Consider the following 101,844-nt stretch of genomic DNA (forward strand, 5'->3'; position numbering starts at 1 on the left):
CTGTCTAGTGCCCCAACTAGACATTATATCTAAAATACTGGGACAGGACATTGCTGTTCCTGTGATGGCAACAGCACCTATAACTTGTAGGCTTCTTGGAGAAAACAGGTACTTTTAAGTGGGTTATTAGCAACAAGAGATTTTCATTTTTACCCTCAATAGGAAAAAACTAGTCCTTTGGATGTGCCAGTTGGGCTATGTTCTCCCTGCCACAGCTGTGTTGCTTGGGGAAATCGGGTATTAATGCTTGGTCTGGTTAGCTAGCTAGCTGTTTCAGCCCAGAGCTGCATGTTATCCAGTTGAATTGTTTTGTCCTAAGTGCTCCTGCTTTGGCAGGGACTGCAGAGAGCAGCTTGAGTGTGAAGTGAGTTTCAGCAGGCCTGATCCTTCAGACTCAGAAAAATAAAATGACACGTTTCAATCTGTGACCAAAGGGGCATGTTTTAATTCACTTCCTGTCATCCTTGTCTAGTCAAATAGTGCTGATAATGCTATATGGGTGACACTTCCCAGGGCTCTGAGGTCTAATGGAGTCCTATTGGGTCAGTTTGTCAACCCATCACCTCTAACAGGTCAGGATTGGACCCTGCAGCATGTTTTCCAGTGCCTATTATTCCTTGTAGCTCACTAACTCTGGAAAGAGAGGGCTAGGGAAGACACACATCCATCAGACAGCTCATATAAGAACCAGGGCATGGATTGGACCTGTGAAATTTTGAAAGGAGCGTTATATACCTAGATGGAGCTTTTTCAAGAACTTTTTGGGTGGCAAAATGTAAATGATTGACCAGCAATCATCAATAAAAAGCGTTAGCTTATAAGATTATTACTGGGCCAGACTGAACCCCCACAAAAGGGAGATGTCTAAACAAAATGCACTTTGATTCACACAGAGAACTGATGCCAAGATACCCACAAAAAACAGCGTGTGCGTGTGTCCCACATAGTACAGGGGTGCATTAGAAATGCTTAAGAAATAATGTGCATCTTGCTGTTTCCCCCTCCCAGGGAAAAAGGAATGGAGAACAAATCACCATTGCATAGCTTGTGGCCAGGGAGAGTGAGGAAAGAAAGGGGATAGCTTTCTCCGTTTTGTGAATGGATGTGGTTCAGTTTAGCTCACCTCGCCTCTGCCCTACCCTCATGCCAGTCAGTTCACCTAGCGATTCCAAAAAGCCAGCCACGTTCCTCTATCCCCTGCCGCAGCATCCTGTGCATCAGGATAAGATACATGCATCCTTTGTCCTATTCAACCTGAACTTTTCATGCCCAGAGCAAATAAATTATATGCTTTACTTCTATAGGAATATTGCTTTTCCTAGTGTTCCTACTTCCCTTCCCTTATCTTTCCACTTTCCTTTCCTCCTTAATTATTCTAGGGGTTTCCCCCCCATTTATGTTACCCGCCATCATGAGATTATAGCAAAATGCTACCACTGCTGGAGTCTTCACAGCTTGGTGACTCAACCATCTCTTTTAGGGGTCTGCCCAGTTACTATTTCCACCTGGCAGCTCTTAGCAAGGGACAGCTCTAACATTGCACAGGGCACTGCATCCACACGCAGTGCAGTGTCTGTACTGCATCGGTACAAGGTAGGACTCAAGAAATGATTGGACATTTAAGGGGTATCCTCCAGGGCTACATTCACTAGAATAAAGGACTATGCAGTATTTCAGCTCTCAGTCTTCTTCCTGATCCTAAGCAGTTATTCTGGTTGTGCAAAGGGTTTTACTATAAAATCATATGAGACAGGTAATCCTTGATGCCCTAAAGCATAAGTATAAGGCTGGAAGGGACTTTGAGCATCTGATGACTTGACTTGAAGTGATCTTCAGCTCATGGAAGCTGGTGTTATACATGCATCAAGTCAGTGCCGAGACTGCACTGACCACTGGGGCACCTATGATGTAACAATAACTTTCCTCAGTTCTTCCCAGTCTTTTGCAATTCTTGTAAAATCAGGACAAGCAGGACCGCCAGCATCAAAGACTGACTAAACCTTCCTCTACTCCATCTGCCCAGAGTACCCTGCAGGCTGATGGTGGTAAGGTTGTCAGGCCTTCTTGCTACGTGTTCAAACCATTGCATCTTTCTTTTTCTTACAATTTCAAATAAGGCTTCACATTTACCAACTTCTTGTCCGATTTGATCTTCCACAGACTCATTTGTTCTGTGTGCAGTGTAGGGTATACATTGCAATGCAGTGCTTCTGAAGACTTCTAAGGTCTCAATTCGCTTTCCCAGTGCCCTAGTGAGTGTCCAGGTCTCGCAGCCATACAGAGTTGTTTTGTTACACACACAACACACTTACAATACATACATATAATACACACACGCCCACACACACTGTCTCACACACACACACTTAGAAGGCAGGGTAGATTTGCACCTTATAGACTAACCAAAGGGCCTCTAAGAACAGTCCATTTTGCTCTTGTGCATGGGGTTGGAGTAGGTGACCTTTAAACTGTGCCAAAAATGCCTGTCTAGGCTTTTCTTGAAACCCTCCAAGGAAAGAGTGGGACAAGCTGCCTAGGGACACCCTGAAGTCTGTCTTGCTGCTCTGATGGTTAGGATTTCCCCCCGCCCACACCCCTGAGGTTTGTTTTAACTCTGCTTTGCTGCTATTTAAATCATTGTCTCATGTCTTGTGCCCTGCAGAACGGGGGAATTAAACTTTTCCACTGTGTGTATGTAGCAAAACCCCCAGTTTTTCTTTCTTTTTTATTTAAAAATACACGCCCTCCCCTTCTCCTAACCATTTCTGACTTTCTCTCTGCCCTCTCTATCCCTTATCTTAGCTTACCTAGTATTACTTGTAATCACTTATACTCCCACATTGTAATAAGCCCCTTTTTATAAGAACTTATATTATAAATAGTGTTCTCTTCTGTTTGTATTGATTTTTACTGTTTTATATTGTATTATATTGTATTCCTATCATTTGTGCATTGATTTTTATTGGTTCATATTAACATTGTATGATTTAGGCCTGCAATGTGGGTTGGAATGAGTGATGTCAAGTATCCATTTTGTGTGTCAGGTTCCCATCTTGTTCCCATGCCCTGTTGTATAAGTATGTTGTAACCTATGACACATACCTACCCCTCCTTTGTAAATTGGTTGGGTCCTCAAGTTGTTGATTCGGTCATTCAGAGGGAGCTATTTTTTAGACCTACTGCCATTGTCTTCCAAATCTTGAGCCAGGGAGTGTCAATGCATGGTGATGGTTCCTGAATGAATGGGGATGAATGAGGGTGCTTGAGAGACAAAGACTGCTGCAGAAACCAGCCAACTCACTGTTACAGACACCTGAAATTGTATGTCCTCGCCTGGAGTGCACATGCTCAGTAGACCAGGGGCTGACCCTTGCCTGGGCATGCCCCCTGCCACTAGTGTCATAGGAGGTCTGCCCCTATAAAAGGGGGCAGTGAAGATAGACCCAGTGGGACACCCTCTCCTTCTGGACCAGCACCATGCCACACCACCTATGCACCCAGAGGCCCTGCCGGCGACCCCCCACTGGACAACACCTTGCTGGAGAAGACCCCAACTGGCCATCGAGGATCAACTCACGGCCTGGATAGGTAGCTGTCACCCCCACCCTCTCTTCAACCAAGGACTTAAATAAACCTGTTAGACTCAGTGGAAGGGTTGGAGTCTAGGTAGGGAAGAGAAACAGAGTCCCTTTCTCCTGCTGGCAGTGTGTGTGTGTGTGTGTGTGTGTGTGTGTGTGTGTGTGTGTGACCTTAACCTTCCCCCCAAGTACCCCAAGCACACATACACAAACCACCCACCTACACACAGGTGAATTTCTAACTTGGATGGTACTGTGTGTGTGCATGTGTGTGAACTGGTGAATATACATATATTTGTGTGTGTGTGTGTGTATTCACCAGTTCATACACATGCACACACCATACCATCCAAGTTAGAAACTCACCCGTTTCTATCTATCTATATCTTATATATGTCATCGTGTGTGTGATATACAAATTAGTGATCCATGTGTGTGTCTTGGGTGTGCAGGTATTGAAAATTGATTTTTGTATAATTTTTGGTGTGTATAGTGTATAGGTGCTTGAATTGGTGATAGGTGTACATGTGCTTAGATTGGTAATCTTGGATGTGTATGTGCCTGAGTTGGTAGTGTGTGTGTGCGTGTGCCTGGTGGGGGTGTATGCACCTAGAGTGTGTGTGTGCACCTAATTGATTTTTGTGTGTATGTATGTGCAATTATACTCTACACCCTCCTGTCTAACAGCGCGATATTGAGATCCTGAGCATTTGGCCTGACCCCACAGGGCAACATTTGTTTTATTATGGCAGCCTTTCAGGTGTTTGAAACCTACTGTCACGTCCCTCAGTGTCTTTTGTCCACCTTAGACCAACTTATTTCTTTCAGTCTTTCCTCATGTGGCTTGCAATCAAACCCCTACAGCCTCTCAATCACTCGCCTCTCCAGTTTCTCTTAAAAAGCAGGTCCCCGAACTGCACACAATGCTCCAGCTGAGGCCTGACCAGTGCTATGTAGGGCTGTGTTGTAACCTCCTGTCTTCTATATATGAGGATTCTGTTACTGCAGCCCAAAACAATATCAGTTGTCAATGTGATGCAGTCACCAAAAAAAAGCAAATGCTGAGTTATGATCCAAGGAAATTCCCCAATCCTTCACAGCGCTGTTGCTGCCTCAACACTCCCCCACCTCCCCCGCTTTGAAAGTGTGCATTCAGTCTTTCTCCTCTATGGGTAGTGCCTTACATTTGTCATCATTGGATTTCATTCCATTGTCTGTCTATAGCTAGTTCTCCTGTTTATCCAGATCTCTTTCAGCTATGATCCTATCTTCCAGCATGTCTGCAAACCCTCCCAGGTTGCGGGTATCTACAGCCTGTATCAGCAAACCATCTCAAACACTGTATTAATCATTTGGATGCAGGCAAACAGACCCAGAATAATGGCGGGTAAGGATGTGTCTCTCGGCTGGGCCCATCCTTATCAAATTGTCACAGAGCAGAGACTTTGGGGAGAGACAAAGGTGGCTTTCTGCCACAAAGCCAAGGTCCTTTTAAGGGGGTTCCCCTCTAGTTTGAATTGGAGATGCTCTCCTGAATTTCACTGTTGTGGGGAAGCTGCTGATAGAAATGGCTCCTGGCTGGTACCCAATAAGAACATATAGTCTGACCAGTATGTGGCAGTTCTTAAGTCCACCTTGCCCAGTCTCGTGTCACACAATGGCAGAGAGTGTATTCTGGAAGGGAAAGTAAACTAGGTCTGACCAGGGTTGTCCCCCTCCCCAATTTTTCATCTCTCACTTGCAGCATCCAGCATTGAAGATCTAGGAAGTTGTGATTCAGAGGCTGTATCCCTAATTCCCATGCCTGGGTTTCCTTTACATGCAGCTCTCTCTATGCATAGCATCTCCACAGGCTTTGCAGTGACACTGACTGCATAGTCAGTGCAGTAGTAACAAGCTACTGCACAGTAAGCATCTTGTGTAGACATGGCCTGTGGTGTCCTTTCCCTTGATATAGCATCGTGGAAGACTCAATTAGGTCACAGAGATGGAAAAGTGCACACTTGGAATGGCTTCAAATAATATAGCTTAGAGTTGTGTGGCAGCTGGTAGAAGCAGCAGCAGCTCCTCCTCCCTTTTTGAAGCCTCTTCAAGTCAGCTTCTATCTACATCCTAGCTGCTGGCTCCCAGAGCAAGTCACCATTAGCCTTGTCTTGTATAAGCTCACTACTGAATTGTTTGATTCAAATCATTGCACTTAGCCTTTCAGAAAGGGCTCTGCTGTAAAGAAAACCCTCTTCAAGTTTTCAGAGGTGACTCATTGCTATATACACCAATAGTAAAACTTCTTGATGCCTATGAGTTAGGCCTGGCAGTGGAAAAGCAACTGAACCTGAACTCTCAGGACATCATTGCATTGTCCAAAAGGGCTAGTACAACATTTGGGTACATAAAGGCGGCATGAGTCCTTTTCAGTGGTCGTGTCTACACATGTGCCCCTAAGGCAACGTAAGGCATTTTAGGTCACATTGTTTCCCCTATTTAAGGTGCATTAAGGACGTGTCTACACATGCTGACTTAGGGTGATCTGGCACTACATTTGATACCTGCATAAAGCAGATATCACATTTAGGACTGATTAGTTAAGCACGGTAACCCATGTGTAGATGTGTATGGCGCCTTAACCCTATGTCCACTGCATGGGCCACGGGCAAGCCCAGGGCTGCGCACTGCCACCAGGAAGAAAACTGCCTTGGGGTGGGTTTGAAGTAGTAAAATGCCTCACTGCCGCCTAGGATTCAGGGGCCCTGAGAAGCCGGTGCTGGGGCTCCTGCCCGAGAAAGCAGGTAGCTGGGACTGCATTTGACCCCAGTGCCCAGCACGGCTCTCCCTGCTCTAGCCGGCTCACGCCAGGCAAGATATGACCTGCATGCTAACATGCTGATAAATGTTTTCTTTTCCATGGTAACCACTTACTGACTTCCTAATTCACAACTCTTGGTTTCAGGATTGATTCACTGTAATGCTGCCACAAGCTTCTCTGTATGAACAGGGATCCTTTCATGATAGATGGATTTCACCTTGGGGCAAGCTGGCAATATCTCCATTTCTGGCACACCTAAGGGATTCTAATCAGGGGGACATTTTAATTTCTAGGGCACTAGTTCCCAATATTTTTAGATCCAAGGCACTCCTCAATAGATTCAAGGGACCACTTGGAAAATGCCAGCTCTTAGTTTTAACTTGTTTTCTGACTACAGAAAATTATAGAGTGATTCTTTTGTTGCAAAGAACTTACAAAGCCCAAAACAGGGCAGACTATTTTTATGAATACCCATTTGAAATCTCTGGGTTGACTTTGTGCATTATGTTCGCACACCTAACATTGCTAACACTGCGTGGCACCCCACAGCACCCTTGAAAAGATACCAAGGCACCTTAGAGTGCTGTGGGACCCCAGTTGAGCATCACAGCTCTAGGGGCTTCATAGGCTTTTCCGCAAAGGCTGCAGTGGGGATGTGCTACATTGGTATGTCCTTTGTCTGCCTTGCCATGCCCTTTCCTTGGTTCAGAGCTGCCTTGGCCATTGCGGGATCTCTGACAGCAGCTCTAGGCAGACTTTCTGCTGCCAGGGCCCTTTCCTATAAAGTCCATGTCAGTAGCAAATTGGTCCAAGATCTGCATAGATTGAAATGATACCTCAGGAGCTGTGTATCTTTGGGCACCTTATCTGAAGATAAAGGAATGAGTTTGAAGCTCTATGATATGGATGCATCAGGTAGGCTGCACTGACAGATCAATCTTCTTCATCTGATTAGCAAAGATAGACAAGCCTCTCATACCAAAAATAATTGCAGTCGCCATCTTGTGTCGTCAAATACTTTCGGTTTCGCTTAACGCTTGTTTCGCTTCACGCTTGGTTTTTCAGGAACCAATTAAGAACGCTAAGTGGGGGTTGCCTGTACTTCCAGCTCTGACAATTCATCATGTAGAAGTATAATGAGCTCTATATGGATCTTTACCTTGTGATTGTTACCTCAATGTGAAAACACTCTTTTTTGGTATGGGCATAATGGTGAATTGGGGGCACCTATACACGTGCCCAACATGTGTAATTAGAACGCGTTGAAGCAGGCTCGATTAATCAAGTGCTAAAATAGTGCACTCCAGCAGTCTTGGTGTCACGTGTATTCAGTGTCCCTGTGCTTCAAAATGGCAACAGGGGCACTTTAACTAAATCTCATCAAATGAGCTTTAGTCAAAGTGCTCCCGCTGCCATTTCGAAGTCTAGGTCACTGAAGACACAAGACGCTGTGAGTGCTTTAATTAGAGTGGCTCTTGGGATCCTCCTCACCCACCCCAGAGCACATGGAAAGACACCAGGATGACTAAACTGATTTCAGTTTCTGCCTGACTGAGATCAGTAGGACAGAGATAAGCCAGTGCCAAGTTTCAGCCTGCTTGAAGTCTGACCTTTTCTTGCCTTTTCTGATCTCCTCCTCTTATAGTATATAGCCTCATCTTGTTTGCCTGAATTTACAGAATATCATGCACATATTCCTAAGAGGGAAGGGAAACTGTTGAATATGATTTTAAAAGGAAGTGCCCAAAATCTGATCTTTTCTCAGTCAAGATGTGATTCTCCTTGTGGAAAAGAGGAAGGATGGTCTAATATTAGGGTGCTAGCCTGAAGTTTCAAAACCTGGGTTCAGCTCCCTGTTCCATCATAGACTCCCTGGGACAGTCACTTAGGCCCAGACCTTCAAAAGTGTCGAGGTGCCTAACTTAGTTGAAGTCTTAAAAATCAGTGGGAACTAGGTGCGTTGATAGAAAGTGATACCTTTAAGGATGGAGGTCTTAGCCTCTGCATACAGATGGAGAACTGAAGTATATCAGGATTAATAGCAGTGCCCTAGAGAACAAGATGCTGAGGTGCTAAACTACTCTAGTGGGGGGGGGACATATGCAGAATTAAAAGAGAGAGAGAGAGAAAGAAAGTCGACTCTAATCCAGAGTGTTTGGAAAGGCTGGAAGAGTTAGCAGTAAATTGATGTTGGTGCCCATCTCCCTGGACTTCCCCGATGTGGCCTGAATTAGGTTATAGCCACACAGCTGGAATTTATGTTATAGCCCAGGGGCTCGTGCTTTGTTTATTGTTTAAGACTGATGGTTTGGGTGAGGCTATTAGGGGAAGGAGGAGGCCTCATAGGGGACCCACGGCAGCGTGGGGACCCCAGCACCAGAAGGGTGCAGCATTTGCGGGTGCACCGACCCTGGCGCCAGAGAGGGCGTGGCATTTGGGGGTGCACTGACCCCAGTGCCAGAGAGGGTGCAACACCTTGCACGGCTGTGGAAAGCCCAGGCGCCAGAGAGGATGAGGCACTTTGCAGGGCCGTGGAGGGCCCGAGCGCCCGTGAAGGCGCAAGGCGAGACAGGGCCACGGAGGGCCGGAGGAAGACCAGGGGGCCAAATTGTAACAAGGCCCAGACCGAACAATGTCAGTTCTATCTGCGAGGCTTGGGGCGTGGTAAAGGGGTGGTTGGAGCCACACATAGCCTGTAAGGCTAGGGTGCCCTGAAACACCCATTGCAGAATGGGACCCACAAGGGGTCCAGGAGCCCACAGGGTCAGAGAGTACAGAAAAACCGTGTCCAAGATAACATAAAGGCAACCTCCCATATATATATATATTTTTTCCATCAAAGACGTGGTAGGCGAGAATCAAGGGTGACCATTGAGCCAACCTGGCACGGTAAGGGGGCCTTGGGAAGATCATGGCCATCCTACAGAACCCCGTCCCAAGACAAAGTGGTGCATTGGCCAGGAACTAAGGCCGTGCACAGGGAAGGGACCCGTGTCCCTGAGAAGGGAAACGAACCTTTGGGGCTAGAACAGGAATTGAGGGATGTTTATAGAAAGGCACTGGTACCACAGCCCCAAAGGGTGAGCGGAATGGGAAATCACTGCTGCCAGAGACTGTATGGGGAGAAGCCTTTGGGCCCCAACCAATAAGGGAGTAAGACCAGGTAGCTATGGCAGAGGCAGAGGACATAGAGGCCCTGAAGCAAGAGAATTTCACCTGGCTATTATGGGTAGATGAGCTGCAGGAAAAAATGGCATGGTTGGAGTGGGAGCTAGAGGTAGCCCAATCCCAGAGAGAACAAGCTGAGGCAAGGGTCGCCGCTTTAGAGCAGCGGGTACAAGCAGGGAAAAAGGAAGGAGGCTTCAAAGAAATCAAGTGCCTGATTGCAGCAGAGGTGGAGAAGACTCGAGCACTGGAACGGCTCATGGCAGATGAGGCCAAGAAGAGCAGACAGCGGGAGGAGAAGCTGCAAGAGATGCAGAAGGAGATGGCTGAATGGAGGAGTAAGTCTCCTGAACCCAGTATGGACCAGACAGTAGAACAAAAGGAGGTACTACAGAAGCTGGAAATATCAAAGAGCCTCATAGGAGTCCTCCAGAAAGAAATCCACAGCCAGGTGGACCAGATAGAAGGCCTGCATGAGGCCCTGGAGATCTGGCAAAAGCGATGCTTACGGGCCGAACACCAGGTCAAAGAGCTGTGAGAAAAGCTAACAGAGAGCCATACCCAGTCAGAAGCAACGGGGAAAGCTATAGCAAAAGAAGTGGAGAAAGTGAGAAGATACATGGCGAGTCATGAGGCATTACAAGATCAGAAGCAGTCCCTTAAAACAGAGGTAAGAGCCAGACCTGAGGAGTGTACGGAGTTGCGGGCTCAGTGACAAAAGGTGAAGGGAGAAAAGGACCAACTATAGGCCGAGAATACTGGGCTAGGAAGCTCCAGGAATGAGAGGGGAGTAGAGCAACGGGAAAAGAATACAATGACGGAGGGACCTCCCGAAACAGATTTTATGAAAATGGGGGAAGAAAGTATCCCCACAGTTATCAAGTCCCTGGAGCAAAAATGGAGTCGCTGGGTAAGCCAGTATGTAGAAGGAATGAACCACTTGGGAGAAAAATGAGAAAAACTTGCCAGCAGGTATGATTCTGGGATACTGACAGTGCCAAAACAGGCACAGCACATGGAGGTAGATAAGGGAAATTTGGCAGCTTTGCAAGAAAGTGGATGGTTCAGGGTGAGCAGCAAGAGCAGAGATCCAAGCTACCACGGCCACACCCAAGAGGGGCAGCATCCCAGACAAAAGGGCCAGAGACCAAACATGGCCCAAGCCCTGACATATAGCAGACTAGCTATAGGTTTTGAAGGGGAGAGAGCAGCAGAAGCCTTAGGTAAAAGAGGGGCCCAAGGGCCTGAGATGAGGGGAAGGGGCTAATACTCCAGGGAAGCTAGGGGGGAAATAGAAGTACACCTCCGCCTCCTGTTCCAGAGCTGCCGGGTGACTAAAGAAAGGCCGAGAGAAGTCCAAAACGCATAGCCTATAAAGCTAGGGTGCCCCAAAACACCCACTGCAGAACGGGACCCACAAGGGGTCTAGAAGCCCATGGGGTCGGAGAGTACAGCAAAACCGTGTCCAAGACGACGTAAAGGCAACCTCCCATATATATATATATTTTCCATCAAAGACGTGGTAGGTGAGAATCGAGGGTCCCCATTGGGCCAACTTGGCACGGTAAGGGGGCTTGGGGAAGATCACAGCCATCCTACAGCACCCCATCCCGTGACACATGACTATTACCTTCTGCACCATTGGGAGGATTAAAGCTGGGGGGTGGTTTTTTTCTGACCTTCCCACGTCTTCATTGTCTTGCATTCTTTGCCTTGCTTTGTCAACAGCAGAAATACCAATATTTAGCTCATGATATAATCACAGATTGAAGCCACCCTCATCTTCAATGTGGAAGGAATGACTTCAGCTTGCTAAGCTCCAGCTGGCCCCTAGGCTGAGGATGGAGCCTTGTGTGAAGGCTTCCCTCCATATTGCAGATGAGTGATCACAGACCAAAGCTGCGGGACCCACGTGTATTTAGGCCTTTTGGCCAGTCTCTGTCTCTGTGCAAGGTCTCTGGGTAGCTATGTAACAGCTCTTTTCATTGGAAAATTCTGCTGACTATGCCATTTTTAATCAGAGAAAACCACGAACCTTGGTAATGAGGTATCCTCAGCACAACTGTAATACAAACAAACATTTAAATTCTCTGATTAATAGTCATGACTATAAATGTAATAACTATAATAGATTCTAGTGCAGCTGAGCCCCTGCCACTCCGGCCGGGCTCGTCCCGTCCCGTCCCGTCCCAAGCAGTAGACACTTCTATTCACAGCAGGAGACAGCACAGCTCTATTAAAAATCACTGATTCTTTTATCTCAACTGACTGCTGTATGGTAGGTATAATTAAACTGGGCCCAGTACTGGCAACTTTACTGAAGTTGAGCATTTTTGCTCTTCCCCAAGCAGTCCCATTAAACCCAGTTGGACTGCTGGCAAAACATGTTCTAGTCATTGCAGTTAAGAGTGGCAGAACTGGGCCCTCCGTGTGAAGTAGGGGAGTGGTAATTAGCAGCAGGAGGACAGACCATCTATAGAAGTGTGTAGGCTTCACTCTTTCCATGCAGAAAAGCAGTCATCTGCTTCTAGTATTTAACTCTTTCAGAGAGGCATAAGCTTTCATAGATGATGGCCTACTTTGTTAGTCTCTAAGGTGCTGTTCGAGGCGGGAGCGTGGCGGAGGCAAGTGGGGAGCTGCTGTGGGCTGGAGGCAGAAAGCAGCTCTGTGGTAGCAAAGTGGCCTTAAGGAGTAGAGAACTGGCTTCCACCACTCTGGCGAGAGTTTGTGAGAGGCTTCGGAGCTTGTGTCACACATGTTCAAGTAATCATTGATCCTCGTTTATGATCGCCTGGGATTCGTAATGGTCATTGGGCATCAGACCTGCGTCCCAGCCCTGCTAAATGTGTCATGAGCAGGGATCCGGGTTTTCCATTGCCCATGGAAAAATGGAGAAAACCACGGATTCCCTGTTTTTATTGGAGAAAACGTGGCTTTCCCTTTTTAGCAGAGAAATCCAAGAGCAATTTTTAATCAGAGAATTTGCCATTTTTAATCAGAGAATTTGCCATTTTTAATCAGAGAAAACCAGGAACCTTGGTAATGAGGTATCCTCAGCGCAACTGTAATACAAACAGGAACATTGTGACTAGGAGGGGGAAGTTACTCGTTTTTTCTGCATGTCCTTTCATAGCATTTGATGAACTGAGCTTCAGCTCACAGAAGCTTGTGCTATATTATATTATACACACGGACACACATTTTGATTCGTTGATAAGGTGCAAATTTGGCCAGCCAGGCCCTGAAGGCAAGCTGGATGACAAGCTCTGGACAAGACCCTTAGAGGCCAAGTTAAGGGAGGAGAATTTATTGAAAACCCCAATTAATGACAGCTTAATTTTAACAAATGTAGCAGGAAATATTGACATAGTTTCCAGGGCCACTAATGAGGACACAGTGAGCATGAGCAGTAACATTGCTGTTGGACTATGTGCTGTCTCCTAGCTTTGAATAAGTTATTCAAATAAGAAATTTCTTTTCCCTCACAGCGTGCATAGCCCGGTTTGCGTGCTGAACCAGGTCAGGATTTGACGGTGTCTGTCGTACATAAGCATTTAAGTCGAGCCGGTCTCCTAATGCAAGCACAAAAAGGAACAGCACTATTGCTGTGTATACAACCCTAACCCTGGCAGCTCCCACATTTTCCTTTGCAATATTACTGTTCATTTTACAGGAGCTTCTGTAAGGAAACTAGACATAATGCAAACACCAGGCACATTGAGAATGCATGTCACAGCCTGACTTGGGGACTTGCCAGTGCCCAGCATCCCTATTAGCTACAGTGGAAGGAGTTACTCATCATCCTTGATGGTAAATTAAACCAGTGTTTCCTTCAAACAAGGATTGTCTTCTTGCCTCCATCTGGCAGCAATGGGTAAGCTGTTTCCTTAGAAAAGGGCTTGGATGGGAAGTGGTCTAAACACAAAGAGGATCCATTTCTCACCCTGGTCCCTCGCTTCCCCTAGAAAGAGGGCTGAGTTTCCTGCTGCTCTGCAATCAACTCCAACATGTGCAGATGCTGTTTGCACCATAACAGGTGACAACCGAATGCTCCTACAGCTTATGGAAAAGTCATCTTGCCATAAGCTTTAAAAATACTGCAGCCACTTGAAATGTGGTATATGTATGATCCCCCTCTCAGCTTTGATCTCTTCTGTCCTCCTTCCTTCCTATCCTCCTTTCCTATGTGAAGGACCCTTACAGCACCTGTGGCAACTAGCAGCAGTAGGTAAAAGAGCAGATGTATATGCCATCCAGGCAGGTTGTCAGAGCACGGTATCTATATGTGCCTGGAGTCTTTAGCTACTCTGAGGTGCATTACAAAGTCATCCCATGTCATCCCCTTTGCGTCTTTGACAAGTTCCCCATGTGTATTTTTTACTTGTCAATCAATAAGAAAGTACTGGACAATCCTTGCAGCTGTCCTGTCCTTGTACTCCATCCATCCAGCCCTAAGGGGCTTCCCTTCTTGACATTTCTCGCACTGTCGAGTCAAATGTATTCAGAACAAAAACCAATTTATCATGGGACTAGGTGCCTCAGGGGATTGCAGATGAAAGAGCATATCTTCCACCGCCAGAACTCAGGTTTGAAACCAGCCCACATCAATTGTAGCTGGAGGTGCTTACTTTCTAATGGCTTCAAGACTACATGCTCAATTTGGTTGCTGGTGGAAGCTTGTCTGCATCACAAAAACCTCAGCACCAAGTCAGCAAAAAGGATAAGGAACAGATGGAGAGAGAGGCATCTCCCTTCTTGCTCCGGGAGGTTTACTGTGTTGTGTTGACATGGGGTAGTGAGGCATGCTGGCGTCCGCACCGCTCCTCCGTGGGCTGAGCCAGGCCTACAAGTCCCTCAGTCCAGCACCTTTCATGATTACTAAAACATTGGCTCAAGGAGGATGGACATGGTTGTTAAAGTCCCAAGAAACCACAGCAGCTTAGTCCATCTCCATTAACCACTCCTTCACCTCATCACTAGTTTGAGAAGAAACTGCTCAAAAGCCTCCCTCGGAAGTTTTTCCAGCACGGCTCCTCAGCAAGAAATCCTTGCAGAAACTGTGGGGAATCTGATTCATTTCATTTCATGCAAGTTTTTGGTTTGCCTCGTAAGTGAGTACATTTTAAAGGAAGAGAGCTGCTGGTTCCTGGCTGCTAAACACTTCCATCGGTAAATCTCTCTGAAGGTCACAAAGCAGCGGGAGAAACTTAGACATGCCCACCGGCATTTCAGAAGACAATACATATAATTTCTCCAGGGGGAAGTTGAGAGCAATGCCAAAAGGAGCCGTCTCCAAGAGCTGCCTGTCCGTCGCGAGGAAGCATTGATTTCAGCAATGAGGCCAGCAGGGAATGGGATGCAGCTGAATCTGGAGACGCAGAAGGAGATCATTTGAGAAGCAAAGCATAGATGTGCCTCCGCACAACAGGGGACCAGTTTGTGGGAAATAAAGAAACAAGAGTTTTCAAATGCCACCCTTCGTTTTGGTCATGTAAGATTTGCCCCGAGCTTTTGCACTGTGAGACGTAGGACGTAAAGCAGAACCATTTGTGAAAACCAAATGGACGTGTCTTCAAAGCTGATAAGATTGCACTGCATGGGCAATTTCTGCTGTGCTCGTGGTTTTTCTATTGGGAAAACATTGGAGGGCTCTCCCTCCTGCATTACATCTTTCTTGGCACGAGGAACAATGCTTTGCCCCATTATGGACATTTACAACTATTTGTTTCCACATCTACGCTCGTTGGCCCTCTGTCCTGTCATATTAGTTCATAAACTGAATGAGTTCAGTTTTAAAACAATTCAGGTTCTTTGCCTCTATCACTTAGCTCACAAGACGATACCAACATTTCGTTTCTCTGGTACTTAGCGTTCTTCTAATTTACAATTTGATTGTTTTCATCACCAGTCCGTAGCCATTTTATCCTGTGCCCTTCTTCAATTTTTTTTTGGCTAGAAAACTTCCCTCTCTAATTTTCACGATATAGTAGTAAAAAATACTCACATCCCCTCCTGATGATCTTTGGTATTCCCCTACACAAGTCAAGCTGCTTGAATCTTCTTTCATACAAGAAGGTCTTTGCTCTCTTAGCCATCTGAATGACCTTTTTTCTGTACTTGTTCCAGTTTAACTTTTTTTCTGAACTTTGGTGACCCCAGTTGCAGGCAGTATTGCAAATGGAGGGGGAGAGGGGTCTTACCTGGCCCTTCTGCAGCAATACTAGTACGTCCTTGTCTTTGTTCTGTAAAGACAGTGGGATCCGGGGGGCTTTGCTCATCCCCACAGCAGTTTGTCACAGCACGATACATTAAATGGACTCGATTTTGCCCCTGGGATAACTCCTTGCCCAAGCGGGCGTCGTTCTCTTCAGCCCCTGACCTGACATCTCACAGCTCCAGTGGGGGAAACTTGGCCAGTTTATGACATCTTTACCCTTGGTTTGCAAAATATAGCAGACCTGTCATTACCATAGGAAAAACAAATACCCATAGTTGTTGATAACTCTGAAAAATCACTCTTTCCACAGACATGTCACAAGGTATGTAAAGCAAAACCCACCCATATCTTTCTTATGTAAGAAAGATCATTGAAGAAAAAGTCATTTGGAGGCCAGATATAGAAATAAAGTAGAAAAATCACGCACTTTGACCAGAAAACAGTCCCTCAGGGAGTTTTCTCAGCATTTCCAGGGACCTGCTTCCCTGCTTGCTCTAACAGCAAGGACTTGGCACCAAGGCATAAGGTTTTTAAATGCACTTCTCATCAAATATTTACCACATAATACAAATACTAACACCAGCATGCTACTTCACTAACCCTGGGTGGACAGGGACGGCTCCTTCCTCACCAAAGCACACCCTTACGAGTTAGCTCTCGCTGGTCTTGCCCCCCAGCAACGGAAGGAAAAGTTTTTCTTTTTCCAGTGTTTAATATTTTGTGTTTTGTATAATCTTTCATGACTCTTACCCTTGTTTTTTGTGGTAGGAAAAAAGGAAATTGAAACAGTAGAAAATAGCAGTGGCAAGTCAAATGCAGAACTTGACATGACATTAACTCAGTGTTTTATTTGGCAGCTAGTTTAATTTGGGTTTTGGAAGAAATGATTTTTTTTTGTTTTGTTTTTATTTGTTTGGGTCTGCTCATTAACACAAAGGTTTTACAGGGTCAGGGTTAGTCGGAAAAAAATGGACTGCCTGGCGACTGCGTATAAAGAAAAAATGGAACGATATTTTTTCCTTCCTAAACGTTCAAGTACGGTAGTAATAATATTGACTTGTATCAGTACAGGTGGAAGCTTACCTGGCTAAATATACAGAAGCGGGTTTTCAATAGGACGTTGAGCGCTGGTTTTTAAAATGGTAGTGTAAGAGCCAAAGATGAAATGGAGCAGAAGTAAAATTGAGGGATTGTGTTCACTGCTTTTCTGGTATGCTGTACTTCTCAAATACAGCTGTAGTCTTCGAAATGATGAATATTAAAAACTGGTTTAGTTCCTGTCCAGAAGTCTTTTTAATAAGTAAGTGTTGACTCAGCTTGGATCATATGCAGTTGAGGCAATGTCCTTTCTTTGTCCCTCATAAAAAGTTACTAACCAAGTCTATGCCCGGTGTTATGCCTACAGCATTATTCTCTCTCTTACACAGAGCAGTCATACATTTTAAAGAGGCACAATTGCTTTTTCTTGGTTTAAACCTGCTGTGTTGTGTTGGTATTGCCTTCTAGGAAAAGAAAGTAAAGAAGGGAGGAGAAAACTAAGAACAGTTTTAATAACATATGCATGGGATTTGTAATGCCCCTTGATAACAGAAAACAAAGTTCCTTAAGCTGATAAGAATGAAGGGATGTCACCAAAAAGCAAATTTCAAGTAGGAAAGACTTGAAAATAACTTTTAAAGAAATGAGAAGAATGTAAATGCATGTGCTGACATATGAGGTCTCTTAAACTTTCTGAAGAAACCGTTAGTGGTTACTTTTAACGCTTCAAAATGGTGCTGATATTCATACGTGTTCGGTGATGCATTTTATTGTACACTTTCAGGCTTATAGCAGCATTTCTAATAACCATTAAAGTAACCATTTCATGCATAGCAGGAATGTGGGGAAAAACAAACTAAAAACCGTTAATGGAGGAAAGTGCGTTTTGTTTGCAGGGAGCTTTATATACGACTTCTCTACTGGCTGTGAATTAAACCCTCGCATTGGAAATGTTGACCTCAAATACTTCTGCGAGTTACGTCCAAGCTTAATTGGCCGGGTGAGTTGGTGTCTTTCCACTTGCTCAACTTTAATAAAGTTTTAATTGTGGTAGAAGGGATATGTAATAGTAAGGGCTTTGTTAAATGCTCATAGCAAGAGTTTTGTATGCTGACTGTATAGTAAGCTGGCGAAACAGCACGTAGCTTCTTGCTCTCTGCTCTGCTCTATCACCTGCCTCTGCGAGTATCCTTAAATAAAGCTTTGCAAGAGTGAAAACAACCGTGAGTACGTCCTTTGTTCAAGCGCAGGGAATCGTCTGAACCCAGTAGTTCATCCTACAGGATATAACAGTTGGAGGATGGAAAAAGTATGCAAAACAAAGGTCTGCTGAATGCCATGCAACTCTTTTTATCCTCGTGGTTTTATAAATCTCGATCAATTAAAATTTAGTGCTAAATTTTAAAATTCTAAAAGTTAAGGATAGACCATGCTTGCTTGCTAATTTATTCATTTAAAACTAGGATAGCTACTAAGTAGCTTCTTAATAAAAAATGGATTTTTAACATCACTTGAATTACAGTGTAGTAGAAATAAGTGTTTTTAATCTTAAAAGTCAAGCAATTTAGATCCAGAATTTAAGTGTATGTGAAAAACTCAGAGTAAAGAAAATAACACTGCTTTTTCAGGTGGTTGTGGACTTGGCAATGCTGTCGGCTGAGATGAAGAGACATAATCAGAATGTGCCATCTTTGTCAATGATACTGGTTAAAAGTTTTCAACTTCTGTATGTAATGGATGCTCTTTGGCATGAGGGAACTGCCAGACCTTTTCCAATCTGTAGCGCTTTCGGTTAAATAGCTGACAGACAAGTATACTGATGCTCAGTGAACTGTACTTTTCTTCCCCAATCTGTCCAGGAAGCTATCTTGACGACTATGGACATTACCCATGATGGGTTTGGATTCATGCTAGCATTTGGAGATCTGGTATGGGTTCTGTTGATAGAAAGCCTGTCGGCTGAAGATAAAGTCGGTCATCCAAACGAGATTTCTTGGCTTGCTGCTTCTGCAATTATTATTCTAAATAGTAAGTCATGATTATTTTAGTACTAATTTTTTATTTCCTTTTTTCTGAGCAACAAAAGTGGATGAAAGATTTCCCTGGCACTCAAGTAAACCTGCGTTCAATAACTTGGTGAGTTGTTCAGTCTCAGTTCCCCGTTTGCTATAACAAGGCTGGTTATATTACTTTCATTTGCATTTGCATACCCTACAAGTTGATGCCACTTACAGCAGTTAAAACAGGGGTAAGGTGTAATAGCTATCCATTTCTAGCATTTAGATTTGGATATATAAAAACAGGGAAGTCATGAATTACCTAGGATGTTGTTTGGCTAAGGAAGTAATGCAAATAATAAACTCTCTCGCATTATAAAATGGTGCTAAGCAACTTAGCCATTAGGTTAGTTAACTCTTTTAGCGTTGCCTTTTTTAAAATAATTGCAGCTATACAATTCAAAAAATATATCCGCTGCCCTGCCCAAACCCTCCCCAACCAATCCTGTACATTCAAATCACTCTGGAAAAGAACATTTGTTCCTGTTTTAATTTAATCTAAGCAAAAATGAGTTGCTTGCTGAGTAATACATTTCTAAATACCCTTTTCTAAAACATGATATGCAGGGCCTGAGATTTACATTAAAGGGGGAGGGGGAAAAAAAACCCAAACAGGGGCCTGACATTGTGGCATGCAGATCATCCCTCTTCCCACTAATTATCAACTGCTTTGTTTGTTTGCTCTACATGGCCCTCAATTAGTGGCATGCTGCTAATATGTTAGCATGTCATTTTGTTGCATCTTGTTTTCCCAAACAAAAACTTATTTGTAGGGCTGTTGAAGAAAGGGAGAAATTAAATTTGAAGAAAATAAATTTAATGTGAATAAACTTGATATGTCTACTTCTCAAAACCTGCAGCCTGCATTCATTTTCCTTTTTCAGTATATAGGTTTCTCTCATTTTGGGGAGAGGCTGCAACTTACTTCTATGTTCCTTCCTTCACCTACCCCTCTTGGGGTGAGGGACAGACATCCCGTGAGAAATCGTCCTTATACTTGCATGTATGCTTTGATTCTAGACATGAAAAGTGCTAATTGGTGTGCTATCCCATCATGTGAAAGAAGCCATGTATGAGGGACTAAATCCAAGACATTAGGACACCAGTAAAGGAAGTATCTGAAGGATCTGATTATGACAACGGATTAGTCTATGATAAACGTGTAAGAGTGTAAAGATTTTTCATGTATGGTTACATAGAATAAGATGCTGCAATGCTGCAATGTACCTTTCCTTGGTTTGGTACCAAGGACGGGACTGCAAGGCTATGAACATCATTTGGATATTGGTGACTCTGGGGCCTGCAGGTAGAGGACGCGTGCAAAAGACAGTGTGCTGTGCACAAAAAGCCATTATTACCTGTGTACCGTGTGGAAATTACCTGTGTGTGTTGTGGGAAAATCTTGAGTGTGGTGTGCAGAGAAAAGGAAATCTTCACCTTAGAGCTCATGTGTGTCAGAGAGCCTGAAAGGGCTGGGCTGCATCTGTGGGCGCACCTGGGAGGTGGCTGAGATGGCCTGAGAGGTCGGAGGGCCTGAAAGAGAGAGGTTGCAAAGTGGGAAAGCAACCGTGTCTACCTGAAGGATGGCTTGTGAGCAAAGTCTCCAACATTAATAAGAGCGTGGATTAACATCACTAGACTTGAAGACTACATCATCAACGCAGAGATAGAAGAAGACTTGAGGGTCGTCCTGGCTTGTTTTCTTCTAACCCCAGTCATACGACCTCTTAGTCTTCCTAGGGAAATAAATATCACCCATCCTTTCCTGTGTTATAGTCTGTATATGTCTGTATGGCCCCCTGCATATAGCAGTGCCAATAGTAGGAATGTATGTATATACACTTAGTACAGTAAATTGTTTCCAGGGTAAGTAATAGGTTTTGGTATTTTTTAGTGGTTGCTCATTGTGTTTAATAAACCATTTTAATTCCTTAAAGTTTCAATCCATGTGTGGATACCATTACCAGGGGGGTGGGGGTGTCGTGGGCTGCTTGGGGCTCCCTGCCCTGCTGCCCTTCTCCGGGGTGTCTGCAGCCCAGCAGGCAGCACCCGGTGCCAGAGAGAGCGCTGCGCCACAACCCCATCCACTGACGCTGCGTCCCCTTTGGGGTCGTGACCCGCAGTTTGGGAACCGCTGGATTAGATCCCCATTGGCTCCATGGGGCATCCCAGGTCAAGCTGTGCTCACTGCATTTCCCAGCCCCAGTATAGTGGGCATGGGGGCTGTTAGTTGGCAGCCTGGCACGGCCAAACCGTGCTTTGGGCCGGGCAGGACTGCAGTCCTGGTTCTTTGGGACAGTCCCCCAGTGGCATTGACAGGAAATTTGGGGTGGCCCAAGAAGTATTTTGCCCCATAATCCCATCCTAATCTGACCGTCATTTAGGGCTCTGTACTTGATGAGGGATATTATTTTACATATTAAATAGTACATATGCATAGCTAATGAAAGTCTCTCTGTTTAGGATGTGCAATTCATTAACAACAAGTTTTTCATGGGTCTAGATTAGCTTTGAAAAAGGAATCGGGAATAAGAAATAAGGAACCAGTTTCAGTCTCACCTCCTTGCAAGTAGTATAAACACGGAGAACAAATGTATTACAGAAACAAAGGCAAAGGAAACACCAAATACAGGTTAAAACACTACCAACTACAAGGCATAGTTCACAGCTTGCACCCTCTTGGGGTGGCTTCACCCGTGCCCAGGTAGTCTGGGGCTTGGGGCTCACCCCAAAGGCAGTTACAGGGGACTGCACCCCGATACCTGCCCTTCAGCAATAAACTGCACACGGGGCTTCACTGGGGAGTCTTTTCAGCGGCTCCGTGGGTTCGCTGGGCCGTGGGAAGCTGCTGAAGTGCATGGATTTCCAGCCATAATCCCAGCCCAAAAGCCAATTCCTTATTCAAACCCATGTATTTAGTACAGTGTCTGGCGGGTGGGGGCTGTCAGATTAACTCAGCCCCAATCCCAGCTCTGCAGGACAGACATTGCAAAAAGAAACTTCGCAGGAGAGGCCAGGCCTGTCTCACTGGGCCTGAACTGGGCAGCAAATGCCTCCACACTGAGGCATATACCTATAGCTGGGGCTCAGCCACGCGGCTAAACTGAAGCACCGCAGCTGCAGAAAGAGGAGAAAAACGGGCCAGGCCGGAGGCTGTGGCCTGGACATCCGGTCTCAGCTATCCCCCACGTGGAGACCGTGCAATTACAGAAAGGAGGGGCCAGGCCCCTGCAGCCAGCAACTGCCGGGACCCATTCCTGGGCAGCTTGCTTCAGGGGTTAACACCCCCCTACTGACAAGGAAAAGAGGATAAAGGGTGAGGAAACAGGAGTCTCGACCTCCCAAACACACTTTCGTTCCCTCTGCCTAAGGTTTTCCCTTTAAAGCGTGTCTGCTCGCCTCTCCAGCCAAGAGGCAGGGAGACCCCCCAGTCTGGAGATTTCTCTGGCTCCCGCTGCATCCCTACAGCTCTGGGCAGGAAAACAAAGAATCACCCCAAAATCTTAGTGACTTGTTCGTCTACACCTGGTGTGACATCACCCACGCCTCGTCCAACCCGGGAGGGCCACGCTTGAGTCTTTCTCCCAACCAATCTGCACGAAGAAGCCTCTATTTTGCCACCGCTAAAATGGGAGTAAATCTTCGCCTGTCTTTATAGGCTGCGATTTTTATACGCCGCCCCTCCGGGTGTTTTCACACCCCTGTGGTGTAACATACACGCGGCGTGAGCTTTGCTTTCAAGAATTTGGGGGGGTAACGTTATAGATAGTTCATCGATTCCCCATTTTATCCCATGGATGGATCTTCAGAGCCACTTTAGGCGGACCGGGTACGTAGCGGGTTGGGGGGAGGCCCCACCCGGCACCAACCCCAATTCATCCCCTGTGCATATCTCCACACTGCGGTGAGGATTTACTCCCATTTTACAGGTGGCAAAACAGAGGCAGCGCATGCGCTCATAGCACTAAACCGCCACCGCGCATGCGCGGGCAGCAGCAGCCGCCACCGCACACATGGCGCGCCTCACAGCAACCCGGCGGCGCGCAACCTACCCCTGCGCTTGTGACGTGTCGCGCTCCAATAGGCTGCGGGCAACTCGGCCCCGCCTGCCCGCGCCGGGAACGCGCCTGCGCGCTGACGTCACGTCCTTTCCTCCTCCCGGCAGCCGTTCGAGATGGCGGACACGCAGGTAGGTGCCGGGCCTCGGGGCCGAGCAGGCCGCGCGCGCCCCGCGTGAGCCGTGCCGCCTCACCCCCCTCTCGCCTCTTTGTCTCCCCGGCAGACGGAGCGGGCCTACCAGAAGCAGCCCACCATCTTCCAGAACAAGAAGCGCGTGCTGCTGGGCGAGGGCGGCAAGGAGAAGCTACCCCGCTACTACCGCAACATCGGCCTCGGCTTCAAGACCCCCAAGGAGGTGCGGGGCGGGGCGGGGCCTGTTTTGCAAGGGGGGGGGTCGTGAGGGTGGGGTGGGGTCAGGAGGGGGAGGGGAGGCCTCCCCCCTCCCCCACTCAGGATGCTCGCTGACGTCACGCACCCACGTGTCCGCTCGCAGGCCATCGAGGGCACCTACATCGACAAGAAATGCCCCTTCACCGGGAACGTCTCCATCCGCGGGCGCATCCTGTCCGGTACGTGACCCCCACGGGATGCGCGCTCGTGCCGGTTGCACGATTGCACGTCTGTCGCACGTCGGGAGGGCTCAAAAGCATTTCTTTTATTGTTGTTGTTAGGGTTCAACCCATGTTGACTCGTGTCTCTTTTCGTGTCGTCGTGCTCGTTCTCCCAGGTGTGGTCACCAAGATGAAGATGCAGCGCACCATCGTCATCCGCAGGGATTACTTGCATTACATCCGCAAGTACAACCGGTTTGAGAAGCGGCACAAGAACATGTCCGTGCACCTGTCCCCCTGCTTCAGGTGAGCGCCGGAGCAGTTCGGGGGCTGCGCGCGGTTCACGTGGGTCGTTGCTAGCGTTACCTCGGATGCACAATAACGAGGGGTTGGTCCTGGAGATGCCAAATCTGCATGCAAATGTCGCTGTGTGCCATCAGGATTTGATAGCGGCTGTGTGAAAAATGGGAGTAAGGCTTCACCTGTCTTTATAGGCTGGGGTTGTCTGGAAGTCATTTTGGTACCTTACAGCATCAGGGTCAGTAGAAAGTTGATAAGATGAGAGGGATGTTTTAACGCAGGGAGCTCAGCCTTCTGCACCCAGCACGTGGGGTTGGTCCACGGGTGCGATCTGGCGCGCGTTGTCTGCTCTGCTCGCCACGGGCCTGAAAACTTGGCAGCGGTTCATCTACAGGTAACGCGGTGACCCCTCGCCCGCTGCCAAATTTTCAGAGCTGTGGGGTGACCCAACCCAGGGACTGGCTGACGTGGCTTTGAGCACCCTTGACTTCACGCTTAAAGTAAATGTGATCGGGCTGCAATCTCCAACCCGGAAGCCGCATCTGGCCTGCAAAGCCATGCCAGCCAGAGGATGAACGAGCGGCCTGTCAGAGTAGAAAGACGTGGGCTAAGCTGCTGGTGGTGCAGACCTTGAACTTGTTTACTGGTGATGATGTCTAAACTCACGATGGTCTGCAGAGCCCCTGCTGTGCGCTTGGGGGCTGCTGAAAATGCCAATGGAGCTCTTGCTGAACCATAAAGCATGTTCAGGTCTGCCTTCCCTTTGAATTTCTGGACAGCTCGCACACCAGGAAGCATTAAACAGTCTGCTCCTGCCAGGAAACTGATTAGTAAAATGATCTCCCTTCATGAGACCCTGTCCAGCAGCATCCTGGGCAAAGGGCAAGTAGTGAGGACCCCTCTGAAGCCTCCAAATGAACCAGTCTTCACCAGTCTGTATAAAATGGTGTTAAGATTTAAAGTCCACAAAAGTGATTTTGGTAGCTAGAGGATAAGGGTCAGTTGAAAGTTAAGGTTAAGACAAGGACGACCTTTTAATGCAGGGGGGCTAAATCGTCTAGCGCCACAGGCTGCACCCAGCACGTGGGGTTCGTCCACAGGTGTGATCTGGTGCGCATGGCCTGCTGCATTCACCACGGGCCTAAACATTTGGCAGTGGGGGATCTACAGTTGATGCTGAGATCACTCACCTGCTGCCAAAATGTAGCACGTTGCTGCTCTAACCCGCATCCATATTCTCCTCCTGTTCTCCCATCTCCGTCCACCTCCATATCGCTGCTCTCAGGGTCATTCTGGGTCCCTGACTCCATGGGGACACTGGATGCTGGTCAACCTACGGCTCCACGCACAGGTTGGGCAGCTGCTTCCATTGTCCCCTGGGTTATGACCTGACCATTAGAGCAGGAACCATTGTTCAAGTCTGAAATCAACCCGCAGAGACCCATCCCCGGGAGAATGGGCAGAGAGCACAAAGGTTGGCGTTGCTCAGGACGGGCCCCAGGGTGGAGATATCCAACCTTGGACACTGTTTACAGCATGCTTGGAAGCAGCATTTCAGAGCAGAGAGGTCCCTGGGCCTCTTCCATCCCATCCTGTGAACCCGGCTGTTCCAGACTTGCCTTACCCCATGCAGCTCTCTTGATGCCTGTCCGCCCTGGTGCAACAGGCTGGGCGGTTCGTAGTACTCTGGCCCTCTACATGTTACATATATCTCCCAATTACTGACTTAATAGCGCAATTAATGTAGACTGGCTAAACATTCAAATGAATTACCTTACAGCTGCGGATGCTGGGTCCCAGGACAGTGCTAGGAGCTTGAGGCCCCTGTGTGGTGCTGTGTGGGTGGGACATTGCAGCAGCTGCTGGAGTTTGCTTCTTCCTGACACGGGAGCAGCCTGGGATTGGGCTCCCCCTGCACCGGCAATAAGATGTAATGGGATTTAATGCGTGAGCTCACAAACTTCTCCTGCTGTACACATGTGGCACATGTGGCATGGCAGGAGGCACAATTATGTGGATTGCCCATTAGATCCCATCACACTTTAGATGCATGTGTAGAGGGGCTCACAGGGAAAGACTGGCACAGTTCCCAATTTTAAGGATTTAGTGATGGCTAGTTCCTTCCTTACTAATGAAAGGTGCCAAAAATATCCACATGCATGAGACCTGCCTTTCTGTGTTTGAGTCGTATTTGTTCTGTTCAGTCCTATTCTGCTTCCCCTCCTGCAGGACTCGGGTCACTAGTTCTAAATCTTTTTAAAATGTTGTCTTATTTGTACCCTCTCCACCCCCTTTGCCTTCCAGAGATGTCCAAATTGGAGACATTGTGACTGTGGGGGAGTGCCGTCCGCTCAGTAAGACTGTCCGATTCAACGTTCTCAAAGTCACAAAGGCGGCTGGCACCAAGAAGCAGTTTCAGAAATTTTAAAGGCAGCTAATTGGGAAACCCAGGATCAATAAATCTTTTCTTAAAACTTAGGCCTGTGGAATTTTTTGAATGAAGAGGGTGGGGGTGCCATCTTTGACCATGAAGCAAGTGTATTTTTAGCTGTTAAACCAAGAAGCTGTGTGGTCTGTTCAGCAAGGGCCCTCTCCCCACCTCCTCTACGGTCTTTAGTTGCCTGAGGAAGGAAGCTATCTATTGCCCTTTTCACTCGCGCTGTAGTAAGCGAAGAATAGAGCAGGGTCCTGGTTTTAGAGTGTTGCACTGCCCTTGCCCAAAAAAGACCTTGGGGGAAGGGGAGAGGGAGGGCACATCCCCAGGAGCCTGCATGTGTGATTTGCAGTGCTGCAGACACGTCTGTGGTGTGAGACACCCATAAGCAGCACTGCACACCACATCGGTTGCACATGCAGGCATTTGCCATATTGCTGATTTGCAGCACAGTGGGTATTTCTTGACATGGGGGAGATCCCAGTATCAGAAAACTCACAGCTGGAGCCCTGCAGGATCCCAGGTAAGGCTGCTGGGGCCAGCCCAGGTGCTGGCCCCAAGGTTTCCTACCTACCAGCTGCCAGCGAATCTCCCGCTGACATTTTTCACAACCCTACTGGATAGTTTGGGAGCAACCTTGCAAACAGCTGCCAGGGATGATACCCAAAACAAATTGACTTCTTCCCCCTGGTAAAGCAGGAGGCATAGGATGGACTGGGAGTGAGCAGGTGTGGGAGCATGGGGCCCACCAGTGTCCTGGGACCAGTGCTGGTGGGGCCAGAGCAGGAGTGCAGGGTCCCAGACAACAGGAGCTCTGGAGCCGGGACCAGAGCCAGGGAGTCAGCAGCTGTTTGCAGGCTGCAAGGTTCTCAACCTTTTCAGTCTCTCCAAGAGAAGGCTGAGAGGGGACCTTGTGGCGGCGTACAAATTCATAAGTGGAGAGCAACACGAAGTAGGGGACGATCTGTTCACCTGGGCACCCCCTGGAACAACAAGGAGCAATGGCCATAAGTTACCGGTGAGAAGGTTTAGGTTGGACATTAGGAGAAAATTCTTCACCGTCAGGGTTGCCAGGATCTGCAATGGGCTCCCAAGGGAGGTGCTGCTCACCCCATACTTGGGGGTCTTCAAGAAGAGACTAGACAGGCACCTGGCTGGGATCACATGACCCCAAGGTTGGTGACTTTTTTTTGCCTGCCAGGGGTAGGGGGTTGGACTAGATGGCCCACTGAGGTCCCTTCTGACTTTATGAATCTATGAAGTGCACAGTTTATATTTTAAATACAGCTTAGATGATGTCAGCAAACTTCCAAATCCCCTTGTTGCACGGTTGAAAGCTGAAGATACGCCTACGGCATGCAGGCAGGCAGCCACGGGCATGAGGCTGCTGAAGTGTGACTATCAGCTGAAACTGTATGGCACTGCTGGGGTTGGGGAGGATGAGTGTGTGTCTGTGTGCATGTGTGTGTGCACACATCTGTGTACATCATTCCCCCCACTACACACTACTGTTAATTATACTTTCCAGGAGTAGAGTTTTTTGCTCACCCGTGTGGTACATCATCATCTACTAAAATAGAAAGTACTGTATGTATGTTAAAAACTTCTTATAAATAGGACCATTACTTCTTAAACATTTCCCATTTAAAATCAGTTATAACTAGAAACTTTAATGTGTGGAAGTTTGTCAAGGAACACCTAAAGTAACTTCCTTTGTCTCTACTACAGTACTAGGGGATTAGGCATACCATGGTTCACGTAGGTCAGTCAAGCTCCATGCACCCACAAGGTTTTCTGCTGTTTCTTTACTGTAACTCGAATACTAAATATGCCTTTTTCTTCCATGGTTTCCCTACAACCCTCACCTGAGCAACAAGCTTATGTCAGTTTTTGTCACTCCCTAAAGCACATTTTCCTTCTGTATAGGTAAAAAGTTACTCAGAGGGTTAGTAGTCTGAGGGGTAATGCTAAATTGGGCAAAGATCCGGCAGAGCACGATTATAGCAGAAACCAGAACCTAGTGTGGTCACTCCTGGCCTGCTGTGCTGAGCAGTTACAGCGGGGATATCTAAACGAGACGCTTTATTCAATATTAGAGCACGTTACTGTGCAATAAGGATCACTATCTACACGTGCAGATGCTCTTAACCCTCTTAACATCTTCCACCACTGGGCCCAGACACGAGTTCTACGCCTGCCATGACTGCAGCAAGAGCTTCACTAAGTACTCCACCCTCATCACCAGGGATGATGGTTTTCTCTGATAACAAAAAATCCCAAATCTCCCTGATTTAAATAAGTAACCCAATATCCACATTTATTTTATTTGTGGTGTTCCATCTTAATCCGAAAAAAGTCGTGACACCCCATCTCAGTGGGTTGTGTGCCTCAAAAACTAACGACTGACTGGAGGGAAGGATTTTTAAATCAGCCTGTAAGCTAAAGCAGTATAGTACTCACCATTTTATTATGCATAATGAAGAGAAAGAGGCAGTTGTAGTGCAGTTTAACAGAACGTTAAAATCAAAGATGTGGAGGTATTTTCCAGCCCACTACCTGGATGCATTACCAGAGTACGGCTGGGGCTGAGAGTCCTTTCAGCTCTGGGACTAGCAGTCTCAGCTCTCAGTGGACACGCAAGTCTGTGCTTTGGCCCTATGTGCTGCTTGGTACAGCGCCAGTTTTCTTTCTCTCACAACTTGAGAATCACTATCTGGAGCTGCAACAACAAAAACAGATGAGATACACATGCACGAAGGCGTTCCCAACGCTCCCTGGGAGCACAGTGCAAATCACCTCACCGTGCGGCACGGTGCAGCGTGGCACAGTGGTTGGGGTTAGAGAGAGGCAAGCCCAGGGCGTGCTGCGGCTGCTGTAATTTCAGGGAGAGGCTTTAGCTCTCTACCACCATTCACCCCCCCACCCCCGGTTGCAGGGGCAAGGAAGCAGGCCTTATCACTGCGTCCTAAATATGCCCTGGCTGCATGAGAAACCTGGGATCTGGGCAGGACGTGGAGTGATTTCGGCTCTGAGGAGCTTTGCAAGCTCAGTGCAAGACTCCTTGCAGGGCAGCTGCCAGAGCCAGCCGGGCATCCAGCCCTAAGACCCCTCCGTGGGACCCTGGCCACCCCGGGCTACTACCGCACAAACTGCAGGACCCATGAGGCTGAAGCTGGCTCCTTATTCCCAGGTTTTTATTCCCAGCTCCTTATTCCTCACTCCTTATTCCCAGCTCCCTTTTCCTAGCTCCAAAATCCTGATTTCCAGTTCCCTTTTCAAAGCGAATCTATCCCCAATCAAAGCTGCTTATTCATGCATTATACATAACAAAGGGAGACAATTTCAGCAGCTCTGTACATTTACTCATTAATGTGAAAAATCGTATCCGGCATCAAGCACAGAGCCCTAAATCGAGATCGGATTAGGATGGGGTTATGGGGGAAAACATGTCTTGGTACATCACAAACTTCACTGTTGCTGCCACTGGAGGACTGTCCCGAAGCACCCTGAGCGCAGCCATGCCCAGAAATTCAATATATACCAGCAAAGTGCCCTGCAAGAGTGATGAGGACCGAGCGCCACCATCCACCACCCTGCGCTGCTATCTCTCCGCGCACGACTCCCCACCCCCACTCTGTGTGTGTGCCCCCCAACACCTCACACACACACACACACACACACACCCAGCCACACAAAACATGCCACATGCACACACGCACACCTATCCACCCAGCCATACACACCCACCCACCCAGCTGCATGCCACACACACCCACCCTTGCAGCCACACACACACACTCACCCACCTAGACACACCCATGCCACACCCACCCACATGCCACCCATGCACACACACCCAGCCACAAGCAACACACACCCAGCCCCAGACCCACACACCCATATGCCACACACATGTGCCTCACCGCTTGGCCCAGCCCACCCCGTGGCGGGACTCACGTGGTACCAGCAGGAAGGAGGGAGCGTGGGGAGGGGCGTGGTGTGTGTCCCCACGGTGCCGCGCTCTCCATAAACTCTTTATAAACTCTGGGAACTCATCAAGGCAGTGAAAGGTGTTGTGGGCTGGAAAATACCTCCACATTTCCATTTTAACGTGCTGTTAAAAATTCTTCCCGCCGGTCAGGCATTAGTTTTCGAGTCACACGGCCCACCGAGAAAATGCTTTTAAAGGCATCGGATATTTCACCCGCTGACTTGGCTTATTATCCAAGCATGCCTGAGCCTTGGGACTAATCTATCACTGTTAAGATGTACTTAAAACCACTGTTGTGTTTGGAGAACTGTTGCATATCCACCAAATCTGCCCACCATTGCACATCCACATCCGAAACAAGTGTCTTGTTTCTTTTCAAATGTCTTCTGGCCAACTTGCGTTGGGTGTCACACCTGATCTGAAAGCCTGGCAGTCACCTGGCTCCTGTTCAGACTCTAATTCCAACTTTTAGCCACTTAAACAAGCACCGAACCTGGCACTTTTTGAAGGCTAGGATGGGTGGTTCTGGACAGAGCTCTTAAAGAATTGGGTCCTCTACTATGGGTTGCAATTGTTTGAGGATTTCCCATGTAAGTTCCAGGGAAGGATGGTATATCATAACTAATGGTGTGCATTTCATGGGGATTTTCTTTTTGCGTTGTAGCAAATCTTCACGTGGCACCCGGGTGGCTCTTTCAAAAGTGGGATCTCTCTCTCTGGAGGAGTGTCCTTGTTGGGTGAAAGCCCTTCTGAGATTTGCAAGGTGCCAATTCCGGGTATTTTCCCCAGTGCAAATTCAGTGGTATTGGGGAGCTTGGCTGTAAAAACAACTCTTTCTTGTGTTTAGGGTGATTGCTGGTTCTGTGAAGATAGGTAAGTTGGTCTATGGCTCCTTGTATATGGTGGTTTATATTATATCCTTCCTCATATTGATCATGGTGTCTTAAAAAGGCATGTGGGTGTTGGAGTAGTCAAGAGAGAGTCTGATGGAGAGTTGCTTATTGTTGAATTTGTGTTGGAAATCAATCAGAGACTGCAGGGTTTCAATCCAAGTTAAGAAGATGACATCTATCTATCTAAGGTAGAGCATGGGTTTGACGATGCGGTTCTTGAGGAATTCGTCACATCTACCCAAAGACCCTCAATAGCCTATAGACAAACAACAAATATATAACATCAGGAACTGGATGCAGAGCACAGCACACAACCATTGATGAGCACTACCCCTATGCAAAAGGGGCCTTTGGATAGCTACAGCAGTAAGCTGTGCATATAGTGGTTTTTGGTGCAGTAGTTTTGGAGCTGCAAGAGACACAGCTCCCATCCCCTGCCCTGACATTAGTAAGGCCATTTGGCAAGAAATCGTTCGAGCAAATGTAACCCGGGTACACCCGAGGGTGTGCCCTGGTCTCAGTTGGATGGGATGGGTGTGCTGTGAGAGGCATGCCAAAATTTCGAGTGGATCCCTCTTTCCTGTATAGAGTTGGCCCAAGCCCAACATTCTCAACTATATACAAGTCATTGAGTTATAATATACATAGACATAAAACTAAATATCATATACATATAATTACACAGTGAACACTAACCAATCACCAAGGTCAAACCCTAAATAACACTGCTGGCTCCTGGGCGCTGGGCCTCACGTTGCAGCACTACTATTTCCCCGTGCCCTGGCTTCGGCACCGAGGGCTCGCTTAGCGTGGGCCAGGCCCTTCAGGCTTGCTGGCTATCCTCAAGCCGGATGGCTAACCCAAGCAGCCTCCGCTGCTCCCTGGCTCCCAAGGCTCGGGCCCGTGCACCGCCCGGTGCACCGTGGGACCTGGCTGCTTGCTGGGAGATGGGGCCTGAGCTGCCTTACTGCGGCCCCAAGGCCTTTGCCCCGTGTGCTGCCCCACGCACCATGTGGCCCGCTGGCCCTGCCAGGGTTGCAGGCTCGAGCCGCTGCTTGCAGCTCCCGATGTCTGGGCTCCATGCACCGAATCACACACCGTGATGGGCCCAAGCGGTCTCACACCGCTCCCAGGGCCGGGTCTCCACGCACCGTCCTTGTGTGCCGTCAACAGCCCGAGCGGTCTTGCAGCACTCCCAAGGCTGCTCCTCCAGTGGCGGCTTCAGGAGCCTCGGGCCTGTTGCCCACTGGGGGAGCGCTCCCCAGCTGCTCCTGGCTCCTCTCTGCTTGAGTCCCTCCCGGCGTCTGCCCAGCATGCCGAGCACGCTGGGCTTTTATTTACACCGGAGGCTCCGCCCCTGACGTCCGCCAGACCTGCAAAGCGCAGTCTCCAACCAGGTCCAGCGGCTTCTCACATCCCCCACCCCCCAGCAGGCACCCAGGTCATTTAGTTGATTGTGGAAATTTTAATCTAGAACTGGTTCAAAGCGAGTCGGCCGCTTTGTTAATTTTTGCTTTAAATCAAGCGAAGCTTCTTTTTTTTTCACCATGAGACTGATTTTGAGAAGTTTCTAACTTTCAGATTTTTCCACGCAAACGTGTGATAACATTTTACAAGAAAGGACTGAAAAAAGGCATCGCCAACCTTATCAAACCAGTTGCTTCACTGAAAGCTGGCCCTTTGGGAACTACATTTCAGTTAAAGCATGTTCTCTCTTTTGGAAATGAGACCTTTTCACAATTTTAACTGGAACACAAAGACCGTGGGCATTTTTCACAAAAGTCAGGTTTTGGTTTTGGCCAGTTCTAGTGGAGACCAAACTGCATTACACTTGCACCCTAATTGTTTCTGTTTTAAATTAGGGATCCGTGTTATATTTCTAATTCAGACTAAACAACTTAACAACTGTGAGGAGTGTCCTATATTATCATGCACATGTGTTAGTGATTCTTGGATTGGGGCATTTGTATTTATGTGGAATAATTTTGGTAATGTGATTAACTATTGCTTTATAATACTGGAAAGCAGGAGCTGGTGATATAAGTGAAAACTTTTAACCAGTGAATAACATTATTTTATGCACTATATCCCTTCCCTAGCTCTTCTATCGTTTCCTTCCCTTGCACCTGTCCCATGGCATAGTTTTCTCTCCATCTGTTTGCATTGCATTGCTTACCGTGTACAGTAGCACAGACGAGGTGTGAGATCCTGAGGAGGCTAGGCACTGATGCGCTTGGAAAAGCTCACGTGTTATTCCCTCTTAAAGAGGCAGACAAGGGTCTTTGAGTGAATCTGATATCTTTTATTAGACCAACTTAAATAGCTGGAAAACAATTATTAAGCAAGCTTTCGGGTTCAAAAACCCTTCGTCAGGCTAAGGAAGTTTCAGCAGTCGGTGTGTGCTCTTCCTGGAGGGAATGAAAAGTAAAGAAGCCAGAGGCTGGGCTGGAATATATATTAGTAACATTTCATTTTAAACACGGAAAAATGTGAATTTGGGGTTTTTTTAAAAATCAGAAAATCTGGGATTTTTTTTTTAATCAGAGAAAATTAGCATCCCTGGTGAAACTCTTGCCATAGTTGGGACAGGTGTAGGAGCACTCACCTGTGTGGGTGCACTGGTGGTAATGAGGGTGGAGCTGTCCACAACCCAAATGGGGTTAAGCTGGTAAGCATCTGCATGTGCAGGCAGTTGACGAACTTTTGACCAGTTCTAGATTATTGCACGATAATATGCTCTAATCTCAAATCAAGTATCTCATGTAGACTTCCCCGCTATATCTAATCAGTACAGCAGGCCAGGAGTGACAGCACTAGTTTCTGCTACACCCATGCCCTGCTGCATCTTCACCCAATTTACTACTACTAACCCTCGGAGTGACTTTTTACCCCCCATCCAGCCAGGCAGCCAGCCAGCAAGTCCAATTCATAGGATTTCCACTAACTAAAATGCCGGATAACAAAGATTTTACTGTATTTAGTTTTAGCATTACAAAAAAGAAACGTAAGAAAACCTTGTGGATACATGAAGATTGACCGATGTGATGTATATGTCGAATCCCCTAGTAAAGAAAATTACTGCAATGCGTGGAAACTTGTCAAGGAGCACCTAAGGTTTCTGATTATAACTTTAAATAATTTAAATAATAATTCAAGTATATAAATTTTATATATATATATATAATTCAAATAGAAATTCTCTTACATGTTAAAAACTTCTTGTAAATAGGACCATACTTTTTTAAACATTTCCCATTTGAAATTATGTCTTAGATGATGTACCCATGTAGTATATGTAGATCATGTATTAATGAACCCATGTAGTATAGTACTTGTAGAGCATGTATTAATGACACTGTTCTCCTTTAGATCTATTTTTTCCTATATGAAATCATCATAAATTGTTGCATAGTGGGTACACATCTTCCTATTGAACTTAAAGGGAATGGTTCAAGGGTTGGTTGTAGATCTGTGTCCTACTCTTTTGTGAATGGGAGAATAGGGAGTACTGCACCGTGCTATAGGCGTCGGAGAGTGGAGATGTCACACCTTCCTCACTTCCATAGCAATCCCATATGCTCCTTCCTCTACATTTTTGAAATTGTGTCAACCAGTCATTTCCCTTCATCCCAGTTGTGGCTGCTAAATGCCTCGTTGACTCTGAGAAGACATTAGTGTATTTCACTTTGGAGTCAGCTGGCAGCCTGGCCCATGCAAAGTGCGCTTTGGGCCGGGCAAGACTCTGGTCAGAAACATCTGGGAGAGCTCCCCATACACAGGCATGGTGCATAGTGGCCCAAAAGAGATTTCCATCTGTAATCCCAGCCCAAAAGCCAGGAAGAAGGGCGCTGTGTGCACGAGAGCTGGTCAAACTTCTCTCCTGCTGGTAGTTAGTCCAGTAAAATGTATCAAAAAAATCCCTTTACTTTCAGATCTGATTTTTCTACTCCAATTAAATGCTTGAGCTCATACACAATGGCAAGAGGCTACCCGTGCTGTTTGAAAACTGCACGCTGTGAATGTCCTTTTCTCGTTTGGCGTTTCCAAGTTTTTGCAATTCCAAATTTTTGCTCCCATCCTCGATATCTTGTCCCTGCAACGAGGGCAGGAAAAGCTTTGCCATCTGCCTTTTACCATCCATTAGTCTGGAGCGCTACTACCTCATCACCCCCCACCCCCCCTTTTTCCCCAAATGAGGCCTATACCCCACGAGGACAAGCCAAGCCCATACAGGCCCTGCCTGGCCGCCTGAGCTGGGAAGGGTCTGTCCAGCCCGCAGGTGTTATAGGGGCTGTAGCCTGCCCTGTGGCAGGCACAACAGAGGGGCACTTTGTTAACGGGAGAGTGGGGGCCTGTCATTTTCATTCTTGGGATACTGGGAGGCCAGGGAGACATGCAAGGAACCAGGGGAAAACCAGTTTAAAGGGATGGGTGCAAAGAGAAGTTAGCATCCCCAAACCTGGTGGGTTTTGGTCTTTTTGTTAATGAAATCCCTAGGTTTAAGAAAAGTTTTATTCATTCTGAACATTTTCCATTTGCTGCCTTTAAAACTTCTGGAACAGCTTCTTAGTGCCAGCCGCCTTTATGACTTTGAGGATGTTGAATCAGTAACCTGGCTGATGAGTTTGACATTCTCCAACGGTCACAATATCCCCAATTTGGACAGCTCTGGAAGGCAAAGGGGAATTGGGGGAGGCGGGGTGGAAGAGGAGAGACAACATTTTAGAAAGAGATTTAGAAGACATGATCCAAGTCCTGCAAAGCATACACCAGAATACACTTAACATAAAATTATACTACTGAAAGTAAACAGAGTGTTTGAAATATTTTTGGCAACTTCTGCTATTAAGCTAAGAAATAGCTATCAATAAGGGAAGTCCTTAAAGGAAATACTGGCAGGTGATCTTCCATAGGTTTAGCTGTATGCAGAGACCAAGATGATGCACACAAGGAAGCATTAGATACAGGGGAGGCAGACCAGAACATGCTTTACGGTTCAGCAAGAGCTCAATTGGCATTTTCAGCAGCCCCCAAGAGCACAACAGGGGCTCTGCAGACCATCGTGAGTTTAGACATCATCACCAGGAAACACGTTCAAGGTCTGCACCGCCAGAAGCTGAGCCCACGTCTTTCTGACAGGCCACTTCATGCTTAAAACAAATGTGACTGGGTTGCAGTGTGTCTCAAAAGATGAAGTTGAGGGTGCTCCATCTCCAACCCACAGACCACATCCAGCCTGCAAAGCCATGTCAGCCAGCCCCTGGGTCACCCCACAGCGCTGCCATATCTTCAGAGCTAAGTGCAGGTGCCCAGCTGCCAAATTTCCAGGCCTGTGGCAAGTACAGCAGACAACATGCACCAGGTCACACCTGTGGACCAACCCCATATGCTGGGTGCAGCATGCGGGGCCAGAAGGTTGAGCCCCCTGCATTAAAATATCCCCCTTATCTGACCAACTTTCAACTGACCCGTATGCTGTAGGTACTAAAAATCACTTCTAGACTTTCAGTCTTAACCCCAGCCTATAAAAGACAGGTGAAGACTTAATTCCAATTTACACATGGCAAAATGGAGGCAGAAGCCCCTGCACGTGGTCACACAGCTCACATCAAACCCTGATGCCAAGTCTGCATCCGAATGTCACTGTGTGCAGGGACCTGCCATCTCCAGGACTAATCCCTGGTTATTGTGCATCTGAGGTAACACTAGCAATGACCCATGTGAATTGTGAACCATGCCCATGTGAATCGTGAACCGTGCCCAGCTCAGCGGCACTGCTGGACCGTGTGTGCAGCCCCCAAACTCCTCCAGCGCTCACCTGAAGCAGGGGGACAGGTGCACAGACATGTTCTTGTGGCGCTTCTCAAAACGGTTGTACTTGCGGATGTAATGCAAGTAATCCCTGTGGATGACAATGGTACGCTGCATATTCATCTCAGTAACTGCACCTGGGAGAATGAGGATGAGAAAGATGATGACAATACAAAAAGAGAAACAAGTTGCCGATGGATCAATATTTTTTAAACCCTAAAAAAAGCTTTTGAACCCTCCGAGCTCCCAAACAGCTTCCAAGATGAGATAACAGGTAGTAAGGAACTAAAGCAATATTTACACGCACTAGACACAAAGGTCCTTGCTCCCCAGGTCAAGCTTTCTCGGTGTTAGTGTCTAGAGGAGAGAGACCATTTTCCTGAGGTCTAACATGAGGTCCAGTTTGCAACACCTACTCTGACAAGGCTGGAGGAACAATGCTTATTCCTCTATACGTTCAAGGCTGTACAGCAAAAATAACCAGCTTGGCAGTGTCCACTGCAGGTTTCCCAGTTTAGATTTGCCAGGGGGTGTACTGGAAAGGCCTTTTCATGTGGACAAAGCTCCAGACTCCAACAAAAGTCTCAATGACATGACCCGGGCTCACAAGTGCCACCCAGTTGAATGCAAGAGCTTCTCAAAATTATACAGTAAGCTTTAACCATTAAGTTATGGTTTAGTTTATAAGCTCTGTGTCTGTCTTTATTATAGATGATAAAGATGGGCTGAGTGACTTCACTCCTGCTTCCTGAGCTCATACACCCATTTAAAGTGGACCATTTGTCTATCGGTCTTCTCAGCTGAACTGCAAGCAGTCCATCTGCTCCTGTTCTGCAGTAAGCAAAGCTGGAATCACGGCAATACGAATGAAACAGGGTTAAATTGCCACAGTTTTGGTTCACTTGGTGCAAAACAGGAGCAGACAGACAAAGCTGAGAACTCAAATGAAACCAAGTGATGTTACAGTTTCAGTGTCCACACCCTGGAAGGGGTGCAACCAACATGCTGTTTTTACATGTACCTGTCCCCTCTTGAATAGAGAACCACAGACATCCAAAAATAAAAATCTTTCTTTATGCAATAAGGAGCCACAATGCATGAATCCAACTCCAGCACAATAGGAAGAAGGGGCTGCACCTTTAGTTACATCTTTTACTTGACGCTCTGGGAGTGATCTTTGTAGTGGGCATATTGAGTTATGCTAAAGCTCTTACCCAGAGTCTAGGCCTTCCCAAAACTAACCAATAAAATTAGACAGAGTGCCTTATAAAGCAACAGGGAAAAAAAAGGGAGTGTTGATTGGTCCGCTAGGCAAACCAGGTACAACAATTTCCATAGAAGGAAACAAAACCAAAAGCGTACTCCAATTTGGAGTATGAAACTTGAAAATTGGATAACTTGGGATAAGAAACAAGTTACGAAGGCAGTAATGCCGACTCTCAGAAACGAGAGTTGCAATTTCTAAGTAAAATCCAGTCTGGCTCATGACCTTGCATAAGGACCCTCAAATCTCGGGAATTACAAAGCACCAGGCTTTTCCCAATACTACTGGAAATCTCCTCCTCCTCCATTTTTTCTTGGGAAACGGTGGCATAGTCGAGCTCATTAATGACTTCTATTGTTCCAGGCACGTTAGATTCCTTGTTTATTTCCATTTTTTCTCCTATCATGTGTAGAGCAGCGCCCAGCAGGTAAGTCTGTGGAGGGGAAGGGGTGGGAGAGCAAGCGGGGTAAGGGCTGGTCATGAGACAGAGCCATTGGGGGGGGGTCCCCACTGCTGCGTGCACCTTAGGAGAGGCATGGGGGGGCATGCGCCCCCCTGATCTGTGCGTGGGGGCATAGGTGGGATGCCCACTGCAGGCTGGGACTCTGTGCCTTGCTACCTTTGCCCCAGGAGCCGTACAACACCATGTTGTGCTTCCTGCCACCAGGTGGACAGGGGACACGCAGCCTGGCCAGCACAAGTGTGCTTGTCTAGGAGGCCGAGCTAGGTGACCTCCCGAGTCCACAGAAGGAGGCCTTGCCAGACTTTCTATGATTCTGCAATTAGATCTTTACAATCTACCTTCAAAGATATACCAGCCATCACTAGACAATATTAAGGAATCTGAAAAAAAAACAAAAAACACAAAAACAACCCCTAAAAACTCATGCCCCTTGCAAGTAACGTTCACTGCATTTATCTGGCCCAGAGTTTTATTTTACAGTGAACAATTCCAGCCAAGCTATGAAGTACCAATCCAAAGAAAGCTCTCCACCCACACCCTGGGTCCTTTTGCTAGGCATCAGCAAAGCCTTGTGGCAGTCTCGTCAGAGCCCCTTCACCAGGGGACTTGGAAGACCATCGTGAGAACAACATCATTTGCAGCTCAAGGACCACACAAGCAGTAAAGACAGGAGAGAGCAGTGAATTGACAGGGGGCAGCCCCTAAGCTTTGCTCCAATTGATGCAGAGATTGAGGCTGCATGCAAAAGCCTGGAAGAGCATTTTTTTTTTTGCCTGTGTCTATGTAACTGAAGCTCTGAAATGTTTCTTCTCTACTTGTGAAACTCAAGGTCATCCCTCATGGCTTACCTGACAGGATGCGACCACAAATAGACCCATTACCAGTGAAAGGGTATTTTTGTCAGTAGCCTAAAAACACAGAAAATATGAGATCAGTACTCAGGAACTAGAGGCATTGAAAAAATACAGAACCACCACTGATGAGCACTACCCCTGTGCAAAAGGGGACTTTGGATAGCTACAGCACTAAAGCTGTACAGCGCTTTTTGGTGCAGCGGTTCTGGCGCTGCAAGACACAGCTCCCATTCCTGACATCAGTAAGGCCGTTTGGCAGCTGTCGTCAAAGCCCCTTCACCACTGGGACTCGGAAGACCATCGTGAGAACAAACATCATGCATCAGGAAGGGGGAAATCATGAGTTTTAAAGAACTGGTTTCTATAGCACGCCATGCAGCAGTTTTAACAAAAGCACGCAGGACTCGGACTAACTGCTGATTCTGCCCCAAATTCAAAAGAATCCTAGACAATGAGGGCTGGGAGGGACCTTAGGAGGTCGCATCTAGTCCAGTGGTTCTCCACCCTTTTTGTACCAGGACCCATTTGTGAACATCAATGGCCTGTCCTGACCCAGTGCCCCTCACCCCTGACCTGCTGCCCCAGCCCCCAATCCCACTCCCATGTGTGTGGGGCAGGGGGGCAGTGTAGGGAGGAGAGTGAGGGTAGGTGGGGGTGCCTGGAGCAAGGGGGTGGGCATGTGCAGACACGGTGTGCAGCAGAGGGCCACTGATGGTCATATTTTTGTGCTTTAAAAGGAGAATCCATTTTTTAAATCTGTTCATGACCCTCTTATATAGTCTTGCAACCTACTTCTGTGTCCCAACCCATAGGCTGAAAAAAAACCCCTCAGATCTAGTACAACCCCTTGCTCAAAAGCAGGACCAGCCCCAACTACGTCATCCCAGCCAAGGCTTCATCTATCTGGGTCTTGGATGGAGACTCCACCACCTCGCTGGGCAGCCTGTTCCAGTGCTTCACCACCCTCTTTGTTTTCTGCACTTCCTCTCAAAGTTGCTCTCTATTTCCAGCCTTTAAGTGCCACTGTTTCTGTAGACTGCAGAGTTTTGCAAAGCCCCTGAACAAAGCCACATGCCCTCTCCTTGCTGTCCAGGGAAGGGACATAGTAATCCTATTTCCATGTCAAAAACACCAAGTCAGAGCTAAAGCCAGCTCTGACTGAGCTCAATGCTCTCATCTTGCACCACCTCGTACCTCTTTGGTGGGTTTTGAAGCCCAGGTCGATGCTGTGGTAGTAGCAGGGGAGAGTCTCCTTGCCCATTTGAGAAGCATGTGCTTCTTGTTCTGGAAGGTGGTGGGCTGCTTCTGGCATGCCCTCTCAGCCCGAGGGGGCAAGAAAAAGGATGTGAAAGGGGAGAGGAAGCAAGCAGAAATGCAGGCTGCACCCACAACGTGGCTACCCACGTCCCTGCACCAGCGATCTTCAACCAGGGTATGGCGAAACCCTTTCAAAAGGGTGCTGCACAGGGCCACCACTATGCAATTTCCAAGATCGAAACCCAGGGATTACAGACAGAAACCCACCGTCGAGGTCTCTAGGCTCTCTGCAGCAAAAACACAGCTCTTTTCCTTTCCTGTAGTACAGAAAAAGTGAAAACTAAGGGCAACTGCTTTTCAAGGAACCCCAGTCCAGCCTGCCCCCAAGGTGGAGGGCAAATTGCCCCTCCTTCCAGCCTGCCCCCAAGCCCACTCCCATTGTCCCTTTGGCAGGGACAATTTGCCCTCCCCTTTCCAGCCTGCCCAACACTTACCTAATAGGATGTGACCACGAGTAGACACATTTCCAGTGAAAGTGCATTTTTTGTCAATGTAGGTGCCCTCAATAGCCTAGAAACAAACACAAAAAATATAGTATCAGTGCTCAGGAACTGGATGCAGTGAGTAACACACAAACACCGCTGATGAGCACTACCCCTATGCAACAGGGGCCTCTGGATAGCTACAGCAGTGAGAGGTATGGTGGGTTTTGGTGCAGCAGATCTGGAGTTGCAAGAGCCATATGCAAGGGGGACTTTGCATAGCTACAGCAGTGAGCTGTACAGCGGTTTTTGGAGCTGCAAGAGACGCAGCTCCAGTCCCATTCCTGACATCAGTAAGGCCATTTGGCAGCTGTCGTCAAAGCCCCTTCACCACTGGGACTTGGAAGACCATCGTGAGAACAAACATCATGTGTCAAGAGAGGAACAAATGAGCTTTAAAGAATCGTTTTCCGTAGCAAGCCACTCTGATTAACAAGAGCATGCGGTACTGATTCTGCCTGAAATTCAGAAGAATCCTAGAAAATGACGGTCCGAAGGGACTTCAGGTCACGTCTCGTGTAGCGGTTCTCACCCCTCTTGCAGCGGGACCTATTTGTGAACTCAATGGCCAGTCCCCACCCAGCGCCCCTCACTCCCAACCTGCTGCCCCAGCCCACCCTGCTAGCGTGCAGGGCAGGAGGATGGGGGTTGGTGCAGGGGTGCATGGGGAGGACAGTGAGGGTGGGTGGGGGTGCAGGGGTACTGTTTGTCACATTTCTGTCCTTTAAAGCAGAATCATTTTTTTTAAAAACCGTTCGTTCCCCTCCCACAGATTCTTGCAACCTACTTTTAGGTCCCAACCCATAGGTTTTAAAAAAGCTCACATCTAGTCCAAACCCCAACTCAAAGCAAGAACATCCCCAACTACATCATCCTGGGGTGGCTGGATGCAGACTCCCCCACCTCTCTGGGTTGCCCCTGCTGCAGAGGGGTAGCGCTCCTCAGTGGTGTTTGCGCTGCTCCCCGCACCCGGGCACCGACCTTATTTTTCTGGGTTACCTGTTCCAGGGCTTCACCACCCTCCTGGCGAGGAAGATTTCCCCGCTTCCTCCCGAAGTGATGCCATGATTTCCAGTTGCTATTTCTGCAGGCTGCCGAGTTTTGCAGGGCTGAACAAAGCCCCGTGCTGTGCAGGGAAGGGACACGTTCATCCTACCAGCACGGCCAGCCCACGCTGTCCTCCTGCCCCGTGCCTTCATCCCTCTTGGGGGGTCCTGGAGCCCAGGCCGATGTGCCGGCAGCCGTCTCCCTCGGCCCGGGGCGCAAGGCCAGGCTGGGAGCCGGCGAGAGACGCGGCGCACGTGGCCGCGGAGCCGCAAGGCTTCTGTTGCAGCCACCGGAAACACAGACTTCCGGCCCAGCACGACCGGAAACGCAGATCGGAAATGACTCCGGGGCGCGCTCGGAGCCCGGCGGGAGGGGCTGCTGCGCCTGCGTCCTCATTCCCACACTGTTTGGTTATTATTATTAGAATATAATAATAATTATTATTATTATTAAAGTTATTATTTTGGGGTGTTCCCGGCTCCCGGTTTTCAGCGCGAATCGGTGCCCAATAGGACAGAGCTTTTTACCCACGCGTTTCCCGTGCCGAGGAGCCCCGGCTCTGCGCATGTCCGCATTCATCAAGGGCACAGCCCCACATTGGGGGGCAGGATGCAGCAAAATGCTCCCCGGGGTGCAGGAAGCTGCGCTAAGGCTGGCCTCCAGAGCCCAGGGGCAGGTTGCCCGTGCCCAGTCCGTGCTAGGCACATGGGTTCGACTAGGGGCTGCATTGGGAGTGGGGTTATGGGGGCCTCCAGTTTTGTGTTTGCCCAGCGCCCCAGGGCACATTAATGCACCTCTGGGCGTGGGGCTGGATGCGGAGCAGGGGGCGCGTGCGGCTGGATGCAGAGTGGTGCAGGGGGTGCATGGGGCTGGATGCAGAGCAGGGGGCGCATGGGGCTGGATGCAGAGCAGGGGGTGCAGGGGGCGCGTGGGGCTGGATGCAGAGTGGTGCAGGGGGTGCATGGGGCTGGATGCAGAGCAGGGGGCGCATGGGGCTGGATGCAGAGCAGGGGGTGCAGGGGGCGCGTGGGGCTGGATGCGGAGCAGGGGGTGCATGGGGCTGGATGTGGAGCAGGGGGCGCGTGGGGCTGGATGCAGAGTGGTGCAGGGGGTGCATGGGGCTGGATGCGGAGCAGGGGGTGCATGGGGCTGGATGCAGAGTGGTGCAGGGGGTGCATGGGGCTGGATGCGGAGCAGGGGGTGCATGGGGCTGGATGCAGAGTGGTGCAGGGGGTGCATGGGGCTGGATGCGGAGCAGGGGGTGCATGGGGCTGGATGCAGAGTGGTGCAGGGGGTGCATGGGGCTGGATGCAGAGTGGTGCAGGGGGTGCATGGGGCTGGATGCAGAGCAGTGGGCGCATGGGGCTGGATGCAGAGTGATGCAGGGGGGCACATGGGGCTGGATGCGAAGGGGGTGCAGGGGGCGCATGGTGCTGGATGCAGAGGCGGGGGGCAGGGGGCACATGGGGCTGGACGTGGAGCAGTGGGGGTGCATGGGGCGTGTTGCAGGGGGCTGGGTGTGGAGCGGTGGGGGCAGATTGCGTTCTGCTGGGTGCAGAGCACCGGTAGTGTAAGAGTGGGTGGTGGCAGTAGCCACCACGTGCAAGCTCCCCCTGCCTCCTTCCCTGTTCCTGGGCGTCTCCCCTGTTATTCTGGACCCGCATGTGGCTAGTATGTACGTAACACCCCCGCGCACACACTGGGCTGTGTGGGGTTTTTTCTGCGTGTGTTTTGACATGGGCAAGATGGCCCCCGTGGTTCTGGCCATGTGCTCAGCACCTGGCATGCTGGAGCCTGGATCTGGGGGAAATATGTAAAACCCTCTGCCCTCATTGGCCAGGAGCAGCAGAGGCTTCTTCATGCAGATTGGTTGGGAGAAAGACTCAAACGTGGCCCTCCCGGATTGGACAAGGCGTGGATGATGTCACACCAGGTATATAAGAACAAGTCACTAAGATTTTGGGGCTGCTCTCGGTTTCCTGCCCAGAGCTGTAGGGATGCAGCGGGAGCCAGGCAAATCTGCTCCGGACTGGGGGGTCTCCCTGCCTCTTGGCTGGAGAGGCGAGCAATCACGGTTTAAAGGGAAAACCTTAGGCAGAGGGAACGAAAGTGTGTTTGGGAGGTCGAGACTCCTGTTTCCTCACCCTTTTTTTTCTTTTCAGTAGGTTAATGCCACGGGGGTGTTAACCCCTGAAGCAAGCTGCCCAGGAATGGGTCCCGGCAGTTGCTGGCTGCAGGGGCCTGGCCCCTCCGTTCTGTAATTGCACGGTCTCCACGTGGGAGATAGCTAAGACCGGATGTCCAGGCCACAGCCTCCGGCCTGGCCCGTTTTTCTCCTCTTTCTGCAGCTGCGGTGCTTCATCCTAGTCGCGTGGCTGAGCCCCAGCTATAGGTGTACGCCCCAGCGCAGTATAGGCCTGGCCGGCATTTGCTGCCCAGTTCAGGCCCAGTGAGACACGCCTGGCCTCTCCTGCGAAGTTTCTTTTTGCAATGTCTGTCCTGCAGAGCTGGGATTGGGGTTGAGTTAATCTGACAGCCCCCACCCGCCAGACACTGTACTAAATACATGGGTTTGAATAAGGAATTGGCTTTTGGGCTGGGATTATGGCTGGAAATCCATGCACTTCAGCAGCTTCCCACGGCCCAGCGAACCCACGGAGCCGCTGAAAAGACTCCCCAGTGAAGCCCCGTGTGCAGTTTATTGCTGAAGGGCAGGTATCGGGGTGCAGTCCCCTGTAACTGCCTTTGGGGTGAGCCCCAAGCCCCAGACTACCTGGGCACGGGTGAAGCCACCCCAAGAGGGTGCAAGCTGTGAACTATGCCTTGTAGTTGGTAGTGTTTTAACCTGTATTTGGTGTTTCCTTTGTTTCCTTTGCCTTTGTTTCTGTAATACATTTGTTCTCCGTGTTTATACTACTTGCAAGGAGGTGAGACTGAAATTGGTTCCTTATTTCTTATTCCTGATTCCTTTTTCAAAGCTAATCTAGACCCATGAAAAACTTGTTGTTAATGAATTGCACATCCTAAACAGAGAGACTTTCATTAGCTATGCATATGTACTATTTAATATGTAAAATAATATCCCTCATCAAGTACAGAGCCCTAAATGAAGGTCAGATTAGGATGGGATTATGGGGCAAAATACTTCTTGGGCCACCCCAAATTTCCTGTCAATGCCGCTGGGGGACTGTCCCAAAGAACCAGGACTGCAGTCCTGCCCGGCCCAAAGCACGGTTTGGCCTTGCCAGGCTGCCAACTAACAGCCCCCATGCCCACTATACTGGGGCTGGGAAATGCAGTGAGCACAGCTTGACCTGGGATGCCCCATGGAGCCAATGGGGATCTAATCCAGCGGTTCCCAAACTGCGGGTCACGACCCCAAAGGGGACGCAGCGTCAGTGGATGGGGTTGTGGCGCAGCGCTCTCTCCGGCACCGGGTGCTGCCTGCTGAGCTGCAGACACCCCGGAGAAGGGCAGCAGGGCAGGGAGCCCCAAGCAGCCCACAACACCCCCCTCGCCCCCCAGGCCCCCCTCTGGCTGTCACATACCAGACACATAGGAGCCTGCTTAAAACCTTGAAAAATACAGTATGATAAGCTGCAAGTCATGCCTCATTATTTCTTTTCAGAAGGTCCAGCTGCAAACTCGCATCCTTTTGCACTATGCAGTTGTCATCCATATTTTGTATTTTAACTTTTGTAAGTAGGCCCAGCTCAGCTTGAGCTTCACAGTCATCATCGGGGGGTGTCCGTCACTTCACCAAGGGTCTCTGCCACTCCTCCTGGGGTCTCCATGCTCCTCCATGATGCCAGGGGGTGTCCATTGCTCCACTGAGGGTTTCTGTTGCTCCATGGAGGGGTCTCTGTCACTCCCTCATGCCCCTGTGGGTATCCATCGCTCCTCTGTCCTGCCAGGGGTTTCTGCTGGTCCTCTTCAGATTGCCAGGGAGCCCCAGATCTGCTAGGTCCTGCCTGGCACCAGAGGGAGGCTCGGGGATTTTTTCCAGCTGTTATTCCTACAGTACAATAGTACAGTCTCATGTAAAGTCACTACAAAGCCCTGTACTCGGAAGCACTTTTACTCTGAAAAGTTCATTGAAAATATCCAGGGAGTGACTCCTGTCTGGGATCTTTTCCTTTTCCCCACACCTGTGTTTTTCACCAAAACTACGGCCAACTGGACCTGGGTTAAATACCCGACCTGTCCTACTATGGAGTGGACTTTGGGGCCACAATGTTTTGGCAGCATTTCCTCCGCCAGGGATAAGACTAATACTCCTTTCTAAGATGCTCTTCTGCACAAGGCCATTGGCAGCCTAGGCTTGACAGGGTTGTTGGCCCCAAAAAACCTATTTGTCTAAATATTCAAGGGGTTGGCCCTGAACAGACCTTAAACAAACCAAAATCGATGGCTGGCCAACTAATAGTTCGATGGGCGGGGGAACTGAGGAGTGGATCCAAGCTCTGGCATCTATCAAGTAGATGCTCAGACCACCAAGTAACGGTATCCACACATGGACTGAAACCTTAAGGAATTAAAATGGTTTATTAAACACAATGAACAACCACTAAAAAATACCAAAACCTATTACTTATCCTGGAAACAGTTTACTGTACTAAGTGTATAGACATAAATTCCCACTATTGGCACTACTATATGCGAGGGTCCATACAGACGTATACAAACGTAACACAGGAAAGGATGGGTGATATTTATTTCCCTAGGAGGACTACGAGGTCGTACAACGGGTTAGAGGAAAAGAAGCCAGGATGACCCTCAAGTCTTCTCCTATCTCTATATTGATGATGTAGTCTTCCATGGCCCCAGAGGCAGAATGGGGCAGGGAGCAGAGTTAGAGCTAGTAACAGCAAGAGGTAGGGTAACACTCTGCATACTTCACTAGAGCACAGACCCGTGTCTGTACGAGGCCCCGCTCCTCATCTCGTACTCCTAGGCTGGCCTCCTAGTGCAGTTACGAGCAACAGACTTTGGTAACGATAACATCTGCCGAGTGATTGGGACTGAGTGTGTGTGTGAATGAATGAGCGCTCTTTTGAATATTTTAATCAATAAACGGGGCATCTTGCCTTATCCCCCCTTATAAGTCTCGCTTGTCATATGAAGCAATTGGTAAATTGTGCAACACTGTCAGGTAAGAGGCCTATTGCTGTTGAACACATCTTACCTTGAACGGTGTCTTTCATAACTTGTGCAGGGTCAGAAGCTGTGTGATGGAGTTTGTCATTCAAAACCTGCTTTTTGACAATTCTGAATCAGTTATCAATAATTGCATGGCTGTCTCTAGTTTGTGCCCATTTTACTGCTTGTAACATAATGCCACTGCACAATGGTAATGTTGGCATATACTTGACCAGGAGTTTTTGTAATTCAATAGAATAATAGCTGTTCAGAGGACAAGTCTTATTCTCCTGATCATTTTTTCCCAAACTGCATGATGGAATCAATTGAACAAAAGGAGAATTTTGACAAATTGATTCCTGTTTCTTATCAATCACAGGTTTCTGGTCAACTAATAGAACGATTTGAGAGATATGCTAGGCTTGTATTAATTTCTTTACCTCTTTTATTGTTTCCCGGCATTGTGTGCCAAGCTGTACTGAAGATTATGCTGAGTTTCTTAATTACTCTTAAAGAATTTCCCTGCACTCGTATTGTTTGTGCATTTTGCAGTAAGACAAGAAATACCCCAAAAAAACCCTTGACATCTTTAGAAACAGCAACTTTAAATACATGCCTACAAAGTATTTGATCATATGTGCTGCACGTGTGTGCAAACTTGTAAAATTGGCTTTCTTTTTCCCAGTACATACTTCAAAACAGGAATTCAGTCAATGTATGGCAGTCATACAGTTGAAAACCTGATTAGCTGCATGTATTAAAGCCCAGCGGAAATCACTTTCTACTTTTTCTGGTCTAAACCGATGACCAGTTACTCTAAGAGCATCTCGAGAAAGCAAAGTCAGCCAGTGTGATACGGTTAGAGTACTTTGGCATCTCTGCTACCGGGAGGATGTTTGTTGAGTCGGATGGGCACTTTGCACATAATGCATAATACAAATGTCACAGGTCGGCTACTCGGGGCCGGATCTCCCTTGGCCCTACTCACCTGTTCTGGGGCAGCCCACCCAAAACTCACCTGCCACGACTTTTTGTAAGAATAAGCTGTTATTAAATGTGGGAGACTACCCATTTTAATGCCCGATGCTCATGGCGATAACAACTCTGACCTCCCCTTATCGTGTCCCATGCCTCACAGATGGCATCCAAATTACTATAGTACCTCACATCACGACTGGTGCTCCAGAGGATCACTGGGACTCTCACTCCCCTCTGAAGCAGAAATCATTATGCTCTCAGTGGCAAGTTTATCACTATCATAAAGGTGGTCTCCGGCCCAACAACAACCTCAGGTGTCCGGAGACTTACCTGGGGTTTATTCATCACAACCCCAGGCATGTGTAGACTCACCTGGGCTTGAGCTCAGACCAGTTTCTAACGGGGCTTGGCCCGTGTGCTGCCCTGCACGTCACTCTCGCATTTTCAGTCTTCCAACTCGTGTTTCTCACCTCCTGGTTCGCCCCGCCGACTCTTTGGCAGGTCTGCCTTGTATCTCCAGGTTTGTTTGCTCGGTGGTAATCAGCTGTAAGCTGCTGCCCGAGCGTCTTATTTGCATTCTCCATCTCAATTACTCCCAGGTGGTCATCATCGGGGTAATCTACCCCTTTAGTAACAGGGACACTGTGATCCCTGTTTCATGTACGTGACATTTTCTGTAATGTAGTTGTGGTTACAGTGCCCTCCGAATCACTGCTTTTTCTTTCCAAGCCAATGCTGACTGTTTATCAGTCTCTCGTAGTAGAAACTCCTGCAGGTGAACATGGCCCAGTAGTCATAGATTCAGTCCCAAAATCTGCTTGTGTACATTGTAGAAAAGCATCTTCTTCATCGTTTAGGGAACTAATATCATCTTTCTTGCCATCATTATTCATCTCATTACCATACTGAGCAGCAGAGGTATTGGTGGATTTAAGGGAACTTTCATTGTCTTTTCTGAGTATCCTGTCAGATTTGGGGAAATGGGGAAGTTCAGGAACTACTTCTGAATCAAAGGAAAGCCCTTTGGTCTTGTTTGGTGCTTCATGAAAGCGTCTGCTGGCCAGTGCAGCCTCACGTCCGCTTCTTTGCAGTCACAAATATAATAACCCTATGCCTATCCCTCCCATGAGTTGCTCCTATCTCCCATTTTCCCCACTATCCCTCCCACTCCTTGTGCCTGCCCACCATCCTTCACATGGACTGCACCTACCCCAACACCCCCTGCGAATACCACCCCCACATCCCTCCAGCTCACCAAGCCTGCCTCTGCATCTCCCATGAGTCGTGTTTGCCCCTATTCCTTCTCCCATGAGTCGTGTTGCCCCTATTCCTTCCCCGTCCCTCCTGTGGATCATGCCTGACCTAACGCCTCCCCGCCATGGATCACAGCTTCCCTCCACCCCACCCTACCCCACCCCTCATATTGCACCAGCCTCCCTACGCCCAGCAGACATCACCAGCCCCTCAATCCCTCCCACTTATCACATCTGCCCCCCAGCTCCCTATGAATTGCACCTGTGCCCCCATCCTGTCCACATATGACACCCGCCCATGGATGCCTCCTGCTCCCCATTCCCCCTACAGATCGTGCCCGTCCCCCCCATCCCCTGTAAACATGAATTGCATTCCCCCCTGCTCCCCATTCCCACCTGACCCCCATCCCTCCCATGCCTGCACCCCAAGCCCCCCACAGATTCCCAATCCCCCCCAACTTGTGGATGTCCTTCATGTCAGTTCCTCGTCAGAAAGCTCTTTGGGGCTGCTTCTCCAGCTGCCCCTCCCAGGCTAAATAGACTCCTCTTTTTCTTTTGTACACTGGGCCCTGGGCAAATAATTAACCACCACCTAAGTTAAAATCAACACTGCCCTGGCTGTTCATGCCATAAAATATGTTTGCTCTGTCTGGGAAAGTACATATTCTACTCTGTAGAAAGAGAAAAGAAAAGTGTTGCTTGATGTGCTGTGAATAGGAGCACTACAAGCAAGCGCAGCAAATTGGTGAGCAGTCAGAGGTGTATTCTGGCTGGGCACGTGCCACTTTGAAGTCTAAATAATCTTCTTTAACATGGTTTTACTAGTTATAACATCTCCCTTCCCACCAGCAAAAGCACGAGGAGATGTTGTTGTACCATCCAAAGTCATGCTTCAGGAAGTTTGATAACACCAAATCTACCTGTGCACTAAATGAAACAGTTTTCTGGCTCTGAGATCATTGACTACAGACAGTTGTATGATGTATTCACACAGGAGTGTAAATTTAGGTTGAAAGGCAATCATTTGATTTGCTTCCTTAATGCATCATTTCCACGTGGGGTTTTGTACAGCTTGCATGAGTTGGGTGGTTTATTCAACAAATAGGTCAAGACAAACCCTTTTACATTCAGCTGAGACAAAACCTTCACCTCACCATGCACCAAGAGCAGGGGTTGAACCTTGCCTTTTGGCATCAGTAGATTGCTGCTCCATGAGCTCACAGATACCTGTCTGCTAGCAATGGGAGACAGCTGTTTTCCAAAAAGGTGCATGTATGAGGAAGCATTTGGTTAAGACAAAAGAAAGTCAGCCCTGCCTTTGTATCTTCCATTAATAAATCACCTTCACTTGAAGCAGCCTCATGGCAGGTTCCTTCATTTTTCTTTTAATTCTGATGTTCTTGGAAAACCACCACGTCCTGCTCTTAACATTGGTTGCCAGCTGTAATTCATGCTATGCCTTAGTTTTGCTGATCTTGTTCCAGTATGCTGGTGTTGGGGATTTCATAGTTTCATACACCGTAAGGCCGGAAGGGACCTCGGAAGATCATCAGGTCCAGCCCCCTGCACCAAGCAGGACAGATAACTGGGGGTCGCTGACCACAGCAAGGTGACTGTCCAGTCTCCTCTTGAAGATTTCCAGGGTAGGCGATTGCACCACCTCTGGAAGGAGCTTATTCCTCAGTCTGGACACCCTGACTGTGAAGACGTTTGTCCTAATGTTGAGCCTGAATTGATCTTCCAGGAGTTTGTGACCATTACTCCTGGTTTCTCCGTGGGTGCCCTGGTGAACGGTTGCTCACCAAGCCCTTGATGTATCCCCTAGTGTAGCGGTAAGCTGCTGCGGTCCCCTCTCAGCCTTCTTTTCCTCGGGCTGAAGAGTCCCAGGTCCCTCAGCCTGTCCTCATATGGCTTGTCGTGTAAGACCGATCATACGGGTGGCTTTTTTGTGGACTCTCCCAAGCTTGTCCGTGTCCTTGTTGAAGTGCGGTGCCCAGAACTGGATGCAATCCTCCAGCTGTGGTCTCACCAGTGCTGCGTACAGCAGAAGAATCGCCTCCTTGGCTTTGCTGGAGATGCATCCATTGATGCATAGCAGGGCAGTATTTGCCTTGCTGGCTACAGCATCGCACTGCCGGCTCATGTTCATCCTGTGGTCTATTATTACCCCCAGGTCCCTTTCATTCATGATGCTGGTCAGTTCGGTGCCGCCAAGCTTGTATGTGTTGGGCGTTGCTCTTGCCCAGGTGCAGCACTTTACATTTCTCAATGTTGAACTTCATATTCTGATCCGCCCAACTTCTCAGCCTGTGTAGGTCTGCCTTATCTGTAGCCTATCGTCAAGCGTGAGCGTGCTTCTCCATAGCTTGGTGTCGTTCGCGAATTGTCCAATGAGCTCTTTACCCCCACATCCAAATCATTAATGAAGATGTTGAAAAGTACTGGACCAGGCACTGACCCCTGTGGGACACCGCTGCCCACTTCTCCCCGTTCACTACGACTCTCTGGGTCCTATCCTGCCTCCAGTTTCTCACCCACCTGACTGTCTCGGAGTTAAGCCCACAATCCTCCAATTTTCTTGCGAGGACATCATGGGATACTAGATCAAAGGCCTTTTGGAAGTCAAAGCATACAATGTCAACCTGCTCTCTCGTTTCCAGATGGCGAGTTACCTGGTCGTGGAAGGAGATGAGGTTGATAAGGCAAGACCTGCTCGTGACAAAGCCATGCTGGCTGTCATTCAGGATCTTATTTTCTCCAAGGTTATCACACATAGACTCCTTGATGAACTTTTGTAGGGTTTTCCCCAGGATGGAAGTTGGGCTGATTGGCCTATAGTTACCCAGGTCCTCCCTCCTGCCCTTCTTGCAGATGGGCACAACATTGGCCCTCTTCCAGTCCTCAGGGACTTCTCCAGAGCACCACAAGGTGTGGAAGAGTTTCACCAGGGACTCTGCAATGACTTCGGCCAGCTCCTTCAGCACTCTTGGATGAAGATCACCCAGTCCCGTCGACTTGTATATGTCTAACTTTTTTACTTGGTCATACACCAATTCTACGGCAATAGTAGGAAGGCAATTATTCCTACCATGCTCATCCTATACTCTACATGGCACTGTTTTCCCCTTGGTCCAGTGAAAGACTGAGGCGAAGTAGTCATTCAGGAGTTCAGCTTTCTGAACTGGGCCATTGATAGTCCCCCCTCCAATGCCTTGTATGCATCTCTCAATTTTTAGGTGGGTAAAAAACTCCTGGGGCAGCCACATTGGTCCCTTGCTTGCTGACCTATCTTTCCGGTGCATTGGAAAGGACTGCAGGTGTATCTCTGGCTCTGCGTGTGTCCCCCAGGAATGGCCAGGCCTCCTGCCATCTATCCATGTGTGTGTCCATCTGTCCATGTGACCTTGCTTCTCATCACTAGTTAAAATCTGCATCTCTGATGTTCATTGCCCTCCCTTTGCTCTTCACCTGCTTTCTTTTCTTGGGATCCTAAACTTGAAGCCAGCAATGGCATTCAAAATAATAAGGGGTGCCAGTGCCCCACTGATAGCAATGTCATTAAGAGGAATAATGCATTAGTTTTTTTCAAGTGCACCAGTGCCTAATCTCAAAATCCCACACCTCACCTGTGCTACTGTACACTTTAAACAGTGTAATGCAAACAGATGGAGAGAAAACTATGGCAAGGGACAGGTACAAGGAAAGGAAAGGACAGAAAAGACAGGGAAGAAATGTAGTGTATAAAAGAATATTATTCACCGGTTAAAAGTTTTGACTCCCGTCTTCCAGTATAATAAAGCAAGAGAACATAAAATCAGTCACATTACAAAATTTATTCCATAAAAATACCAGTGCCTCAATCCAACACTCAGTAACACATGTCCTTGATAATATAGGGCACTCCTCATGGTTATTTAGTCTGAATCAGAGCTATAACATGCATCCCCAATTAAAAACCCCCCACCAATATTTTGGAGTGCAAGCGTAATGCAGTTTGGTCTCCACCAGAACTGGCCAAAACCAAAATCTGACTTTTGTGAAAAGGTCTTTGCATTCCAGATGAAGCTATTTCTCTCTTTTGGTGACTTTTGCAAAATTGTAACTGAAATGTTGTATTTAGCAAAGGGCCAGCTTTCAGTGAACCAGCAGGTTTATTAAGGTTGGTGATAACATTTTACAAGAAAGGGCTGAAAAAGGCACCATACTTTTGTGTGGAAAAATCAGAAAGTCAGCAACTTCTCGTAAAGAGTTTCATGGTAAAAAACACACAAAAAAACGTTGCTTGAGTTAAAGAAATACATAAACAAAGCAGTTGACTCACTTTGACCAGTTCTCGATTCAAATTTCCAAAATCAACTAAATGACTTGGGTCCCTAAATCCCATTTCAAACTGAACTCTGTTGGCAGTGGACAGAATTGATGCTCAATCATGTTCAGGTCCCTTTATACCTTTGACTCGTGCAGCCTTGAAAAGCAGATGGAGAGGTTTCCCTGAGAAACCCCCCAATTCAGGGAGCCTCTGCTGCTGGTGGAAGGGTCCCATACCCAGCACAGGGGTCAGCATGGGCATTAAGGCTGGTCTCTCCTCCCCACGGGCCGTGGAGCGGCCGGTGCTAGTTACAGGAGCCCAAGACCAACCCTGATCAGATCAGCAGAAACCCTGAGGAATACTCTAGCCTCCCTGTATCTAGATGAGTCTGACACAGCCCAACACCAGGGCCACATCTATACAAGATGCTGACTGAGCAGTAAGTCATTACTATTGCACAGCAGCACTGCGTGGCACGAAGCGTCATGCAATGCCGCTGCACAGTAAAAAGGAGGTACTGCACAGTAGTAAAGAGCTGTTGTGCAGTCATCATCACCAAAAAGCCATTTGGGGAAGCTGCTGTGCAGTAACTCCGGTTACTGTACAGTCATTTAGTACTTGTGTATGCAAGTGTTGAATGAATGTGCAGTAACAACTGCACAGTCAGCGTCTCATGTAGACACGGTCAGTGCAACTTGCTCTGCTCCAGGGCAAAGTCTCTAATTTTGCATCTCCAAAGGGCTGCAGAGCTAGAGTACTCATGGCCTCGCCTGCACTGTTTGACCAGCAGCTCTTTGCTAAACACTGCCATCCTCCACATTAAAAGCCATGGAAGTCATTCCAATTGCAGCATGGGAGAGAACGGAAGTCCAGGTAGCAAATACGTCCCTCAGTCCTAAGTGCCACACTCAGGGGAACATAATGTTAAGCCCTTGAAGCAGAATATGGCCCAGGTAGCAGGACCGGTGAGAGGTCCCAGGCTTCCCATTCTGAGTTATTGCTCCCTGGAGATGGGCTTTTCAGACATTGCTCCCATTCAAAGCAAAGTAGCAAAGGTCCGGCTGATTTTTGGGACAGGTGACATGGACCCATAGTTGTGGTGTCGTAGTTCCTACAATAAGGTGTTAAATGAAGATCTGCTTACAACCTGCCAGCATTGGCCTGTCCCAAAGAGTAGTCAGTGTCCAGCATTGCAGAGGCCACTGCAAAAACTATGGAGACTTGAGTTCATTTCCCATCCCTGCCATATCCTCATGCAGGAGACCTGTCTACCTGCCTCAGTTTCCTGTCTGTAAAATGGAGGTACTATCATAGAATCATAAAAAATGAGCATTGGGAGGGACCCCAGGAGGTCACATCTAGTCCACCCCCTGCTCCAAGCAGGACCAGCCCCATCTACATCATCCCAGCTAGGGTTTGTCGAGCCGGGTCTTCAAAACCTCCAAGAAGGGAGATGTCACCACCTCTCTGGGTAACCTGTTCCAGTGCTTTACTACCCTCCGCACGAGAAAGTTTTTCCTAATGTCCAACTTAAACTTCCCTTGCTGCAACTTGAGCCCATTGCTCCTTGTCCTGTCATCTGCTCCCATTTATTCCCCTAAGTTACAACAAAGCAGGCACCAAGGTGGGGAAGACATCTTTAATGTGAGGTTATATGCCCATCCCAATCTTCACCTGGTGGATCCCATCTCTGGACTACAATTTTGCTTTCCCAGAACATCAGCCTGTTGTCAGACTATCTAAACCCTTGGTAGTAGCAATGCCTCTGGTCTCAGGTCCATCCCTTGTTATTGAATGCAGTGTCCCTGTGGGGTTTTCTTCTCCATTCCCCATGGGACTTAATTTAAAGCCCTACTCACTGGGTTAGTGTCAGTGGAAGGAAGGAAAAGTCTCTAATGAAGCATACCAAGGAATAGCAAGGATGTGTAGGGGTCAAATCAGGAAAACAAAAGCAAAAATGAGGCGGCAGGCAAGGGATGTTGAAAACAAGAAGAAAAGAAAAACCAAAGACACCAAGGAGCTGCTGCTCAGTAATGGGGGTGATCTTTGAATGGAGAACACAAAGAAGGCAGGTTACTCATTGGGGACTTTGACTCAGTCTTCACATGTAAACAGATGCATGTAAACACACATGCACACACATGCACACACACGAAACTTGGGCAAAAATCTTAGAAAGCAACTGAAAAAAGGAAAGGGCTGTCAATTCAGATAAACAAAGATCATATCAAAGACTTTTGGCAAATTGAATAAGTCATCAAGGCCCAACAAAATTCATCCTAGGAAGTGGCCAAAGGAGTCTCTGAGCCACTGGCAATAGTGTTTGAAAAGCCACGGATAAGAGGCAGAGTCCCAGAGGTCTGCTGAAGGGCTACCAGTGTGCCCATTTTCATAGGATGGTAGAAAATGAGGGTTGGAAGAGACCTCAGGAGGTCACATCTAGTCCAAACCCCTGCTCCAAGCAGCTCCAGTCCGAAGTAGATCATCCCAGGCTTATCTACTGGGCCCTGTCCTTGATTTCCAGTGCATGGCCTCACCCCAGGTTCTGCATTGAGAGCCATGGGGCTGCTTCTGTATCCAGGTGAGCATAGGAGTCCATGGTTTCTCCATGCGAGTCCCATTTGGGTGCTCTTGAGGGTACTTAGCACTGCCGCGGCCTGTGGCTGGATCTGAGCATTTCCTAGCTAGCTCAGCCCAGCCAGGATCCATGTGGCAGGCACTGCTTTATGGGTACTGGAAGGAGACCTTGAGGAGGGGGTGCCCCGGGAATTACCTGGGTGGCTTTTGGAGAAGAGAGCCCTGCTGCAGCCAAGACCCAGACGTACCACGGCCTGGAAGAAGCACCCAGAGCGCCCGTTCCCGGATCTCCCTCGTCCTTACCCCATACACGATGGGGTTTAACATGGGGGGAAATAGGAGGTAGAGGTTGGCCAAGATGATGTGGATATGAGGGGGCACGTTGTGGCCAAAGCGGTGCGTGAAGAAGGAGAAGAGCGCGGGGATGTAGGAGATGAGGATAACACAGACATGGGAGCTGCAGGTCCCCAGGGCCTTGTGCCGGGCTTCGCGGGAGGTCAGGCACAGCACGGCGTGGATGATGAGGGAATAGGACAGGCCGATGAGCAGCAGGTCCCCGCCGATGACGATCAAGGCCACGCTCAGCCCGTAGACACGGTTAATGGTGGTGTCCCCGCAGGCCAGCTTCACCACCGCCATGTGCTCGCAGTAGGTGTGTGGGATGGCATTACCTCTGCAGAAAGACAGCCTCTTGATCAAAAAGGGGCAGGGGGTCATGAGCAGGGTCCCCCTGACCATGGCTGCTAGGCCCATCTTGGCAACGAGGGGACCGGTGAAGATGGAGTTGTACCTCAGCGGGAAGCAGATGGCCACGTAGCGATCCAGGGCCATGGCCAGGAGCACGGCTGACTCCATCATGGAGAGGGCGTGAATGAAGAACATCTGGGCCAAGCAGGCGCTGACATGGATCTCCCCAGCCTGCAACCAGAAGATGCCGAGCATTTTTGGCAGGGCGGAGGAGGAGGCAGCCAGGTCAATGGCTGCCAGCATGCAGAGGAAATAGCACATGGGCCTATGCAGGGCTGGCTCGGTGGCAATCACCAGGAGGATAGTGCAGTTCCCTAGGATGATTACCACATACATCAAGCACACCGGCACCGAAATCCAGCTGTGAGCTTCTTCCAAGCCAGGGATGCCCAGCAGCAGGAAGGTGGTGGGGTTTGAGAGGCTCAGGTTGGCTGCAGCCATGACCTAGCCCTGCTCCGCTCACCCTGCAAATATGGACACAGTGAATTAGGGGAGGGGAGACCTGGCCCGGGGAAAGACCCCTCTTCTGTGAAGCATGGGTTGCTCCCTGCTGCTGGCTGCATCTGTACGCTTGGGGAGGACAGCGAAGAGGCAAGGGAGTCTGGGGGTCGGGAGTCTGGAGACGGCTCTCTGCTTCCTCTTGGTTCTCCATCACCCACCTCCCCAGCTAACTTTGCAACTGGGTCTGACAAGGTTTCTGTCCCCTTGGGCTGGTCACAGTTGCTGCCCAGCTTCCAGATTCAGCCTCTCTGCTTCTCCCTGCCTCTTCACTCATCTCTCCTAATCCAGCCAGCTACAACTTCCCCAAACTAACAGCTCTTTCCACTAAACTGCAGGAGAGCTAGTGAACAGACTGGCCAACCTATGCGTGACAAAAGGTTGGAAACTGCTGTAGGACACCTGAAGGAAGTGTTTAAGTTATCTTAGTGCTGGCCAAACTGAATTTTCCCGTTTGTTGCTCGGTGGCTGTGTCTACACGAGATGCTTTACTGTACAGTAAACTAATCTACTGTGCAGTAAAGTGTCACCATCGACATGTGCAGGTGGTTATTGTGCAGTAAATTAGTGCACTGCGCAGTAAAGCCAATAGCATTAATTGCATGTGTAGATGCATCCAGTGTGCATGCAATGGGAACTGAGGCTGGTCTTTATTGTTTAGAGTCTCAGGATTTCCATGTTGGTGGCTATTCGTGAGACTGCAATGGTTTGTCCTTGTTGGGACAGTGTTTGTCCATCTTCCTATTATCTGACTATTATTAGATAGGTAGCGGTGGAGGCGGGTCAGTGGGTCAGTCATGACACACCATTGCAATATGGCATTCAAAGGGGCTCTGTGTAGCAAAGAGGTCAGAAGCAACTGGCTGAGGATAGAGGGACTGATTTCTAAAGAGAGATCAAAAAAGCAAATTCTGTATGCCTTAGTAAAGGGCTGGCTGAAGGAGGGTGGAGGGGCAGTGATCAAGGGCTATAAATAGTCAGTGAATCCCAAGCAAGGAGAGACAAATTATTTTAAGTGGCATCCCCTGGTGAGATCTCTTGAAGCAGAACAGCATCCTCACTGACCAGATGGCACATCACTGAGCAATTCTCTTCTTTTCCATGTCGAATAAAGGGGGTTGCGCACAGCACAGGGCTTCAAGGTCTAGGGCAGCACCCCTCAATGTCCTATCTGGTCCAAACCCACCAGCCCTACTAAATCTGTGGTGCCCTCAAAGGCCCCGAATTATAGGATCAAGCTTCCGGAAGGGACTTAAAGGTGGGCACCGCGAATACATTATGGTATCAGAAAAAGCTTTTAGGGTAAAAGGGTGATTCTCTGTTCTCAGCTGCAAGTCATCTCCCTGGAGCCACTTCCAGGAAGTCCCCCAGCCTAATCTCTATGTGCCCCCCCAGCCCCTGCTGTTTGACACTCATACTATTCCTCCAAGGGGAGTCTACTGGCCAATTTTCTGGGTGAACCTGGGTGTCAGCCCAGGTGCAGGTCTGTTCCTATTAATAGGATCAGCTCTTCCCTTAGTTCAGTGCTCCTCAACCTCATTGGGCTCTAGGTCCTGCTCAGAAAAATACTCACTCACTTTTATAAAATAATCCTAGAGCAATGCTCTGTTGCAAAGAGCTCAGCAAGCAACTAATCCCTCTCTCTCCTGCAGCAGGCATTAACTCTTCAGTCTGTGCCCTAAAGCAGCAGTGTTTGTTCAAAACCGTGAGCCACAGACCCCAGAGGGTCCACAGACTATGTCTAAGGGGTCTGCGAGCAATGCCTATGAAAATCAAATTTCAGATCCCAGAATTGCATTTCCAAAGGGGTCCATGCCTTCATTTGAAATTTTTTAGGGGTCTGCAAAGGTTGAAAATCACTGCTCTAGAGCACCCAGAACCCCGGCGGGGGGAGGGATACAGACACAGATACTAAGGAGAGGGGGAGATCGTTTATGGAGACACAAGGAAGGTCTCTTTGAGGAGCAGAGGAAAATTAAGGCAAAGTGATGCTAGGCTGACCTTCAAGGGTGCTTGGAAGCTTGCTGTAAGAAATGCATAGTAAGAAATGCACAGCCTCTCTTGCTCTCATGAGCAAGAAACTCCCCTTCAAAGCTAGTTTCCTCCCTAGACAAATCACTGTCCTCTCTGGGCACTCCAGCACCAATTTGACAATTGACAGTGACTCTGAATAAAAGTCTGTTCACAGCCTCTTTGCTGATGAGAGCTCACACACTTCTGATCTGATTATCGTACAAGGTGCACATCTACCCCACCTCCTGTGAAGAAAGCACCAGCCAAATAACCAGGACCCAATGACTCACCAGACTCCCCGGCAGTAGAGGAGAGAGGCAGGTGTCAACAGGACCTTATATCCTGGAGGAAACTGCAGCTTCAAATCTCCTCTCTGCAGAGCGGGGACAGCACAGACCGTTATAGGTGCTGTGTGAAATCCCTACAGAGCATCCTGAGCCCCTGAGGCCTCCCCAGTGCTTCCCTCTACGACCTGCTCTTAGACTTGGGGAGTTGGAGAAACCTCCTCTGCTCCTTTCAGATGTCATCTGGGTTATAATGTACACATGGGGGATGCCAGAGTCTGTGCAGCTCTCATGGGGCACACATCCCCGCAGCAAAGAGCTAGCTTGGACTTTAGTCAGATTCAGGATAGTAGTAGTTCACCTTTACCAATGACTTTAATAATTTCTCATATTTATGCTATTGTGCTGTGTAGAGGTCCATTTAGAAACCAGGATTCCTGACCACAGTTCCTGAAGGGGGGGTTGCAAAGAGGATGGAGCTGGGCTGTTCTCAGTGGGGGCAAATGACAGAACAAGGAGCAATGGGCACAAGTTGCAGCAAGGAAAGTTGAGATTGGATATTAGGAGAAAGTTTCTCATGAGGAGGGTGGTAAAGCACTGGAACAGGTTGCCCAGAGAGGTGGTGCAGTCTCCATCCCTAGAGGTTTTTAAGGCCCAGCTAACCAAAGCCCTGGCTGCATAATTACCCTCTTCAGGAAGGGAGAAAAGGTGTCCTCTCTCTTCTTTATGGCAGTTCTTTGAATATTTGAAGATGCTCCCTATTCCAGATGCATTTGTAAAAAAGCCAGTCATCATCATGTTGCCCTGGATGATCTAGTTGGGCTGGTCCTGCTTTGAGCAGAGGATTGGAGTAGGGGCATGTCTACACATTCAATTAATGTGCTTTAGGTAATGTGCATTAAACCTAGTACCTTCATTGTGAGGCACTAGAAAAATGTGCATTAGCTTATTTTAATGTATATTAGCTGATGGTGGGGGAGGGGTGATGCTTTAATGTGCATTAAAGTAAGCTAAAAATTATCAAGGCTCACATTTGTGAGAGCCCGGCAGGACAAATTATGCTGAGGGGAAATCAGCACGGGTTCGTGGCAGGCAGATCGTGCCTGACCAATCTAGTTTCTTTTTATGACCAGGTTACGAAACGCCTGGACTCAGGAGAAGGGGTGGATGTCGTATACTTAGACTTCAGGAAGGCCTTTCATACGGTATCCCACCCCATACTGGTGAACAAGTTAAGAGGCTGTGACTTGGATGACTACACAGTCCGGTGGGTGGTGAATTGGCTGGAGGGTCGCATCCAGAGAGTCGTGGTGGATGGGTCGGTTTTGACCTGGAAGGGTGTGGGCAGTGGGGTCCCGCAGGGTTCGGTCCTTGGACCGATACTCTTTAATGTCTTCATCAGTGACTTGGACGAGGGAGTCAAATGTACTCTGTCCAAGTTTGCAGATGACACAAAGCTATGGGGGGATGTGGACACGCTGGAGGGCAGGGAACAGCTGCAAGCAGATCTGGACAAGTTGGACAAGTGGGCAGAAAACAACAGGATGCAGTTCAACAAGGAGAAATGCAAAGTGCTGCACCTAGGGAGGAAAAATGTCCAGCACACCTACAGCCTAGGGAATGACCTGCTGGGGGGCACAGAGGTGGAAAGGGATCTTGGAGTCCTAGTGGACTCCAAGATGAACATGAGTCGGCAGTGTGACGAAGCCATCAAAAAAGCCAATGGCACTTTATCGTGCATCAGCAGATGCATGACAAATAGATCCAAGGTGATACTTCTCTATCGGGCGCTGGTCAGACCACAGTTGGAGTACTGCGTGCAATTCTGGGCGCCGCACTTCAAGAGGGATGCGGATAACCTGGAGAGGGTCCAGAGAAGGGCCACTTGTATGGTTAAGGGCCTGCAGACCAAGCCCTACGAGGAGAGACTAGAGAAACTGGATCTTTTCAGCCTCCGCAAGAGAAGGTTGAGAGGCGACCTTGTGGCTGCCTATAAGTTCATCACGGGGGCACAGAAGGGAATTGGTGAGGTTTTATTCACCAAGGCGCCCCCGGGGTTTACAAGAAATAATGGCCACAAGCTAGCAGAGAGCAGATTTAGATTGGACCTTAGGAAGAACTTCTTCACAGTTCGAGTGGCCAAGGTCTGGAACGGGCTCCCAAGGGAGGTGGTGCTCTCCCCTACCCTGGGGGTCTTCAAGAGGAGGTTAGATGAGCACCTAGCTGGGGTCATCTAGACCCAGCACTCTTTCCTGCTTATGCAGGGGGTCGGACTCGATGATCTATTGAGGTCCCTTCCGACCCTAACATCTATGAATCTATGAATCTAATGCACATTAAAGCACACACGTAGACACACCCCTAGGGAATCTCCTGAGGTCCCTTCCAACCCTAATTTTCTATGAGTGTATTATCTACAAGCCCCAGACTAAGCCATCTCAGCCCAGTGTCTGTCTGAAGAATGTCTTGCCTAAGACAGACTGAGTCTAGGAACTCAGTTGTGCTTTTCAGCAATGAAAATTGACCTGTTTTTGTGGAGAGCAGAAAAACAGTGATTTCAAAGGCATCAGTGACATTTTCCATTTAGTTCAGCACTTCCAGCCATGATGGAGCGCTCACAGGACTCAAAGCAAGGTCTGCTACTTTGGGCATGGACAGACATTGCTCCAAAAAGAGCGGTACAGATGTACTTAGTTGTGCTTTAAAAAATAATCCTGGGGGGAAAGGGGGGAAGAAACAAAAAGGAAACACTGAAATAGATATTGCTTGGTGGGTCTCAGTTTTATATTGATATTCTAGTTCCCCGTTTAAGTGATTTTGTTCTTGTCGCTCACTTTTCTCTTGCTGCCCTCCTGTTTTGTAAGGTATTCTAGTGTCTTGCTCTAAGCTGCCCTGAGCCTTTGCTGGGAAAGGTGGCATGGTGATGATTGGCTTTTTATAAATACACCTGGAAGAGAGAACATCTTCGTATAACCAAAGAGCTGCCATAAAGAAGAGGAAGGACACCTTTTCTTCCTTCCTGAAGAGGGTATTATATAAAATCACTAGTTTTAAATTGCAGCAAAGTAGACTTAGATTCAGAGAAAAAAAGAAACATCCTTCCTGGTTCAGCTTTGAGGCTGTGGTACAGACTGCCCAGGGAAGTGGTGGAGCTCCTGCATGGCGTTCATGGGGATAAGCATTTATCCAGGATGATTTTGGACTATCATTCCTGAATCTGTGTAGGGGACTGGACCAGATGACCCTTGAGATCCATTCTTGTCCTTCAATCTAAGATCCTAGGATTTGTTAATGGTCGCTAAGTTCCACATCTGATGATCAAAGCAGTAGTTCCAGAGGCATGAATTTGGGGCACTGCCTTCAGTGTTGACTTAGGGAAGATGCTAGGCACTGAACCAAGACCATATGTGGATGATCACTGAAGGCATGACTACACATGTGTTTTAATGCACATTAGCCTTTTTTAATGTGCATTAAAGCTTCATTTAAAAAGTGCTATTTAGTTAATGCACATTAAAATAAGCTAATGTGCATTAAGGTTGACTTAAAGTCATGCTCTTTAGTTAATGCATATTAAGGCAGAAAAATATGCATTTTCTTAGTACGTCACAATGGATGACGCCTATACACAAGCATGGAGTCTGCGTAGAGGCTACTTGGACATGGTGTAATTCCACCACATCAGAGCAGACTTGATTAATCGAGTCTGCTGGAGCGCAGCAATTACCACGCTCCAGTAGCTTCCTGCGTCTCATGTATCTGTGTCCCCACAATTCAAAATGGCAGCGGGGCACTTGAACTAACGCTTGTCAAACTTTAGTTCAAGCACTCCCACTGCCATTTTGAAGTGCAGGGATGCTGATACATGAGATGGAGTGGCACTTTAATTAGAGCAGCTGTCAGAGCTTCTAAAATTAAAGCGCCACCCCTTCCATCCACCCCTGGAGCACATGTAAAAGTGCCAAACAAGGTACTGGATTTCATGCACATTAACTAAAGCGTGTTAATGCATGTGTAGATGTGCCCTCAGGAGTCTTTCTTCTAAGATCTGAGCCAATCCAACCCTGTTTCACTGAAACTGGATCTTGCAAAGAAAATTAAGTGAATATGAGAAAATCCTTAGAAAACTAAGAAGAAGGAAGTGAGGTTGCACCGTCAATTGAAGAGATTACCTCACGTGGAGATTGTGCATAATCCAGGCATGACCCATATACAAAATCAAAACTTTGACTTGCCTTAAATAAGGTTGAAGTTATATAGGAGGGCAATGGAGATTAGTACATCTAAAGTGGAAGCATAATTTGCACTGCCGATGGTGACAACATTAGGGTGCTCAGGTAACCTACATCCCAGAATACTGAGAAAAATTAGAGGTGATAGCATAGGATTTTCAGTAGCCATTCAGTTTGGGGGTTTTCGCTTCTTGGCATGTCTATACATCCCTTTTGGGGTGCAGAAGAGATTGACCTCAGCTCACCTGAAGCACCTTATGCTCCCACCTTGTTGTAATTATTTTTTGGTAGCTCAAAAAGCAGGAGAGACAAGAAGGAGGCATATTGAGAGACTCCACTCAAGGAAGCTTCTTGTTCAAGTTCTTCAAGGTAAACCAGGAGCCAGTCTCTCCCCAGCCTCAAAGCCACTGAGAAAGGAACTGGCTACAGAATGGTTGCAACAGGGAAACAGGGAGTTTTTGGCAGACTTCATGTGCTTGGATGTGTCATGCACACACTGCAGGAGTAGGGTGAGGTTGGAAGAAACTCCACCTCAGGCCCTGAGCTTTAGGGGTGCTCCCAGGTACATACTGGATAGCTATCAGCAGATAAACCCAGGAGTTTTTAATGTGGGTGGTTGTAATGGATGGCCTTATATGGTAGATTGCAGAAGGCATACACATTCCTGTAGATACACCCTGTGACTGGAGAATTGCAAATCTAGTGTTTATATTAAAAAGGTGAACAGAAGAGTCCCAGAAAATGGCACAGCTATTAGCATGACATCAATATCACTCAAGGTCTTAGAAGCGATGTGAAGGAAAGAATAATTAAGGGCATGGAAAGTAAACAGAAAATGAGACACGTAAAATGGTTTTATTCAAGGAAGATCATGTCAGACAAACCTCATGTCATTCTGTGACAGGATATCTGATTGTTCATATGAGGGCAATGCAATAGATTTAAAATTGATTAAACTCATGGAGAAATATTAACAACAGTGGGAAGGACAGGGACTGTAAGGTGGCTGAGGAGTTGACCTAAGGGCTGAGGAGTTGACCAAAAGAGTTGACCTAAGGAGTTGATCTAAAAAGCTGACCTAATACTATAAAGTGAAAAAGGATTTTACGTAAGGAGTTGGCCTAAAACTGTAAGATGCATAAGGGGTTGACCAAAGGGGAGACTCCAATAGGGTACATCGAAAAGGGGGTTATCAGAACTGAGACAGGTTCTGGGGCTGTTGCTCAGGAGTCAGTCTTGAGACCAATCCTGTTTAATATTGTTTTCATTATTGACTTTGTTGAAAGAAACAGCTGTGTACTTGTGACATAGATGACAAGGTTGGGCGGTATTGCCAATACTGAGGAGGACAGGATTGTCACACACAAAGAATTAGTTAACCTAAAAATTGTATGAAACCAAATAGTACTACATGCACGGTCAGGCATTCAGGGACTAACGCTAAGAACAGTTGATGTAGAGCGGTGGCTCATAGACTGAAGACGTTGTAGTGATCAATTGTAAGGTGGCTATGACTTGCCATGGTGGTGAGACCATTAAAAAGGCCAATTGCATTTCAGGGTGCAATTCTTCTAGGTTGGGTATTTTTAGAGGTAGTGGAGATGGATGAGGCACTGGTAAGACATCATGTGTATACTGTGTACAGTCCTAATCACCTCTGTTAAAAGATATTAACAGTGGTTGTGTTCAATATCTTCATTAATGATGTGGAAGATGGAATGGATGGCACCCTGAGCAAGTTTGCAGATGACATCAAACTGGGAGGGGGTAGTAGGTATACTAGGTAGGGTAGTGCAGGTTTCACAGAGACCTACACATATTGGAGGATTAGGCCAAAAGAAATCTCATGAGGTTCAACAAGGACAAGTGCAGAATCCTGCACTTAGGAGAGAACAATCCCATGCACTGGTACAGGCTGGGGGCGACTGGCTGGGCAGCAGCTCCGCAGAAAAGGACTTTGCGGGGTCAGTGGACAATATGAGCCAACAGGGTGCCCTTATTGCCAAGAAGGCTACAGCATACTGGTCTGCATTAGAAAGAGTGCTCCCCGCTGATCAAGGGAAGTTATTCTTCTCCTCTATTTGGCACTGGTGAGGCCTGTGTCCAGTTTTGGGCCCTCCACTACAAAAAGGATGTGGACACATTGGAGAGAGTCCAGCAGGGAGAAGGAAAATGGTTCAAGAGCTGGGGCACAGGACTTGTGAGGAGAGGCTGAGGTTACTGGGCTGATTTAGTCTGCAGAAGAGAAGATCGAGGGGGACTGAATAGCAGCCTTCAACTCCCTGCAGGGAGTTGCAAAGGGGATGGAGCTGGGCTGTTTTCAGTGGGGACAGATGACAGGACCAGGAGCAATGAGTTCAAGCTGCAGCAAGGGAAGTTGAGGTTGGATATTAAGAAAAGCTTTCTCACTAGGCAGCTGTTAAAGCACTGGGACAGCCTCCCCAGAGACGTGGTGGAGTCTCCATCCTTGGAGGTGTTTAAGACCCAGCACAACAAAGCCTTGGCTGGGATGATGTAGTTGGGACTTGTCCTGCTTTGAGCAGGGGGGTTGGACTAGATGTAACCTCCTGAGCTCCCTTCAACTCTCATTTTCTATGATTCTAATATAAACTGGAACAGGTACAAAGAAGGGCATGACTGTGGGATATGGGGTCTCTCTAATGACCAAAACTTAAAAGAGCTAGGCTTGTTTAGCTTAACAAAACAGAGGTTGAGAGGGGTTAGGATTGTTCTTGGTAAGTACATGTTGCAGGGTAAATTTAAGGGAAGGAGAAGACTACTGATACAATTCAGACAGGAAACTAGAAAACGTCTAATGATCTGAGGAATTAAGTTCTCAAATAGCCTTCCAAAGAAAGAAGGTTGTAGGGGCAAGGGGCCTACAGCTCTTTAAGATGGACTGGGATACATTCATGGAAGGGATACATATCTTCTTGGAGTAGATTTTAAAGCATGTGAGTTGTGTGGCGGGCCAGTAGGGGGAGCTTCTGCGTTGAGCCTCCCACCTCACTGCGCCCGTCCACCTTCCAGACTCCACGTGACCCTCCAGGGGCACCTAAGCCCTGGCAGACCCCCTTTCGAGCCCCACCGCAGAGTCCGGGAGTAATGTGTGCTGCCACCACCCCGAGAAGGGACTGTCTGGGTCCTGTGTCCTTGGGGAAACACAGGCCTAGTAGTCCTATGGGTACTTGACCCAATACAAGAACTTGGGGCGCTTCCCCAAGTCAGGGGCCAAAAAGGATAGTCTCCCTTAGTCTGCATACCCAAGGGGCCTCCTAGGCATAATTAAACCCACCTCTCAATAAGTCTACCACACCAGTCACAAAGGAGAACTTTATTGGTTACAAAGGGTAGGATTAAACTAGGGTACAGGTCAGGGCAATATCAGAGAAATCCCATAGAGCAAACTCCTGTGGCTGGCGTAGCCTTTGATCTCGCATCTGAGTTACTGCAAGCCGTACATCTAGCTGGATCTCAGGTAGCTTACACAAGTATCATCTGGAGGCAGTTGGAGATTCCCTCTGGAGGCAGGCAGTTCCTTGATCATGAGTTTTGAGAGATAGAGAAAGTTTTAGATGGTACAGCCCTTCTTTGTTCCTGAGTATCCCTCATGGCTGCTGCCCCTTCTCCCAGGAAGTCCTTAACTTATATAGCCCTTGTGACCTCATTTATCTGGTTGGTCCAATGGAGGCCAGCACCTGTTGGCTGTCAGCCAACCAATTTGAAATACATCACTAGTTGCCGGGCAGACTCTAGCCCACCAGGAAGGAAGCCCCTCACCCAGGTATGTGATGCCAGTCAGGTAGGCAGAGAGAGCAGGTTTCCCCCCTTCCTCAGGAATGTATCCAGCTCAGGTTACCTAAAGAGAGCGGGTAAGGATGTGTCTCTCTGCTGGGCCCATCCTTATCAAATTGTCACAGAGCAGAGACCTCGGGGAGAGACAAAGGTGGCTTTCTGCCACAAGTTGAGGCTCCAAGTATTTGGTATCTCCATAAGGGGGTTGAAGAGAAACTTAATAATGACTTGCGTGTGCAGGAGGTGTCTGGGAGTGCAGGACATCATATCTTCACTGACCATGATGATGGGATCTGGTGCTAGGTGTGGAAGCACCAGAGATTGCTCCCTATCGCTAGGGGCTGGAATTTGCCCTTCTGATTTTTTAGCATAGTGCTCTAACTACCATGCCACAAGCCAGGCACTCTCCAGGTACCTTTCCAGTGCTCCTTTGGAAGTTTAGGCACTACCCTTGGGTTTAATAATCATTGGATAAAACACAGTGCATTATTTTCTTTGGCATTGGGAGCAGGGGGCCATGCCAGAACCCAAGGCCTGCTCGTCTCCAGGCTAGGAGCCACCTCACTAAATCACACACCCTCTATCTCACTTGTTTCTTTCTCTCCCCTCATAGCTCCCTCTTGGCACTGTGGGGTGAGGAGGGAATCGTTTTTAAAGTTTCTCAATTTACTGCTTACTAGTAGGGAGGAATTGGTTCAGACTTTGAAGGTGGAAGACAACTTGGTTGACAGGGGTGATTAGACAGACAGTACAGATAGAGACAATATGCCTTAAGCTGGGAGTTAGACTTCAAAGGTCTCTTCTAGCCCTATTTTTCTATGTTTTTATGGAGTCAAAGTTAGATTGCCTTCAGGGAAATGTGCTGTAGACTATGGGGTTTTATTTCAATATTTCTGTGTTCACTGTGTTCATGTTGTGATCATGTTGCATGCCTCAGTTTCCCTGTAAAGCTGGTACCTGGAGAAAGGAGAATTAATAGAGTTTCTGCTCGGTCCCTGCTGTTAAGAGAGCATGGGATTTGACCAGATGGACCTCCAGCATCAACACAGACTTGAATAGCTTCATGGGACCCACGCAGCTCCAGGGAAGCTGGCGGGATCAGCGTGACAGTGGACAATACAGGGTGAACAAGCAGAGTGCTGGGGTCTGTCTGAGAAGAGAGACCATCTGAGCAGCTTTGGGGCTTGTGGCTGGGTGGACGGGAGAGAGAACAGCTGAGATGACTTGGAAGTGCACAGGGCTGGGTGAGATACTTAGCCCTTTGGATGGGACAGAGGACCTCTGGCCTTTGCCCCAGTAAATGCTGCATTGAAGAGGAGCTGCCTTTTTTTTCCTGTGGAGAACTTCAGGGTGCTCAGAGGTCGGGGGGTCCTGAGCTAACATGTCCTGTGACAAAATGGTAACCCTATAGACACTATGTTAGGGCCAGCAGGGGAGAGAGAAGTGAGAGGGAATATGCCAGGTACATAAATGTCGGTGAGTGGAGGGAAGCACTGAGAAGTCAGAGGCAGGTGGGACATAGGAGGCAGACGGATGGCATGAGGAGAAACAGGTTAAGAGGAGCTACAGATGTGAGAGGCCCTTGGAGTTATAGATTAATTGGATCAGCAGAGACCTGGAGGGTCATCTAGTCCAACCCCGGCACTGATGCAGGATGCAATGCTCCTAACCCCTTCTAGACAGATGCCTCTTCTCGGACTCTTCCAAGGAAGGCGATTCCTCCCCCTCTCGGGGCAGCTGCATCCATTGTGCTGCTGCTCTGACAGTCAGAAATGGTACCCTTCTCGTTAGGAAGGTTATTGGAGCTGTAGGGAGTGTTGGGACAGGAGGTTGTTGAGGGGGCCGGCGTCGGGATGTACCAAGGATGTAGCTTCCAGCACTTCCACGATGCTGCCATGAAGCTGGCAGTGAAGGGGCCATCATGGACGCACAATGCATATTTATCAAGTTACAGTGTTTACTGCATAGCACAATGTATGAGAACGTGCTCAGAAGGAGGCCTCAACAATCCTCAGACCTTCTTAGTCTGTTGCCCACCTTTAAAACTGCAGCAAAGTCTTTGAGGTGGGGGTATTTTTCTGCAGTGGGTGCCTAGCACATAGTCAATAATGGCATAACGCCGGGTGCAGGAGCTGTGAGCCGTCCAGAGCCTTTGGCACACAGCGTAGTTGTTCCAGTTCAAGGCAGAAAGGGCATGGGAGCAGGTTGCCTTGTGGGTTGCCTGCAGGTGGGTTTTGCTTCTTCCCAAATACAACCCAGTCTTTAAGCTGCCAACAGCTGTTCTCCTCCAAGCTTGCTTCCACCTTTCTTGCTTATGCCTCTGGCAGCTTTTTAATGCTCTTAATGGCACACTCCCTGCCTAGCCAACTGCCCCATAGCTGGGCTGTCCCAATAGGGCTGACTGTTCCTCTTGAAGGGACAAGCTGTCCCATTACAGGGAACTCCTATACACTGGGCAGCACAGTAATTGATGGAGAATATTAAGGGCCACCCACCTTGTTCCTTTCTCCCACAGACAGCTTCATTTCCCTGTCTGAACCCTTCATGAACATATCTATCTGTGGCTCCTACAACTGTAGCATCTCCTTACTTGGGAGGAATGGAATAAAATATTCCATGCATGCTCCCAAGACATTTCTCTTATCATTAGAAACATGGGATAGAAACTCGGTCCTTAATATTTTTTAACCATTTTCTTGCCATAGCTGAAAAGGCTGTACACCTTGTCATAGATTTCCTTGGTTTTCACCCCATAGACCAGTGGGTTCACCATGGGGAGTACCAGGAGATAGAGGCTGGCCAGGAGGATATGAATGTAAGGTGGGACATTTCGGCCAATCCGGTGAGTCAGGGAAGTGAAGAGGGCAGGTGTGTATGTGACCAGGATGGTGCAAGCATGGGCTACACAAGTGCCCAAAGCCTTGGCACGGGCCTCACTTGAGGAAAGTCTGAAGACCGCTTGGAGAATGACTATGTAGGAAGTGGCGATGAGTATCACATCCAGCACTACCACAAATAGTGCCACACAGATGCCATAGATCTGGTTGATAGTGATATCTGCACAAGCCAACTTCACCACAGCCATGTGCTCGCAGTAAGTGTGTGCAATGATTTTCCGGGAGCAGTAGGGCAGCCTTTTGATGAGGGCAGGGCCGGGAATCACCAGGATCACTCCCCGGGCTGCTGCAGCCAGTCCCATCTTAACAATAGCCGCGTTGTTCAAGATAGTTGCATACTGGAGCGGGTAGCAGATGGCCACATAGCGGTCAAAGGCCATAGCCAACAGGATGGCAGACTCAATGATGCAGAAAGCATGGATGAAATACATCTGCACCAGGCAGGCAGTGAAGCTGATTTCTTGGGAGTCCTGCCAGAAGATGCTGAGCATTTTGGGTATGGCAGACGTGGTAATGACCAGGTCATTCATGGCCAGCATGGAAAGGAAAAGGTACATGGGTTTGTGAAGGCTCGTCTCTGTCTTAATGATGAAGAGAATGGTGCAGTTCCCCACCAGCGTGATGATGTACATGAGGCAGAACGGGATGGCGATCCAGCGGTGAAAGGCTTCCAGCCCGGGGATGCCAATAAGGATGAAGGAGACCTGGCCGAGGTCTGTGTCATTGTAAGTCATCCAGGGGCTCGGCTGAGCACGTGTTTCAGTTCCCTGCATCTGGGCACACGGACCTGCACACAACACACAACAGGGAAGGAGAAACTGCTGCCTGTCTTGAGAAACAGCTCAGCAGTGAGATGGGTCAGGGTGGGGAACACCCTCTAAAGGAGCCCCACTGCCCAAGATATTTAAGAGCAGGCTGGACAAAGCCCCAGAGAAACAACCTTGCACCAGCTGCTTAGGAACAGACCAGATAAACCCTTATTAGACTTTTCCATTTCAAACCTCCATGCTTCCATGGGAATGTATTAAAGAAGGCTTGGACACGCTCAGCTCAGTCCCCTCAGTCACACACTGGTGGCTCAAGGATCTCTTGCCCCTCAGACAATACAAGGAGTTTTAATTTTCTTTTTTACTTTTCACTTGTGAGAGAGGAAAAATGTCCCCTCCTGCTCTTAAACATGTTTTATATGGATGAAAAGGTCCCATCATCGAACCCAATACGCTGTTGTTTCATAGAACAGATCCTTCTGGAGCAATAATCATACACTCATTGGGTTGGCAGGGACCTGAAGGGTCATCTAGACCAGCCCCTCTACAGATGCAGCATGTGCTGTTCCTAAACCATCCCAGAAAAATGTTCATCCAAACAGGTGTCCCGAAGCCCGTGGAGATGCCAGTCATATTCATGAAGAATGTTTCCTATGATTATACCCCTCTTTCCAGAAGATTTCAGTGGTTCAATAGCAGTTATACCCATGCTCCCATGTGAGACAGGCCAGTACGAGTATTTTTTATTGTGCGGGTGGAAAATCTGGGGAATAGAAATACAGCTCTTCTGAGCTGAACACCAGGACCTTACCCACAAGACCATCCAATTTAGTCATTTCTCTGTGTTGGCTGAATATTGTTTGTCACAGAAGGCAAATATGGCATAAGAATAAAGCAAGGCAAAAGAAGAAAAAAATCACCAAGGTGACTGGACTCCTCAATGGCCATTCCCTTATCTTTTCTCAGTGAATGGCCACATGCTTTTCCTTCAGGGAAGGGCACATCCCAGCATACTGTGACTATGCCTACCTCGTAGTATATACAAGTGAAATATATGCAAGTGAAATACAGCCTTGGCCTTGCAGTGATCGGGCAGCAAGGAATCCAGGCTGTTCTGCTTTGCCTCCTGCATATCAAGCAACAGCATAGATTTTGGGTGGCGTGACTCGGAAAGTATCATGATGCCCCTTTAAAAATCCATGGGGCATCCACACCTGAATACTTTGCCCAGGTCTGGTCCCCACAACTCAGAAAGTAGACAGAAGATCTAAAGAAAGTGCAGAGAAGGGCAATATGGATAATTACCGGTACAGAGGGGCTTCCATATGAAGAGAGGGATTTATTTTTGACTTTCTCTCAATACAAGAATGAGGGGTCACATGAAACTAGTAGTAGTAAGTGTAAAACGAACACAAGGCAGGTCTTTTTTACACAGCGTAGCATTAAAGTTGCCACCAGATGCGGTGGAAACTGAGAGTTTAGCCACCTTCACCTTCATGATTGGACACATGCTTGGAGGAAAGGGACCAGCACACAATGCTTGACACCCCCATGTCACCGCAGCCTCTCATCTTTTGGTGCTGATGCTACCTAGATCCAATTGACCTCAAACTGTGCTGAAACCATCCCTGTGACATCAGGAAGCCACAGCCCTGGTGGCAAATATTATAACCAGAAGGAGAGAGTTTTAAAAGCAGCCCTATGAAGGCAATAGCATGGGACTGGGAGGCAGAACAGGCTGGTTCAGGAGTTCCTCCTTTGGATCATATTCTCAGGGCCTGTCAGTGGCCTCACCAAGGTTGGAGAGGGCAATAAAGGAAGGATGTTCTAGGCTTGGAGAAACATTGCAGCCCACCTCCCATCCCACTTGAACACGAGCATCCTCAGAAGCTATTTCGTAGTTGACTGTCTCTTAAACACGGGAGCAATACCAGTGTCACCTCAAGCTGGGGACAGGGCCACTGCTAGGGACTCTCCCAAATCACATGTATGGATTCCACCTATAAAGAGCCAGCTAATATGGGAAAGATTGATACCCAGCCTCTTAAAACACGCTTTTGGTGATCCAGCTCCTCCCTGATGAAAACATAACACCCTTGCCCTCCATTCCTGTAGTGTGAACTCCAGCTCATTAACACAAGCCCCCAGAATCAAGGTACTTACTGGAGTCGTGTCCTCGAGACGTGAAGCTGATCTCCAAAACACAAGAACGGCATGTCCCAGGCTTAGGCTGCAATATTTATAAGGTGGAAAATTCCCCTGGTCCCAGAGCGGCATCCACTGAGGATTTTCAAATGCTTAGTTGCCATCTGCTTTTGTATTTATTTAACACATGCTGTACAGCCAGGGAGAGAAGCAGTGTCTCAGAGGGCTTGAGGATGGTTATATACAGCTTTTCATCTCTAAGGCACTGGTTACAATTTAATTCAGTGAGACAACAGCTTCATAATAATATTCACAACCATGATAGGATAATAGAAAAGTAGAGTGCCTCAGAAGGTCATGTAGTCCAGCCACCAGCTCAAGATAGCACCATCACCGACCATGCCATCCACGCCAAGTGTTTGTCTAACCTGCTCTTAAAAACTGCCAATATTGTATAAACTCTTTGGGTTGCCTGTTCTAGTATTTCCCTCATAGTGAGAAAGCTTTTCTTAATGTCCATGCCAACATTAATGGTTCGGACAATGGGCTTTAGCGCACACTCAGACTTTCAGATGACACCAAGTTGGGTGGAGTTACAGACACTGTGCATTTATACCTTGACTTTAGCAAAGATTTTGATATGGTCTCCCACAGAATTCTTGCAAACAAACTGAGGAAATATGGGTTGGATGAATGCACACAAAGGTGGATAGAAAGCTGGCTGAATCATCAGACTCAATGAGTAGTGATCAATAGCTCGAGGTCTAGTTGCCAGCCAGTATCAAGTGTAATGGCCCAGGGGTCAGTCCTGCGGCCAGTTTTCTTCAGTATCTTTATCACTGACCTGGAAGATGGGATGGATGCACCCTCAGCAAGTTTGCAGATGTCACCAAGCTGGGGGGGAGTAGTAGATATGCTGGAGGGTAAGGCTAGGATTCAGAGAGACCTTGACAAATTGGAGGATTGGGCCAAAAGAAATCTCATGAGGAAAGTGCAAAGTCCTACACTTAGGACAAAACAATCCTATACACCGGGACAGGCTGGGGCTGACTGGCTAAGCAGCAGCTCTGCAGAAAAGGACCTGGGTGTGACAGTGGACAATAGCTGAACAGGAGCCAGCAGTGTGCCCTTGTTGCCAAGAAGGCTAGTGGCATCCTGGGCTGCATTGGTAGGAGTGTTGCTGGCAGCTTGAGGGAAGTGATGATTCCCCTCTATTCAGCCCTGGTGGTTAGTAGAGGTTTTTAAGACTTGGCTCAACAAAGCCCTTGCTGGAATAATCTAGCTGGGGATGGTCCTGCTTTGAACAGGGTTGGACTAGATATGACCTCCTGAGCTCCCTTCAAACCCTAATTTTCTTTGATTCTAGGGCTGGGACCCAGAATGACCTGGATAGACTGGAGAAACGGTCTGCAGTGAACCAGATGAGATTCAAAAAGGACAAGCGCAAACTCTTGCACTAGGGATGGAATACTTGCATGCACAAATCTGGACTAGGGAATGACTGGCTAGTCTGAAAGACTGCAGAGAAGGAGCTGAGCGTTACAGTGGAGCGTAGGGTGACCACGAGTCAACAGTGTGCTCTTGGTACAAAACGGGCCAACAGCATCCTGGGATAGATTGATCGATTGTTAGGGACTGGAAGGGACCTTGCAGATCATCGGGCCCAGCCCCCCTCCCCAGCCCCCCAACTCTAGGCAGGAAGACAACCAGGGCCACGTGACCCCAGTGAGATGACTGTCCAGTCTCCTCTTGAAAACCACTGGGGTAGGTGACTGCACCATGTCTGGAGGGAGTTTATTCCACAGTCCAGACACCCTGCCTGTGAAGGAGTTTTTCCTGGTATTAAGCCTGAAGTGGCCTTCCAGGAGTTTGTACCCATTGGTCCTGGTCTTCCCCAGGGGTGCCCTAGTGAACAGTTGCTCACGGAGGTCCTGATGCACTCCTCTGACATAGTGGTAAGCAACAATCAAGTCTGCTTTCAACCTTCTCTTCTTTAGGGTAAAGAGGCCCAGGTCCCTCAGCTTTTCCTTGCATGGCTTGCCTTGCAAGTCCCTGATCATACGGGTGGTTCTTCTCTGGTCCCTCTCAAGTTTTTCCACATCCTTATTGAAGTGTGGTGCCCAGAACTGGACACAGTACTCCAACTGCGGTCTCACCAATGCCGAGTAGAGCAGGAGTATCACTTACTTAGTTTTACATGAGATGCATCAGTTGATGCATGCCAGCGTGTTGTTTGCCCCGCTGGACACCGCATCGCACTGACGGCTCATGTTCATATGCTGGTCAGTCATTACCTCTAGGTCCCTTTTGGCCATGGTGCAAGTCAAGCTGTCACCCCCGAGCCTGTATGTATGTTGAGGGTTGTTTGCCCCCAGATGGAGTACCTTACACTTGGAAGTGTTAAACTTCATCTGGTCCCAGTCTGCCCAACTCTCAAGCCTGTCCAGGTCCGCCTGTATCTGCAACCTGTATCTGCTTCTGGTGTGGCCACACTGCCCCATAACTTAGTGTCATCTGCAAACTTGGTCAGCAAGCTTTTCACTCCTCCATCCAAATCATTGATAAAGATGTTGAAAAGCAGCAGTCCAAGCACGAACCCCTGAGGGACACCACTGGCTACTTCACACCAGAACTACACAGATCCGTTCATGAGACCTCTCTGGGTCCTACTCTGGAGCCAGTTTCCCACCCACTGAACCGTCGAGCAGCTGAGCCCACAATCTTCCAGTTTTCCCACAAGGATATCATGGGATACTAGATCAACATCCTTTTGGTAGCCTAAGTATACAACATCTACCTCGTCTCCCATGTCCAGGTGGTGAGAGACCTGGTTGTAGAAGGAGATGAGGTTGATAAGGCAAGACCTACCCATGATAAAGCCATAGATTCATAGATGTTAGGGTCGGAAGGGACCTCAATAGATCATCGAGTCCGACCCCCTGCATAGGCAGGAAAGAGTGCTGGGTCTAGATGACCCCAGCTAGATACTCATCTAAGCTCCTCTTGAAGAGCCCCGGGGTAGGGGAGAGCACCACCTCCCTTGGGAGCCCGTTCCAGACCTTGGCCACTCGAACTGTGAAGAAGTTCTTCCTAATGTCCAGTCTAAATCTGCTCTCTGCTAGCTTGTGCCATTGTTTCTTGTAACCCCCGGGGGCGCCTTGGTGAATAAATCCTCACCAATTCCCTTCTGTGCCCCCGTGATGAACTTATAGGCAGCCACAAGGTCGCCTCTCAACCTTCTCTTGCGGAGGCTGAAAAGGTCCAGTTTCTCTAGTCTCTCCTCGTAGGGCTTGGTCTGCAGGCCCTTGACCATATGAGTTGCCCTTCTCTGTACCCTCTCCAGGTTATCCACATCCCTCTTGAAGTGCGGCGCCCAGAATTGCACGCAGTACTCCAACTGCGGTCTGACCAACGTCCGATAGAGGGGAAGTATCACCTCCCTGGACCTATTTGTCATGCATCTGCTGATGCACGATAAAGTGCCATTGGCTTTTCTGATGGCTTCGTCACACTGCCGGCTCATGTTCAACTGGGAGTCCACTAGGACTCCAAGATCCCTTTCCACCTCTGTGCCACCCAGCAGGTCATTCCCTAGGCTGTAGGTGTGCTGGACATTTTTCCTCCCTAGGTGCAGCACTTTGCATTTCTCCTTGTTGAACTGCATCCTGTTGTTTTCTGCCCACTTGTCCAACCTGTCCAGGTCTGCTTGCAGCTGTTCCCTGCCCTCCGGCGTGTCCACTTCTCCCCACAGCTTTGTGTCATCTGCAAACTTGGACAGAGTACATTTCACTCCCTCGTCCAAGTCACTGATGAATACATTAAAGAGTATCGGTCCAAGGACTGAGCCCTGTGGGACCCCACTGCCCACACCCTTCCAGGTCGAGACCGACCCATCCACCACGACTCTCTGGGTGCGACCCTCTAGCCAATTCGCCACCCACCGGACTGTGTAGTCATCCACATCACAGCCTCTTAACTTGTTCACCAGTATGGGGTGGGATACCGTATCGAAGGCCTTCCTGAAGTCTAAGTATACGACATCCACCCCTCCTCCTGTGTCCAGGCGTTTCGTAACCTGGTCATAGAAAGAGACTAGGTTGGTCAGGCACGATCTGCCCGCCACAAACCCGTGCTGGTTTCCCCTCAGCATAATTTGCCCTGCCGGGCTCTCACAAATGTGAGCCTTGATAATTTTTTCAAATACTTTACCAAGGATGGAGGTGAGACTGACCGGCCTATAGTTGCCCGGGTCCTCCTTCCTCCCCTTTTTGAAAATGGGGACCACGTTAGCCCTTTTCCAGTCCTCTGGGACTTGGCCTGTGCGCCACGAGCATTCGAATATTCCCTCCAGTGGCTCTGCAATGACGTCAGCCAGTGCCTTCAGCACCCTCGGATGGAGCCCATCCGGGCCTGCCGACTTAAAGGCATCCAGTTCTTCCAAGTGACTCTGCACCGTCTCAGGATCTACGCATGGCAGTCTGGCGCCTTGCTGCTGCCTCTCTACAACCCCAGTGAGAGACTTGTCGTGCCCCTCGCTTAGGAACACTGAGGCAAAGAACTCGTTGAGGAGTTCAGCCTTGTCCCCCCTATCTGTCACCAATTGTTTCTGCCCATTTAGCAGCGGTCCTATTCCTCCCTGGGCCTTCCTTTTACTCCCAATATATCTAAAAAACAATTTCTTGTTGTCCTTTACTTGGGTTGCCATCCTCAGCTCCATGGTAGCTTTGGCCCGCCTAACTGCATCCCTACAAGCACGAGCAGAGGAGGTATATTCATCTTTAGTGATCTCACCCTGTTTCCACTTTTTATGTGCTCCCCTTTTGGCCCTTAGGCTGCCCTGGATTTCTCTGGTCAGCCTAACGGCCATGCTGGCTGTTGTTCAGAATCCTACCCTTTACAAGCGTATTGCACATAGATTCTTTAATGAGCTTTTCTAGGATTTTCCCTGGGATGGAGGTTAGGCTGACTGACCTATTGTTGCCCAGGTCCTCCCTCTTCCCCTTCTTGAAGATGGGCACAATGTTGACCCTCTTCCAATCCTCAGGGATTTCCCCTGTGTGCCACGAATTCTGAAAGAGCTTTGCCAGTGGTCCCGCGATGACCTCCGCCAGCTCCTTCAGCACTCTTGGATGGAGTCCATTCAGTCCTGCTGACTTATAAATGTCTAGCTTTTCTAGTTGGTATTGGACCCGCTCAGCATCCACAGTGGAGAGGCTGCCATTCCCGGTTTTCCCCCTATGAACCTTATCCCACTTGTCTTTCCCCTTGGTCCAGTGAAATACTGAAGCAAAGTTGTCATTCAGGAGTTCAGTTTTGTCCTAAATGTCAGTTACCAGATGTCCTGAGGTGTTAAGCAGGGGTCCCACACTTCCATTTGTATGATCTCACTGGGAGAGATCAATATACTGCATAGGTGAATACACCCAAATCATAGGATCGTAGAAAATGAGGGTTGGAAGGGACTTCAGGAAGTCATGTAGTCCAACCCCTGCTCAAAGCAGGACCGTCCCCATCTAGATCATCCCAGCCAAGGCTTTTTCAAGCTGGGCCTTAAAAATCTCCAAGGATAGAGATTCCCTGATCTCTGGGTAACCTGTTCCAGTGCTTTACTAACAAGTTACGTGTTGGAACAAATATGACCATAAGAATCCACCACAAAATAGTAACCCTAGAGATGCTGTGGAGAAATCACCACCCAGTCTGCCTCACTGCCAGCCCAACCTCCCCCCACCCCCACCCCCACCCCCACCCCGGGGTTCTCTGCCTACGTGACTAGCTGGGCTGTAAAAATTCCAATGGGAACGGGAACCTGATCCTCTATTGTCTCAATTTCCTGCCACTGCAGGTCATGTGACTAGTCATCTCACCTGGTCAGGCTGATGTCATTTGGAAGCACTGGTCAGCAGCCAATAGGGCTGCTTCTGGTGGGAATGTAGTGGTGAGGTCACAACAGGTGTAAGGTGGTCCCTCGATGAGAAAGTGGGCAGACATGTTTTGGGACACAGCAGACCAGCCATACAGCCTCCAGAGAAAGAGCTTGGTCAGACTCTGGATGTAAATGTGAACAACTTACTTGAATTTTAGCAGTAACTTAGTATGAAGTGGTCTAGAAGCAAATCAAAAGGTTACCAAGCTGCTTCTGTTTGCTCAAGGTTTTTCTTTTGCTATTTCTCTGACTTGTACCCCTCCCTATGCCTACCCTCTCTGTAACAGGATGCCCTACCCAACGCCATTTTTTTTTTTTTGCCTCTGAGGGGCACTCCTGAAGCCCCTTAATGTTTCATTTCTCTTGTTCGTCTCATTTCCCGCCTTTACTCATCTGCCACGTCTTGATGTAAATACTATTTAGATGTTCTTACAAGCAGGAGACTGCCTATTGTATTTCTATGTTGTGGTTCTTGGCCACCACGGGCCTTGTCCCCCATCTGTCTGTAGCTAGGCCTACCAGTCTAAACCCACCATATAGGGTTTGACTCCGAGGCTCTAGCTCCTTAATTCTCTCGGGGCCTGTGGCCCTCCTTTTGTTTTCAATCTGGAGCCTAGGCTTTCTAGCCCAGAGGCCTGTCCGCTTGGCATGGAGCCAGCAGGCTGCAAGTTCCAGTTTGGGCCGTGGCCCAAAGTTCACACTCCCCACAGGTGCCCTTTCCTTTAGCCTGGGACCTGGCTTAAAAGTCCTGCAACCCGCTCTGAGCTACAGGCCCTATACGGCTGCACACTCTAGTGCACTAAGCCTTTTGGCCTTTTATGACTGTGCCCAAGGTGCTAATGAGGCCTCCTCCTCCTCCCCTGCAGCCTCTACCACAAACCACCAGTCTATCAATCAACAAACATATATATAACAACCTCCTTCCCCTTTGGCTGCTGTCTCTAACTGCCGCCAAGCCCAGGGTTTTTATAGTTCTGGCCTGCCCCCTTCCAGTCACCTGACTAGCCGGCCAGGCTCAGCTTTTAACCCCTAGCCTGCCAGCAGGCTGTGCCCAGAAAGTTCTGGTCTTAAAGGGACCAGCCTGCTTTCAGGTAGCAGGGCTAGGGTTCCCTGTTACACTCTCCAATCAATAATGCTATCCATTATAGCAAGCCTTGCTGTATGTACATGCTTGAAAGGGATGAGGCAAGCCTTTGCAGCTCCCCTTTGATTGGCTGGCTAAGGGAGGCTATTTGTGAATACTTCAGGCTAAGAGAAGCACCGCAAAGTACCACAGTGGGTTAAGTAACCCCAAGATCTATAGGGTCTGTGTATCCCAGGTGGCACAGAGCCCTAACAAAGACCAGACCCCGGGTAGGCAGGTAGGATGTAGGAGGTAGACTGATGACGTGGGGTGAGACAGAGTAAGAAGAGCTACAGATGTGAGAAGCCCTTGGAATTATAGATTCACTGGATCTATTCTCTGCTTTGGGCCTGATTTTTTGCTCCCTAAAACAATCTCCATCTTGTTAATCTGTCCTTTCTACTTATGGGACGCCTAAGCAGCACAGATTTGGGGCACCGGCTTCAGTATGGATGGAGAGAGAAGGGTGCCCAGTACTTCACCAGCACAACCCCCAGCAGAACTGGAAGGGGCTTTGGAAATTTTGAACCCAAGAATGGAGCTGAACTTTCCTGTGTGGTTTCTGAGATGTGGCTGGAGACATCACTGCTTTTATTATTGAGGCATCAGCACATGGTCTTCTCTTAGCAGAGGGGATGGCAGAACCCAGTGTGAGCATCAGCCTCTAGTCCAGGTCTACTTGGGACTTGTACTGAGGAGCTGGACCCCAGAACACTACAGCCTCATTCATAATTTGGGCTGTTAGGATTGATTAGAGTTATTTAGCATGGGGTTACTCGATGCAGTTTACCTCTTGGCAGCTACAGTGGATACGGTCATTGGCGACATGTAGGGGGTGCACGCGGGTGCACGTGCATCCCCTGAGATTATCCGTGCCCCCCTACCTCAGGAGGCATAAGGTGTTCATGGGTACTGTTATTGGATGTGATAGGTTGACATGACATATGCACATGTCCAAGTGCAACAGGGAGCCAGAGGCTCTTGTTACTTTAAGGGAAGAGTGCAGCAGGCCAAGGAAACAAGTCCTTAGGCACCCAACCTACCCAAGAGGGCTGGAAGGAAAGAGCTAAGGGGGTAGTATGGGCTTGTCGTGTGACATTGACCCAGACTGGGGGTGGACTGTGATTTGAAAGCAGCTTGTTTATTATACTTGTGTGGTGTTTAATTGGAGGACCAGGATGTGACTATGGGGGACGTATAGAAGCCATGAGGGTGCCTAGGGGACGGGACATCAGCCTTGCTGGGCCCAGGGCTGGAAGGACTAGGGGGGGCTGAAGCCAAAACAAGCTTCATCTATAAAGGCTAAAGCCTGGTGGAAGGGGCTACAGCCCAAGGTGGCTTCCAAAAAGTGCTCTGCTCAGCTGGGAAACATTATCTCTACATTGATTTGAAAATATCTGCTTCATCTACCTCTTTCAGTTTGGGAGCATTTCCTTTTTTATATTTAGCCTTCTTGTTTAGAGTGGTCGAACTTCCATAGATTAATTACCCACCTACTTCCCAATCATTAGCACGGACAGCCATCAGCTGTGATGGAATGGCTGCGGTTTTATTTTGCAGGTAGAACATTGTTTTGCTTCCAAATTGTCTAATTTAGACATGTGACCGCACAGATTAAGAGGATTTTTGACATGTCTTGTCAGCCTGAAGCATTTATCAGAAATAATACAACTATGATTGCATTTTGGCCACTTGTACTTAGCTTAATTAGTTCTCCTAATCTGTACTCAGCCAAGGGCATACCTCTAAGACCTTTGAGTCTTGGTATTACTGTGCTCTGTGTTGCTGCCCTATAGACACTTCAGGATGCTGGGCAGCTGGTTAATTGCTGATGGATGTTCCAGGCTCTCCAGTCTTCCACATTAGCTCTTCCTTTGAGCTCTGGCCCTCTTCCCCAGTCTGTGATATCATCTGACTGGCCTGGTCCATTCCCCCTGCTTCCACAATCTAAGCAGAGCCTGGAAAAATGTGGATTTGGGGTTACTTTTTTTAACAAATAATTGGGGATTTTTTTAAAATACCTGTTAATGAGTATATATTAAGGGTCATGCTGCCCTTGAGAAGAGTTGCCACTTCTCTTCTTGCCATAGAAAGCAAGGATCCCTGGCAAGGAAATGATCTGCTTTTGCCTTCTTGCAAGTCAGTAGGTGGGATACACAACTGGATGCAGGTCCTTGACATGATCTTTGTCCACTGAAGACTAGCAGTAATGACCCTGGCCTCAGAGATCTCAAATCAGTTTCTTGCTGTAGTTGAACATGCTGAGCACCTTGTCTCGTATCTCCCTGGTCTTCACCCCGTACACCAGTGGGTTTACCATGGGTGGCACCAAGAGGTAGAGACTTCCCAGGAGGATGTGGATGTATGGGGGCACATTTCGGCCAATCCGGTGCGTGAGGAAGGTGAAGAGGGCAGGTGTGTATGTGACCAGGATGGTGCAAGCATGGGCTGCACAAGTACTCAGTGCCTTGGCACAGGCTTCTTTGGATGGGACCCTGAAAACAGCCCTGAGGATCATGGTGTAGGAGGCAGCAATGAGCACCATGTCAAGCACTATTACAAAAAGTGCAGCACAGATGCCATAGATACGGTTGATAATGGTGTCTCCACAGGACAGCTTCACCATAGCCATGTGCTCACAGTAGGTGTGCTGGATGACTTTCTGGGAGCAGTAGGGAAGTCTCCTTATAAGAAAGGGGCAGGGCATCACCAAGATCATACCTCTGAATAGTCCAGCTAGCCCCATCTTGGCCACGGCCGAGTTGCTCAGAATAGTGGCATACCGGAGCGGGTCACAGATGGCCACGTAGCGGTCAAAGGCCATGGCCAACAGGATCGATGACTCCACCATGGAGAAGGTGTGGATGAAATACATCTGTACTAAGCAGTCATTAAAGGAGATCTCTCGGGAATTCAGCCAAAAGATACCTAGCATTTTGGGCACGGTAGAAGTTGTAAGGATGAGGTCATTTATGGCCAGCATGGAGAGGAAAAGGTACATGGGTTTGTGGAGGCTTGTTTCTGTCTTAATGATGAAAAGAAGAGTGCAGTTCCCCACCAGGGTCAGGATGTACATGGAGCAGAGCGGGATGGCGATCCAGCACTGAAAGGCTTCCAGCCCAGGGATGCCAATAAGGATGAAGGAGACCTGGCCGAGGTCTGTGTCGTTGGAGCTCATCCGCAGGTGCTGCAGTGGACGTTGTCCAGTTCCCTTCATCGGGGCACGCCGACCTGCACACAACACACAGCAGCGAAGGGAAGACGGTGCTGAGCATCGTAAGAAACAGCCCAACTGTGGATGGATCAGGCTGGGGATTCACCTCTCAAGGAAACCCCTATTGCTTGGGATAGTTAAAAACTGCTTGTAGAAATCCCTGGAGGAGTGGTTTTCAACCTCCTTAGACTGCAGGCACCTCTCAGAAAATGCCAGCTGCTTTCCCTGCTTTCTTTTTTACTACCGAAAAAATATCAGTGCAATTATTCTTTTGCAAAGAACTAAAAATGAATTGATGAGCTCTGGCCACGTTGGGTCTGAACGGTTTTGACACCATGGATTTCTATTTGACACATCCCGGATTATCTCGTGTGTTGTATGTAGCTCTTTGCATGCACAAGACTGCAATACTAGCTTGGCCCCTGCAGTGGCTTTCCAAGGGTCCCAGGGTGCAGCAGGACCCCGGCTGAGAGTTATCCTAAACAGAGGATCCATCCTAAACTGGTTCTTGGCAGTGAACAAGATAAGCCCTCAAGCATGCTGAACCACAGAAGGGATGCAGCCGGAGCAATAACACCTTTGGAAAAGTATCTTCGGCCAGTGATCCTTAACCCCATTTGGACAGCTCCAAAAGCTGCTAAGAAGCCCGGTAGTGCAAGGGCGTAAGAACACGGCCACTTGACCCAGCCCCTTCCTGACCCAACACACGTGCCAGCACGTCTCATGTGTACAGGATCAGCTCCACACCCCGTGCAGACACTCCTAGAAGCCAAGTACTTACTGGACTCTGCTCCAAGGAGCAATGCATCTGCCATCCAGAGTGCAGGGAGTGCCAGTCCCTGGCTCAGGCAGCAGTACTTGTAGTGTGAATAACTCCCCTAGGCCCAGCAAAGTGACCACAGGGGATCCATGGCTGCAAAACAGTCCTTGTTCCCCCTGGGGCTGCCATTTGCTTGGTTTATTTTTCTGCACACTGCTCAGCTTGGAAAGGAGGCATCTCAGGGGGAGAGTGTAGGGGTTCAGGAAGGAGGATGGGGGGACTGAGAAGGTAGACCCCAAAATCTCTCTAGCTACCAGTAATAGCACGATACAGATTCTTACCTACAATGGCTGGGGAGACTCAGGATGGGTAGGGAGGTGGCACATGGACTGGCAATAGGTCTACTTAAATTTGCTGAGCTCTCCAATTTTCATTCCAGTTTACATGCTGTCCCAAGTCCCAGAGACACTTATTATAGAAAATGAGGGTAGGAAGGGACCTCAACAGGTCACATCTAGTCCAACCCTCCACTGAAAGCAGGACTGGTCCCAAATACATCATCCCAGCCGAGGCTTTGTCTAGCCGGGTCTTCAAAACTCCCAGGATGGAGACTCCACCACGTCTCTAGGTAACCCGTGCCAGTGCTTCGCCCTCCTAGTGAAGAAGTTTTCCCTAATATCCAACCTCAACTTCCCTTGCTGCAACTTGAGCCCATTGCTCCTTGTCCTGTCGTCTGCCACCACTTCTCCCAGTCCCACTGCTGCAGGTTTGTGAGCACAAATGAAGCAGAAACCAAACAGCCTGTGTTCACTGTCAGGGGGTGGTCACTCGGATCAGTGCTAGCTAGGTACACAACTCCAAACCTCTCCTGCGAGCATACAAAGGGAGGCCTCGCAGTGCTAACCAGAGCAGAATCACTCCCCTTGATTTGTAGGTGATGTTGTTGTCAAACAGGGATGCTGTTGGCTTTTCTTTTCTTTGCAACAAGACTTATCTTCAGCTTATGGCCCACTGTAACCCCCAGGCCCTCGCAGTCCCGCAGCCCAGCCAGTCATTCCCCAGCCTGTGTTTGTGCACGCAGTTTTTCTATCCTAAGTGCAAGACTTTGCACTTGTCTTTGTTGAATCTCACCTGGTTGATTGTGGACTGTTTCTCCAATCCCCCAAGTTCATTCTGGATCCCCACCCTGCCCTCCTGAGTCTTTGCAACTGTACCCAACTTAGTGTCATCCACAAATTTGCTAAGTGTGCACTCAGTCCCATAGTCCAAGTCATTAATGAAGATATTGAACAACACCAGACCCAGGAGAGACCCACTTGATACCTCCTCTCAAATAAATCTGAGCCAATGATGACCATTCATTTTTATTTTCAAATAAAAAAAGTTGAAAACCACTTCTGTAGGTATGTGTATCCACACTGTAAGAAACAGGCCCTTTGCTGACCGATCCATCCCCTGCCCTATGCTGCCCCTCACCAGCAGTCAGAGATATAGGGATATCCTGAGCCTGAGCTTGCACTCCTGACTTTTGTCCCATGTACATCTATCTCTATGTTAAGGAAAGCTACGCGTCCCTGCAAGCCGATATTGGCGACCAGGGTGGACGGCTGGAGACCCTCTGGGTTAAAATCCGTGGGGAACACGGCACAGGGGACACAATGGTGGGAGTCTATTACAGACCTCCCACCCAAAGTCCTGAGCTAGACCAGGAGTTTGCCCAGGAACTGGCTGAGGCAACTTGCTCCAGGACCATGGTTGTCATGGGTGACTTCAATTACCCGGACATCTCGTGGGAGGATCGCTCAGCAACATCTGAGCGGTCGCAGAGCTTCCTCTCGTGCGTGGATGACCTCTACCTGACTCAAGAAGTCTATGGGCCAACGAGAGGCAAAGCACTGCTCGACCTGGTACTGGCTACTGGGGATGACCTAGTCGGTGACCTAGTGATCGATGGGAAGCTGGGTGACAGCGACCACGAGCTGATCACCTTCACCATCCAACGAAAAGCTGGCAAGTCAGTCAGCAACACGGAAGTCCTTGACTTCAGGAAAGCCAACTTTGACAAGCTCAGGAGGCTTGTCAGTGAGGCCCTAAGGGACCGTGACCACAGGGAGAAGGGAGCTCAAGAAGAGTGGTTGCTCCTCAAGGGAGCGATCCTCAATGCACAAGCTAAGTCTATTCCATCTCGGAGGAAAGGCAGCAAGAGGGCACAGCAGCCCCCCTGGCTCTCCAGGGACCTAGCAGACCTCCTGAGGCTAAAAAGAAAGGCCTACAAAGGATGGAGGATGGGAGTCACCTCCAAGGAGGATTATTCTGCACTGGTCCGGCCCTGTAGGGAGCTGACCAGAAAAGCCAAGGCTGCAACTGAACTGCAGCTAGCTTTGAGCATCAAGGACAATAAAAAGTCTTTTTTCAGATATGTGGGGAGCTGGAGGAAAAGCAGGGGCAACACTGGACCCCTGCTGAACCAGATGGGGCAACTGACAACTGATGCCAAGGAAAAAGCCAACCTATTAAATAGGTACTTTGCGTCAGTCTTTCATCAGCCCCATGGGACGCCCATGCCCGCTACAGGGCCAGGAAGTCCGGGTGAGGGTGATCCCCTGCCCTCCATTAATGCTGACTTTGTGAAGGAACATCTTGAGAAGCTGGATACCTTCAAGTCAGCCGGCCCTGACAATCTTCACCCCAGGGTACTCAAGGAGCTGGCGAGCATCATGGCCCAGCCTCTAGCGCGGATCTTTGAAAACTCTTGGTGCTCTGGTGTAGTGCCCGAAGACTGGAAGAAGGCCAACGTGGTGCCTATCTTCAAGAAAGGGAGGAAAGTGGATCCGGCTCACTATAGGCCCATCAGCCTGACTTCTATCCCGGGGAAGATCTTAGAAAAGTTTATTAAGGAGGCCATCCTTAATGGACTGGCCGACGCCAACATCTTAAGGGATAGCCAGCACAGGTTTGTTGCGGGTAGGTCTTGCTTGACCAATCTCATTTCCTTCTATGACCAGGTGACCTATCACCTGGACAAGGGAGATGAGATTGATGTCATATATCTTGACTTCAAAAAAGCCTTCGATCTGGTGTCCCATGATTGTCTCTTGGAGAAACTGGCCAATTGTCGCCTTGGGTCCCCCACGATCCACTGGCTGGAAAATTGGCTCCGGGGTCAGACCCAGAGGGTATTAATTGATGGAAGTCACTCATCGTGGTGTCCTGTGACCAGTGGGGTCCCCCAGGGCTCTGTCCTTGGACCCATACTGTTCAGCATCTTCATTAATGATGTGGACACTGGAGTCAGAAGCGGACTGGCCAAGTTCGCCGATGACACCAAACTTTGGGGCAAAGCATCCACACCAGAAGACAGGCGGATGATCCAGGCTGACCTGGACAGGCTCAGCAAGTGGGCGGACGAGAATCTGATGGTGTTCAATGCCGATAAATGCAAGGTTCGCCACCTTGGGAAAAAAAACCCGCAGCATCCTTATAGGCTCGGCAGTGCTATGTTGGTTAGCACTATGGAAGAAAGAGACTTGGGGGTCATCATTGACCACAAGATGAACGTGAGCCTGCAGTGCGATGCTGCGGCTAGTAAAGTGACCAAAACGCTGGCTTGCATCCATAGATACTTCTCAAGCAAATCCCGGGACGTCATTCTCCCCCTGTACTCGGCCTTAGCGAGGCCGCAGCTGGAGTACTGCATCCAGTTTTGGGCTTCACAATTCAAAAAGGATGTGGAGAAGCTTGAGAGAGTGCAGAGAAGAGCCACGCGCATGATCAGGGGTCAGGGAAGCAGACCCTACGATGACAGGCTGAGAGCCCTGGGGCTCCTTAGCCTGGAAAAGCGCAGGCTCAGGGGTGATCTGATGGACACCTACAAGTTTATCAGGGGTGACCACCAGTATCTGGGGGAACATTTGTTCGCCAGAGCGCCCCAAGGGATGATGAGGTCGAATGGTCACAAACTACTACAAGATCATTTCAGGCTGGACATAAGGAAGAATTTCTTTACTGTCCGAGCCCGCAAGGTCTGGAACAGCCTGCCGCCGGAGGTGGTTCAAGTGCCTTCATTGAACACCTTCAAGAGCAAACTGGATTCTTATATTGCTGGGATCCTATGACCCCAGCTGACTTCCTGCCCTTTGGGCGGGGGGCTGGACTCGATGATCTTCCGAGGTCCCTTCCAGCCCTAATGTCTATGAAATCTATGAAATCTGTCGGATCTCTTTTTTAACCTGATTAGACTATCAAGAGCCATGGGACTCTTCAGCCTGGAAAAGCACAAGCTCAGGGGTGATCTGGTGGCCTCCTATCAGTTTATCACGGGTGCCCAGGTGCTGCAAAAGCATCCATGTGTAGACACTCGCCTAAATCGCCTTAATGTGCCTTAGGTTAAGAAGCGTCAAGTTTAGGCCTGCATGGATTCACATGTAAATACTCGGTCCAGTGTCTGTTAAAATGCTGAGAACATGAATCATCAAACAGCCTTTAGACACTAGCTAACCCTTGCTGTTGCCCTGGGCCATTTTTCTAATGTAATATCAGGTTTTCTTTTCAAACCGTATCAATCTTTCACCTTTTACTCTACCTGCAAGCCAGTTTCTAAAAGCAAATTTCTAAATATCATTTTCTAGCCATCAGTAGTGAAAAGCGGTTCCCTAGTCACCTTTTCCAAGCCATTAATGATTTTCTAGACTTCTATCACATCTTTCCATAGCCATCTCCTGCCCACCCAGCCCCCAGCTAAAGAATCCCCAGCCTTCTCCATCTCTTCTCATGTGCAAGCCTTTCCACCCCTTGATCACACCCTTGACCATCTGCATTGCCTTTCTCTGTCTCTGTAACTTCTCTAGTTTGGTATATCCTTTTCTAAAACTGGGGTGGTGCAATATTCAAGGTGAATAGATAGACAGACAGATAGTTTGCTTGTGGAAAATCCTATCATAATGCATTAGCTGTTTCTGCCCCTGCACACATGCTTAGAGACACCCTCAAGCCATCCCATCGGGTCGGTTAGATAAGGTTCCCTATTGCAAACCCTTCTTCACTCCTCCCCAGCAGATCATATTTATTCATGGGATTACTAATTCAGTTTTCTTTATTGATTCAATAGATTTGCTTGGAACAGCAGTTAGACGCAGTAGTTAGTAGCTCCTTGGACCACCTTTGGGCCCATTTAAAAAGTTGGTCATAGGACACAGGCATGGGCATCTGTCTCATGAGAATACTTTTGCAAGAAAAAAGGCATCAGTTCATTGAACATCTGCAAGCCCAATTCTTGAATGGCAGGTCCTTCCACACTTATCACCTGTGAAGTCTGTATCTATCAGTCTAAGCATGGGATGAAGGCTTTTGAGAAAAGAAGGGCCCGACATGCAGTGAAAAGAGGAAGAATCCCATGTCACATTCAAGACAGTTAGATTTAAAAAAACCCCAAAACTGGTGTTATAATTGCAATCCACCAGTCCTCTGGCACCAAGGCTGGACCAGCCCCCAGTAGCCGAGCACAGTGGGCTAACAGTGCTGCCATTTCATATTTGAATGCCTTCAGCACCCTTGGGTGGATGCCGTCTGGTCCTGTGACTTGTAGCTAGTCAGCACAATGAAATGGTTCTTAGCTCTTATCCGCTGACACCTCAACATGAGTTAGTTCCTCAGCTTTATCTCCTAAAAAGGATGGATCTGGAGTGAGAATCGTTAAGCAATGTTAGTAGTAAAGACAAAAGAAAAGACTTTATTTTAACTTATAGGCTCAGCAGTGCTATGCTCACTAACACCACGACACAGGGGACAAAAACCCAGACCTTCTAGGCTGCATCGTGTCAGCAAACTAGAACGGTGCGTGCATGCAACTGAATAGGTCATAATTTAGGCGTCTGGTTCAGGAAGGGCTTGTGGTCCCACTGGAGCAGGCGGAGAACCTGGTTCCAGTTGCATTTGGCCATAGACAAGGGGGTTGAGGGCAGGGGGAGGAGCAGGTACAGGTTGGCGAAGAGGACGTGAGCGTCGTAGTGGTGGGTCTGGATGGTGAACAGGCCAGGCATGCAGAAGGCCAGGATGATGCAGATGTGAGCACTGCAGGAGCTGAAGGCTTTGATCTGGGCCCCCTTGGTGGGGGGAGACAGCACAGCAGAGAGAATCAGAGCATAGGACAGGGCGATGGAGACCATGTCTGACCCAGACACCAAGGGCAAGGATGACCAGCCCATACAGGCTGTTCACTGGGGTCGGCACATGTACATGGAGCAGAAGGGGATAGAGATCCAGATGTGCATATTCTAGCCCCGGGATGCCCAGCAGGATGCATACAGATGGCCCGAAGCTGGTGGCATTTACTCTGACCACTCCAATTCTTTATTTAATGTCCAAGAAGCTCCTCTAGAAGCATGTGCTGAGTTCTTATTTTCTATTTCATCAGTCAAAGCTTTAGGCTTTGATGTGTTATTAATTCAAGACAATGATCCCAGAAAAAATATAAAGGTCAGAAACAGAAGAGCACGGGCAGGAGAACACTAAGTCTACACCAAGCATGCAGTTGGTCCAATAAAAGATATCACCCGCAAACATCCTTGACCCTCACATTAACTCAAGACAAAGTGTTAATTCCCCTCAACTGAATTGACTCTGTTTGGCAGGGATAAATGACTCAGGAAATTGAGCCCCATGGACAGTGTTTGGAGCACAGGGGTATTAAGTGCACAAGGGATGTATGGAGAATGAAGAAGAGAATGAACAGAGGCAGGTTCTCAGTTCTTCTCTGCTCTTTTTGGGTCTATCTATCTCTTTTGGCCCTCCCCTTCCCTTGCCTGATTTGCTGTTCTGCTTTCCGTTCCCTTCCCTGTGCTCCATGCCCAATTTATCATGCAATTGTATAAAATGAGAGCTGGAAAGGACCTCAAGAGGTCACGTGTAGTCCAACCCCCTGCTCCAAGCAGGCCCAACTCTAACTAGATCATCCTAGCCAAGGCTTTTTCTAGCCGGTTCTTAAAAACCTCCAAGGATGGAGAGCAACCTCTCTGGGGAGCCTATTCCAGTGCTTTCCTATGCTCCTAGTGAGAAAGTTCTTCCCATCAACTTTCCTTGCTGCAACTTGTGCCCATTGCTCCTTGTCCTGTCATCTGCCCCCACTGAGACCAGCCCAGCTCCATCCTCTTTGCAACTTCTCTGCAGGGAGGGGAAGGCTGCTATTCAATCCCCCCTTGGTCTTCTCTTCTCTAGCCTAAAAGGCCCAGTTCCTTCAGCCTCTCCTCACAAGTCATGTGCCCCAGACCCTGACCCTTTTTCATTGCCCTCCACTGGACTCTCTCCAAATTGTCCACATCCTTTGTGTAGTGGGGGCCCACAACTGGACACAGGACTCCAGATGTGGCCTCCCCAGTGCTGCATAAAGGGAAGAATCACATCCCTTGATCTGCTGGCAATGCTCCTGCCAATGCAGCCCAGGATGCCATTAGCCTTCTTGGCAAAGAAGGGCACACTGATCAAGGACACTTGGTTTGTTTAATGTTCAAGCAAATCTTGGGGTGCAGTGGGCTGGATGGGGGGTGATATCTGAATGGCTGGGGCTGGTAACAGACATAAAGGGAAACATCCCTAGCCCCTTCCCATCCGGACCAAAAGACCTATGGGAGAATCATACTGGCCTACCTTCCCATTCACATGCAACCCAGAAGCTTTTTTGGGGAGGGGAGCCCACACACCTCATCAATAAATGCATGAAATCTCCTGCCTTTGGACTGGGCAGCTTCCAAAAACAATTGTGCCTTGTTTCAACTGCAAAGTGCTCTGACATTAGCTACCAGCCACTGGGTCTTTCTCTCCCTCTCCCCGCTAGATTGAGGGGGGATGGTTCTGGGCAGATAGAGGGAATTTTGGATTTTGGAGCAGTGGCCATCAAGTGTCCCCAGTCTTTGCACCAGGATGCACAGAGCTCTGGATCCAGATAGTGAGGCTTGAGCCTAATGCAAGTGGGAAGGGCACCACAGGGCTTGTTCCCGCTCCTGTTTACCTGTCACGGCAGTGTCACTTAGGGACTTTGGGAGGAGGTCGGTGCCTGGAAGAGACTGGAGCCCCAGAGGGATTCCCACAGATGCAATAAAGGCATTTTATTGTGACCTGTGACACGGCCCTGATCACCTTCCTCAGAGCACACCTGGTGCTGGCCTTGCAGAGCAGGCCCGAGAGAGCGGTGAGTTCAGCTGCACGGTTCCCTGTAGGTCCTCTGTTCTTCTCTGGGGCAAACGATGCATCTTTAAAGGGAAGGGTTGTCTTTAGCTGGGTCTGAGTGCAGCTCCATGTTTTCACCTCCCGCCTGCATTGATCAGGGAGGTCCAGATTTCTGCAGGTGCAAGGAAGAATAGAGAAAGGTGGTTATGTGGCTGAAGTCAAGCTCCCTGCAGACCACAGCTGCTGCCGACCCACCTTTATCTGCCAGCAAAGCGCGGTGAGTTCACCTTTGCAGTTCCTGCCAGGTGTTAGCTCCTTTCTTCTGGGTAACAAAATATGTATTGTTAACAAGGGAGTAGGTCTGCGTCCATATGAGATGCTAGAGCTCCAACCCCTTTGAGAGGGCATGAGGTTTGATTTCAGGATGGGCAGACAAGAATGTGGCACACATGGGACAACCCTCAGCAGTGTGATGAACCCTGAGACTAGCCGCATAAGAAATGCCATGGTTAGACCCTGTGTGGATGTTACAACGCAGTATTGGTGCCATCCTGGGCTGTGCTGTTCCCCAGCATGACTTAGGGACATCACAGCAGCATCCCATCCCATCCCATCCCATCCCATCCCATCCTAAGTTGACTTAGATGCTTTGCCCTCACTCATTATTGCAGTTGAAAGGCTGTTTGCAATTTACCTACTCTCCCTGCTCAGCTCTCTCTGCTCCACAGGTCATCATGACCTTCTTCCCTTCTAAAGGGGTCACTTTTGCCATATAACTGTTCCTTATATACTGGCACTTTTTTCTTAGTCCCCAGCCCACCTCCAAGCAGTTTGCAATTGCATGGGAGCTTTGCTCTGAGCTCTACCTCAGCCTGTGCTGCCTCTTTCTTAGTCAGGGACTATTCAGCATAGAAAAGAGGCACTTGCGGGAGGATATGAAAAGGGTTTACAAGATACTAGATGGTGAGAAAAATTCACTAGGGATTTATTATTGACTCTCTCTCCCCCGACAAGAACGAGGGGTCACAACATAAAACGAGCAGGCAGGAAGTTTAAAACTAACCCCAGGGAGTTCTTTTTACCCAACATGTCATTAAAGGGGAGAATTTGTGGCCATCAGATGTGCTGGTAACTGTGAGTTTAGCCAGATTCACCAAGAGGTTGAATACAACCTTGGAGGAAGGGGGCATTGGTAGCTATTGAGCATGGGAGTGCGGGGCACGGCCACTGAATCAGACCTTTCTGGACCTTAAATGCTGCTAGTGAGAGAGGAACAAGGGGAAAAATCTTGGCCAGAGATAGTTCACTCTCCCGTCCAGCCTCTGCTCTCTGCTGCTGTGTGACACAAGAAATCGGGCAAGACGGACCTAAGGTGACTCCCTAAATGACTGTTCTTCTGCTCTTATATTCTAAGGACACTTGCTGCCCTAAAAGCTTGCCCTACAGGTCTCCCAGCCATACAGCTGGTGCAATAAGAGATATCACTAAAATTCCCTGCTCCTCTGTCTGCCCATTCACATTATTATTTGGCTTACAGTTTTATTTGGGAGGGGGATCATATGTTTAACCCTGTGCCTTGTTGAGAATACACGTTAGTTTATGCAGGACCCCACTGTATGCTCACCCTCTGAGTGTACAGCACGTAGACTGATGGCTGTACACGTTCTGTCTAGCATCATTTCCCCTCAGATGTACAGAAGGGAGAAAGTCACCAAAGGAAATGCATGGGGGTGGGAAATACTAGCACATCCTCAGGTGCATTAAGCCAAACACTTGAAGGGGATGTAGCAGTCACTGGGCGTTGGAGCATGAATTGGACACTCACTTGCGAGGTGCACAAGTAGGAGACTTCTCCCATGGAAAGGATCATCATGACTTATCTGTCCATGGTGGACACCGGCCTTTGTCTATATTGGCTCCTTCTGCCATTGTGTTGTCCATTCCTTGGGTCCCCTTCAAGTCCTTCACACTTCTACTAGATTAGATCACTTCAGTCATTTGGGGTCACCTACAAATGTTGCCGTCTTACTGCTCATTTTCCAGGCTATTAATGAACGGATGGATGACATCCAGTGTGTCTCACTTCCCTTGACTACCCCACTGGGAGTCTATGTCCATGCTGAGGACTGACCAACTCTTCCTCTCTGTTTTGTGATGTACAGGAACCAATAGCCTGCTGGTTATGTGACCGGACATCTCCAAGCTACCATGCCTGCTAATCTCACCGGAACGTATTTCAACCCCACCACGTTCACACTGATTGGGATCCCTGGGCTAGAGGATGTGCAGTTCTGGATCGCCATCCCATTCTGCGTCATGTATATCCTTGCTGTCACTGGAAACTGCACCCTCCTAGCAATAATCAAAACAGAGCGCAGCCTCCATGAGCCCATGTACATATTCTTGGCTATGTTGGCAGGGACGGATTTGGTTTTATCCACTAGCATATTGCCCAAGATGCTAGGCATCTTCTGCTTTGGCTCCAGGGACATCAGCTTCAATGCCTGCCTAGTCCAGATGTTTTTTATCCACACCTTCCAGGCTGTAGAGTCAGGGGTGCTGCTAGCAATGGCTTTTGATCGCTATGTAGCCATCTGTAATCCCCTGAGACATTCGAGCATCTTCACAACCCAAGTGCTTTCCAGAATTGGGATCCTGTTGGTCATGAGGCCAACGGCATTGATCATTCCAAATATCTGTCTGATTAAGAGACTGCATTTCTACAAGAGCACTGCCATTTCCCATGCCTACTGCGAGCACATGGCCGTAGTGAAGTTGGCGGCCGTGGATGTCAGAGTCAACAAAGCCTACGGCCTGTTTGTCGCTTTCACAATCCTGGGCGTTGATATCATCTTCATCACTGTGTCTTACGTCCTGATCTTGAGGGCCGTCTTCAGGCTGCCGCAGAAGGAAGCGCGTCTCAAGGCTTTCCATACCTGCACCGCACACATCTGTGTCTTTCTCGAGTTCTACACCCTGGGCTTCTTCTCCTTCTTTGCACACAGGTTTGGGCACCACGTGGCTCCCTACATCCACATCCTTCTGTCCAGCCTCTACCTCCTGGTGCCCCCGCTGCTGAACCCCATCGTATATGGTGTGAACACCAAGCAGATCCGGCAGTGGGTGCGAGAAATGCTCAATTTCAAGAGCAGCCCCTTCCAAAACTGAGCTCGGGTTTCTGCGGCCTCCTCAGCTCCCAGCATTGCAGCTCCTGGACCTGCCTGTCAAGCCACCACACAACATCGTCCTTCTCTTAAAGGTTTCAAGAGCCAGCTTCAAACCAGCTAAATTGCTTGTCTCTGATACTCCTACGGGACAGCTGGTCCCATCTCTGTCTCCAAAAAATGCATATAACCAGTGATTCTAATTTCTAGACTAAGTGTATTTCTGCCCACTCAGTTGGTCTAATAAAAGATATTGCATCTACCCTACTCAGCTGGTCTGATAAAAGATATCACATGTACCCTACTCGGTTGGTCTAATAAAAGATATTGAATCTACTACTCAGTTGGTCTGATAAAAGATATCACGTCTACCCTACTCGGTTGGTCTAATAAAAGATATTGCATCTACTGCTCAGTTCGTCTGATGAAAGATATCACATCTGCCTTACTCGGTTGATCTAATAAAAGATATTGCATCTACTACTCAGTTGGTCTGATGAAAGATATCACATCTACCCTACTCGGTTGGTCTAATAAAAGATATTGCATCTACTACTCAGTTGGTCTGATGAAAGATATCACATCTACCCTACTCAGTTGGTCTGATGAAAGATATTGCATCTACTACTCAGTTGGTCTGATGAAAGATATCGCATCTACCCTACTCAGTTGCTCTAATAAAAGATATTGCATCTACTACTCAGTTGGTCTGATGAAAGATATCACATCTACCCTACTCAGTTGGTCTAATAAAAGATATTGCATCTACTACTCAGTTGGTCTGATGAAAGATATCACATCTACCCTACTCGGTTGGTCTAATAAAAGATATTGCATCTACTACTCAGTTGGTCTGATGAAAGATATCACATCTACCCTACTCAGTTGGTCTGATGAAAGATATTGCATTTACTACTCAGTTGGTCTGATGAAAGATATCGCATCTACCCTACTCAGTTGGTCTAATAAAAGATATTACATCTACTACTCAGTTGGTCTGATGAAAGATATCACATCTACCCTACTCAGTTGGTCTAATAAAAGATATTGCATCTACTACTCAGTTGGTCTGATGAAAGATATCACATCTACCCTACTCAGTTGGTCTGATGAAAGATATTGCATCTACTACTCAGTTGGTCTGATGAAAGATATCACATCTACCCTACTCGGTTGGTCTAATAAAAGATATTACATCTACTACTCAGTTGGTCTGATGAAAGATATCACATCTACCCTGCTCAGTTGGTCTGATGAAAGATATTGCATCTACTACTCAGTTGCCCTAATAAAAGATATCACATCTACTCAAAGACCTTTCTGCCCACGCATCTGATGAAACGTGCCTTATCTCATGAAAGCTTGTGCTGTACATATCTATGTCCATTACTTTGGTTAGTCTATATGGTATAAATCTCTGCCTTTTACTTGACTTCAGACTAACACAACTATCTATGCCTCTGTCTACCATACAGCTATGTGTTTCTGGGGAAACACTGTCCACTCAGTCAAATACTTCTTTCTGTTTGGTGTTTAACACTGCTGTAAGTATAGAGAGCACCAATATCTCCTCTTATCCTTTGTCTTCCTGGGCCAAAAGAGTCAAGTTTTGACCATTTCCATTCATAAAATATTTTGTCCATCCCTCTAATGATTCTGCTCCACTTCTCTGGGATTGTTACTATTGGAGGTCATCTCTCTGAACTTGGGTGACCAGCCCCAAACACTGTAGTCCAGGGGAGGTCTCCCCAGAGACTTGCACAGGGGTATCACTACATCTCTGTCCCTACTGGAAATCTGTTACCTACTCCCTCTGTGCTTGCATTTGTCCTTTTCAGTTATCTCACTTTGGGTTTCAGTCACCTCAGGATCAGCTAATACCCAAAAGTCTTCCACCTTCTCAGTCCTTTCCAAATGACGAGCTCCAATATTACAGCAGAGCATTATATGATATGTCATTTGTGTTATGACTTATCATCTTGTATGCATAGGATGGTAGGGCAGGAGGGCTAGATGGGACCTCATTGGGTCATTTAGTCCAGCCCCTGCTCAAGGCAGGATTATCTCAGCCAAGGGTCTGTCCAAACTGCTCTTGAACATTTCCAGGGGTAAAGATCCCACTTTCTCTAGGTGGCTGTTCCAATGCTGCACCCCTCTCAGAGTGAGGAAGATCCTCCTTGATGGCCAACCAAAATTCCCCCTACTGCTGCTTGAGGCCATTGCTCCTAGTCCTGACCCCCCTATGGTCACAGAGAAAAGCCCATCTCCATCCATTCTGGAATCACCCCTCAGTAGGGTTGCCAACCCTCCAGGAGTTCCCTGAAGTCTCCAAGGAATTACATATAAATCTCCAGGGGACTGCAGAGAATCACACAGGAGATACATGGTAAGGCATTCATTAAAATGAATATGAAATGTTGAATCTGATTTATGCAGTAGTTCAGTGGGGTTTTACAACATAATAGTCATGTGCCTTCCTGACGTAAAGTCTATGCGCTGTAATCTGTACCTGATACAAAGCAAGCACGCGAGCATGCTTGCGTTGTGTGTCCCAGGCCTGTCGGCATTCTGGAAACCTCCTGGAATAGATTCAAACAGCACTGGCAACCAGACCCATCTTTATACCCATCAGGGTTTGAAGAATGTGATCAAATCACCCCTCCATCTTCTTTTCTCCAGACTAAACAACCCTCTTCATTTCTATTACACATCCTCATCCCATCTCTATCAGATTCTCATCCCAGTTCTGGTCTCCCAGTCTTCAAGATATGATACAAGATATTGTGATTTTTTTTCTGTGTGATATCCCAACCCTCCTCTGCCCTGACCAACATTGTGCAGAGAGAGGTAGTTAGCCGTGTTAGTCTGAAGTCAAGGTTGGAAAGAAGGCAGTGTACATCTGCACCTTATAAACCACCTAGCTTAATCTAGAAGACAAATATGTAGTCTGTATGTCGCCTTGGTGCTCTCTATACAAGTTTGTGCTCTCTACGTGCTTTTTTAACTACATATGATGAATATCCGTGATGAGTATCTACCCTGCCTTCTTCCCAAACTTGTGTCGTCAGCAAATGTTTTCAGCTTGCTGCCAGCAAGTGTGCCAAGGCCATTAATGAAGATATTCAATAGGATCCATCCCAAGCAGCAGTCCTGGAGGAACTCCCCTTGGATCTCCCTTCCAAGCAATGCTTCCCCTTCCAGTATTATCCAGGGTTGTCTTCCCTTGACCCCAGTTTCCCTCTCTCATACATCCTCAATCTCGCTGCTGCTTCTGACTTTGCTGGGAGGTCCGTGCCCTGAACCATGCCAGCCCTCAGTCCAATAAAAGAAGCTCCCTGGTTTTCATGGATGGAGAAAAATGCTTTATCCTTCCCCTCTCGAGCTCTATGGAGCAGGATGCAAATAGAGAGAAGGGCAAAGCCTTCATTTTCCTGCTCTCGGGGCCTTCAGTCCTGGCCAGCTCACACACAAGTGGTGTGGCTATGCTTGTGCATGTGTGTGCATTGGAGGCAAATCGAAAATAAGGGTTGGAAGGGACCGCAGGAGGTCACATCTAGTCCAATCCCTGCTCCAAGCAGGACCAGGCCCAGCTACATCATCCCTGCCAAGGCTTTGTCAAGCCAGGTCCTAAAAACCTCCAGGGATGGAGACTCCACCACCTCTCAGGATAGCCTCTTCCTGTGCTTCACCACCCTCCTAGTGAGAAAGTTTTTCCTCATATCTCACCTAAATCCATTATCACAAGTGGTTGCCACTACAAAAATCCATGATGTACCCATGTCTTGAAGATCATCTGCACTTTTGGTCCCAACTTCTCAAAAAAGAGGCAGTAGAAGTAGAAAAGGCCCAGAGAAGGGCAACCAAAATGATGGGGGCCATAAGCAGTTGCCAGACTCAAACAGCTATGATGTTGTGGGTTGGAAAGGAGAAGGTGGTGCGGGGATAGGATAGAGGTGTCTAAAATCATGAAGGACTTGGATTACGTGAGCAGGGACCTGTTGTTCACCAAGTGCCAGAATCCTCTCACTGGGCCTAAGGGACACCTGCTGAAATTGGTAGGTGATAGGTTTAAAACTAACAAGAGAAAGCACTGTTTTAGTCAATCTGTGGGTAACTTGTGGAACTCCTTGCCGCAGGAGGTGAGGGAGGCAGAGAGCACAGCCAGGGTCAACATAGGACTGGATAAATCCATGGAGGATAGATCTATTGATACCTATTGAACACAGCGGTTGCGGAGGCTTCCTCTGGTATTTCTGAACCAATGACGGTAGATGCCAAGGTGAGTAATGAAGAGAGGATAAGTCACTTGTCCTCATTGAACCTCATGAGATTCCTTCTGGCCCATATGACCGTGACACCAGGCAACTGCCTGAAGTGGGATGAGATTGTGACTTAACAAATGAGGACCTGGTTCCTCAGGACATTTAGCAGATGTCTTTTTCTTAGGATGGTAGACGTCATGACTGCAGGTTAGAACGTGCTGTGCATGGAGGCCTGGCAATACTGACTGCGATCAGGACAGGGCTGGAGCTGGTTGTGAAGTCAACACGTTTGTCAGTCCCAGTCCGCACCGGGGTCTTGAACTGGCTCCAGTGGAGTCAGAGGGTCTTAGAGAAGCAGGGCTGGCAGGGACCTGCCGAGGTCACATCTAGTCCGACCCCTTCCTGAGGCTGGATCAGCCTGACCCTAATAGGAGGGGGAAAACCCTCTGGCCAGGTCACACCTGCTTGGTCCCAGCAGGAACATTGGCACAACCCAGTTTACTAGCTGTAGACGACACTCAATGCGTCTGAGGGAGGTTTGGACTGACAAACCAGTGTCTGTGGGTGCCAGCCCCCGCCCCGCACTGGACTGGGTGAGGCCCACTTGTATTATCCCTGCAGAGCAGCCATCGATAGCTGAACTCGTCTTAGACACTACAGTCTGGAGATGCCTGTCCTGCAGAAAGTCCTCACTTCAATGACACGCCAAGGCACTGAGCCAGTGTTTTACTGCTTGCACGCAGTGTCATGCTCCTTTTACATGCTGTTGTCATGCCCTAGGTGTAACATGTGAGACAGCCTGTCATTGCCTCTGGGTGTGCAACTCAATCTTGCCCTGAGGGTAGGGACTGGGAGCCAGAGGGGAAACAGGGCAAAACGCAAATATTGCACCCCAAAGCCAGCCACCAAAGTGCACCCCTGAGCTGCAGAAGGCCCTACTGCTGACCCCAGGTGAATGCTGAGAGCCAACCAAGGTTCAAAGAGGCTGTCCTCCCAGATGAAATATTCACCGCATAAGAATTAATATTACATTTTAATAGAAAATTCAATAACAAAATACAGAAAAGAGAGAAAGGGCTAAACAGGACCTATCACATGTAGGATTCATTTTTATACCATGCACATGTAGCTAAAGGCAGAACAGTCAGTATTTGAAAACAATTTAATCTTCTGATGTCTAAGTCCTACAGTCAAAAAGCCTCTAGCAGGTAGACAGTCCACTAGGGAAGGGCCCGTCATGCCCAGCTTCTAAACCCAAGTTGCTGAATAGTGCTAAT

At 48.3% G+C, this 101,844-nt stretch overlaps 6 protein-coding genes, 1 long non-coding RNA gene and 5 other non-coding genes across 16 annotated transcripts; 4 read left to right on the forward strand and 8 right to left on the reverse strand.

The window, feature by feature from the left end:
* Positions 1-17,255: 17,255 nt before the first annotated feature.
* On the forward strand, positions 17,256-20,794 carry LOC132249191 (uncharacterized). 3 transcript variants are annotated; one of them, XR_009460578.1, is made up of 4 exons: positions 17,256-17,412; positions 17,698-17,801; positions 18,661-18,829; positions 19,879-20,794. It is a non-coding gene; the product is annotated as an uncharacterized LOC132249191 (long non-coding RNA). The 3 variants fall into 3 exon arrangements; XR_009460576.1 differs by lacking the exon at positions 17,256-17,412 and having other exon boundaries at positions 17,469-17,801; XR_009460577.1 differs by lacking the exons at positions 17,256-17,412; positions 17,698-17,801 and adding an exon at positions 17,813-18,125.
* Positions 20,795-22,954: 2,160 nt separating this feature from the next.
* On the forward strand, positions 22,955-26,246 carry RPS11 (ribosomal protein S11). The gene is made up of 5 exons (XM_006262434.2): positions 22,955-23,047; positions 23,141-23,272; positions 23,411-23,486; positions 23,645-23,774; positions 26,073-26,246. The coding sequence occupies exons 1-5, from the start codon at positions 23,033-23,035 to the stop codon at positions 26,194-26,196; spliced, it is 477 nt and encodes a 158-aa protein (XP_006262496.1). The 5' UTR covers positions 22,955-23,032; the 3' UTR covers positions 26,197-26,246.
* Positions 24,413-24,509, forward strand: LOC132248034 (small nucleolar RNA SNORD35). The gene has a single exon (XR_009459389.1). It is a non-coding gene; the product is annotated as a small nucleolar RNA SNORD35 (small nucleolar RNA).
* A 9,338-nt stretch (positions 26,247-35,584) lies between the features above and the next one.
* Positions 35,585-40,790, reverse strand: LOC102562766 (small ribosomal subunit protein uS17-like). The gene is made up of 4 exons (XM_014607295.3): positions 40,673-40,790; positions 39,473-39,523; positions 36,905-37,034; positions 35,585-35,754 (listed from the first exon to the last, which is right to left on the reverse strand). Exons 1-4 carry the CDS (start codon positions 40,788-40,790, stop codon positions 35,691-35,693), a joined length of 363 nt encoding a protein of 120 aa, XP_014462781.2. The 3' UTR covers positions 35,585-35,690.
* LOC132248035 (small nucleolar RNA SNORD35) lies at positions 36,074-36,170 on the reverse strand. Its single transcript, XR_009459390.1, has one exon. It is a non-coding gene; the product is annotated as a small nucleolar RNA SNORD35 (small nucleolar RNA).
* On the reverse strand, positions 39,174-39,264 carry LOC132248031 (small nucleolar RNA SNORD35). Its single transcript, XR_009459386.1, has one exon. It is a non-coding gene; the product is annotated as a small nucleolar RNA SNORD35 (small nucleolar RNA).
* On the reverse strand, positions 39,709-39,802 carry LOC132248036 (small nucleolar RNA SNORD35). Its single transcript, XR_009459391.1, has one exon. It is a non-coding gene; the product is annotated as a small nucleolar RNA SNORD35 (small nucleolar RNA).
* A 768-nt stretch (positions 40,791-41,558) lies between the features above and the next one.
* LOC132248032 (small nucleolar RNA SNORD35) lies at positions 41,559-41,652 on the reverse strand. The gene has a single exon (XR_009459387.1). It is a non-coding gene; the product is annotated as a small nucleolar RNA SNORD35 (small nucleolar RNA).
* Positions 41,653-43,847: 2,195 nt separating this feature from the next.
* On the forward strand, positions 43,848-96,641 carry LOC106739793 (olfactory receptor 52A1). 3 transcript variants are annotated; one of them, XM_059723552.1, is made up of 3 exons: positions 43,848-43,999; positions 44,165-44,257; positions 95,304-96,641. In XM_059723552.1, the coding sequence occupies exon 3, from the start codon at positions 95,350-95,352 to the stop codon at positions 96,307-96,309; it is 960 nt and encodes a 319-aa protein (XP_059579535.1). In that variant the 5' UTR covers positions 43,848-43,999; positions 44,165-44,257; positions 95,304-95,349; the 3' UTR covers positions 96,310-96,641. The 3 variants fall into 3 exon arrangements, 2 of the variants coding, with proteins under 2 accessions (XP_059579535.1, XP_059579531.1); XR_009460579.1 differs by lacking the exon at positions 95,304-96,641 and adding an exon at positions 44,487-47,428 and having other exon boundaries at positions 43,848-44,257; XM_059723548.1 differs by having other exon boundaries at positions 43,848-44,257.
* Positions 51,728-57,768, reverse strand: LOC102562998 (olfactory receptor 52P1). The gene is made up of 2 exons (XM_059727074.1): positions 56,857-57,768; positions 51,728-51,958 (listed from the first exon to the last, which is right to left on the reverse strand). Exons 1-2 carry the CDS (start codon positions 57,766-57,768, stop codon positions 51,875-51,877), a joined length of 996 nt encoding a protein of 331 aa, XP_059583057.1. The 3' UTR covers positions 51,728-51,874.
* LOC132250353 (olfactory receptor 52K1-like) lies at positions 70,824-71,814 on the reverse strand. The gene has a single exon (XM_059727081.1). It carries the CDS (start codon positions 71,778-71,780, stop codon positions 70,824-70,826), a length of 957 nt encoding a protein of 318 aa, XP_059583064.1. The 5' UTR covers positions 71,781-71,814.
* On the reverse strand, positions 83,238-84,264 carry LOC132250354 (olfactory receptor 52K1-like). Its single transcript, XM_059727089.1, has one exon. The coding sequence runs from the start codon at positions 84,222-84,224 to the stop codon at positions 83,238-83,240; it is 987 nt and encodes a 328-aa protein (XP_059583072.1). The 5' UTR covers positions 84,225-84,264.
* Positions 96,642-101,844: the final 5,203 nt, after the last annotated feature.

Source organism: Alligator mississippiensis, chromosome 1 (assembly GCF_030867095.1).
Source record: "Alligator mississippiensis isolate rAllMis1 chromosome 1, rAllMis1, whole genome shotgun sequence".
Taxonomy (NCBI): Eukaryota; Metazoa; Chordata; order Crocodylia; family Alligatoridae; genus Alligator; species Alligator mississippiensis.

Coding starts and splice junctions, on each gene's coding strand:
- RPS11 (XM_006262434.2), top strand. Junction 23,273..23,410: donor GCTTCAAGACCCCCAAGGAG/GTGCGGGGCGGG, acceptor GTCCGCTCGCAG/GCCATCGAGGGCACCTACAT. Junction 23,775..26,072: donor CACCTGTCCCCCTGCTTCAG/GTGAGCGCCGGA, acceptor TTTGCCTTCCAG/AGATGTCCAAATTGGAGACA.
- LOC102562766 (XM_014607295.3), bottom strand. CDS start 40,790: ATGCCAGAAGCAGCCCACCACCTTCCAGAACAAGAAGCACATGCTTCT. Junction 39,524..40,672: donor CTTCAAAACCCACCAAAGAG/GTACGAGGTGGT, acceptor TAGGCTACTGAC/AAAAATACCCTTTCACTGGT. Junction 35,755..36,904: donor CACCTGTCCCCCTGCTTCAG/GTGAGCGCTGGA, acceptor TTTGCCTTCCAG/AGCTGTCCAAATTGGGGATA.
- LOC102562998 (XM_059727074.1), bottom strand. CDS start 57,768: ATGGCTGCAGCCAACCTGAGCCTCTCAAACCCCACCACCTTCCTGCTG. Junction 51,959..56,856: donor CGAGGGAGATCCGGGAACGG/GCGCTCTGGGTG, acceptor TTCAACATTGAG/AAATGTAAAGTGCTGCACCT.
- LOC132250353 (XM_059727081.1), bottom strand. CDS start 71,780: ATGACTTACAATGACACAGACCTCGGCCAGGTCTCCTTCATCCTTATT.
- LOC132250354 (XM_059727089.1), bottom strand. CDS start 84,224: ATGAAGGGAACTGGACAACGTCCACTGCAGCACCTGCGGATGAGCTCC.
- LOC106739793 (XM_059723548.1), top strand. CDS start 95,350: ATGCCTGCTAATCTCACCGGAACGTATTTCAACCCCACCACGTTCACA.